Consider the following 103,402-nt stretch of genomic DNA (forward strand, 5'->3'; position numbering starts at 1 on the left):
CAGGGGAGAGGAGGGTTGCTGGACATGGGAGAGGAGGGTTGCTGGACATGGGTGGATGGAGGGGAGAGGAGAGGGCAGGGGAGAAGAGAGTTGCTGGACATGGGTGGAGTGAGGAAGGAGATGAGATGATGGAAAAGGAAGAGAGTAGAAAAACTGCACATGGATGAAGAAAATAGGCAAAAGCTGGATCCACTGGACAGTCAAGTTTGCAGAGGACAAGAAATGAAGAAGAAAGGCGGAAAGTAAACAAATAAGGAAGCCCTGGAAACGGAGTTAAGAGGACAGATAGCAGCAGAATCGGATACTGGGCCAGCACAATCAGAAAAACAAAGTCACCAGACAACAAAGGTAGAAAAGATCATTTTATTTTCATTATAGTGTTTGGAATATGTCCACTTGAGAATTATGTGTTCAACATTAAAAGTTTATTTACTTATTTATGACATTTTATCCCACATTAAACATGAATTAGGATGTTTTGTGGCTCTACATGAGAATTGTGATATTATGATCCCTTGTTTCAATATTGTTGACGGTCTGCATTTTCCGTATGGGTGGTATATTGGTGTATTAGTTTCTGCCCAGTGTAATATTTATGGTACAGTAAGGTTCAGAGTGTGTTTTTTGCACAAAGTTGTGCATAGTGTTTTGCAGTTGAGCGATTGTGGTTAGTATATGCTTTGAGCAACCACTTTATTCTTTGACATATGATACATAACTAATATCTAAATTAATAAAAGGTATTAATTGTGACATTTATTTATTTTTTTCTGTGTGTGATCAGACAATTATGGATTTAAGCTCCACCCCAGCCCCACTCCTAACCCGCCCCTTTAGCCTCCCCAAACAGTTGGGCCACCGACCGCCTATGGGGGGGAGGGGTGTTGCCGAAGCCGAGTGCCGACGCCACGTTAGTGCTGCCCTACAGGAGAGAGGATAGGCGAGCCGGCACCGCGCTGCTTGGATCCGCTGCTGTTCTGTGGCAGTGGCGTGGACTGGACATCATTGGTAAGGTTTTGCCTGCCCTTGTTGTTGTACTTTTCATTATAATGGCTGCTGGCTGGCGTGGCGTGGTGGGCCTACTTTAAGTACATTTGAGGCTGCAGGTTGGGTGGGGGAACTGGAACCACCAGGCCGGCTGGGGAAGAAGAAAAGAAAGACAAGGCAGGCAAGGAAATTTCTGTGGGGGTGGGGGGGTGGAGAACAAGCTAGAATCAGGGAGGAATGAAGGAGGGGAGAGTAAGGGCAGGAAAGGAAAATAAGAACTGATGGAACAGAAAGGCAAAGAGAAAGATTGGAAAAACAAGGAGGAAATTTCTGTGGGGGGGGGGGGGGGGGGAGAGGAGGAGGGGAGACAAGGCAGGAGGAAAGGACAAGGAAGATAAGCTGATGAGTAATAAAATGGATTTTAAATGATAAGCAGTAGTCATCTGCTATAGAGAGATTCTATTCGACATGAGGTTTGAAGTGGTAGTGCTTAAATATAGGTAGCAAGGAGGGTAATCAATCATGTGATAGGCTTTCGGTTTGTATAGTACTACTACTATTAACATTTCTAAAGCGCTACTATGTTATGCAGCGCTGTACAAGTTAACAAAGAAGGACAGTCCCTGCTCAAAAGAGCTTACAATCTTAAGGGACAAGAATGCAGTCAATCAAATTGGGGCAATCTGGGTTCCTGGTTAGTCAATGGTTAGGTGCCGAAAAGCAACATTGAAGAGGTGGGCTTTAAGCAAGGATTTGAGATGGGGAGGTGATAGATCCTGTGTAGTGTTATTATTTAGTGTTTAGATGGATGATTACGGTATGCCTTCTTGAAAAGATCTGCACTCCATCTTTCAGCTCCTATTTCCTTTGCATCTTGTGCCAAACTGGTGGGGGGGGGGGGGGGGGGCGCCAACTGATAGTCTGCAGGGGGGCACCAGAGACCCTTGGCACGGCCCTGCTGGAGGGGGGGGGGGGGGTTGCATCATTGGGGGGAATGGGGGCCTGCTAGCATGCAAATGCAGTTGAGGACGTTCAAAATTTGGATGTTTCTGTGACGGGGAAGTAGAGGACGTCCAGATTTTGGACGCTTCTGCAATGGGCAGTTAAGGACAACCAAAATTGGATGTTTCTATGAGAAAGACATCTTTCTCATAGAAACATCCACTTTTGGACGTCCTTAACTGCCCGTTGCAGAAGCGTCCAAAATTTGCGGAGGCAGCGCCATTTTCTTCCTCTGATTCTTCCTGACTTTCTGCAATGGGTGCTGCGGGTGGCTTCAATGCAGGGGCGGCTTTGAGTGCTGTATCTGATGTTTCTGTCAGGGTTCCTCCCTATTGGTTGAGTTCAAGTGCTCCTGCTACTGGCCTCCCTCCCTCCCTAGAGCCTCCCTTATGACTGCGACGCTGTTGTTCATGACAGCTGATTCCCACGCCCCCTCCCTCCCCCTCCTATTTCCATGCCCCCTTCCTCCCTCCCCCTCCGATTCACACGTCCCGCCCTTCCCTCCACCCTCCCTCCCCTTCCAAGTTCCATGTGTGTGAGAGACAGAATGTTTGCATTACGTTCGGGCTATTTTCTGTACTCTCCGCCCCTCGCCCCGCCTCTGACTCCTCCTCCTTTCTGGAGCTGGTGGAGGCGGGGCTTGGACTTTTGCTCTCTCAACGTTCAGGCTCTACTGTGCATTTGTGGGTGAGTCGGTCCAAGCTCATTTATATAGACTGATTAGCAAAAATCCATTTATTTAGGCATACGATTACTAGTAGTTTCTTTTGTTTATATATTATTGAATTGCAAACTACCCAGGAGTGTGACTGTGGGCGAATATAAATATAATAAATACATTTTATTCCCATTATGGCCCTTCACTACATGACTCTCTCTGTTATTCTGATAAACAGCTGTTGCATTTGAGCTGATAATACTGCTATGGCAGTAAAACTAGCCCAGAATAGGATCTCAAATCCCCATCTGTAACCAAGGTGTTTACTGGTGTATAGAGTCTCTCTAAGCAGAGTTAGACTTGGCTAGGACTTTGATGGGAGACCACTAGGGAATACCAGGTGTCAAACCCAGTATATGCTAAAACAAGCAAGCAAACCTTCACTTCCCATAAAAAAACAAAGAAACAACGCTGATGGTCAGGATGTATTTGACCATGTTAGGATTCCTAAAATAACAGAAAACCTGGGAAAATGGTAAAGTCCCCATAAAAGGGGTGCTTAAATCGCTGGTAGACAGAGCTGGTGCAAGGATATTGGGAGCCCTATGCAAGCCTTATGCCCCTTTTCAATTATCCTTCAAGCCTCTATTCTACCCCTCCCCAGAAGACATCATGCCCTAAAATGGTGTGCGTGTGCGCCGCCTTCCAAATAAAAATATACACTGATGGTTCTTTGAATTTGTGTAGTTGTCAGTTTGCTTTGAATGCAGCTGCTCTGTGCTGCCTCCTCCTCCCCAGAAGCTATTACCCTAGGTGACTGCCTAGTCTGTTTAATGGTTGGCCCAGCCCTGTTGGTAGAACCACAACTGCACAAATCAAATCTGTGGTGTAATATATAATAATAATACTTGTATTTAGGTTTTGTTTTACTTTTTGTTTTGCAGTTTCAACAATAAAGATAAAGCACAGTGAGCGCAGAAAATAAGAGTACATCACAGGAATTTAAGATGTCATCATAAGCGTTGTAGCTAGGTGGGGTGTAAGGGGAGTGGCTGCTCCCCCAAACGAATTTTGAATAAAATGGCGCCTATGGAGATCAGACCTTCTGCTTCACACTGACACCTATTTTACAAAAGGTATACTCACCCTGACATCAAAACCTGGCTATGCTTGTGGTCATCATGCATCATAATTACAAAACACTTGTTGCTAGGAAACTGGACTGAATCTGTATTTACTATCAAACCTACAGCCTTTTGCTGGCTGAGGGAACCTTCTAGACTAGAAATAAGTAGCTGCCCTCCATGGCACAAGTTCTGGGGAATGGTGTGACGTTAGAGACGACACTATAATAGGAACAGGCACCCAGAAAATTTTTGTTTGTAATTTCTTTTAGTTTCCAACACATGTCTAGTGCACCCTCTGTGTGTCTTCTTTTTGACCGCATCCTTTTATTGGAACTCTCTTCTGAAACGTATTAGAAGTAAGTTATACGAAAAATTTAAAGCAGCCTTGAAGACTTGGCTTTTTACGGTAGCTTTTGGTACTACTTGATCCTTTTTTTTTTTCTTTTGGATTATTTCATTTCCAGGAGTACCTTACCCTACCCTTCTTTTTCCCTCCCTCTCACCCCTCTTTCCCCTGTTTTGGTCCTGTCCTCCCCCCCCCCCCCTTTGATTTTAGCTTGTATGATTGGCTTTTATCTTTTCTATATGAACTAGCCGTTAAGCCCGTTAAAACGGGCAAGATTTGTGTTTTGCAAAATGTAATAATTCTCACCTCCATCCATCCATGTCCAGCAAACCTCCTCTCTTCCCTGCCTTCCCCTCCCCTGAGCCATGTCCAGCAACGCTGCTCTCTCCCATGCCCCCCCATGTCCAGCAGCCCTCCTGTATCCCCTGGCCTCCCCCGTCCACCAACCATCCTCTCTCCCCTGCCTTCCCCCCATATCCAGCAACCCTCCTCTTTCCCTTGCCCTACCCCCATGTCCAGCAACACTCCTCTCTCCCCTGCCCTTCCCCCATGTCCAGCAGTGCTCCTGTCTCCCCTGGCCTCACCCCGTCCACCGACCCTCCTCTTTCCCTTGGCCTCCCCCCGCCCTCCCCCCATGTCCAGCAACCCTCCTCTCTCCCCCCTGCCCCATGTCCAGCTACCCTCCTCGCCACCGCCGCTCCCTCCCCCCTCCGTGCCGGGCCCCCTGCACTGACATGAGAGCGCCTCTCACCTCCGTGTGAAAGCACTGCAGGCAGCAGCAGATCGCTCTGCTGCTGCCTGCAGCGCTTCCACACGGAGGTGAGAGGTGCTGTCATGTCAGTGCAGGGGGCCCGATACGGAGGGGAGCGGCGGCAGCGATGATGTCAGGGATGGGGGGGTGGAGGTTGGTGCACCGGTGATGTTTGCTTCGTCTCCAGGCTCCAGTGGGCAGCTTCCGTTTCCCTCTCTGTTCTGCCCTCTGACGTCAGCGCGTCTTGACGCGAGGGCAGGACAAGAGGGAAGTCTCTACTGCGCATTTGCGGGTGAGTCGGTCACTTGTCATTTATATGTTGATACTGTAGTTCCTTTCAGTTTCCTTGAATTTTTAGTCTGTGTAAATTGCTTATATGCCAGTTGCAAAGGTGGTATAGCAAGCACAACTAAAATCAACTAACTCTTCATAGAGAGAGTGTGCACTATAATGCACATAGCAGTGGCGTAGCTAGACCGCAATTTTGGGTGGGCCCAGAGTTAATATGGGTGGCACTATGGCCTAATAGTCAGACCGCAGGAGCTAGCTGAGCTGGATATTTAACCTTAGTGTCCAATGTTCCCATCATCTGTTCCCATATGGCTTATTACGGGAACATTGAACACTAAAGGGTTAATGTCAGGCCATTGCCGGTGACTGGTACTGAATATCTGGTTTATTTTTGGCCACTTTAAACATAACTGGCCATGCCGATATTCAGTTAAGTTTAAACTGACCAAAGATATTCCTGCTTTTTGGTGGCCTAATTTGCCCACAAAACTTAGCCACCAATGCACTGAACAATTAGCAGATAGCAGGTTGTATCGTGCAATATAACTAAGTAATCTGCTAAGCACTAACCGCCAATAACTAGCGATCTCCCATTGAATATTGCCAGATAGCCGGTTAAATGCCATTTAACCTGACAGGAGCCATTCCTGGCTGATTAAATGGTTTTAAATATTGGGTAGACTGAGCACAAAAGCTCTACAAAACATCTAGGAAATGGTCATTCTCCAAACCAAAAAGTTTTTCTGGTTTGAAAATCTCTATGTTCCATTGAGTTTTGGATGTTTTCAGCAAAACATCCAAAGATGGATTTAGACATCATATCAAAAATGCCCCTCCAAATGTATCAAAGGCGGCACATGGGTCTATTAGAACTATATGGCATTTCCAACAATCATCTCCAACAAAACAGTTTCTGTACTATGGAACTTCCTAAAACCAGATTGAAACTCGGAAAGAACCCCCTGCTTCTCAACAAAATCAAGCAGTTGTGTTAAAACCACCTTTTCTAACACTTTAAATAAAAATGGCAAATTGGACATCAGTCTAAAATTACTCGGCAGATCTGTCACAGTCCACAGCTAAGATGTTTCCTCTTACAGTTTTCCATAGAAAAAATGTACTAAACTTCTGGTAGGACCTCTGTAATAGCAACATAAAATCCCTTCATTGTCAGATTCTTTGTGAAGTAACACTAAATCTTATGAAGAAGCTTTCCAGAGCCTATGTAGCAAACCTTAACACCAAATTTGAACACACAAATACCAATAACTGTGAATATACACAACAGCACTTGTCCCACTGGAAAAGACAGACTAGTCAGACTCATATAGATCCCCACACAAACCACATGCCAGCAGAATCTCTCACCTTGGGTTGCATGCAGAACACAGACAAACCCTCACCAATTTCAGAATAAAGGATCAAAAATTAGAAATTGTCCTGTAGTCCAGCATCAGCCTTGCCCTTCCCTACCTTCCCCCACCCCTCCTGTAGCCTGGCATCAGCCTGCCCTTCCTACCCCCCCATAGCCCAGCATCAACCCTTCCCTCCCCCCTCCCCTCCCCCCCTCATATTCTGGCAACAGCCTACCCTTTCCTCCCTCCCCCCCTCCCTTCCCCATAGTCTGACATCTCCCCTACCTTCCCAATCATCCACCTCCACCAGCATGAAATATAAAACATTTTCTTTTTTAACTGGACATTGCAGAGCCCACCAGCATTAAATACAAAACTTTTTTTTCAACCTGAGCACAGTACAGTGAAGTTTCCAGTGCAGCAATTCCAGAGAAGTCTACTGACCTTGATCAGTGTGCACGTGGAGGTGCAGTGCTGGAGATTGGCCACAGGGGAATAGGCTTCACGTCAGTGCCACTACAGAGGCTACTGACACACTCCTGGGTCTGAGGCAGGAATATTATATAGTGCCCGGATATCCCCAGCTACACAGGACGGGGCCAGCCAAGACGCCTAAGTTAAAGGCAGCACTAGCTGGTGGGGCTCCCGACTTTGCCACAGGTTCAGTTCACCCCAGTCATGCAGAATCGTTGTGCTGAGTGCTCTCACCACCCATGCTGCAGGGGCAGACAAGTTACATTGAGTAGAGAGGCTAGAGGAGCTGCCTGTAATTAACATAGCAGGCAGCAGCTGCAGGGAACAGACGCAGAACAGCAGCCCTAAGAGCACGAAGTGGATCCCTCCCCCCAATGCCGGACTCCCGAGCAGTAGCAAACAAGGCAGGAGGAGGGTTGATAGTTTGCTTGCTGGAGGCCTGTAACACTGATAAATTAAAAAAATATAAAATATAGCACCGGAGCTGCAGGGCTTAGCTCGGGGGTACTTCTCTGCTTCCTACATATGGCTGAGCTAATGTGATTGGAGTACTATGGCTGAGTAGTAGTGTGCAGCTAGCTGGCAACTGATTGGTGGATCACTGAGACTGGGTGGGCCTGATCCAAAAATGGGTGGGCCTGGGCCCATCCAGGCCCACCTGTAGCTACGCCCCTGGCACATAGGACCAGATTCAGTAAATGGCACCCAAAGTTAGGCGCCATTATGATCCATGCTAAGATAGTAAAGAGTGCTTGGCACGGAATACGAGCTTGGCTCGTGCCAAAAGTCAGGCGCAATAAGTGCACATTTATACCTGCCAAACGTTGGTGTAAATGCCAGGCCTTGCAAGGGAAGTCACCAGGAGAAATGACCAGGAGGCTGGTGAAAGTATGGAACAAGAGATGCAGAACAGAAAGCGAGTACAGCTCTTCTAGAAATCACAAGCTGTTGCTGTGGGTGTTTCTTACTGTTCAAGATGGGCAGTGTGTGCAGGTTTGGTGGTGAAGACTACTAGAACAAACCTTTTACAAAGCCACATGGCATAGCTTTGTTAAAAGGGGGGGGGGGGGGGGGGGGGGTTAAATAGCCCACAGAAATGAAGAGGAGAAGACTATATCTATGTTGGTATCTATATCTGTCTACACAGACACGCAGAGTTGTGCATTAAACTCATTTACATAGCGTTCACAAAGAATATACTATGATCAACAGGTAAATTGACCCTCTAGCCCAATAAGCACTCTATTTAGGTACCTTATTGGGCTAGAGGGTCAATTTACCTGTTGAATTTATACTGTTTGATATCCCTATAGGGGTGGGTGTGGTGAGAAAAGACCAGAAAGTGCTAATTTGTAAATTAACAGTGCTGGACAAAAAAATGTATATTATGTTCATGGTCAAGTCCAGATCTGCCATCCTATTGGAGCTGGAGAGTCCGTGTTCATACCCTGGCTTTGTGGGAAGCAAAGTCAGAATACTTACCAGTGGTTAATGTTTATTGGATCATGACAGGGTTGTTAAAATACTTCAAAATCAGGGAAGAAATATGAATTATTTTCTAGTTATATCCAGGGCTGTGGAAAGTTAAATGTTCAGATGAATCAGGAGAATGTCAGCTGCCTTGGTCACCCATTAATCATAATCAGCTAATAAAGTTTAAAGTGCCACAAGCCGGTCAGGCTGTTTCATGTCAGAGGAAGCAGGAAAATGAAAGGAACTAGACATTTGAGAATATTCAGAAAGAAAAGAGGATTAAGTGTACAATCCTACACTGTATAATAGGAAGTATTTTCTCCACCAGCACACTGGTGTGGGAGTTCTACCAGCCTTAAACTGTGCTCATGTGAAGTATGCTTTATGGAGAACCCAGAACAAACATTCTCAAAGCTCAGCAATTTGAATCAATTTAGGTATTCGCTTAAAGGAAGAGGACACATCCTAACCCATCAGTGACTTTCCCAAATCCAGTTCCAATTAAGCTTTCAATACAGAAATCCAGGCAGGAGAATTGAAGAGGAAAGGAGAACACATAAGGAGAAGGAAACGAGGTAAGTTGAATAGAGAATGCCATTCAAACTATTCTTAGAACATCCACTACTTCCGCTCCTGTTTTTCATTCTCATGGACCACTGTACTTCCTCCCATCAAATCCTCCAGGAAACTGATGTTACAACCATAGTATCCTCCAAGATGACTAGTGAATGCATTACCTGACCCTGCGTCCATTGCACCTGCTTGGTTCCAAATCAGGTACCTCAAGTTGCTGCTTTAAGCAGGACTCCTCAGTCTGACGATTGTTTCCTATGGCATCATCTGCTAAAGGACACAGAATGTTACTATGGGATGGAAATTTGATCACAAGACAGGTACAATCCTGCAAGATAGTGAATAAAGACAGTCTTACCCATGAATTTCCTAAACATGTAGATATTTGTGAAGTTAGTGTGGAATGAAGGGGAGATAGAGAAAGGAATGAATTACCTATCAAAGTGAGGTCCTCAGCAGAGTGGGGGAAAACGTCCAGGAGCATCTCAGTTTGTCCCCTGTCATACAGAGCAAGTGAATGAAAACCAGGACAAGAAAACAAGGGAAGGGGTTGAACACACTGAAAACAATGGAGGGCAAAACAGATATCTTAGAATCGTTACCAAATCAATCCAATTCATGACCTTTCTGCTGAGTCATACACTACTGTGCACTATGTCCAATAGGACAAGCTAGTTCACAATACTCCATGAACTGGAATGGGGGATGAATTCCTATGATAGAGTCACTCACTTGGGCATTTCTTGCAGTGATGTTACTTCCTGTCCAATCCCTGTATTAGCTTTTGACTCTGCAAACATAAGAAGAACCATAATAAGTGATTATTCACCTATAAACCTACTTTCCTTACCAGGGCCAAAACAATGAGTATAACCCATGCATTTGGACAGGGTGGTAACTTCTAGGGAGAGAGTGTCATAGAGGGATCAACAATTTCCCAGGCCATGCCAGCTGAAGAAGAAAAGGTCGAACTGGCAGTCAGATCTGCAAGGCCAACATAGTTCCCTAAGCTCTACCAGCTGAAGAAGTATAGGAGGAGTTGGTAACTGTACCAGCTGAAAAACTGAGAGGATGTGGTGGTGACTGCAATATCAGGGCTAGTGGGTTCTTCAAGCCGCAATGAATATTTATGAATTAGATTTGCATGCAAATCTAACTCATGAATATTCATTATGGATATCCTGAAAACTTGACTGGCTGGGGTTCTCCAGGGCAGGTTTGGGAACCACTGACCTAGGTTACAGAATTGCCCTCACATACTTATACTAGGGTGACAATTCTATAAACTGGCATCAAGATTTAGGTGCCTCGCTGCCATGCATTGAGTACCAAGATGCCATTATAGACTACTAGCATGTCAGCATCAGTGCACTTAAAGGGGGGCACCAACAATTGGCACAACTGTAATGGCAGTCATAACTGTTGGCGCCTAAGTGTGCCCTGAAGTGTTATAGAATGGTGCCCCAGCACTTTCACATGCAAATGCCAATTAATGGAAAATTTAAGGTTTTACAAGTAGTGCAGGCTCACAAGGCTTCTCTCTGGATTTCCTTCTAAAATAACTGGAGACAGATGTCGCTGGTGGAGAGAATTTTCAGTGGAAAATTTCCAGAAAAATTTGACATGCACTCACCCTGCCTATACATCACTGTGGCTTACAGACAGATAAAATACCAAAGATATGGCAATGACACAAAACAAGAACAGTGGAGAGATGGTGTCAGCAGCAGCGGTAGGTAGAACCAGTACATGATGGGGAAACTTCTTCTCCATCAGACTGTGCAACTCCACATGTCTGTGCATTATAATAGTTCATAGGCACACCTCCAGAAAAAGTTAGATGGAATGCTAACAAGCCATTGAATGCCTCTGTTAAGCAAGGCTTATGAAGTAAGCTTGCTGTCCTCAGGCTGGGTGTAAGGGATCAGTGGTCATTGTACAGTAAGGAGATCTTACATTCAGGACTCACCCTTGATGCGTCTCCCTGTTCCAAACTGCACAGAGGGAAAGGAGAGGTGCTCCTGTTCTGATACTGGGGCTGTATGGCAGTGAAGGATAGTGGTGATGTAGTGGCCTCCAGCTGGTCTGGTGCTGGCTCCAGAAGCTTCTTCAGCTCCTCTCTGCTTATATACCGTAGGTCAATTCCTAAAAGGAGGATATGAGAAGGAGTGGGGCTTTTTTCACCAAGTCCTCTCTAGCAGCCTTGATAGAATTAGTCATGGTTTTGTGAGGCTGATATTGTTGTGTTTGGGGGGGGGGGGGGCAGTGTTTGGACTCAATGACTAGGGTGTAAAGAACTTTTGTTAATTTTGATCATGTTGTTATGGATGCTGGACCACAAAGTGGAGGCAGGGGAGAGGAAAAATTAGATACTGGGACCTGTGGGAGAAGAAGGAAGAGGGATAGATGCCGGACTTGCAAGGAGGGTGGGAAGGAAGAGAGAGGGGAGATATTTTGGTCCTGGGGGCAGGAGGAAAAGAAAAGAGATGGGGGGGGGGGGGGGGTGCAGTACAGTATGGTGTAGGAGGAAGGGAAGAGTGAAGGGATTATGGATAATTAGTTTGTACTCTCTGTGCCTGAAGGAATTACAAGTTTTTAAAAGAAACTGGAAACGTTATTCAATTAATCTTGTGATTAAACATTTAGGGCCTCTTTTATTAAGCCACATTAGTGGTTTCCACGCGGCAGTGCCAACAGAGCCCATTCAAAGTGAATGGGCTTTGTTGGCATTACCACACGGGGAGGCACTAGCACGACTTGATAAAAGAGGCTCTTAATCAGGATTAATCGAGCAATTAAAATGTATAAAATCTATCAGCTGCTAAATGTGATACAGATAATTCTCCGAGGACAAGCAGGCTGCTTGTTCTCACATGTGGGAGACATCCAACGGCAGCCCCAGGACCAGAGAATCTCCCTAGCAACAAAAGTTTGCTAGCCTCGCGATTCCGTGCGCACTGTGCATGCGCGACCGTCTTCCCGCTCAAACACGAGCGTGCTCGTCAGTCTTGTTTTTTCCGTGGCTCAGGACGCTGCTTTGCTGCTTCTCTGCCCCAGAGACCTCCTCACTGCAGATTTTTCCGTGTTTTCGCCAGTTTCAGCGCTTTTTTCTGAGTCTACTCGGTTTTCTTTTCAAAAAAAGTTTTGTTTGTTTTTCATTAGCGGCCATTTTGGGCCGCCCGTGCGGGTCTTTTCCCCTTTTTTCTTGGTGTTCCTTTTTCAGGCACCATCGCGTTCGACCTCGCTGGTGTGAGTTTTCCGCCCATGTCCGTGAAGCCTACCAGCGGCTTAAAAAAGTGCACTCAGTGCAGCCGGACAATTTCGCTCACTGACAGACACGTCTCGTGTCTTCAGTGTTTGGGAGCTGATCATCGCCCCAACGCCTGTACGCTGTGCCTCCAGTTAAAGAAGAGGACCCAGGTGGCGAGACTAGCTCAGTGGAACGTTCTGTTCGGAGCTAGGTCCTGTTTTTCGGTATCGACGGAGCCAGTGGTACCGAGGTCGTCGCAGGTATCGTTGTCGGTATCGGAGAGTTCATCGACATCTGGAGCGCAGGTAATGACTGTCCAGAGATCCCATGCTGGTAGCAGTGAACCATCGAGTGGGTCTCCACCTGCCTCAAGGGCTCCTGTTCTGCAGGCCCCCCGGGATCGACCTGCTTCGGACCCGGCCCCGAGGAGGAGTGTGAATTCCACGTCTTCCTCTTCGGTACCGGAGGGTACCGTTGGCATACTTCAAGCAAAAGCTAAGAAGCATCGTCATCGGTCACCCTCCCGACATGGTACCAAGAGCTCTGGGACGCCGAAGGATTCGGCTCCCGAGAAGCGCTGACGCCGGGAGGATCGCTCGCCCTCCATTCAGGAGGTGTCAGTGCGCTCTTCTCCGGACAGCCCGGTACCGCCTCACCCCAGGCAGGTTCTAGCATCGTCGCCTGTACTGGCTCCTTTGCCTTTCTCTACAGCCACTCTGAACGAGAGCCTCAGAGCCATTCTACCAGAAATTCTGGGAGAGCTGTTGCACCAATCTCCGTTACCCTCAGTGCTTGCGCCGTCAGTACCGTCTGTTTCGGTACCGCAGGTGCTTGTGCCGTCGGTACCGTCGAGAGAGGCGACGGTAGGCTCATCGTCCGTGGTGCGGTCTCCGACGCGGTACCGGTATCGGCTGCCACCTAGGTTGACTCCCCACCGGCGTCGTTGGAGGAAGCTTCATCGCCTGCGGCACGGGAGTCTTCCTCTCGACACCGTCATGGAGGAGATCGTTCCTCGACGTCAAGGCGGGCCCAGCTTCAGACTGAAGTTCATGAACTTATGTCTGATTCCGAAGGAGAGGACTCTTGGGAAGCAGAGGCAGACACCAGATATTTCTCTGACGAGGAATCCTGTGGTCTTCCCTCTGATCCTACTCCCTCATCTCAGAGAAAGCTTTCTCCCCCGGAGAGTCTTTCCTTCTCTTTTATTCGGGAAATGTCTACGGCCATTCCCTTCCCTGTGGAGACTGTGGATGAGCCCAGGGCTAAGATGTTCGAGGTCCTGGACTATCCATCACCTCCTCAGGAATCGTCCACTGTTCCTCTTCATAATGTCTTCAAACAGACATTGATGACGAACTGGGTGAAGCCACTAACTAATCCCCACATTCCCAAAAAGATTGACTCCCAGTATCGAGTCCACAGGGATCCAGAGTTGATGAGGACCCAATTGCCTCATGTCTCTGGTGTGGTGGATTTGGCCCTTAAGAAAGCCAAGAGTTCTAGGGATTACGCCTCGGCGCCCCCTGGGCGTGAGTCTAGAACTATGGATTCTTTTGGGTGGAAGGCCTATCATTCTGCTATGCTCGTGTCCAAAATTCAGTCTTACCAGCTCTACACGAGCATTCACATGCGGAACAATGTGCGACAGTTGGCGGACTTGGTTGACAAGCTCCTGTCGGAGCAGGCCAAGCTGTTTCAGGAGGTGGTCAGGCAGCTGAAGGCGTGCCGTAAATTCCTGACCAGGGGTGCTTACGATACTTTTGATGTTGCATCTAGGGCCGCTGCTCAAGGTATAGTGATGTGCAGACTGTCATGGCTGCGTGCCACTGACCTGGATAGTAGAGTCCAGCAGCGTGTGGCGGATGCCCCTTGCCGGGGGGGGGGGGGGGGGGAGGGGGATAATGGTTTTGGTGAGAAAGCCAAGCAGTTGGTGGAGCATCTCCACCAGAGAGACACTGGAGTGGAGGAGTGGCCTAGTGGTTAGGGTGGTGGACTTTGGTCCTGAAGAACTGAGTTCAATTCCCACTTCAGGCACAGGCAGCTCCTTGTGACTCTGGGCAAGTCACTTAACCCTCCATTGTCCCATGTAAGCCGCATTGAGTCTGCCATGAGTGGGAAAGCATAGGGTATAAAATGTAACAAAAAAAAAAAAAACCTCTCCCACCGGGCGCCTTCAGCATCTACCTCAACTGGTAGAAAGAGGAATGCTCCCTATGCTTTTAATAAGCGTAGGTACAATCCACCTTCCTGACAGTCTGTTCAGGCTAAGCCCCAGTGCGCTCGTTCTCGTCAACAGCGTACGCCTCAACAGGTCCCTGCAGCTCCCCAGCAAAAGCAAGGGACAGGCTTTTGACTGGCTCCAGTGCAGCATAGCCGAGATCAAAGTGTCTGTGCCGGATGTTCTGCCGGTTGGAGGGAGGCTAACATTTTTTCACCAAAGGTGGCCTCTCATAACCTCAGATCAGTGGGTTCTTCAAATAGTCCGGTTAGGATACTCCCTCAATTTGATATCAAAACCGCCAAATTGCCCACCGGGAGCTCAGTCCTTCAGCTCCCACCACAAGCAGGTACTTGCAGAGGAACTCTCCGCCCTTCTCAGCGCCAATGCGGTCGAGCCCGTGCCACCGGGGCAGGAAGGGCAGGGATTCTATTCCAGGTACTTCCTTATGGAAAAGAAAACAGGTGGATGCGTCCCATCCTAGACCTAAGGGCCCTGAACAAATATCTAGTCCGAGAAAAGTTCAGGATGCTTTCCCTGGGCACCCTTCTTCCCATGATTCAGGAAAACGATTGGCTATGCTCTCTGGACTTAAAGGATGCATATACTCATATCCCGATACTGCCAGCTCACAGGCAGTATCATCGATTCCGTCTGGAAACACGGCATTTTCAGTACTGTGTGCTACCCTTTGATCTCGCCTCTGCACCCAGGGTGCCCATGAAATGCCTGGCGGTAGTGGCGGCGTCTCTATGCAGGCTGGGAGTGCATGTGTTCCCTTATCTCGACGATTGGCTGGTGAAGAACACTTCAGAGGCAGGAGCTCTACAGTCAATGCAGATGACTATTCAACTCCTGGAGCTACTCGGGTTTGTGATAAATTACCCAAAGTCCCACTAGAATTCATTGGAGCTCTGCTGGATTCACGGACGGCTCGTGCCTACCTTCCAGAGCAGAGGGCCGACAATCTCCTGGCTCTCATCTCTTGGGTACGAGCCTCTCAGCAGATCACAGCTTGGCAGATGTTGAGATTGCTCAGCCACATGGCCTCCACAGTTCATGTGACTCCCATGGCTCGTCTTCACATGAGATCAGCTCAATGGACCCTAGCTTCCCAGTGGTACCAAGCTGTGGGAAGTCTAGAGGACGTCATCCGATTGTCCACGAGTTTTCTCAAATCCCTGCATTGGTGGACAATTCGATCCAATTTGACTGGGACGTCCCTTTCAAATTCCTCAGCCACAAAAAGTGCTGTCAACGGATGCGTCTCTCCTGGGGTAGGGAGCTCATGTCGATGGGCTTCACACCCAGGGGAGTTGGTCCCTCCAGGAAAAACGATTTCAAATCAATCTTCTGGAGTTGCGAGCGGTCTGGAACGCTCTAAAGGCTTTCAGAGATCGGCTGTCCCATCAAATTATTCAAATTCAGACAGACAATCAGGTTGCCATGTATTACATCAACAAGCAGGGGGACACCGGATCTCGCCCCCTGTGTCAGGAAGCCGTCAGAATGTGGCTTTGGGCTCGCCAACATGGCATGTTTCTCCAAGCCACGTATCTGGCAGGCGTAAACAACAGTCTGGCCGACAGGTTGAGCAGGATAATGCAACCTCACAAGTGGTCACTCAATTCCAGAGTAGTGCACCAGATCTTCAAAGCGTGGGGCACCCCCTTGGTGGACCTCTTTGCCACTCAAGTCAACCACAAGGTCCCTCAGTTCTGTTCCAGACTTCAGGCCCACGGCAGGCTAGCGTCGGATGCCTTTCTCCTTCATTGGGGAGAGGGCCTCCTGTATTCTTATCCTCCCATACCTTTGGTGGGGAAGACTTTGCTGAAACTCAAGCAAGATCACGGAACCATGATTCTGATTGCGCCTTTTTGGCCCCGTCAGATCTGGTTCCCTCTTCTGCTGGAGTTGTCCTTCGAAGAACCATGGAGATTGGAGTGTTTTCCAACTCTCATCACTCAGAACAAGGGGGCGCTTCTGCATCCCAACCTCCAGTCTCTGGCCCTCATGGCCTGGATGTTGAGAGCGTAGACTTCGCCTCCTTGGGTCTGTATCTTGCTTGCTTCCAGAAAAGATTCCACTAGGAAGAGTTACTTCTTTTTGTGGAGGAGGTTTGCTGTTTGGTGTGACAGCAAGGCCCTAGATCCTCATTCTTGTCCTACACATGAGTCTGGTCTCAAGACCAACTCTGTAAGGGTTCATCTTGGAACGTTTTAAGAAATATTTAATTTGGGGAAATTGCTCCAGAGCATTTGCTAATATTTATATTTTAAGAGCAGGTGCTGTATTATAAGTTTTAGGATATATATATTTTGTTTATTTCTCCACCAATTACCTATACGGTAATAAGATTCACAATTGCAATGAATTAAATATTATATTTTGTGTTTTACATTAACCTGCACTGCACAAGATTTAGGAACTTGTGCTCAAAGCATGGCACTAAGCTTTTAAAGCGACCATACTACCCGAACATAAAAAGAGAGAGACCATATAATTAGCTCTAGAAAGGTTTATTTACAATACAGGTTTCAGTAATTGCAGCGAGAGGTAGTCTTTTAAGAATCTTTTAAAAGGCTCTTGGAACAGAGGATTTGTGCTTTAAAATAAAGCAAGGTAACAGGTTTAAATATGAATTATTAACTTACAAAAGTCCTTTGTTGTTGTTCAGCTGGTTGATGAGCAGCATGATATAAGATGAGCCCAGGAGTTCTACAGTCAGTGATGAAGAGAAGTACAGCTGCAGCAGAGGAGAGGAAAATCTTGCAGAGAAGTCCTTGGTTGCAGAGGAGAGAAAGTCTGTAGCAGCAGCAGCAGAGGAGAAGGATTCTGTCTTGTAGTCTGTCTGGAGATTAGCTGAGATATGAGCACATGGTTGCAGGAGGAGGGAGAGTCTCTGTGGTCAGGGCTGCAGCAGAGAAGAAAATCTGCCTGCTAGGGAAACAGCTTCTGCTTTTTATAGCAGAGAAACATGATTCTCCAAAGACAAGCAGGCTGATATTCTCACAAGTGGGTGACGCCACGTCGGCCCCGGAGGATTTTAAAGCAAAATCTCAAAATCTCTTTACGGCGTTCCGTCGCGCGAGCGATCGTACTGCGCATGTGCGCACACCTCTTCCCGCTCGCCGTGCGGACACGCCCCTCAGTTTTTCTTTTTCCGCGTCTGAGGAGACACGGAGTTCGTTAGGGCTTCGTGTTTTCTTCAGGTCTTCGGAGTTAAATCTCTTTTTTATTTTTTCATTTGTACTTTTTATGGCAGGCTCATTGTGGCTTATATATACAGGTATTTTTTTGTACCTGAGGCAAGAAAAAAATTTAAGTAATTGCCAGAGTCACAAGGGGCTGTGCCTGAACAAAGCATTTAAGCTTCTCTTTTCTTTTTTCTTGAAAGTGCTGGTATATTGTTATCTGTGGGCTCTCTCTAGCCAGCAAACTAAACAAGCCCACATTTTTATGATCCATTTATTAAAACTTTTCAAATGGCTCTCTAGAGCTGTGACAGCCTGCTCCAGCACACCACTGTATTTAAGCCCCACAAGTGATAAAAGGTATATGTCACAGGAAAAACCAGGAACCTAAGCAGGTGCATCCCTGGTCAGCCACTGAATGGGCAACCTGGTGACACAATATCAGTGGTGTAACCTTTGAAGTGAGTCTCCACCTGCCTCGGCGCCTCCTGCTCTGCAGGTCATTCGGGCGCGTCGGAGGATGTGTCTTGGGCTGGATCATCTCCCTGTGAAGCGCAAGTAGTGTCTCAAAGAAACGAGACGTATTCTACTCTGCCAGGGATGCCCAAAGGAGATCATTCTGGAGTCCGACAGAGACCGATGCACGCTGGGTATAGTTATGCATCGAATAGGTCTCCACCTGCCTCGGCGCCTCCTGCTTGGCAGGTCATTCGGGCGCATCGGCGGATGTGTCTTGGGCCGGATCATCTCCCTGTGAAGCGCAAGTAGTGTCTCAAAGTAACGAGACGTATTCTACTCTGCCAGGGATGCCCAAAGGAGATGCCCAGAGCTTTGCTCCCTCGGTTATGGAGGTATCCGGGCTTCAGACATCAGTCGGTGCCGAGAGCGTTGCTCCCTCTGTTATGCACCGGTACGTCGGTACCAGGTATCATCGGTACCATGGGTCCCGTCGGCACCGGGTATCATCGGTACCATGGGTCCCGTCGGCACCGGGTATCATCGGTACCATGGGTGCCGTCGATGCCGAGTGTCATCAGTGCCATGGGTGCTGTCGGTACCGGGTATCATCGGTGCCATGAGTGCCGTCGGTACCGAGTATCATCGGTGCCATGGGTACTGTCGGTACCGAATATCATCGCTACATTGGTACCATGGTCGGTGTCATGGGTCCCGTCGGTACCGGGTATCATCGGTACCATGGGTGCCGTCGGCACCGGGTATCATCGGTACCATGGGTGCCGTCGATGCCGAGTGTCATCGGTGCCATGGGTGCTGTCGGTACCGGGTATCATCGGTGCCATGAGTGCCGTCGGTACCGAGTATCATCGGTGCCATGGGTACTGTCGGTACCGAATATCATCGGTGCGTCGGTACCGAGGAGTATCGATGCCAACTACATTGGTACCATGGTCGGTGTCATGGGTCCCGTCGGTACCGGGTATCATCGGTACCATGGGTCCCGTCGGCACCGGGTATCATCGGTACCATGGGTGCCGAGTGTCATCGGTGCCATGGGTGCTGTCGGTACCGGGAATCATGGGCACCATCGGCACCAGGTATCATGGGCACCATCGACTATCGGTACCAAGTATCATCGCCCATCGGTACCGAGTATCATGACTGCCATCGGTACCATACTATCAGGTATCGTCGGTACCGTGGATACATGGGTATCAGGTATCATGGATGCCGTCGGCACATGAGTACCATCGATACCAGATATCATGACCAGGTACCATCGGTGCCATGGGTGCCATTGGTACCGGGTGTCATGGTCACCGTCGGTACCATGTGTACCATCGGTACCGTCGGTGCTGTTGGTGCCGGATATCAGGGGTACCATTGGTACCACATGTCATGGTTACCATCGGTACCAGGTATCATGGGTACCATCGATACCGGATACCATGACTATCATCGGTACCAAGTACCATGGGTACCATTGGTACCGGGGTCCATCGGTACCATGTGTATCATCGGTACCGTCGGTGCCATGGTCTAGCTGTCTGGTTTCGATTCCCTTGCATTTCCAGACTTTGTCCTTGGCTTCGGGACCATGGGGACCATTGGATGCCATGGGTGCTACCGCCTCCTGCGGCATCTGGCTTTTCACCTGGTCTCCTTCACCGATGCTGCCTCTGGTATGGGTGTTCGCACCCTACTGGGGCAACTTCTCGACCCATAGTAGCCTCCATATCGGACGTGTTTGGATCTGAGCTGCTCTGTTTGAGTAGTTAGTTCAGTTCAATGATGGTCATTTGACATTACAGTGGAGATTGTGAATCCCAATGCCCAGATGCTAGAGGTCCTGGACTACTATCTTCACCTGAGTCTTCTGCACTCAGAACAGATAGGAGTTCTAAGAACTTACTTGGCGCCCCCAGGGCCAGAGCATACATCCTTAGCCTCTTTTGGAGAATGGCGTACCAGGCTGGCATGATCGCATCCCAAATCAAGTCTTGTCAGATCTTTACGAGCATTCCCACCGGAATAGGCTAGACCTTTTCACCAAGTGGTCAGGTAGCACACGGTGTATCGCAGGTTCCTGTCCAAGGGCATTTTCGACACTTGTAATGTAACACCTAGATTTCTGCTCTAGGTACAGTGATGCGCAGACTCTCATGACTGTGTGCCTCTCTCCTGGAGGAGGAGACTCAGCAGAAAACTATAGATATGCTGTACATACACTTCCTCATCTTGGAAGTTCTTTAGAGAGAGGAGTAGTTTTCCTTGTGCCTTAAGGGGTCGTACCTATACTCCTACTTCTCGACAGCCGGTTCGGGCTATGCCTCAGCACGCTCGTTCTAGTCAGCGGCGTGCACCTAATCAGGCCTCTGCAACTATTCCCCAGGAAACAGAGGGGTTTTTGACTGGCTCCAATTCAGTATAGCCACTAAAAAAAAAAAAAAAAAAATGTCCGTACCGGCCATTCTGCCTGTCGGGGGGGAAGTTTACATTTTCTCCACCAAAGGTGACTTCTTTATCCTCCAACCGGTGGGGTTTTTCAACTAGTCCGGTTAGGATACATTCTCAATCTGGAATCAAACCTTCCACATTGTTCATTGGAAGCTTAAACCTTTAGCTTCCATCAAAAGTGAGTACTTGCAGAGGAACTCTCTGCTTTTCTCAGCGCCAATGCAGTCGAGCCCGTTCCACCAGGGCAAGAAGGGTTAAGATTCTATTCCAGGTCTTTCTTTGTGGGTTGCGTCCCATCATAGACATAAGGGGCCTAAACGGATTTGGTTCAGGATGCTTTCCCTGGGCATCTTTCTTCCCATACTTCAGGAAAACGATTGGTTATGCTCTCTGGATTTACAGGATACTTATACTCTCTTTGCATCCAGAGCATGTTTTTTTCCTAGTGCCTGGCTGTTGTTGCAGCGTATCTTCATGGACTGGGAGTGCATGTGTTCCCTTAACACGATGATTGCCCGTCTCAACAGATTACAGCACAGTACATATTGAGACTTCTAGACACATGGCTTCCACAGTTCATGTAACTCCCATGGCACTTTTGCACATGACATCCGCTCAGTGCATCCTAGCTTCCCAGTGGTATCAAGTTTAGGGTATCTAGAGGATGTAACCCGACTGTTCGCCAGTCTTCGGTATTCCCCTCAGAGGTGGTTAATTCTCTCTATTTTGATTCTGAGGCATCTTACTCAGTCAAAAGCTGCTGACGAAGGTTGCATCCCTCCTGGCTATCCAACCAAATTATTTTAATTCAACCAAACAATCGGGTTGTGATGTACTCGATAACAAAGGAGTACTGGATCTTGCCCTCTGAGTTAGGATGCCATGCAGATGTAGCGGTGGGCCCGCAATGCGGCAGTTTTTCTCCAAGCCACTTATCTAATTGGCGTAAACAGCAGTCTGGCCGACAGGCTGAGCAGGATAATGCTACAGTTGAGCATGCCTATAGTTCGAAAGACCCCTCAGTGGATCTTTTTGCTACTTAGTCCAATCGCAAAGTCCCTCAGTTCTGTTCCAGGCTGCACGTTCACGGCAGGCTACCATCGGATGCCTTTCTCCTTCTTTGAGAGACAGGTTTCCGTATGCGTATCCTCCCATACATCTGGTGGAAAAGACTTTGCTGTTTCTCAAGCAAAATTGTGGAGCCATGATTCTGATTGCTCTTTTCTAGCTGCGTCAGATAGGATTCCCTCTTCTTCTGGAGTTGGAATGTTTTCCAGCTCTCATTATGCAGAACGAGGGGGCACTTCTACATCCCAACCTCAAATCTCTGGCTCACACGGTCTGGATGTTGAGAGTGGGGTTTCGTTGAGTTTTCCAGAGTGTCTCCCGACTCTTGCTTGCTTTCAGAAAAGATTTCACAAAGAGGTGTTATTCTTTTTCATGGAAGAGGTTTGCCGTCTAGTGTGACAGCAAGGCCCTAGATCCTGCATCTTGTCTTATACAGACCTTGCTTGAGTTCTTTCTACTCCTGTCTGAGTCTGGTCTCAAGACCAACTCTGTCAGTATTCATCTTTGTGCAATAGAGCTTATCATCAACATGTGAAAGGTCAGCCTTTAGCTGTCCACTTCACGAGAGGTTTATCTCTCCCCCAATATTGAGAGAATTCCTTGTATGTGTCTAGGGGAGATTATTTCTGTTGGGCTTACCACCCACAATAATTTTGACAGTTGACTCTTATGCTTCGGTCAGAGTTCCTATCACTCCTTATCCAGTATCTTGGGGTCCCAATGTCGTTTTTCATCCAGCTGCTGCAAGCTCAATTCGGGCCACTGGATTCCTGCCATCTGAAGTATTGGACCTGGAAGGTCGTTTTCCTTAGTGGCTGTTCCTTCAACTCGTAAGGTCGGTGAGCTTCGGTCTCTAGTAGCTCAAGCGCCTTACCTTACTTCTCATCTTAACAGAGTAGTTCTCTGCATGCAGACAAAGTTCTTACTGGCGCTGGTATCAGAGTACCAGCTGACCCAGTCAGTTGTCTTGCCAACATTCTTTCTCCCTCATCTTACAAGCCCTGGCGAAAGCAAGCTCCGCACTTTTTTGCGTGGAGCAGACGAGCTCCCTCGGACGGTCCGCCCAGTTGTTTATTTCTTTTAATGCCAGTTGCTGTCGGAAACTGCATAATTTCTTCTTGGATAGCAGAGTGCATCTCCTTCATTTTTGTCCAAGCTGGACTGACTCTAGAAGGCCATGTCACGGCTCACAAAATTAGAGCCATGGCTAAGTCGAGTGGCTCTTCTAAGATCAGTCACTATTGAAGAGATCTGCAAAGCTGCGGTGTGGTCATCAGTCCACACATTTTCATCTTACTACTGCCTTCAGCAATAGCCGACTCGTCAGTCGGTTTGGGCAGTCGGGGCTGCAGAACTTCTTTGGGGTTTAGAATCCAACTCCAACCCTCCTAAGCCCATTTTTGTTCTGTTCCAGGCTACACTCATTTAGATATTTCTTCTTTTCAGGTCAATTTTATTCTGGCCTCGCCGTTGCGAGACTCAATTGACCACTGTTTGTTGTGTAAGCCTGGAAGCTAGGGATACCCCACTTGTGAGAATATCAGCCTGCTTGTCTTTGGAGAAAGAGTAGTTACTTACCTGTAACAGGTGTTCTCCGAAGACAGCAGGCTGCATATTCTCACAAACCCTCCCACCTTCCCCTTTTGGAGTTGTCTCCTCCATCTTTTGGATTTAACTGAGGGGCGTGTCCGCACGGCGAGCGGGAAGAGGTGTGCGCACATGCGCAGTACGATCGCTCGCGCGACGGAACGCCGTAAAGAGATTTTGAGATTTTGCTTTAAAATCCTCCGGGGCCGACGTGGCGTCACCCACTTGTGAGAATATGCAGCCTGCTGTCTTCGGAGAACACCTGTTACAGGTAAGTAACTACTCTTTACATGTCCTGGATCATTTGCTTCCTGGTTTGCACTGGACCCTGGGTAATTGCAAAGCATTATGGTACCTGGTCTCATGTTTTATGACATCATAAGACTTCCTGTTTGGACCTCTCTGACAAATGGTCTATTGAAGCAAAAGGCTGCCTGTTTGAATCTCTGTGGCAGATACACATCTGATAAGATTTGTCTGAGGCAGCCAGCAGGTGGTTTCCTGTTTCCTTTTGTCTTCAATAGCTGAATTCACACCTTTCCAGCCTCTCTGACTGCAGTTTTCTTTTGATCTTTTGTTCTGTTGACCAGCCAGGCTTTTGATCACAGGAAGAGAGTAAATTTAAAACTTTGAAGCAGTCTCTTACTTGTTTGTATTTGAATAGCCCTTTTGTTAAGTGTTTGTAATTGAACAGATAGTCTTGCTATCAGAAGTTTCCCAGGAAAAGGGAGGGGGGAAAGAGGGACTTGACATGAAAGCCAGACCAGTTTATAATGATTCTGTCCCAATAAGTCTTTAAAAGCTGCATTTTTATATTGGTATCTGATTCAGCACAACATCATGCTACATAATTCATATCATAACATTCCCTCTCTTGGTTCTGAGCGACAATATTAACATAATATGGGAACAAAGAACCATAAAATAAACTATAAAAGCTAAAACCTCTAACCTAATACAGTAGCATAATTTCAAAAAGAACAATAGCAAAGATGTTGGACTATTTACATTGGTGTGTATATTGGGAGAAGTGAATCTTTTAATAGTGGATATTGAACAGACTGGATGGACCGTGCAGGTCTTTTCCTGCCGTCATCTACTATGTCACGTCACTATGAATCTTGGAATATGTCACCTAGTAGGAATTATGACTATTATTATAAGCAAATGATTCATCATTATTACTTTTGTTCGCTCCTGCTCATGTCTTACATCGTGTCTGACTCCAGCTCTCGGCGATTCAAAATGGCCGCTGAGAGCCGGAATCCCACACGATGCAACAAGGCACCTACCAGCACCGCTACGGGCAGGAAAGAGGGGGTCTTTCTTTCCTGCCCCGACCGAACAGGTACCTCTAGACCACCAGGGACACAACCGTAAGGGGAGGGGAAGGGAGTCCGGTGCCGGCTAGGGCCCGTTTCATCAAAGGCAGAAACGGGCCTTTTTTACTAGTTTTATTATAATTCATTTTGTTACATCCTAGATTTATTTTGTTCTAGCTTCTTACTTGTAACCCGATATGAACTATGTTATTGGTATTAGCAGGCTATAAATGAACTATAACTGTAATTGATGTGTGCCCTAGTTTTAGCAGAAACCAACCTGGCTAGGGTTAGTTTCTGATAGAACTAGGGCTGCATGTGTGCTTACTGCAGCAAAAATGGTGTACGATGAGGCATCTAGCATGGATGAGTGGCCTAGTGGTTAGGGTGGTGGACTTTGGTCCTGAGGAACTGAGTTCGATACCTGGCACAGGCAGCTCCTTGTGACCCTGAGCAAGTCACTTAACCCTCCATTGCCCGCCGCATTGAGCCTGCCATGAGTGGGAAAGCGCAGGGTACAAATGTAACAAAAAAAAAAATTTTGCCATGTGTGTGCATTACACATGTGCTAAAAAATAACATTGAGGGTCACATGATGGTACTAGCCTGAGCGGATGCTCAATGGCTCGGCTCGGCTCCCCTCCCTTCATTCTATAAGTTTCATTTAACTGACAAAATCTTCTTGGATTACCTTTGTAATCAGTGGTAGGAGATTCCTGCACGCAAGTGGTGATTGCTGGTGCGGTACCTGGGCTCCTGCGGGGCTTCCATGGGATGCCGGTGAAAACTCAGAGGCTGGGGAAAGAGAAAGGCAGTGCTACGCCGAAAAAAATGGCGTCACCAAACTCGTCCCAACAACAACAACAAGCTTCACTGCCAACGGCTCTAGAAGATGACACAGTGCAGGTGTCCATGAGGCACCTGTCACAGCTTCTCAATGACGAACTAGCCAAACTAAATGCCTGCATGGATGAAATTAAGGACAGTATTGCTGGACATGCTGCAAGGATTCAGCATGCGGAGGAATGTATCTCCGCCCAAGAGGACCCCATAGTTACAGCGGAGGGCCGAGTTGGGGAGCTAGAGGCCCGGGTACAATCTCTTATGGACAGAGTGGAGGATCAGGAGAATTGCGGCCCTGGAATAACCTTCAGATTATTGGAATTCCTGAAGCCATTTCTGATGTAGAGCTGAGAAATTTGGCAGAGCAATGGCTTCTGAGGCAGTTGGGATTTCCCTCGGAGGCAGGCTTGGTTCAAGTGGAGCGGGTGCACCAGGTCAGGCCACGGAGGGAAGATACCAGGAAACCACGTCCAGTCATAGCGCGGTTTTTAAAATATGCTATCAAGGCAAAATTACTTGAACTATACAAGAAGCATCGTCTGGTGGAATATAATGGATCCTGGCTGATGGTGTTCCAGGACTTTTCTATTAGAGTCATGGAGCAGAGAAGGCTCCTGGCTCCTTACTGCTCCCAACTGTTTGAGAAAGGAATTAAATTTGCCTTCCAGTACCTGACTAGGGTGCAGGTCACCTATGATAATCGCACACTGGTTATGACAACAGCGGACGAGCTGAAAATCTTCTTGGAGAAGGTTCCATCTGGCTAGGAGGAGTCGCGCTGCAACTGTGGCCTGGGCTGTGCTGTGCTGAGGATCTCCATATGTGGTCATAATGCAGCGGGTCAGATTGCAGCCCATGGCCCGGTTATGAGTGTACATTGTTTGTAGCTTACTGACAGGATACAACTTTGCAAGAGTTTGAAGAATTGCACCTACTGTTCTTAACATTTGCTGGACATTTCGTTTGTGCAGCTCATGATGGGCTGTGTGCTATGACATCGGTGCCAGGATACAAGGGTGTCTCATTGGTGGACCATTGAATAATTGTGTTCGAGTACTGATCTTAGGTATGTCAGACCTGCGTGTTGAGAGTGTGAGCGGATATATATTTACAACTCCTCTGAAGATGCTTCTCTTTTCTGCAGAGGGGGGGGGGGGGGCGTTCTTTCCAACTGGTGCTGTGGACCGCTCACAACAGACATTATTTGATGCTTTTATTTTTATTATTTGCATAACTCATGGGTGTTTGCTTGTTGATTCGTGTGGTTGAATTATCTTACTCTTTCGAGTGAAGGGGGAGGGGGTGGACGCTTGTGTTCTTGGGAATTTTTGAGGGTTGGGCGGGGGAGTGTGGGGAATAGAAGAGTAGAGCTGGGGTGTGGGGTGGTGGGGGGGAGAAATGAATGCTGGATTTTGGATGATGTTATCATGGCTCGAGATGTTTGGGCAGTATGATTGGATAGAAGATGAAGCAGGGAGGAGGGGTCTGGGAAAGCTCACCTGTTGGGGTGGGGAATTGTCACAGCAGTGAAGGGGAGGGAAGGGGTGTTCTTGGTTGGGAATGGTGGGTGAAGAGGCTAAGAGGTTTTGTGCTGGTATCTGCATTTCTGTTGCTCTGTGTACAACTGCAGGTTAGCTCTTCTCTCTCACGGGGCGGTCTTGCTGGGACACCGCTCTGGAGAGGTATTTTACCACACTGGTCAGATAAAGGCTCTGCATATGGGTGGTGAGATGGGTAGCTTAAGGGTGGCCACTCTTAATGTAGATGACATCCACTCCCCAATCAAACGCAAGAAAATTTTAAACTATAGCAAGCATTTGAAAGTGGATGTTCTTATGGTCCAGGAAACCCATCTCACTCCATCAGAACACATCAAGCTGAAACATGGCTGGGTTGGAGAGCTTGCCTCCGCTTCTTATAACAATAGACAGAGAGGAGTGGCTATCCTTTTGCATAAACTGTTAGACAGCACTTGCCATAAGATTGTCCAAGACCCTGAGGGAAGATTTGTCATTTGGTAATAGTACAAGGTTTTAGGGTAGCTCTTTGTTCTGTATACGCCCCGAATATATACTCCCAAAGATTCTTCTCCCTGTTGTTAGCTGCATTGACACTATTACAAGACTATCATTTGGTTCTGGTGGGGGAGGGGGGAACTTTAATATCATGGCCGACCCACTTATTGACTGTAACCCTCCAAAAACGAGGCCTAGGGGGATAGGGCTATTACAGAAAGAATTAGGGTTGGTAGATATTTGGTGGGCGCTTCACCCAGATAATAGAGAATATACCTTTTATTCCCATGTCCATAATGTTCAGGCCAGGTTAGACTATAAACTGATGTCCTCGTTCCTCTTTTCAGTGGCTTGTTCTGCAGCAATTGATGCAGGAGTAGTTTCGGATCACAGTATGGTCTGGGCGGATATGAGTCTCTCGATGAGAAAGAACAAAGCAGGATGGTGCATGAACCCTACATTATACTTTGAGCCCGAATTTCAGGTATTCCTGGCAGAGGAATGGGGGCACTATCTTACTGATAATGACCCTAGTGACACATACCCGGTCACCTTCTGGGAGGCTGGGAAGACGGTGATGAAAGGGAAAATTATAGAATATACGACTTGGACACATAAACAGCGGGATGGGGTACTCCTTGCCCAACTTCAGCGGCTCCAGGATGTTTGGGTACTAGTCGCGTGTGGGGTTTCTGGGGCTAGGGACACTTTTAGAGAATTGAAAAGCAAGATCAACGATAGTTTAAACAAACTGGCTTTCAGGGATATTCAACTATACAAGTACAATCTTCATAAATGGGGGAATAAAGCAGGTAGGCTATTAGCCACCTTAGTTCGTAATTGGCCTGCAAGGCAAGTGGTAACTGGTATTAAATCCCCCATGGAGCAGAGGTTAACTCAGGATGAGGAGATTCAATCAGTGTACGTGAACTTTTATAAATCTTTATATGACTTGGGCCACTGTGATCAGAAGCAACGTAAAGTATTTTTTCAGGTGCTCCGGCTTCCCTCTCTGTCCCAGGGGCAGTTAGACACAAACGCACCCATTCAAGGGATTGAAATTCAAGCTGCTATTAAGAAGCTCAAGCTAGCAAAAGCCCTGGGCCAGACGGTCTGGAGCCTGAGTTTTACAAACTATTGGGGACCCAAATAGTGGGGCCATTTTGCGATTTGTGCCGGGCCTTGTGTACCCCAGATGGCGTATTTTCAAAGCGCTTAGATTTAGGTTACACAGTAACCTATGGAACTTTGTAAGTCTAAGTGCTTTGAAAATGAGCCCCCAGGCCAGTCAACGGGAGCCCTGATGCACACTTCTATAATAGTTTTGCCTAAGTCTGGTTGCGATAAGGAGCAACTAGGCTCATACCATCCTATTAAAGCAGGACATAAAATTGTTCGCTAGCATCATGGCTGCCCGATTAAGTAAGGCACTTCCCTTTCTAGTGCATGGGGATCAATCTGGTTTTGTGGCTGGGAGATATGCCTCTACAAACATACTGCGTGCCTTGAGTGCCATTCAAGCTAAAGGAGGGCACCTGGGAGATGATATAATTGTTAGTCTTGATGCGGAAAAAGTGTTTGATAAAATTCTATGGGATTACCTCTTTTGGGTCCTGCCACAGTTTAGAATTTTTGGAGAATTCTTGACCAGGATTTGAGCCCTTTACAGTAGCCCCAAATATTGATTAATTGAGGTTTGACTCCTTCATTTGCCTTGGAGCGGTGCACGAGACAGGGATGCCCCCTGTCTCCTATGTTGTTTGTTCTTGCTATAGAGCCCCTGGCTAGTAAGATTACACAGTCATTGGAGGTTCAAGGTATAGTTGTAGGCAGTCATAAATATAAAATCAACCTCTTTGCAGATGACATGCTAATAGTTCTGGGACAGGCATCTTGGGGGATCCCTATCTCGTTCAAAAATTTGGATCATTTTCGGGCCTAAAGATTAATTTTGAGAAGTCGGAGGCTTTGGCACTGTCCACTAATTGTGATTGTAAGATCTGGCTCAACTTTCCACTGACATGGACTGCAGGCCCAATGAAATACTTAGGGGTTTATCTTCATCTCTACTTTACCACTATGTATAAGAAAAATATTTGTGAAAAACTAGATACAATCCGAGCTCATTGTCAGCATTGGAAAGATTTTCCCATCTCATTCCTAAGCCGAGTGGCCCTAGTCAAAATGGTTCTGTTTCCCATGATTTTATATCCCCTCCAGATGATACCGCTGTGGGTTCATAGCAAAGAGGAAAGATTGTACAAGGGGGTGATCTCTTCTTTTATCTGGGGAGCTCGGCGTGCTAGAATTGGGTACAGTACAATAAACTTATTTGTGATAAAAGTGAAGGGGGAGTCAATTTACTGGATCTCAGGCTTTATAACGTTTCAGCGATTATTTGGTGACTTCATGAACTACATACGAGAAACTTTGTTTTTGCACCTGCTTGTGTTTGGGATAGTGCTGCCTCCTCCTTTTCTAATGCTTTGCACGCTTGAGGATCTTGAGTTAAACTGTCTCCTCTTTTGAGACCACTTCAGCTGGCATGGGACTGCTGGCGGCATCAGCTGGGGGGAGTGTCCGGTCCACTGCCTTTCCTAGAACTCCAGGATAACCCGGGGTTCCCTGCAGGTCAGGGCACAACTTCTTTCACAGCATGGGCACATAACGGTTGCAGATATGTAGGACAGGTGATCGAGACTGGGAGACTGGGCGTCTAAATGGCAGATGACGTTTAATGTGTGCAAATGCAAATTATAGCTACGTCATGCAAGGTTCCACGTTAGGAGTCACAGACCAAGAAAGGGATCTAGGTGTCATCGTTGATGATAGTTGAAACCTTCTGCTCAGTGTCCTGCTGCGGCTAAGAAAGCAAATAGAATGTTAGGTATTATTAGAAAAGGAATGGAAAACAAAAATGAGGATGTTATAATGCCTTCATATCTCTCCACGGTGCGACGACCTTGAATACTTTGTTAAATTCTGGTTGCCGCATCTCAAAAAAGATATAGTGGAATTAGAAAAGGTGCAGAGAAGGGCGATGAAAATGATAAAGGGGATGGGACGACTTCCCTATGAGGAAAAGCTAAAGCGCCTAGGGCTCTTCAGCTTGGAGAAAAGGCAGCTGAGAGGAGTTGAATGGGTAGATGTGAAGTGTCTGTTTATGTTTTCCAAAAATACTTGGACTAGGGGGCATGCGATGAAGCTACAATGTAGTAAATTTAAAACGAATTGGAGAAAAATTTTCTTTACTCAACGTTTAATTAAACTCTGGAATTCGTTGCCGGAGAATGTGGTAAAGGTAGTTAGCTTAACAGAGTTTTAGAAAGGTTTGGATGGCATGCTAAAGGAAAAGTCCATAGACCATTATTGAATGGACTTGGGGAAAATCCACTATTTCTGGGATAAGCAGCATAAAATGTTTTGTACATTTTTGGGATCTTGCCAGGTATTTGTGACCTGGATTGGTCACTGTTGGAAACAGATGCTGGGCTTGATGGACATTTGGTCTTTCCCAGTACGGCAATACTTATATACTTATGAAGCTAGAGGAGGTGATAGTATGAAGGTGAAAGGGGATAGACTCCAGAGTAATCTAAGGAAATATTTCTTTTTGGAAAGAGGTTGTGGATATGAGGAACAGCCTCCCAGCAGAGATGATGGATATGAGAACAGTATCTGAATTCAAGATAGCATGGGGACAAGCACAGAGAATCTCTATGGGAGATGAAATGATTATAGTGCTTATTAGTTGGTATGGATGGGCACACTGGATAGGTGATATGGAGAGGCATAATTGAACGAAAACGTCTATCTCCATGGGCGTTTATCTCCGAGAACGGGTCCGTGAAGTGGTGGACCGAACCGTATTTTCGAAAAAAATAGACGTCCATGTTTTATTTGACAATTTGTGAGCTGGGCGTTTTTGTTTTTCAGTGATAATGGAAAATGAAAGCGCCCAGCTCAAAAACGAATAAATCCAAGGCATTTGTTCGTGGGAGGGGCCAGGAGTCATAGTGCACTGGTCCCCCTCACATGCCAGGACACCAACCGGGCACCCTAGGGGGCACTTTTACAAAAACAAAAAAAAGGTAAAAGAGCTCCCAGGTGCATCCCTTCCCTTGTGTGTTGAGCCCCCCCAAATCCCCCTCAAAACCCACTGCCCACAAGTCTACACCATTACTATAGCCCTAAGAGGTGAAGGGGGGCACCTACATGTGGGTACAGTGGGTTTGGGGGGGTTGGACGACTAAGCATTAAGCAGCACAATTATAACAGGTAGGGGGGGATGGGCCTGGGTCCACCTGCCTGAAGTCCACTGCACCCCCTAACAACTGCTCCAGGGACCTGCATACTGCTGCCAGGGAGGTGGGTATGACATTTGAGGGTGAAAATAAAAAGTTGTGAAACATCATGTTTTGTGGTGGGAAGGGGTTAGTGACCACTGGGGGAGTCAGGGGAGGTCATCCCCGATTCCCTCTGGTGGTAATCTGGTCATTTAGGGCACTTTTTGGGGCCTTATTCGTGAAAAAACAGGGTCCAGGAAAAGTGCCCTAAATTCTAGCTACAAACGCATACTTTTTTTCCATTATCGGCGAAAGGCGCCCATCTCTCCTCAGCCGATAACCACGCCCCAGTTCCACCTTCGCCACGCCTCCGACATGCCCCCGTCAACTTTGTACGCTTCCGCGATGGAGTGCAGTTGAAAACGTCCAAAATCGGCTTTCCATTATACCGATTTATTCGTTTTTGTGAGATAAACGTCTATCTCCCGATTTGGGTCGAAATCTAGGCGTTTTTCTCTTTCAATTGTAAGGTGGATGGTCTTTATCTGCTGTCATTTTCTATGTTTATCTGGCTTGTACATGCAAAAGATAACATCTACCTGTAGCTTCCATCACAATGTCTTCCAGACTCCAAGCTTGAGTAGTACAATCCATTTGGAGAGGGACAGTCTCCTCCTGGGTATGCAGACTGAGGAAGAGTGAGATCTGGGGAGACAGCAGTGGCTTCTTTCTTTGTGATGTGGACTGTCCCGGATGAAGAGAAACCTTAAAAGTCTGAACTTCACAGAGATCCTTAATGAAAGGAGAGAAATTATTTTAGCTGATAAACTTCAGATGTACACCAGTTAACTAACTATCCCAAGATACAGGACTTCTTCAAAGCAAATTATATCTATTTACGCAGAGATCCATTTTTTTTTTTTTTTTTTTTTTAGAGATGGTGAGGTTGTTAAGCACAGAAATCTTTAAAGAGATAATGGAGAGCCTTCATCAAGTTCAAAGATAATAAAATAGGTTAATTCTTTCCAGTGCTTTTTTTTTGTAGGAAAAAAGGTGCCAGTGCTCATACAATGCCAACCTTAAGGGTGGAGGTCACTATTTATGGCTCCACTCCTACAGTAGCCACACCTGGAGCATATAAAAAGGTATCATTGAAAATAGTACATAAGTCCCTAGGCCCAACAAAAGAACTCTTAAGACTGACTATAAACTAATAAAATATGTAGATAAAAAAAAATCAGCTGAAACCCCCCCAAAACCAGACTATGGCATGCAGGATAACACCAGAAAAACAAAAATATTTTCCCCTTGCTATAAAAATAGTAGACATAAATTTCAAATACTCCATTCACTATAATTCAAATTAACAAATACAAATAAAACAAAAAAATTAGCACAGCTACCACACTACTTTATCTTAAAATAAAAATAAAATTATTTTTCTACCTTTGTTGTTTGGCCATGTACTTCTTTTCATTTGTGTTTGTCCCAGTCTCTGGTTTCTACTTTTCTCGTCTTCTCTTAACTCTATTGCCAGGATTTCCTGTTCATCATTTTCTCTCCTCTTTTTCCTTTCAGGTTTCTTAGATTTTATTTTCTGCCTTTATCCACGTTATAGTTCTTTCTTACTATCCAATCTTCCAGCATTTCTCCCCTTGCCCTCTCTTCTCCATCCAGTATTTCTCTCCTTGTTTTCTCTCTCCCCATCCAACATTTCTCCCATTAACCCCTCTCTCCTCATCCAGTATTTCTTCCCTTGTCCCCTCTCTCTCCATCCAGTATTTCTCCTTGCCCCCTTTCTCCCCATCTAGTACTTCTCCCCTTTGTCCCCTCTTTCCCCATCCAGTATTCCTCCCCTGTCCCCTCTTTCCCCATCCAGCATTTCTCCCATTGCCCTCTCCATCCAGCATCTCTCTACTTGCCCCTTCTCTCCCCAACAGCATTTCTCTCTTTGCCCCCTCTCTCCTCATCTAGTATTTCTCCCCTTGTCCCCTCTCCTCCACATTCAGTATATCTCCCCTTGTCTTCTCTCCTCTCCATCCAGTATATCTCCCCTTGTCTTCTCTCCTCTCCATCCAGTATTTCTCTCCTTGTCCCCTCTCCACCTCATCCAGTATTTCTCCCCCTGCCGCCTCTCACTCCTTCCAGCAACTCCATCAGCAGCGGAGGGAAAATCAAGAAAAAGGCGCGACTGTGTGAGGCTACAGTGTTGAGACACGCGCTGTCGGCTCTGCCAATCCTCTGCCCTTCTGATATCAGCTTCCTGTTCCGGGACAGGGGATCGGCAGAGACAACAGCGCGTGTCCTAGCACTGGAGCCTGCTACAATGTTGTGTCTGCGGCTCTGCTGCTCATAGGAAAGGCAGCTGTGTGACCGCGGGAGATGGGGCAGATGAGTGGGGAAGGGGAAAAAAAAAGTACCGCCACAAAAAAAGCACTGATTTTTGCTCTGCTCCTATCTTTCATCTTATATGTTTCTCAAGTACTTGTGAAATGTTAAAACTCTTACTAATTGTAAGAGAAAAATTCTGGTGCATATGGGAATGATGTTAGTAAATACTGACAGAAAATGCAGGCACTGCCAGTCTTCCTGCGATAATGTCACCTTTGTAGTAACATAGTAAGTGACAGCAGATAAAGACCTGAATGGTCCATCCAGTCTGCTCATCACTCTTATTCATTCTCAATTCAAGATTAAAATAAAAAATGATCGTGATGATATATACTTGATCATGGTCTTCCCTTGTTGTTTTAGGGACATAGACTGTAGAAGTCTGCCTGGCTCTGTCCTTATGTTCCAACTACTGGATTGCTGTCAAAGCCCACTCCAGCCTATTCAAATCCATCTTGTCTTTGCAGGATACAGACTGTAAAAGTCTGCCCGGCAATGTCCTCGTGTTCCTAATTACTGGAGTTTCCGTCAAAGCTCTCTACAGCCCATTCTAAGCCTGATAGCTATATGTGGGACTCAGACTATATAAGCCAGCCCAGCACCGGTCCTAGATGATACCGCCAGAGTTGCCATCTAAGCACCACTTGACATGCAAACACATATGCAACCCTTTAGGTTTTGTTTTTTATAGCATTCATTTTCTAATTACAGATCCTCTATGTTCATCCCATGCCACCTTGAATTATTCCACAGTTCTATTCTCCACCACCTCCCTTGGGAGAGCATTCCAGGCATCAACCGCCCTCTTCTTGAAAAACAATTTTCTGACATTACTTCTAAGTCTACCACTTAGTGTATAGTGTATAGTGTATTCATCCATATGACGAATGGGCATCCTTCTTCATGGGTCTACCATATAATTCAGTCTCCATGATAAGTTTACAAATATTGGACTCCTCCATATACTTCACTCTACCAATGACCCTAGCCCTATCTCAGAGACATTATATTTTTTCTGGAGTTATAGAGAGGTTGCATCATTCTGTTTGTTTAGTTCTAGGCTGTCTGCTTGACATGTTGCTTGGGTATTGTACCTGAGAAATGCTGAGCTCCCCCACTGCAATCACGCCCTCTGTCTCACGATACAGGAGCACTTCCAATGTGTTAGCCTCTCCTAGACCTGCACATCCTGCAAGTTCAAACTTCACTTCCTCAGCACTGGGTTCAAGAGAAAGAAAATATGTCCATAGCATGCTTTCAAGAATTCAATAACTGAGCAATGCTTATGCTTGGCCTTAGGATTACCATAGACAAAATCCGACCTGCACATCCTAGCCTAAGGGATAAAGCTCTGAAGAATATTACACCCATAGGACACAGAAGCCAATAATGGAGGCCATTAAGGGGGGAAGTTATGAATCAGCATCAAGGCTTTATAGGGTTACCATATTTTGTCCCCCCAAAAAGAGGACACATGCCCCGCCCCCTTTCACGCCCTCGCTCTGCCTCCTGTCACATTGTCGTCGTCCCCGTCACACACCCTGTCACTTCCCCTCCCCGTCACCCCCTCCCCTTACCTTACTACTGCCTTGGTGGTCTAGTGACCTCTTCGGGGCAGGAAAGAGCCCCCTCTTTCCTGCCCGGAGTGCTGCCCTGCATGTATCCTTCCTGTTCGTGATCTTGGTGCCAATTCAAAATGGCCACCGAGAGTTGAAGTCTCACGAGGTCACGTCCACTCTTGGCGGCCATTTTGAATCAGGGCGCCGAGATCACGAACAGGAAGGATGCATGCAGGGCAGCGCTCCGGGCAGGAAAGAGGGGGCTCTTTCCTGCCCCAAAGGCGGAAGAGATCACTAGACCACCAGGGCAGTAGTAAGTAAGGGGAGGGGAGACTAGCAATCTGCCCGTTTGCCCAGAAATTCAGACAAACGGGCAGATTGGCAAAACCCGCCCGGTTGCCCAGACATGTTCTCAAAAAGAGGACATGTCCGGGTAAATCTGGACATATTGTAACCCTTAGGCTTTATATCATGTAGTTTTCTGCTTAACATGACTTAAAAGGCACTAACACATCTTGTCTAAAACTAACTTGGTAATATTTAGGACACCACAGGTTACATAGTAATGCATTTTGTTAAAAACATAATGTGACTTGTGGTGACACACTACAAGCCACATTATGGGCAAACAATTACAGCAAAATAACCCCAACCAGAACCTGGGGTTATTTTACCATGCAGGGGCATCAGGCCTCTAAGCTGTGACTCTATGCTCCCAGGCAACAGCATAGAGAAACCAGTACCATCTCTCCCCCATGATCACATCCCCCAAATCAAGTCCCCCCCAAGCACATTTCTTTAGACCCCCACCCCCTGATCACATCCCCTTGATCAAGGCCCCCCCCCCCCAACACATACTTCACTTCTTGATCCAGTCTCCCACCCGCCCGATCAAAAGCCCTTACCCCCAAAGGATCCCCTCTCCCAATCCTGTGCCCTTCCTACAAAATAGATGTTGGTAAGTACTCACTTGGTAATGGTCACGTGCCAATGGGAAAATTAGCACATGGCCATTATTGCAGAAATAGGAAAATCGGCCATTTACTGGCAGCACTAAAAGTTGCCTTAGTGCACAGGAAAGACCCCTGCTGGGGATAGCACGAGCCACCTTTTAGTGCTGCTTAGTAAAAGGGCCCCTATGTTTTGTGGACAGTCATTCAATTTATTCACTACCCTTCATGTGAAAAATATTTCCTGATGTTTCTTCTGAGTCTACTTTCTTGAAGCCTCATATTTTGACCCTTTGTTCTAGAACCTTCTTTTCCACTAAAAAAGTTTACTTCTTATACATCATTCATACCTTTAATGCTTCTTTCACATCTCCCTGTCTCTTCTTTCCTCTAGGCTACAAATATTCAAGGTCCTTTAGACTCATCTCGTAAGGCCTATGGTACAGCCCCTGTACCATTTACTAACTCGTCTCTGGACTGCCTCCATGTTGTCTATATGGTATGGCCTCCAGAACTGATCACAGTACTACAAATGAGGTCTCATTAATGACCTGTACAATGGTATAATTGGAGCTTCGATTCTTAGGTGTTTATAGAATTAGTATTTGTGTTGTGTTTTGTTTTGTTGATATATGATTCTTGTTTTTTGTTTATTTATGTGAATTGTAACCTGCCTAGTTATTAGGCAGGCTAGACATGAGCAAAAAATAAATACATATAAAAATAGGTGTTTATTTTCCTGTTAATTAGGGTGCTTTGGGAGCATGAAAAATCAGTGTTTGTGTTTTTGCGGGATAGATACTATTTCTGGATATTTTTTCCATGGAGAGAGGAGCCAGGCAGCCACCGGAAGAGACGTCAGGCCGCAAGGCACACAGGGTGCTGCAGGGGAAGGAAGGCTGAGCAGTCGTCGGTCAAGGTGGGTGGGACTCGGTGGGAGAGAGAAGGAGGAAATGCACGCAGCGAGCAGCAGAGATGTTAGGCGTGCGCCGGTGCAAAGGCAGGCTGAACTGACGACAGAGCAGAGGTTAGAACACCCTCCCAATTGGTTTGCGCCCGGGGTGGTCCGCCCCCACCGCCCTGCCCTCGGTATGCCACTGGCCATGCCAAATTCAGCCTACATTTGATCAAGTAATTTTGTGATATCAGATTGGATTAATGGAATGTGTCACTGTTCAGCTTGCCAAAAAATAGGCTAAGGAGATTATAAATTGTACAAATTCAGCTGCATACTTATTGTCAGGTGTAGACTCAGAAACATACTCCCCTCCCAGCTTTCGTTTGGTATACATGTGGTGTTTCTTTTTCTCCCTACCTGTCCTATTGAATATTGGAGTTCCTTTTCTTTCTCTTTTGTTAGTTGTATTTTATCAGTATGTAAACCACTTTGTTCTGGGCGCCAGCTAAAGCAGTAAGTGTAAATAAAGAATAAAACTGTTACATTTGACACTCAAGTCACTGCAAGAGATGAACCTATTTATCTTTTAAAGCTTAGGGTGTCTTTTACTAAGGTGTGCTAGCACTAGAAATCAGCTGCCTATTATCTGCTGGATTCTATATATCGCACCTAGTGTTCCATGCCTAAATCTAAGCATATGCGTGTAACTTAATTGGCTTAACAAGCCAATCAGCATCATTATCAGCATTTAGCAAGCAATAATCAGCACTAATTAGCAATAACAATTTATGCACATAACTTGCTAAGCATAGGCTGTAACTCACTGTGCCTAAATTCTAATGTGCACATTCAAAAAGGGGTGTGGTTACAGGTGGGGAAATGGGTGTTTCATGGATGTTCCCAAATTTACGCACGTTGTTATAGAATATGGCCCAGTCTGGGTAACTGTACATGGTGTAAATGAATGCACGTCATTTTAGGTGCTGGGATATCAACAAAGCGTATTCTATATACTGTGCTGAAATCTTATAGAATACGCTTAGGCAAAAATGATTTCTACACATATTTTCCAGGTGTCATATATAGAATCTCCCCCTATATTCCCATGGGCATCTCAGCGCTTAGTGGCTGCTGATTTCTAGCTAAAAACGCTATCGCACTTTAGTAAAAGACCCCCTTAGTAAGTATGTATATTATTACTGTATTTATTTGTATTCTCATTCTAAACAGGATTCTATTTTTTGTTGTAACTACTTTTTAGTAATTAATATATACATTGAAGTTAGTTATGTACCTTTGCATCTATCTGGCTCTACTGTTTCATTATCTTAACATTATAAGTAGTAAATTTAAAAGAAGCTGGAGAAAATACTTCTTCACTCAATGTACCATGTATGTAAGCACCTTAACGCAATACCATTTGTAACTCTGCTACCCGGAAATGGCAATCACCATTACGGCAAAGGTAAGCCACATTGAGCCTGCAAATTGGTGGTAAAATGTGGGATATAAATGCTACAAATAAATAAATGTGCAATTAAACTCTGGATTTCATTGCCACAGAATGTGGTAAAAGCAGTTAGCTTAGCAGGGTTTAAAAAAAGGTTTGGATAATGTCCTAAAAGAAAGGTTCATAAGCCATTATTAAGATGGACTTGGGAAAATCTATATGACTAACAATGGCTATAGACTTGCTAAATGAAAATATGAAATCCAAAGAAAGTGCAAGTTGTATATTGCATTTAAACACCAAGGGCTCCTTTTACTAAGTGGCGGTAAGCCCAACATGAGCTTCTGAAGTCTGTTCCTTCTTTTCATCTTATCAGTCAATCAGATTTGTCTAATAAAATTTCCGTCAAGTGAAACATGCTACCTCAAATTCTGCAGCTATGGGAATTCAAGATGCTTCACTATCCTTTCCTTCTGAAGAGTGTCTATTAATTCTCCCACCACTGAAGTCAAATTAACTGGCCCGTAAGTTCCAACTTTGCTTTTATAAAGAGGAACACTTTTCCACTCCTGTGGAAACACTGCCCATCTCCAAACATGTGTCGAACAGGTTTCCTGAGTAAACGTGCCAGAAGCTCACTGGCTTTCCTTAATATCTTGGGTGTATCTCATTCTGCCCCATGTCTGCCCATTTTAAGTTTTTCTAGTTCCACACAAACCCTTTCTTTTATAAATGATGCAGCATGAACCCCACTATCATATTTACATTTACCAAAAATCAGAAGTCCTGCTCCAATTCTACTAAGTAAAATAATTTGTTTATAATTTCTGCTTTTCCTGGTCTCCCTCCAAACATTTCTCCTTTTCTCCTCTTAGTCTTAAAATCTCACCTTTGCCCATCTTAAGCGCTGCGTACGACTGGTAGCGCTATAGAAATGATTTGTAGTAGTAGTAGTACTGAGATAGCCAGAAATGGTTTTGGCATATAATGTAGATTGGCAGTCCCTATAGCATGACTGGCTTGCAATCAGTGGAACAGGATAATCCTTCTAGTCCATCTGAAACTCCAAAGAAACTGTGTCCTTACCCTGAAAGGCCTGAAGCAGTTTCTGCCTCCATGAAGGCTTTGTGGCTGGGGGTGTGAGGACATTTCCTTAGGACTCCAGAAGAGTTGTTATTCAAAATACTGACTGGGCAAGTTAGACCTAAACAAAGAGAGGAGAGCCTGAGATCAATAAGGGTTTTATCCTGTCAATCTGCTCAGGAAGAAATTCTACAGTATATTTGAACAACCTCTGGTCAACATTTAATTTGTGTATTAAAGTCTGACCCTCTAGGGCCAAAACTATCATTATATTTCCCCAAACACTATTCATGCAGTGGGCTTGAGAACCAGTGAGATAAATTCTGTCCAGGAAGAGTTACATTCTGCATCCTGGGGGAATTCTGCACAAAATCTACAATGCACAGTTGTGCCAGATTTTTCTAGAAGTAACTCATTGGAAGGACAAAATACTTAACCAATGTACCTGAAATAGTACCTGCAGATTGGAGGGTGGCCATGTGATGCCGATTTTCAAAAAGGGTTCTAGGGTTGATCCAGGAAATTAGAGACCAGTAAGCCTGACGTTGGTGCCGGGCAAAATAGTGGAAACTATTATAAAGAATAAAATTATAGAACATGTAAATAAACATGGTTTAATGGGATAGAGTCAGCATGGGTTCAGCTGAGGGAAATCTTGCCTCACCAACTTGTTTCATTTCTTTGAAGGTGTGAATAAACATGTGGCTAAAGGTGAGCCGGTTGATGTAGTGTATCTGGATTTTCAGAAAGCTTTTGATAAAGTTCCTCATGAGAGACTCCTGAGAAAAATAAAGTCATGGGATAGGAGGCAAGGTTCTGGTTATTGGACAGAAAACAGAGAGTAGGGTTAAATGGTCATTTCTCTCAATGGAGCAGAATGAACAGTGGAGTACCACAGGGATCTGTACTATAATGTCCTTGTATCTCTCCATGGTGCATCTGTACCTTGAGTATTGCGTTCAGTTCTGGTCACTGTATCTCAAAAAAGATATACCAGAAAAGGTCAAAGAAGAGCGACTAAAATGATAAAGGGGATGGAACTCCTTCCGTATGAGGAGAGGCTAAAGAGGTTAGGGCTCTTCAGCTTGGAAAAGAGATGGATGAAAGGAGATATGGTTGAGGTCTACAAAATCCTGAGTGGTGTAGAATGAGTAGAAGTAAATCCATATTTTGCTCATTCCAAAAGTACAAAGACTAGGGTCGCTCAAGGAAGTTACATGGAAATACTTTTAAAACAAACAGGAGGAAATATTTTTTCACTCAATGAATAGTTAAGCTCTGGAACTCTTTGCCGGAGGAGGTGGTAACAGCGGTTAGCATATCTGGGTTTATAAAAAGGTTTGGACAAATTCCTGGAGGAAAAGTCCATAGTCTGCTATTGAGACAGATATGGGAAGCAACTGCTTGCCCTGGGATTTGTAGTATGGAGTGTTGCCATAATTTGGTTTTCTGAAAGGTACTCGTGACCTGGCTTGGTCACTGTTTGGAAAACAGGATACTGGGCTAGATGGACCATTGGTCTGACCCAGTATGGCTACTCTTATGTTCTTGGTGAATTGTAAACAATTGATAAAAGTTACATTTACTGTGAGTGATATCCATAACCAAAATTACAACAGTCGCCTTTGAGGCTCTTCCTTTAGTTCTTCTCCTGTGAAATCTTCTGATTTCCAGCACCAGAATGAGATTTTTCTAGCTCCACTGATTTCCTCTCCAAAGATTTCCTTCAACAAATAACTTGAGAAGAAATTCTTGCTTCCACCCTGTTGGATGTAGATCCTCTTCAACTGTAGAGACACACTTCATTGAGATTTTCCTGCTTCTAAGTGTATTTATTCATTTACAAAAGTTTGTGTATCTCTCCTTGACAATACCCAGTCAAGATGGTGAACAAGTGTAAAATAAAAGAGGCATTAAATCATCAGTACAAGCATGTAACACATAGCAGAAGGGGAATAGATTACACAGTAGCCAAAGTAAAGGGATATGAAATACAGCAGCAGGAAGAAAGAGAACTATCGGATGTGTTCACTCTTGTTAGAGCAGAACACGACACAGTAATGTACAGCTCACTAGAGCATAGCAAGAAACTTATTTCTATCTTAATATCTTACAACAGAGGGAGCAGAAATTATTTAAAGCCTTTGCTGAACTGCAGAAGAGGAGTGGAGAGTAGCCTAGTGGCTAGAACACTAGTCTTGATATCCAAATCCCACTTCTGCTGCTTGTGATCTTGCCTGAGGGACAAACTTAGATTGTGAGCCCTCCAGGAACAGGGAGATACCCAGTATACCTTAATGTATCTCATCTTGAGCTACTAATGAGAAGGTGTGAGCAAGATCCAAATGAGAAGAACGGTTAAAAAAATCTTAGGGGGGCAACTGAGAGGGTAAAAACTGTACAACAGGCATGGACGCTGTTCAAAATTACCATCCTGGAGGCCCAGGCCTAACATGTTCCGCGAATTAGAAAAGAAAGATGGAAGTCCAAAAGACAGCCGGCATGGTTGAAAAGTGAGGTGAAGGAAGCTATTAGGGCTAAAAGAAACGCCTTCAGAAAATGGAAGAAGGAACCATCTGAAAATAACAAGAAGCAGCATAAGGAGTGTCAAAGCAAATGCAAGGCGCAGATAAAGAAAGCCAAGAGGGATTACGAAAAAAGAAAGCATTAGAGGCAAAAAAACATAGCAAAAATTTTTTTTGGTATATTAAAAGCAGGAAGCCGGCAAAAGAATCAGTTGGGCCGCTGGATGACCGAGGGGTAAAAGGGGCGATCAAGGAAGATAAAGACGTAGCGGAGAGATTGAATGAGTTCTTTACTTCTGTCTTCACCGAGGAAGATTTGGGTGGGATACCGGTGTCGGAAATGGTATTTCAAGCGGACGAGTCAGAGAAACTTACTGACTTCATGGTAAACCTGGAAGACGTAATGGGGCAGTTCAGCAAACTGAAGAGTTGCAAATTTCCTGGACCGGATGGTATTCATCCTAGAGTACTGATAGAATTGAAAAATGAGCTTGCGGAGCTACTGTTAGTGATATGCAATTTATCCTTAAAATCGAGTGTGGTACCGGAAGATTGGAGGGTGGCCAATGTAACGCCGATTTTTAAAAAAGGTTCCGGGGGAGATCCGGGAAATTACAGACCGGTGAGTCTGACATCAGTGCCGGGGAAAATAGTAGAGGCTATTATCAAAAATAAAATTACAGAGCACATCCAAGGACATGGATTACTGAGACCAAGTCAGCACGGCTTTTGTGTGGGGAAATCTTGCCTGACCAATTTACTTCAATTCTTTGAAGGAGTAAACAAACATGTGGAGAAAGGGGAGCCAGTTGATATTGTGTATCTGGATTTTCAAAAGGCGTTTGACAAGGTACCTCATGAAAGGATACAGAGGAAATTGGAGGGTCATGGGATAGGAGGAAATGTCCTATTGTGGATTAAAAATGGGTTGAAGGATAGGAAACAGAGAGTGGGGTTAAATGTGCAGTACTCACAATGGAGAAGGGTAGTTAGTGGGGTTCCTCAGGGGTCTGTGCTAGGACTGCTGCTTTTTAATATATTTATAAATGATTTAGAGATAGGAGTAACTAGCGAGGTAATTACATTTGCTGATGACACAAAGTTATTCAAAGTCGTTAACTTGGGACAGGATTGTGAAAAATTACAGAAGGACCTTATGAGACTGGGAGACTGGGCGGCTAAATGGCAGATGACATTTAATGTGAGCAAGTGCAAGGTGATGCATGTGGGAAATAAGAACCCGAATTATAGCTACATCATGCAAGGTTCCACGTTAGGAGTTACGGACCAAGAAAGGGATCTGGGTGTCGTTGTCGATAATACACTGAAATCTTCTGCTCGGTGTGCTGCTGCGGCTAGGAAAGCGAATAGAATGTTGGGTATTATTAAGAAAGATATGGAAAACAGGTGTGAGGATATTATAATGCCGTTGTATCGCTCCATGGTGCGACCGCACCTTGAGTATTGTGTTCAATTCTGGTCGCCGCATCTCAAGAAAGATATAGTAGAATTGGAAAAGGTGCAGCGAAGGGCGACTAAAATGATAGCGGGGATGGGATGACTTCCCTATGAAGAAAGACTAAAGAGGCTAGGGCTTTTCAGCTTGGAGAAGAGATGGCTGAGGGGAGACACGATAGAGGTATATAAAATAATGAGTGGAGTGGAACAGGTGGATGTGAAGCGTCTGTTCACGCTTTCCAAAAATACTAGGACTAGGAGGCATGCGATGAAACTACAGTGTAGTAAATTTAAAACAAATCGGAGAAAATCTTTCTTCACCCAACGCATAATTAAACTCTGGAATTCGTTGCCGGAGAACGTGGTGAAGGCGGTTAGCTTGGCAGAGTTTAAAAAGGGGTTAGACGGTTTCCTAAAGGACAAGTCCATAAATCACTACTAAATGGACTTGGGAAAAATCCACAATTCCAGGAATAACATGTATAGAATGTTTGTACGTTTGGGAAGCTTGCCAGGTGCCCTTGGCCTGGATCGGCCGCTGTCGTGGACAGGATGCTGGGCTCGATGGACCCTTGGTCTTTTCCCAGTGTGACATTACTTATGTACTTATGTAATAAATAAATAAGATTCTTCCTGTGAATTATCAGGTAGCTTATACCATCCTTCCACTGCATTTATCTATGCTTCATACCTCATTATTTCTTTCCCCAGGACCATCAGCAAGATTTTTTGCAAGGACTGTAGATTTCTCCTAGGCACAGAGGTGCCACCTGTGTTTGAGTTTGAAAACTGTTAATATTGATTTAAAAATAATCCTTTATTATTTTTAAACAGCTGATGTAGCTAATCCAGTAAGGGAAGGCATTGCTTCTTCTTGGGCTCTAGTTAAAAATCTGTCGATTGCATTTTGTGCAACCTGTAATCTTCTCGGTAAGATACAAGGAAAGTCACAATAAAGGGCATTGCAGTAGTCCAGTGAGCTAAGAATTACTGTTTGAAAAGCCTCTTTTTGTAAATATGGGCACAGTTTCCTGTCATTTCAAATATACTTGACAAAGTACCATAGAGATATACTTTTGGCCAATTCTGCCCTCCTCCAGAATACCTTTCAGTATTTTAAGGGAGTCAACATGTGGATAAACAGTACTTCCAACCGCCACTTGAATCCCTAGGGTTTTCCACTCAAAATACCCAAAACAAAGCACTGCTACAGAAAATTGATTGGGTGACTCCAGTGGTGTGCTGGTAAATTTTTAACAACAGGTTCTCTTCCCGGTCCACCTCTGCGCCCCCCCCCCCCCGTCCTCCTCCGCACCCCCATCACCTCTGTGCCCACTCCCCAAATTGCAGAGCTGGCTATACCTAGGGAGAGAGCCTGGGGGGGCATTGCATTACTTTCTCTGGGAAAAAATTGTTTTTTAAATGCTCCCAGGTTCCAATCTAATCCATGTGGGATAAAATGCCATAAACAGTAAATAAATAGATAGAAACTCTGAACGTTGAGCACCTGATTCCCATAACATGATGTCTGTTTTAGAAGCCCTTTACCAGGAGAAAAATAAATCTCTGCACCAATAGCAGGGTTAGGTGTCCCTTTAACCAGCCCCTCCAAATGACACACTGATTACGATTTATAACAAATTACTACTCTATGAAAAGTTATTCCCTTATTATACTTCCTCTGTGTACATCCCTATGCACAAGACGGTGGAATTTTTAAGAATTTAACTTTTTTTTTTTTTTTTACAGTATCTTCCCCACCTACCTATTACAGACCTCCTCCCCAATCCCCAGAGCCGAAGGGTCCCACTCCCAGCACATACCTGAAGGCAGTGTCCCTGGTGGTCTAGTGGATTCTTCGGGGCAGGAAAGATCCCCAGTCTTTCCTGCCCGCTGCCGGCACTGACCCTCCTCCTGCCACATCTTCTTTAAAATGGCTGTTGAGACTTACAAGGGTGGCCTCGCAAGACATCTCCATTCTCTTTCTTCCCTCCCCTCCATCCATATGTATCTCCTTCCTCTCTCTTCCATCCATCCATGTCCAGCTTTTTTCCTGTCCCCCATCCATGATCCATGCCCAGCATTTCTCCTCTCTCTTCCTCTCCATCCATGTTCATTTCACTTCCTCTCTCTTCCCTCCCCTCCATCCATGTCCAGCATGTCAACTCTCTCCACTCCCCTCCATCCATATGCATCTCCTCCTCTGTCTTCCCTCCCCTCCATCCATGTCCAGCATTTCTCCACCCTCCCTTCCCCTCCATCCATGTGCATCTCCTTCCTCTGTCTTTCCTCCTCTCCAACATTTCTCTCCTCTTCCCTTCCCTACACTCCATCCACGTCCAGCATTTCTCATCTCTTCCTTCCCCTCCATCCATGTGCATCTCCTTCCTGTCTTCTCTCTCCTCCATCCAGGTTCAGCATTTCTCCTGCCCTCCCCTCCCATCCATGTCCAGTGATTCTCCTCTGCCTTCCCCTCCCATCCATGTCCAGCGATTCTCCTTTGCCCCTATCCTCCCCTCCCATCCATGTCCAGTGATTCTCCTCTGCCTTCCCCTCCCATCCATGTCCAGCGATTCTCCTTTGCCCCTATCCTCTCCTCCCATCCATGTCCAGTGATTCTCCTCTGCCTTCCCCTCCCATCCATGTCCAGTGATTCTCCTTTGCCCCTATCCTCCCCTCCCATCCATGTCCAGCGATTCTCCTTTGCCCCTATCCTCCCCTCCCATCCATGTCCAGCAATTCTCCTGTCTCCCCTGCCTTCTCCCACCCATGTCCAGCAATTCTCCTGTCTCCCCTACCCTCTTCTCCCACCCATGTCCAGTGATTCTCCTCTCTCCCCTGCCCTCTTCTCCCATCCATGTCCAGCAATTCTCCTCTGCCCTCCCCTAACCATCCATGTCCAGCGATTTCTCCCCTCCATGTCCAGTGATTCTCCTCTGCCCTCCCCTCCATGTCCAGTGATTCTCCTTTGCCCCTATCCTCCCCTCCTATCCGTGCGCAGTGACTCACCCCAGCCTCCACCTGCCCTCCTTTTCAGCCCCCCAAGTTCTAGTTCCAAACCCATTGCCAGCTCACCTGCCCGCCCTCAGATCCCCGATAGCCCTCTTTTCCTTCCTGCTGCCGCCCTGCATTTAAATATTTAATTTACCTTGAGTTGCAGTGGTGGCAGCACTGAAAACAGCAGGTTTGGATTGCCTCCAGCCTTCTCTTCCTTTCCCTCTCAGTATCCCACCCTTGTGGAAACAGGAAATAGAAGAAGGCAGGACACTGAGAGGGAAGGGAAGGGAAGGCTGGAGGCGAGCCGAGCCTGCTGCTTTCAGTGCTGCTGCGGTGACTTGAGGTAAAATAAAATATTTAATCGCAGGGCGGCGGCAGGAAGGAAAGGAGGGCTATCGGGAAGCTGAGGGCAGCCAGGAGAGTTGGCACTGGGAGTCTGTGATCCTGCAGCTTGCGGGTGGGGGAGAGGGGAGGAGAGGCAAGCCGGCTTGTACTACCACAACAACTGGCTCGCAAGATGCCAAAAAATTTAACAACTGGCTCTTCCGAGCCACTGCGAGCCAGCTCCAGCACACCACTGGGTGTTTCTCACCAGGCCAAGATATCTGGGATTGTCTTTCCCTTTAAAGGAAGATTCCCTCACATCGGCTCTGTGCTCCATGCCATCTCTTGTTACTCCTTGGTCTCTGGCCTTGAGTCCCAGATGACCTCAGAAGAGAGGGCCCAAACCAGAAACCTCTGCACTTTAAATTTTAATACTCACATCCAACCTCAGGCACCTCCCACTAAACCAGTGGCGTAGCTACGTGGGGCCACGGAGGCCTAGCCCCCCCAACTTTCTTCTGGGCCCCTGGTTTTGTAGGCAGGGGTCCCCAACCCCCGCCAGCTGAAGCCTTCATCCAGTGCTGGTCTCAGCGCCGCCGTATTGCCTGTCTTGCCCGCTCTTCCCCTCACATCTGGCACGCTCCTTTTAGTGAAACTAAGCATGCTCAATTTCACTAAAAGAAGCAGGACATGAGGGGAAGAGTGAGCAGGGCAGGCAACGTGGTGGCGCTGAGACCAGCGCTAGATGAAGGCTTCAGCAGGTGGGGGTTGGGGACCCCCGCCAGCCAAGGTATTTGTGGCAAGGTGGCGGGCAAACTAAAATGTGCCACCCCCACCTCGGGTTCTGGCCCCATCCCACTGTGAGGTCTGGCTACGCCCCTGCATTGAACACTACTAACAATCTCCTTTCTGATCTCACTGTGGAGATTCATATAATAATATATAATATCACATTCATTGTTGATTTAATCTAGAATTGAGAATGAATTTTACTGTTGGGCAGATTGGATGGACCATTCAAATGTTTATCTGCCGTCACTTACTATGTTATGAATGGGATGGAAGATCCACTGCCACTAAATCATCCCATTCCCATGTAAGAGATTTCAGTTGTCTTACCTTTCTCCTCTACACTGATCCAGGTCCCCTTTTCCAGGTGCATGGAACACTGTTGGCTGTTTGTTATAGTTAATTTAATCTGACGTCTCTTTTCCTTAAAGGTGAGAAAGCAAAAGAGACCCTTCCCAGAAACTCCCTGGAGTCCAGATACCGATGCACAGAGATACCTGGTATGATATACCAAAACAAGGACACAGAATCAGGGATCAAAAACATGTTGCTACCACCATCATCATTATCATCATTCGTTTAGTGAGAATGACAGCCTGTAGACCATTCCTCACCCTCAATATCAGACCGAGAGAAACTGAATTATCAAGAGCTCAGGGGAGAGTGAGGTTCCCTGTACAAAATACACCCTTGCCAGCAATTTCAGGAGAAGAGACAATTTTACCACTGAATTCAGGAGATGTGATGCCCCTATATTCCTACTATAGAAAGAGAAGGGTCTACCAGAGAGCCTGGAGGGGTAAGAGCCTAGGGGAGAGGGAGTACTAATACAGAAGTACCTAGGCAGAGTTCTTAAATAACCTCTCCCTCGCCATCAAGTCAAAAAGGAATGTATCAGGACCTATTGGTGAGACCTGGGTAGTCAAAATACCAACAGTCCAAGCCAGGCTCAGGAAGGAGTAGTCTCAGGAGACAGGCCAGAAGCCCTCCCCATGAGCCCATAATCACATGAACAGAAATCCTTTTACAGGCTCACCTCTGAGTCAGTGGATCCCCTGTCCAGGTTTCTTTGTCTTGTGTCTCCTTGTCAGCCTGCACACCAGTCTCCATTGTCTCAATGAAGAGGGGGGTGCCATCACCCTGTGCCGAGAGCTATCAGCAGGAAGAAAGTGGGTGAGAGAGGGCAGAGAGAGAAAGACAAGACTGAATATTATCTTTTGCTCAGCAGAGATTCTCCTTGCTCTAAAGCAAACTGGTACTTGATTTGATTTAATAATTTGATATACTGCCTTACACACAAGTTTTAAAGTGGTTTACAATAACAAATAAAAGCATATCATAATTAACAGATAAGACAACTGAAATTAAATCCCACTCATCAATAGTCATAATAAAACCTTAAAAGAGGATGCAATTAAAAATTATCAAAAGTATTTTGAAACATTCAAGCTTTCAAGGCTTTTTGAAAACTGAAGTAGCCACTTAAACTGCTAACCGCATCAGACAGAGAATTCCATACGGATGGACCCACATAACTAAAGGCCTGGTTCCTAGTCAATGACAATCTGACTGTCTTTAAAAATGGAAGCTGCAACAAAAAATGCTGTGAAGATTGTAAAGATCTTGAGGAGCCAATTTTTCAGAGATGTTATTTTTTGGACTTTGCTCACACCTTTTTCAGTAGTAGCTCAAGGTGAGTCACGTGCAGGTATGCAGGATATTTCTCTGTCCCAGAAGGGCTCACAACCTAAGTTTGTACCTGAGGCAATGGAGGGTTATGTGACTTGCCCAAGATCACAAGGAGCAGCAGTGGGATTTGAATCAGCCACCTCTGGATTGCAAGACCGGTGCTCTAACCACTAGGCCACTCCTCCACTCTGTACTGTAGTACACCCATACAAAAAGCCTTAAAAACCAGGGGTAAAATTTGAAAACTATCCTAGCAGAGACCGGAAGCCAGTGTAGTTCTTTCAGTATAGGTCAAATTTCTTGCCATTGACTATCAATTGTGCAGCCGTATTCTGAATTAGCTGCAGTCTCTTGAGACTTATTTTTGTCAAACCATTAAACAGCAAATTGCAACAGTCAAGTCTGCTAGTTCAAATGCATGAACAATTTTGACCAGATTGGACTGAGTCACAAAAGATTTCAGTTGATGAATCAGCCATAATTGGAAATAGCACTTTTGCAAATATTATGGAAAAAAATGCTGGCCTTTTTTTCTAGATCAGATTTCAGCAGTGATCTCAGCACCTTCCATGTTGTCATCTGTCAAATCTAAAATCAACAATGCATGTTCAAACAAAAAGGCAACTGTCTGTGACGGACAGATGATCAAAAATGCTGCGCTGTTCCAAACTGCGCTGGAACAGTGCAGAGCTTTACCGCATCTATGATCAGAGATAATTGCATGCAAATTTAAGCACGCAATTCTCTCTGATCATGGGGTAGAAGTGCAGGAGGATTGTGCCTGAGCATGCACTCGGGCACAATCTTCCTGCACTTGTTTGACAGGTCTGGGCTGTCAAAAAGCCCAGACCTGTGACACGGCTGGAGGTCCATGGGACTACCAGACCCCCAACTACCCCTGCCCTGAGCAAGATGAAATGGGGGCTGGAGATCCAGCGGACCTCTGGTCCCCCAACCCCCTCGGACTCAGGTTCAGGGGGTGCTGGAGATCTGGTGGGTCTCTGGCCCCCCTAACCCCCCCAGTGGGCTACGGTCAATCCCCCCACCCCCCTACCTTAAGTTGGAGGAGGGAGGTGGCCTCCCTCCTCTTCCTTCGGTGCCGCCTGCAAAATGGCAGCACCCAGCCCTGCCCAGTGTATCCTGGGATGTGCTGGGTGGGGCTTCACACCATATAAGGGAGTCCCTATTTCCAATTATGGCTGATTTATCAACTGAAATCTTTTCTGACTCAGTCCAATCTGGTCAAAATTGTTCATGCATTTGAACCTGTGTTGGGGGGGTTGGGGGACCGGAGGTCCGCCAGACCTCCAGCCCCCTATCGCTGGGAGGTCATCGGTCGGGTCGTCGGTTCCTGCAGGGGGTTGCTGCATTGGTGGGAACGGGGGCCTGTTAGCATGCAAATGCATGCTGGACAGGGCTCACCATTCCTCCCCAATAGTCTACAAACCCTAACGCCAGCTCTGAGGTGGCATAGGGTTTGCTGCGGCCAGCGAACAAATCTTTGGCACACTGGTCACTGATCATTGGGGATGAATAGGTTTAGCATGCATTTGCATGCTACTTGCGCTATGAGCCCTATTTTGCATGCACTGCGTGCTAGTTGCGTTCAGAGCACGCCAGCTGGGGGCTCAGCACCTACCTCTTCAACAGATATGTTTTCTTCTTCCTCCTCCTCTTCCTCACTTCCTCCTGTTGTTTCATACAGTGGCTGAGAGCTCTCTGTACACGGTGTGAGATCATCTCTGTAAAGACAGAGATCAGTGACAGTAGTGAGGAATTGCATTAGGAAACGATATGGTGATGTTCAATCTCTTCCAGGAAGATGCCAAGTTGCTCCATGCAGAGCTGTACCCTTACCCAGAGCCAGCTTTCCTCCTAAGAGATTCTATGCGGTACTTCCAGCGTCTGCCCACACTCTGAGTACTCTGTGGATACAGACAGACAGATGTCAGTAGTAGTTATCCTCCCGATTCGATATGGCGTGACTTAAGTTACGAATGCAAATCCAGTCATACTCTGGACTTGCGCATGCAACTTAATTACTTAAGCCAATCAGCATAATTGCCACTTAAGCAATTATTGACACTAATTGACATTAATTAGAATTTATGTGCAGAACTGTCTAAGCATATTCTATAATGTGATACGCATAAATTCTAAGTCACATAGTTGAAAAGGGGCATGGCCATGGGTGTGGAATGTGTGAGTCATGGGCATTTCTAAAATCTATGTGCATTGTTACAGAAAGCACTCAGTCTGCGTGTAATTTACTTGGCGTAACTGCCCACGACTAAATTTAGTTGCACAGACAGGCGCTCGGCATATTCTATAAACTGTGTGGAAATTTAGGCTTATTCTATAAAGTATGCCTAAATTTAGGCATACTTTATAGTATACACCTAGGCATATTTTGTTTCAGAGTCAGTTTTTTAGACGTGATATACAGTATCTAGTCCTATAGGGCTAAGATCAGTAAATGATGCCTACATAATCGGCACCAGAAAACCTTGCTTAAGCGGTATTCTATAAGCTGCACCTAAAGTTTGGTGTGGTTTATAGAATAGAGCTTAAGCGTTATGGTTGCACCTAAATTTAGGCGTGACCATTTGCACCAATGAAAATGTGGTGCAAATGCCCGTACAGAGCACCCTTATTCAATAATTATGCATGTAACTCTAAACCACACCCCACTTCCACCCTGAAATGCCCATGACCCTCCCATTTCCATGCCGCCCTTTTTGAGCCACGTGTATATTTTAGGCGCGTAACACCCAATTAACTCTAATTAGTGCCAATAATTAGTTGTTAAAAAGCCAATTAGCATTAATCGGCTTGTTATTCAATTAAATTGTGTGAGCAAATTGGGATTGCACCTAAATTTGCACACACAATTTTTGGCGACCTTTATAGAATCTGGGGGATAGTGCATAGCTGCAAGGGGGGCATCATATGGGTGAAGCATGGACAGGCCATGGGTGTGATGCCAAACACTGTGCACAACTTATAGCAGTGTTTCCCAAGCCCGGTCCTGGAGTACCCCTTGCCAGTCAGGTTTTCAAGATATCCACAATGAATATGCATGAAAGAGATTTGCATATAATGGAGGCAGTGTATGCAAATCAAGTTCATGCATATTCATTGTGGTTATCCTGAAAACCTGACTGGCAAGGGGGTACTCCAGGACTGGACTTAGTATTCTAAAAGTCAGTGTTGACCATCAGTTGCTTGCGTTGATTGGTGCACCTAGACTCATCCACTTACACCAGCCATTGATTGCGCCTAACTTTTGGTTTGCCAAAGCAGGTTTGCACTAGTCTTCTATAGTGACTAAGTAACACATGACACCCAGTTATAGAATTGCCCAAGCTTCAAGCATACTGTACACGTATAGGGCCTCTGGATTGCAAGATGTCTCTATTTTAGAATGAGAATCACTTTTCTTGGGCCAAAACAAAAGTATGTTTTCATTTCTTCCATCTGCAAGGTTTATGCAGTCTAAGTGCAGGGATAATAATTTCAGATTTATCTAGCACTTTTTACCAAACGAGGGTCCTAAGGTGCTTTGTAGCGTAACGTTTCAGAAACAGGCATGTGGTCACCTTATAGCCCCATAGATCTGGCACTCAGACTGCAAGAAGCTTCCAAAGAGGAGGACGAAGAAAGAACATTGTGATTGTAGCTAGCATTAGGTTTGTGGTTCTGCTTAAACCTCTAGAATACGCTGCCAACCCAAATATGACAAGAGAGAGGAGGTATGAAGTATGCTGTCTACAGATCTAAGCAAACCAAAAAGTGGGAGAAGGAAGCAGGCTGAGCAGACAATGGGATAAACACTCAAGTTTATTAGTGTAGTATGTGAGACTCGACACGGCACCGTGTTTCGGCACAGAAGTGCTTCCTCAGGAGTCTACAAAAAAAAAATAATAATAATGAATAACACACTGACATACAAATATAAAATTCCACAATTAAAAAAAATGGTATGTAAAAAAAGTGTTGGTACATAATGAGAAAAGAAAAATGAACCAGTGCATCTATTAATAGTGAACTAAGAATACAATTGAATGTATATGATTGAAGAATTAACATAATGACATAATATGTTAATATGAAAGAATCAATAACATTTACATAATGTAAAAGTGTGAATACACTGTTAAAAATGTCAAAAGGGAAAAGGATAATAAATAAAAGGTGTGCAAAACAAAAAGTATACAAAATATCAATAATTGGAACGGAAGAAAAAAAAAGGACAATCGACCTTGTGCTAAGGTTCCTTGTGGAACGAATGACCTTTGCAGTTGAGCAGATAAATGTAAGGTGGTCTGAATCAGGGTGGAAGCAAAAGCACAAAAAAATGTTTTGTATAAACATTAAATATAATAATAGCAAGGTATCATTGGCATACTAAAAAGGAATAAAAAGAAATTTAAAAAAGACATACCTTTAAAAAGACCGTGTTTTATAAAAAGTTGCACTCCTCAAAGGGGATAGACGTTCTGCTGTAGGGATGTGAGAAAGGAAAGAGACAATGGAACTGTTTGTGTGCAATACAAATTAAAAATAGTTTTAATGCCAATAAAACTAATATGACTGCTATGGGGTCAAGGGTAGCCATAACAAGGTAGTGAACAATAACTCAGAATGGCATGACAGAGTAATTTGATAATCTGCTGAAAAGGTACGGCAGCAAAAAGGAAAATAGAAAATAAAATTAAAAATGTAAGGAAACAGATGATGGAGCTGGAAAGTTCACTACCTTGTTGTGGCTACTCTTTTAAATGTATTTTTATTCCTTTTTAGTATGCTAGTGATACCTTGCTTCCACTCTGATTCAGACCACCTTATATTTGTCTGCTCAACTGCAAAGATCGTTCATTCCACAAGGAGTACCTGAATGTAACTCACCTTGAGCTACTACTTAAAAAGGTGTGAGCAAAATCTAAATTAAAAAAAAAGGAACCTTAACACAAGGTCGGTTGTCCTTCTTTTTCTTCCATTCCAATGTTTGATATTTTGTATACTTTTTGTTCTATTTTACACACCTTTTGTTTATTATCCTTTTCCCTTTTGACATTTTTAACAGTGTATTCACGTTTTTACATTATGTATATGTTATTGATCTTTCATATTAACATTATGTAATTATGTTAATTCTTCAATAACATACATTCAATTGTATTCTTTGTTCACTATTACTAGATGCACTGGTTTATTTTTCATTTCTAATTATGTACCAACACTTTTTTTATATACCATTTTTTGTGGAATTTTATATTTGTATGTCAGTGTGTTATTTGTTATTATTTTTTTGTAGATTCCTGTTGCTGGCACTTCTATGTCAAAACACGGTGCCATGTCGAGTCTCACATACTACACTAATAAACTTGAGTGTTTATCCCATTGTCTGCTCAGCCTTCTTCCTTCTCCCACTTTTTGGTTTGCTTTGTTTATCCCATGGGTTTTTTTTGTTCAGTTACCTTTTGGATTATTGAGCCATTCACCTGCTGTGCTGCGATAACACAGCATTGACGAACATGAGTGTCTCAACTGCGGAATCTTAATTGCAGTGGAGGAACATATGCACTACTGTACCTGAATGTAGCCTGACATGAGCTACCAACAAAAAGGCACAAGGTAAATCTAAGATCATCAATAAATGATAGCAAGGACCTCCTGGTGGGAAGGGCTGTCCTGGGAAAACTGAGGAACTGCTCTTCACTACAGATTGTTCTCTGCAGGTCCCAAGGGCGACATTTACCATCAGTCTCACAAACAGTTTCTCCCAGTTTCCGATTGTCTGAAGCTGAGCGATCTGTTGGAACTGAAAATAAAAAGTGCAGCCACCATTACTCATGAAACTGTTCCTAGTCTGCAAAGAACTGAGCCCAACAGCCTACTGATATACAACACAACTGAGAAATCCATACCACCTCTGGATATTGGGAAGCAATCAATGTACGATATATATGTATGAATTTCTAGTGATCTCTGTATGGCTAAGGCCAGAAGGTAGTACCCAAACTCTTCTGTTAATTCCAGACTCTGGAGTCAATGCAGTGAGCTTGTGTTAGGATCAGGAGTTCTCAATTCAGTCTTCAGATTGCACCTAGCCAGTCAGATTTTCAGGATATTCATAATAAATATGCATGAGATAAATTTGAATGCACTACCTCTATTGTATGCAAAATTACCTCATGCATATTCACTGTGCACTGATAGCTAAGGGCACAGCTCTCTGGTACAAGTGTCATACCAAATTTTTGCTTGCTGATGGAGTAAACTTGTATGCAAACAGGATCTGTGCACTAACCTTCAAGAGGACAGCAGCTGCCTGTGTACATGGTTCTGTGCTAATGGCAGCTAGAGCTGTGCACATGTACAAGCACGAAAAAACTGAACTAGCACCTGGAATTGCATGAACTCACACCTGTACAGGCACTGGAATGCTATACTGTACATAAAAACTTTTGTTAATACCAATACTTATGCACAGAACAGCATTCTAGCACATGCACAGATGTGTACATATGCAACTCTAAGTATCAAAGCAATATTTTGTGCTTAAACCTGTGTGCAGCTGTAGCTGCTCTTAGTGCAGAACTGTGCACTCTTCCAGCGCTCTTCCCTTAGATTCTCTTATCTTTGTGGTAAACCTGTGGCAGTACAAAGAAGAAAGAGGCATGAAATCCCCATTAATTTAATGGCAGAATGAGTGAACCGTTTAAGCCTCTCCAGACTTGGTGTTAAAGCCACAGCATTGTGCTTAGTCTTTTGTAAACTTTTACGCATCTGCACAGAATAGTTAATACTAGTGATTTAAATATGCTGTGTACTGGTGTTTAACTTAAGGCGCTGCGCAGGGTTGGCTCTTGTGCAAAACCCTTTTTTGTGCCTGTATTTTCACAAAATTCTGTGCTAAAATCATGTGCACCCTGCGCTAGCCCTGTGCTCTTTATTGCATCGCTGTGGACTTTCTATTTTAAATTCTGCACTGAAGTCATGCTCATCCTGTGCTAGCCCTGCCAACTTATATGCAGCTTGTAGATGCAAGGAAAAAAGACAATTTAAAGTGCTGGAAGCCTAAAAACAATAAGCATATATAGCACTAAATGAAGAGTGTGAGGAAACAGTGGGTTTCTGAGCCTGAAAACTGTATTAATTATTTCATGAAGTGGTCTCTGATTGGCACTGGATTTAAAATCTAGCCTGAAGGTACTGGGTTTTCCATAGTCTCAGCCAGGGAGTGGAGAGAGAAAGATCTCTTTACTGAGATCCTGTGAGCAGCTATATGATATAACCTGTGAGCAACTATATTTACTGACCTCCCCAGGTACTACCCAGATAGTAAACACATGTTTAGATAGTTTTATAATTGATCCATATTCAGTTACCTGATATTGTTTGCTGATTTCACCTTTTTCTGTTCACTGTTCAAGTTCTGTGGCAATAAACCTTATTTAATTTATTGACTTTGCTGTTCTAGACTGACTAAGAATCCTGGTTTGTGTTTTGGGGTCTGTGGGTGCTTTCTGGGAACTGTGGGACCCCTGGAGTGTGGCCCCAGTGTCCTAGAAATCACCAGGAAATAACTAGCCCAGAGGCAAGTGGGACCCAGTCAGTGGGAGGAGGGTGCTAGTATAGAGCATGTGCTCACGTGCAGGCAGGCCTGAGCAGCTAGGGTTAGAGCCTCCAGGTGGCTGCAGGGTTAATGCCAGGTGGATGCTAGGCATTTTGTGACAAAGAGGCAGATATAATAGGCATCTCAGAGACCTGGTGGAAGGAGGACAATCAATGAGCTACTGTGTTTTCAGGGTACAAATTATATCACGATGATAGAGTGGTTCAAATTGAAAGGGGTTGCACTATATGTTAAAGAGGGAATTGAGAAAAACAAAATAAACATTCTACATAAACAGATAGCAACATGGAATCCTTGTGGATAGTAATTCCATGTGTGAAGGGAAGGAGCATACTGGTAGGACTGTACTACTGTCCACCAGGACAGAATGAACAAAAGGATGAAGACATGTTTGAAAGTAGGAAAGCTGGCTAATTGGACAACAGTATAATAATGGGTGATTTCAATTACCCAAATATTGATTGGATAAATTGTACTTCAGAGAGTGCTAGGGAAGTAAAATTCCTACACATAATAAATGACTGCTTCTTGGAGCAACTGGTGCAAGAACTGACAAGAGGGGGAGCTATTTTAGATCTAGTCCTTAGTGGAATGCAGGGCATGGTATGAGAGGTAGTGTTGTTGGGGCTGCTGGGAAACAGTGATCATAACATGATCAAATTTGAGCTGATATCTGGAGTGAAGTCACTAAGGAAATCTACTGTAGCAGCAATTAATTTTTGATTGGGTGACTATGATAAAATGAGGAAAATGGTTTTAAAAAAGCTAAAAGGATTGCCCTCAAAGATCAGAACTTTAAATCGGACATGGACATTGTTTAAAAATACCATCATGGAAGCTCAGAACAAATGTATTCCACATATTGATAAAGGTGGAAAGAAGAGCAAATGACAGCCAGCACGGTTAAAAGATGAAGTGAAAGAGGCTATTAGAGCCAAAAGAACATCCTTCAAAGAATGTAAAAAGGATCTGAATGAAGAAAACAAGAAGCAACATAAGCAATGTCAAGCTACAGTAGATGCAAAGCTTTGATAAAGAAGGCTAAAAGAGAATAAGAAGTGAAACTTGCCACAGAAGCAAGAAAAACTCATAGTAACAACTTTTTCAGGTATATCAGCAGAAGCAGAAAGCATGTGATGGAATCTGTGAGAATGTTAGACCATGAAGGAGCAAAAGGGGAACTCAGGGAGGACAAGACCATAGCAGAGAGACTGAATGAATTCTTTGCTTCAGTCTTTATGGAAGAAGATGTAAGAGATTGGAAGGTTCTGTCTGCGGATTCGGAAAGAAGTAGAGGGATCGTGGATGCTTTCCAAAGTGTTTTGCTCAGACAAATGGTGATGGAACCCACGAGGGAGGGAGCGGCGCTGGATCTGGTGCTCACAAATGGGGATAACGTGTCAATTATCCTAGTGGGTGCCCACCTGGGCAGCAGTGACCATCAAACAGTTTGGTTTGATATAACAGCTAAAGTGGAGAGCAGCCACTCAAAACTCAAAGTCCTGGATTTCAAGCGTGCTGACTTTAGTAAAATGGGGGAATACCTGAGGAAGGAGATGATGGGCTGGGAGGAAGTACGAGAAGTGGAAGGACAGTGGTCCAGGCTGAAAGAAGCTATAAATAGGGCCACGAACCTTTATGTAAGGAAAGTAAATAAAAGCAAGAGAAAAAGGAAACTGATATGGTTCTCCAAGCAAGTGGTTGAGAAAATAAAGGCTAAAGAGTTGGCGTTCCAGAAATACAGAAAAGAAAAGGAACACGGGGAGGAATACCGGATGAAACTGAAAGAAGCCAAAAGAGAGATACGTCTGGCGAAAGCGCAAGCGGAAGAACAAATGGCTAGAAATGTAAGGAGGGGTGACAACAATTTCTTCAGGTATATTAGTGAAAGGAGAATGACTAACAAGGGAATTGTGAGACTAAAAGATACTGCGAACCGCTATAAGGAAAATGATGAAGAAAAAGCAAATTTGCTAAATAGATACTTTTGTTCTGTTTTCACAGAAGAAAATCCTGGAGAAGGACTGCGATGGACTGGAAAAAGTACAAATGAGAATGAAGTGGATAGAGCACCGTTCACAGAAGAGAGTGTGTATCAACAACTTGAAAAGCTAAAGGTGGACAAAGCCATGGGACCGGACGGGATCCACCTCAGGATATTGAGGGAGCTCAGAGAGGTTTTGGCGGGTCCTCTTAAAGATTTGTTTAATATATCCTTGCAGACGGGAGAGGTTCCGAGGGATTGGAGAATGGCGGATGTGGTCCCTCTTCACAAGAGTGGTGTTAGGGAAGAAGCTGGAAACTACAGGCCAGTAAGCCTCACTTCGGTTATTGGAAAAGTAATGGAAGTGATGCTGAAGAAAAGGATAGTGAATTTCCTGGAAGCCAATAAGTTGCAAGATCCGAGACAACATGGTTTTACCAAAGGGAAATCGTGCCAAACGAATCTCATTGAGTTCTTTGATTGGGTGACAGGAGAATTGAATCAGGGACGAGCTATGGACGTAATCTACTTAGATTTCAGCAAAGCTTTTGACATGGTTCCCCACAGGAGGCTCTTAAATAAACTGGATGGGCTGAAGATAGGACCCGAAGTGGTGAACTGGATTAGGAACTGGTTGACGGACAGAGGGTGGTGGTGAATGGAATTCGCTCGAAGGAGGGAAAGGTGAGTAGTGGAGTGTCTCAGGGATCGGTGCTGGGGTCGATTCTGTTCAATATATTTGTGAGTGACATTGCCGAAGAATTAGAAGGTAAAGTTTGCCTATTTGTGGATGATACTAAGATCTGTAACAGAGTGGACACCCGGGAGGGAGTGGAAAACATGAAGAAGGATCTGAGGAAGCTAGAAGAATGGTCTAAGGTTTGGCAATTAAAATTCAATGTGAAGAAATGCAAAGTGATGCACTTAGGGAATAGAAATCCACGGGAGACGTATGTGTTAGGCGGGGAGTGTCTGATAGGTACGGACGGGGAGAGGGATCTTGGGGTGATAGTATCTGAAGATTTCAAGGCGACGAAACAGTGTGACAAGGCGGTGACTGTAGGTAGAAGGTTGTTAGGCTGTATAGAGAGAGGTGTGACCAGCAGAAGAAAGGGGGTGTTGATGCCCCTGTATAAGTCGTTGGTGAGGCCCCACCTGGAGTATTGTGTTCAGTTTTGAAGGCCGTATCTTGCGAAGGATGTAAAAAGAATTGAAGCGGTGCAAAGAAAAGCTACGAGAATGGTATGGGATTTGCGTTACAAGACGTATGAGGAGAGACTTGCTGAACTAAACATGTATACTCTGGAGGAAAGGAGAAACAGGGGTGATATGATACAGACGTTCAAATATTTGAAAGGTATTAATCCGCAAACAAACCTTTTCCGGAGATGCGAAGGCGGTAGAACGAGAGGACACAAAATGAGATTGAAGGGGGGCAGACTCAGAAAAATGTCAGGAAGTATTTTTTCACGGAGAGAGTAGTTGATGCTTGGAATGCCCTCCCGCGAGAGGTGGTGGAAATGAAAACGGTAACGGAATTCAAACATGCGTGGGATAAGCATATAGGAATCCTGTGCAGAAGGAATGGATCCTCAGGAGCTTAGTCGAGATCGGGTGGCAGAGCCAGTGGTGGGAGGCGGGGCTGGTGGTTGGGAGGTGGGGATAGTGCTGGGCAGACTTATACGGTCTGTGCCAGAGCCGGTGGTTTGGAGGCAGGGATAGTGCTGGGCAGACGTCTGTGCCAGAGCCGGTGGTGGGAGGCGGGGCTGGTGGTTGGGAGGCGGGGATAGTGCTGGGCAGACTTATACGGTCTGTGCCCTGAAGAGCACAGGTAGAAATCAAAGTAGGGTATACACAAAATGTAGCACATATGAGTTATCTTGTTGGGCAGACTGGATGGACCATGCAGGTCTTTTTCTGCCGTCATCTACTATGTTACTATCAGGCTCATTTTCAAAGCACTTAGCCTCCCAAAGTTACATAGAAACCTATGGAACTTAGCCTCCCAAAGTGCTTTGAAAATATGCCTCTATGTTACCTGTACTAGGAATGGTTTTCAAGGGTGACGATGCGGAAGAACTGAAAGAAATCTCGGTGAACCTGGAAGAATTACTGAGCCAAATTGACAAGTTAAAGAGTGATAAATCACCTGGACCAGATGGTATATACCCCAGGGTGTTGAAAGAACTCAAACATGAAATTGCTGATTTCCTCTTAGTGACTTGTAACCTGTCATTAAAATCGTCTGTAGTACCTGAAGATTGGAGGGTGGCCAATGTAATGCCAATTTTTAAATAGGATTTTAGGAATGATCCGGGAATTTACAGTCTGATAAGCCTGACTTCAGTGCCAGGCAAAATAGTGCAAACTATTATAAAGAATAGAATTATGGAACGCATAGACAAGCATGGTTTAATCAGACAGAGTCAGTATGGGTTAAAGGTGGTTAAAGGTGAGCCAGTTGAGGTAGTATATCTAGATTTTCAGAAAGCGTTTGACAAAGTGCCTTATGAGAAACTCCTGAGAAAATTAGTCATGGGATAGGAGGAAATATTCTTTTGTGGATTAGGAATTGGTTATAGGACACAAAACAAAGAGTATGATTAAATGCCCATTTTTCTCAATGGAGGAGGTGAATAGTGGAGTGCCATAGGGATCTGTATTGGGACTGGTGCTATTTAACATGTTTATCAATGATCTGGATTTTGGAATGACAAGTAAGGTAATTAAATTTGCAGATGATACAAAAGTATTCAAAGTTGTCAAAACAGATGTGGACTTTGTTTTGCATGAAGACCTTAGAAAATTGGAGACCGGTCATCCAAATGGCAGATGAAATTTAATGAGGACAAATGCAAAGTGATGTACATTGGGAAGAATAATCCAAATCTTAGTTAATTGATGCTAGGGTCCACCTTAGGAGTCAGCACCCAAGATCTAGGTGTCATTGCAGACAATACGCTGAAGTCCTTTGTTGAGTGTGCGGTGGGATGCTAGGAATTATTAGAAAAGGGATGCTAAATAAGACCAAGAATATTATAATTACTCTATATTGCTCCATGGTGCGACCTCACCATGAACACTGCATTCAATTTTGGTCGCTATCTCTCAAAAAAGTTATAGTGGAATAAGAAAAGGTTCAAAGAAGAGTGACCAAAATGATAAAGGAGATGGAACTCCTCTCATATGAGGAAAAACTAGAGAGGATAGGGCTCTTCAGCTTGGAAAAGAGGGGGAATATGATTGAGGTTTACAAAATCCTGAGTGGTGTAGAATGCGTAAAAGTGAATCATTTTTTCACTCTTTCAAAAAGAACAAAAATCTGGGGACAGTCAATGAAATTACATGGAAATACTTTTAAAACAGATAGGAGGAAATATTTTTTTTTCACTCAAAGAATAGTTAATCTCTGGAACTTTTTGCCAGAGGATGTGGTAACAGTGGTTAGCATATCTTGGTTTGGAAAAGTTCCTGGAGGAAAAGTCTGCTATTGAGATAGACATGGAGGAAGCCACTGCTCATCCCTGGGATCAGTAGCATGGAATCTTTCTACTATTTGGGATTCTGTCAGGTACTTGTGACCTGAATTGGCTACTGTTGGAAGCAGGACACTGGGCTAGATGGAGCAATGGTCAGACCCAGTATGGCTATTCTTTTGTTCTATTTTAAATTCTGCACTGAAGTCATGCTCACCCTGCTCTAGCCCTGAACACTTTATTGCATCACTGTGGGCTTTCTATTTTTTGTACCCTGTGTCTGGGATTTTGCATCTTACTGCATCTCTGGCTGTATTCTACTACTACTACTACTATTTAGCATTTCTATAGCGCTACAAGGCGTACGCAGCGCTGCACAAACATAGAAGAAAGACAGTCCCTGCTCAAAGAGCTTACAATCTAATAGACAAAAAATAAAGTAAGCAAATCAAATCAATTAATGTGTACAGGAAGGAGGAGAGGAGGGTAGGTGGAGGCGAGTGGTTACAAGTGGTTACGAGTCAAAAGCAATGTTAAAGAGGTGGGATTTCAGTCTAGATTTAAAGGTGGCCAAGGATGGGGCAAGACGTAGGGGCTCAGGAAGTTTATTCCAGGCGTAGGGTGCAGCGAGACAGAAGGCGCGAAGTCTGGAGTTGGCAGTAGTGGAGAAGGGAACAGATAAGAAGGATTTATCCATGGAGCGGAGTGCACGGGAAGGGGTGTAGGGAAGGATGAGTGTGGAGAGATACTGGGGAGCAGCAGAGTGAATACATTTATAGGTTAGTAGAAGAAGTTTGAACAGGATGCAAAAACGGATAGGGAGCCAGTGAAGCGACTTGAGGAGAGGGGTAGTATGAGTAAAGCGACCCTGGCGGAAGACGAGACGGGCAGCAGAGTTTTGAACTGACTGGAGAGGGGAGAGGTGACTAAGTGGGAGGCCAGCAAGAAGCAGATTGCAGTAGTCTAAACGAGAGGTGACAAGGGTATGGATGAGGGTTTTGGTAGAGTGCTTGGAAAGAAAGGGGCGGATTTTACGGATGTTGTAAAGAAAAAAACGACAGGTCTTGGCGATCTGCTGGATATGAGCAGAGAAGGAGAGAGAAGAGTCAAAGATGACCCCAAGGTTTCGAGCTGAGGAGACAGGGAGAATGAGAGAGCCATCAACAGAAATAGAAAACGGGGGGAGTGGGGAGGTGGGTTTGGGGGGAAAAATGAGAAGTTCGGTTTTGGTCATGTTTAATTTCAGGTGGCGTTGAGACATCCAGACAGCAATGTCAGACAAGCACGCTGAAACTTTGGTTTGGATGCAAGGTGAGATATCAGGGGTAGAAAGGTAGATTTGGGAGTCATCAGCATAGAGATGGTAGGAAAAGCCATGGGATGAGATTAATGAACCAAGGGAAGAAGTGTAGATAGAAAAGAGGATGGGACCAAGAACAGAACCCTGAGGTACGCGACAGGCAGAGGGATAGAAGTAGAAGAAGATCAACCAGAGTGAACACTGAAGGAGAGGTAGGAAGAGAACCAGGAAAGGAATCAAGAAGACCCACCTGTTTGAGATTGCTTTTGAACCCAAAACCCCAGTGTGGTTCACATGTGAGTTTAAATATTAAGGGCATGATATTCAAAGTATTTATGCTCCCAACTTTAAGAGTTATGCTCATAAACTAAAAATTTACTAGGGCCAAATGTATACAATAGATTTTTACTCAAAATTTCACTAGCAGCGAGATGATTAGAAGCCCCGTGCTGTTCCACACAGCACTCTAAAAATAGCACCAGAACAGCGTGGGGCTATAACACCCCTATCAGAGTTAATAGCATGCAAATTTAGGCACACTATTACTTCTGATCATAGGGGTAAAAGTGCAAGAGGATTCCGCACTCGTTTGACAGGTCTGGGTTGTCAAAAGCCCAGACCTGTCAAATGCAGGAGATGGAGATCTGTGGGACCCCCAAGCTTCTGCCATTGCTTTGGCCCTGGTGGCTTTGTGCCACCCCAAGCTCCTCCCGGACAGCGACACGGGGGCTTTGGGTCCGGCAGACTTCCAGTCCCCCCAACCCCCCTGACACAAGGGCAAGGAGGGCTGGAGATCCAGTGGATCTCTAGCCATCTTAACCCCCCCAACACCCAAAACAAAATTCCCTGGTGGCCCAGTGGGCCACAACCCCCCCCCCCCCCCCCCACCTGATGGTCTAGCAGCCTCCTCCCCCACCCTTCCATACCTCCCTGATGGAGGAGAGAGTAGCACACTCTGTCCTCTTCTAGTGTGCCTTCAAACTAGTAGCGCCCTGCCTGCCTAGTGCATCCTGGGATGTGCTGAATGGAGCTTCACTAATATATGGTTGGGGGGGCTCTTGTCGGGGTCAGGTCTTCTGATGGGGGGGCCTGCTGGCATGCAGATGCATGCTGGACAGGGCTCCCCATTCCTCCTCAATGCTCTGTAAACCCTAATGCCAGCTCCAAGTTTGCTAGTTTGGCATGCTGCTTCTGAGCATTGGAGAGGAATACTAATGTCCCTGTTTGGCATGCATTTGCATGCTATTAGAATTCAGAGCCAGCAAGTGTGTTGTTACATGCACTCGCCGGCTCTGATCCTGGGACGCAAGCAAACGTGGGCACTAGTCTGGCACTAATGGTCTATAATGCCCGCATTTGCTTTTGATCATCTGGGCCTAAACTCTTAAATTTAGGAGCATAAAAGGTGTGTGGATTCAGGGCTGGCAGGCCTAAATATATGAGCTTAACTTTTAAGCTCCTAAAGTAAGATGAATTTTCAGCTGAGAAATTCTGCTTCTAAGTTTGTCTGAAAATAGGACACAAATTTAGGAGATCAGAATTTTCTGAATTGTCGGGATCTAAGTTTTTCTTGGTGGTACTCTGCAAACAGAACTTTATTGCTTTTATGATTTCTGCCAGTGACTCATTGGCAATGAGCATCTGACAGCTCCAATTACATACAAAAGTGGATATTATTCTGACAGCCTATATAAAGAGTGCTTTGCTAGCAGACCCCTGTGAGATTTATCTTTGAAGTTTTATGTTGAAATGTTCTGGACCCTTGATGCAGGCACTGAGTCAAAATATGGCCAAGTTCAGTTTTTAATTTGGGGATGGGACGACTTTCCTATGAAGAGAGGCTGAGAAGGCTAGGGCTTTTCAGCTTGGAGAAGAGACGGCTGAGGGGAGATATGATAGAAGTGTATAAAATAATGAGTGGAATGGATCGGGTGGATGTGAAGCGACTGTTCACGCTATCCAAAAATACTAGGACTAGAGGGCATGAGTTGAAGCTACAGTGTGGTAAATTTAAAACGAATCGGAGAAAATTTTTCTTCACCCAACGTGTAATTAGACTCTGGAATTCGTTGCCGGAGAATGTGGTACGGGCGGTTAGCTTGACGGAGTTTAAAAAGGGGTTAGATAGATTCCTAAAGGACAAGTCCATAGACCGCTATTAAATGGACTTGGAAAAATTCCGCATTTTTAGGTATAACTTGTCTGGAATGTTTTTACGTTTGGGGAGCGTGCCAGGTGCCCTTGACCTGGATTGGCCACTGTCGGTGACAGGATGCTGGGCTAGATGGACCTTTGGTCTTTCCCAGTATGGCACTACTTATGTACTTATGGTTTGGTGTTTATGTATTTTTTAATCTGTTCAATAAATGTGGTATTTTTTTATAAAATGATCTATTTTATACTAGAAGCACTATATCCCCATATCTCCTCTCTCCTTTTAAGGCTCTTAATTATGACTCCCTCCATCCATCTCCTCTTTCCTTTCTTTGTCATTTGGTCTCAAGTAGTGGCGGCAGACAGCACAGACTCCTCCCCTCCTCCTAAACCCTGAAGTTTCCTCTTCTTACTCACCCGACCTTCCAAAAGCTGAAGTCGTCTAATTGCCACTGAAAGCTGATTCTTTTTCCTTAAAATAAAAAGTGCATCTTATTGTTATTAAGACAAAATTCAACCCACTTTTATCAATCACTTCTAACAGCCTGCTCACTTGCTCATCATTCTATCACCTTCTCTCACATTTGCACACCCAAGCCCTTGACCCATTACCTCAGAACCCCAGCCCCAACCCTCCCTTCTATTCTCTTATCACTCTTCTGCACTCTGATGTTTCCATCCTGCCCAGATGGCAACCCCGTTCAGCCAAGTTAGACTGGTCAGGGTGATAGAAAGCACTGAGTTCAGTCTTCCTCTGATAAACAGTTTTTACAAGATGATTCCAAAAAGGTGAAAAAATGAATGTATTTTCTATTGGTTTTGCCACAGTGAAAAAAAAACGTATTTCCTGTTAGAGCAAAGGGCTGTCAACCAGGAAAGTTAAGATTTGAATCACATTCCTGATGCCAATACTCCTTGTGATCTTGGGCAATCACTTTATCTACTATTGCCTCAGGTACTCGGAAAGTAAGCTCTTTAGGGAAGAGACATGGAGGGGCATAATCGAACGCGAACGCCCAACTCCATGGGCGTCTATGTCCGAGAACGGGTACTTGAAGGGGTGGGACAGACCGTATTTTCGAAAAAAAATGGGCATCCATCTTTCGTTTCGAAAATACGGTTTGTATGGACCAAAATGCCATGGATTTAGTCGTTTGTGAGCTGGGCGTTTGTTTTTTTTTAGCAATAATGGAAAATAAAAACGCCCAGCTCAGAAACGTCCTAATCCAAGCCATTTGGTCATGGGAGGGGCCAGGATTCGTAGTACACTCGCCCCCCTGACATGCCAGGACACCAACTGGACACCCTAGAGGTCAGTGCAGTGGACTTCAGAAAACGCTCCCACATGCATAGCTCCCTTACCACAGGTGCTGAGCCCCCAACCCCCTCCCCCAAAACCCACTACCCACAAATGTACAACACTACCATAGCTCTTTTTTTCTTTTTCTTTTTTTTTCTTCTTCTTCCTGTTTTTTCTCTTTTCATTTTCTTTTTATATGTTCATATATATGTACGTTGTTCATTTCTTTCAATAGCTATGGTTAAAGTGTTTTTTTCCCAAAAGGCAGAATATGGCACGCAAAGGTATAGGCATAACCATGGTTATATTTACATACTAGAAGACACCATGTCTCTCCGTTTTTCTTTGTGTATATCATTTCTTCTTTTTTACACATCAGCTTTATATGGCATCCTACCTGTTTTTTTCATACATATGTTCTCTATGATGGTGGTTTTATGCTTTACCTTTTTTGAATTCATATATATTTTAGTATAAATATGGTTTCATGTAGTGTCCTATAATTTTTCAGTGTTAATCTTTATATATGGAAGAAATTTTAAGAGTATGATTTACTTTTATATGTTTTGAATGTTTAATCACTTTTATCATTACTATTCATCTACATGTTTATTTCATTCATCGTTATTGTGATATTTTAATACTGCATATACGCACACTCTGTTTACGTTATTAACAAGATTTTATGTCTATTATTATTTTTTTATTTTTTTAATTATCATTTCTTTTGCTGTATTTCATCATATGTTGTCATAATTCTTTCTTATTATTTGTTTAAATGATTAATTTTAATATGTATGTTTTTATAGACTCCTGTGTGTCGAGTCTTTTCATCAATAAAGAAGCTTTTAAGATATTTGTCTCCAGGGTTTGTATTTCCGTGGTCAAACATCCCACTTTTACCTGTATTTGTGAATGGGGCACCTACATGTGGGTACATTGGGTTTTGGAGGCCTCCCATTTACCAGCACAAGTGTTACAGATAGGGGGGATGGGCCTGGGTCCGCCTGGCTGACGTGCACTGCGGTACCCACTAAAAGTGCTCCAGGGACCTGCATACACGCAGGCCTCTAGGACTTGTTGCTGCTATATAACCTTGGCACACCAGTTGACACCTGAAGATTAATCTCTGTGAAAAAGTCCTTTATTTGAATAAGCACATTTACTCACAGTTAACTGCAGATCAGATGTTGTGCCCCACTGGCAAAGAGTCTTCCTGGTACTGAGATTAGCAGTAGGTCAGAGCTGGCAGAATGCTGTACAATGCCCTCTTTCAGCAACATTCAAGGGAAGAACTAAGTGCTGTAACGTGGCTAACACATGAAAGGGATCTAAAACTGTGTTACAAAAATGGCCACTACCTCATGGGCTACCAGAAACAAAACAGGGCACACTCTGACCCAGTAAGCAGGGGGAAAAGCACCACGGGAATACAGCCTACCAACTACCAACATCGTGAGCATTTAACACAAGCTACTGGAATCACAGAGCCTAATACCCTACACCCACCACAATGCATTGCTGATGTGACTCTGCAGTGCGCATAACAGAAAAGGTGTCGCACTCACCCGAAAGCCACATCAGAACCAGGGAAAGGCTGTCACAGGATAGAACACATTCTGCTGTCATGGAGGTGGGTACGGCATTTGAGGCTGGCATACAGGCTGGAAAACAAAGTTTTTAAAGTAGGGTTTTTTTAGTGGGAGGGGGTTAGTGACCACTGGGGAGTCAGGGGAGGTGATCCCCGATTCCCTCCGCTGGTCATCTGGTCAGTTGGGGCACTTTTTTGGGACTTGGACCTGAAAAAAAAGGGTCCAAATAAATCGGACCAAATTCTCGTCAAAAACGCCCTTCTTGTTTCGATTATCAGCTAAAGACGCCCATCTCTCCTCGGCCGATAACCGCGCCCCAGTCCCGCCTTTGCCATGCCTCCGACACGCCCCCGTCAACTTTGTTCGTTCCTGCAACGGAATGCAGTTGAAGACGACCAAAATCGGCTTTCGATTATACTGATTTGGTCGCACACGGGAGAAAGACGCCCATCTCCCGATTTGGGTCGAAATATGGGCGTCTTTCTCTTTCGAAAATAAGCTGGATAATGTTCTTGAATACTTATCACCACTGTACAGGACTGTGTCCAGTGGTGCTATAAAAATGATAAGCATTATTAAATATTTATTTTATTAATTTGGATTTAGCTCACACCTTTTTCAGTTGTAGCTCAAAGATACAATAAGTATTTCCCTGTCCCTGGATGGCTCACAATTTAGTTTTTAGTTTTTTTTTTTGTACCCAAGGCAATGGAGAGTTAAGCAACTTGACCAAGATCACAAGCAGCAGAAGTGGGATTTGAACTGGATACCCCTGGATGTCAAGACCAGTTCATTTGGCTTAGAATTGCTGGATTAGCACGTTTCTCTCAGGGGCAATTTCTCCAATGAACCTCACTCCTAAACCAGGGTATCTCAGTCTCTCAAACTTACTGCTAGTGCTGTATGATCACTCTCACTGATATAGAAGAAATCAAATCTTAAATAGATATTCCAACCTGATGACTTCCAAATGAGAGCACATTTGCCATTTTAAAGAAATTAAGTAACATTTCAGTGCTCTATTGGAATAATTTAATAATGGTGATAACTGTAGAGCCAAATGATTTGAGAAAGTGGGTGACTTCCTTATATTCAGACTTCAGAGTGGTGGAGGAGTAGCCTAGTGGTTAGTGCAGGGTACTTTGATCCTGGGGAACTGAGGTCAATTCCCACTGCAGCTCCTTGTGTCTCTGGGCAAGTCACTTAACCCTCCATTGCCCCTGGTACAAAATAAGTACCTGAATATATGTAAACCACTTTGAATGTAGTTGCAAAAACCTCAGAAAGGTGGTATATCAAGTCCCATTTCCCTTGCCCCCTTTCCTTATATTTAGACTGTCATGCTTAAGAAAGGGGTAAGTTTTAGAAGAGACTGACAAAGATCACAATCCTGAGACAACATGAAACAAGACCGATCTCTGTCTAAGTGGGAAGTGTACAGAAATACTGCTTCAGATCTGTGCCCAAGAATCTGAATACAGAGTATAGGCAGTCACTGAACAGCCCAGGATCTCTTTCCCCTCCTCCCCTTTCTTGAATTCTCAGCACCTCTCATAGTTTGAATGCAGCTTGGCTAGGATCTCCTTCTTCTTCTCCCAAGGAGTGGAATACAGCTGCACCAGCCTCACCAGCTCCATACTGAGGACAGACAGGTCAGACACTCTGTAGGAAAGAGCAGCAAAACAGACTGAGTGAGGATTCAGTAACCCAACATCAAACCCAAATCATTGCATTTCAATAAAGAAACAATCTTGAGCCTCCCCTGAAAATCTCTCTCCTGTGACTAAGACTGACACTAAACCACCCTGATATGAGAAACAGGATCTAGGATCAGGAAGAGAAATGATCAAACCAGCAGAAATGGGTGCCTTGAAAACTGTATCTATACAAAACACACTTTGGGAGTGGAATAGAAAATACTTCAACCAATCAGTCACTGAAATACTCCACTTAATAATTTTCATAATCCTATATAATAATTCTCATCTCCAACGTTCTGACGTCTGGGACCGTGGCTCATTCCGAGTTGGTCTGCTAGGCTCCATAGATCAGGCTGACATCACCCTAGTCATTATGATGTCAACTTCAGAACCTGGGGGGAAAAAAACATGCCTCACAGCTGATCCATGTCCAGAGGAGGGTCGCTGGACATGGGTGGCTGGAGGGGGGGCAGGGGAAAGAGGAGGGTCGCTGGACATGGGTGGCTGCAGGGGGGGCAGGGGAGAGAGAAGGGTTGCTGGACATGGGTGGCTGCAGGGGGGGCAGGGGAGAGAGGAGGGTCGCTGGACATGGGTGGCAGGAGGGGGGGCAGGGGAGAGAGGAGGTTCGCTGGACATGGGTGGCTGCAGTGGGCACAGGGGAGAGGAGGGTCGCTGGACATGGGTGGCTGCAGGGGAGCCGAGGAAAACCTTGCTTGTGCCCGTTTCATTTGTGTCGGAAACGGGCCTTTTTTTTTACTAGTATTTAAATAATTCTATTCTATTGTTCTTTGAAGACCAATGACAGTGTACCACAAGAGAAAGTGGCTTCTGATTGGTTCATCTGGTACCGGTATTTATTTTAGCTGGGCCACCATTTTTTACCTTGTTACAATATGGTTTAAATTCATGGGAGACATGGAGGGGCATTTTCGATATGACATCTAAATCTGATTTTGGATGTTTTGGGAAATATATCCAAAAATCCAGTAGCAGACATGGCTGGTTTTTTTTTTTGTTTCAAAAATGGCCATTTGGTAGATGTTTTTGTGCTCAGTTGCTCAGTGCATCTATCTTTTAGGACCATTTTGGGGGAAAAAAAAGGTCCAAGGGAAAAACACACAAAAACAAGACATTGGAATGTATGGGGGGAGGGGCAGCATTCTTAGTAGACTGACCACACAGACAACCCAGCAGAGCAGTTGGGCACCCTAGGTGGCACTGCAGTAGACTTCACATGAAAAGTCCCAGGAACACATCTCACCGTTATCCCCTTATATTAAAGCCACAAAAAACCTACTGTACCCAACTGTGCAAACCACTACAACAGCCCCCTTAAGCCTGCAGGTGTCACCTATATGTAGATACAGTAGGTTTTTGGAGGGCTCACACATTCCACCACAAGTGTACCAGTTTGAGTGGGATGTAGGCCTGAGTCCCCTTCCACTGCACCAACCACTCCAGGGACCTGCTTGCTGCTGTAATAGGACTGGCTATAACATCTGACGTTGTCATAGAGGCTGGTATGTACTGTTTCTTTTACATCTTTTGGGGGTGGGTGGGAGGGGTCAGTGACCAATGGAGGAGTAAGGGTCCATCATGTTCAAATGTAAACAACTCTTAGGGCCCTGTTTACTAAGCCACGATGTAGGTGTGCAAATGTTTTAGCACACGCTAACGCTAGAGACACCCATAGGAATATAATGGATGTCTCTATTGTTAGCGCACGCTAAAATGTTAGCACACCTACAGCGCAGCTTAGTAAACAGGACCCTTAGTGAGCTAGGAATTTCAGGAAATGTATTACAGTGGTTTAGTGTTTTTTGTCCTGTAGATCCCATAATGTGAAGGTACAGAATGTAGAGTCAGATCATTGGAATTCTGTTTGTGGAGTCCCTCAGGGCTCACCACTGTCACCCTCATTGTTTAATGTGTTTTGCAGATGATATTACTGTACTCCGAATTAGTTCACAAAATTTGGATATTTCAAATAGAATTGCAGAGCGTATTCGTTTATTAGAAAAATGCATTTCTTCTCACTTCCTAAAGCTAAACAAGGATAAAACAAAATTCCTTTTGATTTGCCAATCTTCTGGCATAAGAAATGATTATATTTTAAAGGTGGTTAATCCACATTTTAAATTGAATTCTAATTTGAAATTATTATAAGTAATCCTAACGAATACTTTAAGTCCAGACTTACAGATTCAAGCTTTGATTAAAAAGAGTTTTTATAAGATGAAAAAGCTGAGAAGGGTAAGAACAAATTTTGATTTTGATGCAAATTTAAACTAATTGTACAGAGTTAGATATTAGGCCAGATAAATTATTGTAATAGTGTCTACCTGAGATGTACTAAGACTTTGTTGAAGAAGATTCAGATGATACAGAATACAACTGCTTGTCTTATACTTTCAGCTCAAAAATTTGATAGGGTTTCACCATTGTTAATTGAGTTGCATTGGCTGCTGGTGGAGGCTCGTTTGTATTTTAAATTGTGTACTATTATTTTTAAGATTCTTTATGGCAAGGTCCCAATATACATGAAGGATTTGGGTTGAAAAGCACTTTTTCAAGGAATCCATTGCTTTTACAGTTTCCTAATCCATGAGCAATGCGTTATGAGCAGATTATTTCTATTACCTTTCAATGTATAAGCAGCTCAAGTTTGGAATTCTCTTCCAGTTGAGTTCCTTATTATTTCAGATTATTTGTTTTTTAGAAAAACTTTTAAAACATATCTTTTTAAGAAACATCCTTTATCTGTTTAGAATTATTTTTATACAATTATGTGACGTTAATAAGGTATCTTTTTTTAGAACTGTTTACTGATTCTTCAGGTTTTATCTGAACTCTTAATTAAATGTGATCCACACTGAACTGCAAGGTTGTAGCGGAATACAAGAATGTATCAGTTTCAGATATTTGACTAGACCACAACATCTAAGTTTTAGCCCTGAACATTGGCAGAAAAACATCCAAGTTTTGGGAACACCCCAATCCTGCCCCCAACACACCCTCCACACCCCCTCTAGATCTTCACACACTGCAGAGAAAAACTTCTCAAAACCAAGTTTCGAAAATTGTGATTTGGACATTTTTTGGAGAAAAATGTCCAAATGCCACTTTGAGATGTTTTTCTCTTTTGAAAATGAACCCCTAAATGAGTTGGGTGGATTAGTGCACTAATAGGAAATATTATAGATATGTTCAGAAGGAATGGATCCTAAGGAGCTTAGCCGAGATTGGGTGGCAGAGCCGGTGGCGGGAGGTGGGGATGGTGCTGGCCAGACTTATAAGGTCTGTGCCAGAGCCGGTGATGGGAGGCGGGTCTGGTGGTTGGGAGGCGGGGATGGTGCTGGGCAGACTTATGCGGTCTGTGCCAGAACCGGTGGTGGGAGGCGGGGCTGATGGTTGGGAGGCAGGGATAGTGCTGGGCAGACTTATACGGTCTGTGCCCTGAAAAGGACAGGTAGAAATCAAGGTAAGGTATACACAAAAAGTAGCACATCTGAGTTTATCTTGTTGGGCAGACTGGATGGACAGTGCAGGTCTTTTTCTGCCATCATCTACTACGTTACTATGTTTTTTTGTTGTTTGTTTCTACAAGGTTGTTCATGGTCCGGGTTACTCCTTGAAGCAACAATCACAAAACACTGGCCATTGTTGGAGCAGGACCGAAGAATTGCAAGTTAAATTAAATTATTTTTGATTGTCCAAAAGTTTAAAGTGAATTTGTTGATAAACAGAATGTGAAGAATAAGTATTTTAAAAAACATTTTTTTTGCTCATGATAGAGGGTATTGAGCATTGCAAAAATTAGAGTGCTTTCTGAGGCTTTTATCCTTCCATGTATGAATATTAAAGAACAATAAAAAAGAACTATTTAAATATTGTGACAAGCATTAAGTAGAGTATTTCAGGGCTCCTTTTACTAAGCGGCAGTAAGGGCTTACTGCTTGCTATACAGGAAGTATCGTCGGGCTACCGCAGCAGCCTGGCGGTACTTCCCACCCCTAGCCTACTGCCCGGTTACTGCCAGGTTAACGTGGGAGCCCTTACCGTCACCTTAATGGGTGGCGGGAAGGACTCCCCTCTGAAATGGCTGTGTGGCAAGTGCTTTACTTGCCGCATGGCCATTTCCTGTAAGAAAGTGAGACTTCCCTTTTATCAGCTGTGGTAAAAGGGGACCTCAGTGCGTGTGTAAAACGTGTGCCAATGGCAGCGCCGGCCCCCTTTTGCCGCAGTTTGGTAAAAGGGGACCTCAGTGACTGATTATTTGAAGTACTGTTTTGAAAACTCTCAATGCTGGTAAGAGGATGCATGTTGTCCACATATATACACATGTTACATAGGCATTCCTGGAGGTGGGATTAGGTCAGGGGATGCAACAACATGGGCAGCTTTGCATCTTCAAAATTATGCACATTGTCTACACAGTAAAATCAGGAGCAGGTTCAAATCTTTGAAGGTATTTTTTCTTGCAGCTATAATCACAACAACAATATATATATATAGTGCATTCCATTTAAGTGCATGTCGGATAAGCGCATGCTCTGTTTAACTGCATGCCGTACTTCAGTCCCGTTTTTGGCGCCATCAATTTCTATGGGGACAAACTTCGGTTTAGCGCACCACTGATAAGTGCAAGATTCGCTTATATGCATGGTTTAAGACCGCTCCTCTGCAGGAAAGGCTCCGCATAAGCACGCACATGGAATATGGAAGCCGATTGGTGGGTGACAACCAATGAGATTTCAAATTTACTGCCCCTTTAACTGCCACAGGCAGAATAAGTGAAAGAATGTTGTTAGAGTGTACACTGGGGTCGTCGTCGCAGCGGAACTGTAAGACTTTAACACTGGCTGAACGACTAGAAGTTCTTAAAAAATTAGAAAACAAACAAAGTCAAGCATCTATTGCTAAAGAATATGGTGTCAATCCCAGTCCAATTTCACATGTCTTGAAGCAGAAAGACCAGCTTCTGGAAGACTGGCAAAACAAAACAAATCCACACCAGAAATGAAAACGGGTGGGAAAAGCTGAGGATGTAGAAGATGCTCTTTTTCGGTGGTTTTCTTGAGTCAGGAGCAGACAGTTTCCTGTCAGTGGTCCACTGCTTATGGAGAAAGCTAACCAGCTAGCTGAAAGTCTTGGACTAACTGAATTCAAAGCCACTGTTGGATGGTTGGAAAGATGGAAGGAGAGGAACAACATAAAATTCAAGAAACAGCATGGTGAGAAACAGGACGCTGATGACTTTGGTGCTGAAAATTGGGTTGTTTCAGTTCTTCATACCATCTTGAATGAGTTTGCACCTCATGACATTTTCAATGCTGATGAAAATGGTCTCTACTGGCGAGCGATTCCTGATGGAACACTTGCATTCAAACATGCCGAAACTACTGGAGGTAAAACGTTGAAGGACCGACTGACGATCCTCCTTTGCTGCAATATGGATAGGAGTGAGAAGTTGGAACCCCTCGTCATTGGAAAGAGCAAAAAGCCCTGTTGCTTCAAGAAAGTTAAGCGACTTCCTGTGTCATACGAGGCTAACGCAAATTCATGGATGACTGGGGAAATTTGGAAGCAGTGGCTAAAGAAGTTAGACACTAGAATGCGGGCACAAAAGCGTCAGATTTTGTTGCTTTGTGATAATTGTGCTGCACACAGGGATGATGTCAGGCTGTCTAACGTCAAGGTGCCACCAAACACTACCTCTCTGATCCAACCTCTGGATCAGGGCATAATAGCCAATTTCAAACAACAAGACTGGGAAGGATAAACGTGCTGTTGAACTGGCTCGTAATCTATCACTGTTGGATCCCCTACATATGCAGAAAGAAGCCTGGAATCATGTTACACAGGCAACCATTGTGAACTGCTACAAGCGGGCAAGCTTTGTTAAGGATGTGGAGAGGGATGAAACAGGTGCAGCTGTTGCAAACGCGTCAGATGAAGAGGTTATTGACATCCCAGCCGGTTTTACTGAAGAGGAGTTCCATTGCTACGTAGCTGTTGATTACGATCTACAAACAGCTGAAGACAGCACTGACGTTGAGATATGCTCCTACATGCAGGCAACAACGGCTGATGATGAAACAGATGATGAAATGAGCAGCGAGGCACATGCTGATGAAATTCAACAACCTCCTCCTGTCACTTTTGCAAGAGCGCTGGAGAGTCTCAACACCGTGCGGGCCTATCTGGAGGCCACTGGATGTCAGTGCTATCACAGTTTTTACCATCTGGCAGACGTAGTCTATGGAACTCACAGACCCAATAGTGTACAGAGGACTATAACTGATTACTTCAAGTAAGCCTAGCATCAGTTAACGGAGACTGTATACTGTACGTATAATAATAAACAGTACTGTACATTTGTTTATCAGATGTCAAGCTTCTTTGGGTCACAACGGTTAAGTGCACACTCCGGTTAACTGCATGCATTTCTTTGGACTCAGACCCTTGCACTTAAGCGGATTGCACTGTATATAGTTTTGCATTCACTATTGGTGCAATTGTCATGGATAAAATGCACCAAAATGCCCAGTTTCATTACTGTCCCCTGTTAGGGTAATTTTATAACATGTCACCTATGAGAAAAGTCCACCTGTTATAAGCCTATTTTACAAAGGGAATAGAGATGCCTTCATACCTTTACAACATAGTCTCCTAGAACCAGCCCACAAAGAGTACACATTCACACCTATTCGAAAGATAGTGTATGTGTGTGCATGTACTCTATGTGTGTACCCACATCTTTCATAAACTATGCTTGTACATTGCAGCTCTGCTTCCATTCCACCCAAACTATACCTCTGAGAAAACCTATGTGTAGTCTATGTAAAAGTACACTCAAGCTTTTGGTGGATGTATTTTTTGTGTGCATATACACCACCAAAATTATATAAGAGCCCCTTTTTGTATGCAAAACAAGCTTTTTAATAAAGTATTTTTCACTCCAAATTTAGAACAGACCAGGGATGCTGGTAAGCAAAACTGTACCCTTTCAAACTGCATAAAACACTCCTTTTTAAACAGGCATGGAGAAGTTTTCAGGTCAATGTCACTGTGCGTTGTCCTGCCTTTCCCCTTTTTCCTAACCTCCTTTGTTCCCGGTTTGATTGCTCCACCTCCTTTCCTATCAAATCCGATGTAGTTTCTTTCCTTTCCTTACTGTTTTTGCTTTAATTTTTAGTTTGTAAACTGCTCAGTTCTGAGAGTCAGCTTGGGTGGTATAGCAAGTTTTAATAAACTATAAAAATGGGTCATAGGATCATACCTTAAGATTATTACAGGAAATTTTGCTTTTGGGATTAACCTAGCCTGCTTATGCTCCATTCCTGTACAAAGGAGCCAAATTTTCAAAATTATTGGGGCTGCTAGGCTCAATGGAAATAACCTCTCCCTGGACACATACATACATACAAGGAAGTTTCTCAATATTGGGGGTACTCTAGCACCCAGAGCACCCACAGAGTCAGCTTCTATGTCCCTGTATGTGAGCTGCAATCCACCCCCCAGGATATCCTTAGGCAATACACTCCTGAAATTTGATATGTGCTTCTCCTACCATATACATGTACTGGCTGTATTCTTTCTGTTTCTGTGCATTTACCAGCTCACACCATGCACTAGGGTGGGCACATACCTGCGGAAGAGCCGCCCTGAAGTGATGGCAAGTTGAGCCTGAAGACTGCTAGGAAGCATGTGAGACATGATCTCATCTTTCACATCCAGCATCTGGAGACCAAAGACAGCAGCTCAGAAGAAAGGTGTGTGGTGGGCTGAAACTTGCACTCAGTAAGGCCATTTACCAGTGCAGAGATATTGGGCCTTAGAAGGCTGCACATGTTTTTCAATCCCCATAAAACATCCATAACACTTTCCTCTACTTAGAGGAGGAATTAGAGTGTGTTCTCTATCTGAGGATTCCCAGCTGAACCCACCACCCTGGGAGTGGGGTTTCTGCTTCCAGCCTGTATCCTACCTCTGAGAGGCTGGTTTGAAGAAGAGATAGTGCTGATAACAGACGATCACATAGTGGCTCAAACATTTTCTCATCATCTACCTCTTCTTCCATTTCTGCCTTCTCAGGCTGACCTGCTTCATCCTGAAGAAGACACAAAATTACAAGACAGACCCACCTTCCAATGTTAGAAAAGCAAAGAGAGATTCCCACCGCTCCCAAAGCTGGTTCCAGAGGTACCAGTCTCTGCACAGTGGCAAAAGTCATTGTATACAGCTTTATGCTTTTGTAACAGGCAGTATATCAAATTAATAAGTGAAATAAGAATATTATATTGCTAGAGATAACTCAGGAAAAAAATAAACAGAAGGTAAGATGAATAATTTAAATATGTCAACCAGGGCCAACGTTCACAGTGAGGTAGTGATATCAGGGTTGCTGATTAGAAGGGGGCCTCAAATCCACCAACAGGATGTATCTTTTTCAGATTTAGGAATCTTTGCACTCCCTCCCCCCAATGACAGTCCTGAGTGGTACTGTGATTTCAGTGAAAGCTGTATCACACCAGAAAGCACTTAGCACTGTGAAATTCCCTAAAACTGTACCCCTTGGAGCCAGTTCTGAATTTACTTGTACAATATTTAATAATGTTCCACTTAGTGACACACTACCTGCTCACCCATGCTGTCCTTCATCCTCTTTCCACTGCCTACTTTCCTAGCGTGCCACCAGACACCTGAAGGATTTCTGATCCTGAGGAAATACAAATGATGCAGGTAAGCATCACCACACATATCACAAACTCATAGGAAGGAGGGAGAGAAAGAGCAGAAAATAAGGACAGTGCCAGAAATAAAAAGGGAGCAGAAGCTTACAGAAACCAGGTGCTGTCAGAACCTAGAAAGCAGGAGCTCACAGGAACAAGACACTGTCTCCAGAACCTATAGGGAGCAGGAACTCACAAAATCCAGGCTGTGTACCAGAACCTAAGAGAGCAGGAGTTCACAGGAACCAGGTGCTGCCCCCTCATGTAAAGAAAGCTGGAGCTCACAGAAACCAGGTGCTGTCCCAGAACCTAGAAAGCAGGAGCGCAAAAGCTAAGTAACATTATTTATTTATTTAAACGATTGCCTAATATCACGTCTAGAGGATTCATTCAACTTTATATAGAACCCCTTACTACACACAAGTGGAGTTTTCTAGATCAGTGATGATAACGGAGTCAACATACACGCTGGCATTGAGTGTAATCTTCATGCTGCTGCCAAGCGGTGACTACTGAGGTCGTTTCTCCACTTTAAATAAGAAAAAGAAGAAAAAAGAAAAAAAAAGAAAAGAAAAACAGTGTATTCATTCACTCAATATTATGTAATTTGAAGAGGATTGAGCTTATTGTTAGTAGTATAAAAATCACCAATGATATATCAAATTTTTAATTTGTTAACAGTAATAAGTATCAAAACAACAGTTTGGCATTCAAGAGGCAGTGAACTATCTCATTTCATGAACATAGGACACTTTTGCATGCAGGCAATGAGGGGCTCATAACTGCAATATGTAGAGAAGCTATAAATTACATTTATTAAATATACATTTTATAATTCTGTATCGCCTTCCTGGCTTATAATGACCTACAGTGGTTTACAACATTTAAAAATTAATAACATGAAGATGGCGGCCTGACTGCTTTGACTCATTTGGAGGAAGTTTGTGGAGCTCTGATTTTCTTGTCTAAACTACTCTTTTCTGACTCAATGCCGCATACTAAGAGAAAAGGGACGGTAAAGGGTCAAATGCCGCTGACCAGAACTTCGTCCCTGATCCAACAAACTCTCCATCGATACACAACAAGTCTTTCAACAGAAGCCGGTTTGTTGAGCCCTGCTGTTAGAGCCAACGGAGGAGCGTCGGCACTACTGAGGATTGAAACATCTTTATCTCCTCCGGATCTTAATCTACCACCATGTCCTGCGGGGAACCTGAGGAATTTAGAGGAAGGCCTAGTCAAATCAGAAGTCGGTATCGTCGAAGCCTTGAGCAGCACTACTCTACCCCAGGCTGCAGATGAAGTGATCGTGGAGCATAAAACTCCCTTGGTGCCAACTTTAGAAACTATTTGGGGAGCGATACAAGAATTATCCACAATAGTTACAAAAACTGCCCAAGACACATCTCTTCTCGTAAGAAAAGTTGAAGCTTTAACTTTATCTATTGATAATGTAAAACAAGAATCACTTAACCAAATTCCTCAATTGCAATCTAAGGTTTTAAATATAAGAACTACTACTGAACTTTTGGTTAAGGATAAACTTTTGACATCACGTAAAATAGAACAAATAGAAAATTTTAATCGACGGTTAAATTTGAGACTTCTGAATTTTCCGATGTCGGAAGGAATGAATGTGTCGGATTTCTTTAAAAAATACCTAACAGAAATTCTTCGATTCCCTTCCAAGGCTATTCCTCCATTAAACAAAGTCTATTACCTTCCTCAAAAACCTCGACCTGGAGCAGGACTTGAAATTCCAGAATGTCCCGGAGCGGGACTCGAAATTCCAAAACATTTGCCTTTAGAAAATGCTTCTGAATTAGGAGTTCATGATATTACTGCCTTTACTTGAACAATCACTATCAGAAGTCAAACTACGATGAACCTTAATTGCATCATTCGTATTTGAGCAAGACTTAAATGCAGTATTAAAGCTGTATTTTAAGAATTCGACAAACATTTTCTGTGGTTCTAGAATATGGATATATCCAGATGTTACAAAGATAACACAAGATAGAAGGAAAAAATTTCTAACTTTCAGAGAAGAGACTAAAGGCACTTGGAGCAACATTTCTATTGGCCTACCCATGTAAATGCCTTATAAGATACTTGGGTAATAAATATGTATTTTATGAACCAGAACAACTTCGAACTTTTTTGGAAATGAAAAGAATAACCAACTAGACTCTAAGTTTGAATGATAACTGATTAAGAATTTGAATAGGATGGAATATTCAGGCTAGACATTTTTCCTTTTATATTTTCTTTATAATTAATGATCTCATCTGTAATACTCCCCCCTCCTTTTTTCTTTTTCTTTTATTAGTGGTCTAAGAAAGAGAGCGTATATAATAATCTATGATGGATATTTTCTTATATTTTGATTTTCTCTGTATTGCAGTTTGCAAGTTAATCTTGTAATGTTAAAATAAATATTAATAAAATAAAATTTAAAAAAACTTACAAGCTATAATATGGTGAGCTATGGGTTGTTATATATAAGGGACAAGCTTTTCTTGGGGTCACATTTTATATTTCATAACATACGGAAGGCCAAGACACACGTGTGTGTACACACACTCACTCTCTTTCTCTTTCATGTACTCCCCAGCCTTCACCTAGACTCTTTCTCTCTTTCATATGCACCCCCCAGCCTTCACAATTTCTCTTTAATATGTATCCCCAGTCTTCACAGCTCTATTTCATATGTACTCCCCAACCTTCACAGTCTCTCTCTCTCTTTCATGTGCTCCCTCCCTCCAGTCTTCACTCAGTTTCTATCTCACCTGGCTGGCTGCATCGACCCCTACATAATTTAGGCTTCCCTGCTGTGGCTCCAGCGCTCTTCAAGCTTGAACTGCATGGTACAGGAAGTTCAGGTTGGTCATGAGGTTTCAAATCTCGTCAGACTTGAAACTGTGACAGCTCCAGAACTTCCTGCAATGTGCAGCTCAGGCTTTCAGAGCTTGAACTGTGTGGTTCAGGAAGTTTGGGCTGGTCCTGTGATTTCAAGCTCGTAAGACTTGAAACCATGAGAGCTTCCAAGCTTGAAGAGAGCGGGAGTCGCACTGGGAAGCCAAACGTGTGTATGTGTGTGTGGTGGTGGGGGGTTGATGCAGCTGAAGCCAGCCAGGGTGGGCCGAATAGCAGCACTTCAAGGGCCAAGTTGTCGTGGGCCATAGGTTGGACAAGCCTGTTGTAGAGATTCCAGTTAAGAGGAATGTGTATTCCTCATACTTCCTGTCACCCTGTCCACCCACCCCACAGAAGGCAGATCCAGTTTGGTGTTACTCCATTACAGCAATGATGTATGAACTAGAAAAGGCAGGTTCTCTATTCTAATGGTCAACTCACTGCTTTTCTGTTAAATGCTCTCTTGTGGCACACCCTCTTGTGTTCCAGGAGACCCTGATAAAGGTGTTTATGTGAGGAACAAGCCCAGTAAACTTATGTCACTGTCTAGTAGCAGCAAAATATGAAATTGCACTGACCTGAAAAAGACCTGGAGCACTGGGGAAAGATGGATACAGAGAATATTGAAAGTAGATTTGATGGAAAACCTTGTGGCAATGAATAGAAAGCTGGTGTGAAAAAGAGGTTAATCCTGTCTAAATTGTTAAAGGTTTATTTATTTTATTTATTTATTTGGATTTTGCTCACACCTTTTTCAGTAGTAGCTCAAGGTGAGTCACATTCAGGCACTCTGGATATTTCTCTGTCGCAGGAGGGATCACAATCTAAGTTTGTACCTGAGGCAATGGAGGGTTAAGTGACTTGCCCAAGATCACAAGGAGCAGCAGTGGGATTTGAACCGGCCACCTCTGGATTTCAAGACCAGTGCTAATCACTAGGCCACTCCTTTATGACAGTGGCGTAGCCACAGGTGGGCCTGGGTGGGCCAGGGCCCACCTATTTAGTGCTCAGGCCCACCCAACAGTAGCAACCATTTAGCAGTAGCTGATGGGGATCTCAAGCTTGGCCAGCTGAAGACTTCCCCCTGATGGTAACAAAAATGCTACTCTCCATGATACTAGCACCTGCACACACTCCGTTTTCAGCGCATGGCTGCTGCATACTGCCAAGGTGGAAAGAAGCATTTTCCCACCAGCTGAAATATTTTTTTTTTGGTGGTGGTTGGGAGGGGGGAGAACACTTGGTGCCCACCCACTTCTTGCCTAGGCCCACCCAAAATTTGTTGTCTGGCTACGCCCCTGCTTTATGAAACCATAGAATATCTTCAAAATGAAGAAATAGAAAGGATATAACAAAACATAAACAAGACCAAATGGTTTTGAGCTATATAAAGATTTATTTAGATAGCATAGGGATGGATAGAATGGAGGAAAAATAGCTAAAGAGAAAAAGAGGACAGTTTGTGGATGGGTAATGTTATGAATGACCAAAGAAAAGGAGAGGGGAGAACCAGCACAGTTGTAATTAACACACCAAAAGAAGTGTAGTCAGCCACAAGAAGGGAGTAGGAGAAGCAAATTTTACTGAGACACCTGACATGGCTCGATTGCGGTGGGGCCATCAAAAGATATCACTGTTGGTATGCTTCCCAGAACAGTAGCAGCGATATCAATCCAAAGTTAAAAAGCAGAAAACACATCTACAAACACTGCAGTGACACTAAGAAATGTGTAATTATAATTGGCATATGTTTAGTATTTTAAAGAAATTATAAATGTAAAAAAGAAGAAAACTGAGTTTTGCAGAAAAATAGTAACATAGTAAGTAGAAGAAGATAACGGCTGAAATGGCCTGTCTGGTCTGTCCAGAAAGGTGTTTAGGGTTGTCACTGCCCTTCTGTGCAGGTTACCAGCCCTAACCCCACCCATGCCTTTTTGGAAGCAGACCTAAAGTAAACCACTATACATAGAGGGGCAAATTCTATACTGGTGACAAAGAACAGGGCACTAAGCTAGTAGTCTATAACGGCGGAGTCGTATGCCAAATCTGTTATAAAATGCTTGTGTAAGTCTGCACTTATGAGCCAAACTTTAGGCCTGACCATATCTATAGCTGGAGTAAACAGTAGCACCCAGGAGTGGCAACTTTAGGGTTGACCTGAATCCAAAGAGGGTGGGGCCTGAAAACTTCTCTCTTTTCCGCCCTCTTTGGCCTCCCTCTGATGTTCTCCCCACTCTCCTCAGTCCCCTCCGGTGCTCTCCCTCCCCCCCATCAAACCAAAGAAATACCTGAGCACACACAGAGCTGTCTCCTATGATCCAGACAGCTGACAGGTTGAATGCTTCCAATAATGGCACCTACACTTTCATTCCCAGCTTCTGGATATTCATGAGCAGATTTCTGTCCAGTTTATCTGTTTGAGTTGGAGATCTATAGATGACTCTTTTGTGGACGGAAGTTCTATCTTCTCTTTCCGAGATTATCCATTTTGCTTCCTTCTTTTCCCAAGCCCTTGTATTTCATTTGCTTTAATGCTGGTGTTTGCATAAAGAGTTACTCGTATCCCCTTCATGGTAGGACTTATTGAACCATGTCTCCATAACAGCAACAATCTCTAACTCTGCTTCGACTGTTAGTGTTTGCAGATCCAGAACACTGATGCATAGACTCGAGAATTTGTGCCCCCCCCCCCCCCCCAAATTCTATAACAGGTCACCTAAAGTAAGGCACTAACTGTGCACTTAAGTAATAGAATACGACAGTTTATTTAATTTGTTATACTGCTTTACAAAGCAGATTACATTCTTCAAAATCTAAAAGAACAGGAAAAATGGAACTACAATAATGATAGGAAAGTCCATACATAGCAGAGCATTCATCACACCATCACTCAATATGATCTTTAATAAAAAGAAACACCCCATATCAATTAAGTCCTCAAATCAGCTCTGGGAAATGCCAGAGCAAAAATATAAGCCTTCAATAAATGTTTAAAAAATGGGGTAATATTCTTTCCCCTCTCAAAGTAACCGGTAACATATTCTGTTCCAGAGTTCTGGTCCTACTACATAGAATGCCCATCTCCTAGTTTTACTTAAATGTGCCTCTCTCAATCCTGGTACTTCTAAACAGGTGTCCCTGGAATGCAAATTTCTCCTAGGAGCATAAGATCTAATCAATGCCACAAGCATCGCAGGAAACTGCGCTAATACACCGTATGCACTAACACTAAAATCTTAAATTTAACTCAATACTCAATTGGCAACCAGTAATACTGAATGTAAAGTGAGGTAATATGATCCACCCTCCCAAATCTACTGTATTTTGCATAATCTGTCAGAGCTATGTGCGTAAGTACAAGTGTGCGCTCTGCAGTATTCTGTAACACAGATGTGCAACCCAGTTGCAGGGTAATTCTCTATAGGGCACCAAACTTTTGGCATGGCAACAGGAGTTAATGGATGATAGGTGCCAAAATGGGGCTGAAAAGGCAGTTAGGCATTACAATGCTCTTAGGTGCCATTCGTGTAACCGCAAAGGGCGCATTCTCATGGGAGGAGCAAGCCCAGGTCATGAGTGCTACAACTATTAAAGTAGCTGTGTTTATGCATCCAATTGCTGATTTTAGGCGTCAACATTTACACCATAGAAATGCTGGAAGCGGTCGCACCTAAGGTTTGGTGTGTAACTGTGGACTTACTCTGGTGTTCTTGCTCCAAACTCTGCCCAGATTTTTGGTATCTAACTTCCCCTTAGGGGTTACATGTGGGCAGGGCTTGGGTGGGTCCCATGTTTATGCACACATCTTACTGTAAGTTGTGCAGTAAAGTGCCATATTTCTGTGTATGTTGTATTAAGACATGCTTAAAAAAAAATTTTTTTAACCACTAATTTGTGCTATTTTAGGCCAGGTTCCATTTTATGGTGCCTATGACAGGAGTTACTGAAGAGCAATCTACTAATATAGATAGGAAACACAGACCTGAATCCCTGTCCAATATAAGGTGGGAGCACAAATGAAAACATAAGACTTCGCCTGTAAAACCAGGTTAATCCATTTACAAATGTAGAGGAAGCAGTTCAAACTATGGCGCATTAAATTTTATTTTGGTCAGAGCTTGTAATTGCATGTGAAAGCAATGCATACTGTCTAGAAAAGAAAAAGAAAGTATCTTACTGTACACTCATATTTAACCACAAGATCAGAATTTACTTATTATACTGGCCTACAAACAAGTTTGAGCCTCAATTTTCTCTGTTCAACCATCACATCTTTGGAACCTTCCACTCACTTCTCTGCTGCTTCAGATTTCTTTATCAGTTTTGAAGACTGAACTTAAGAATGGAAAAGTGGCCTAGTGGTTAGAGCAATTCTTAACATCCAGGCAGTGATGTGCTGGTAAATGTTTAACAACTGGCTCTCTCCCCGGTCCCCCTCTGCGCCCCCTGTCCCCCTCTGCGTCGTCCCCCCAAATTGTAGAGATGGCTATAGCCGGGGAGAGAGCCTGGGGGGGGGGGGGGGGGCAATGCATTACTCCAGGGAAAAAACATTAAATGATCCCAGGTTCCAATCTAATTCATGTTTAATGTGCGATAAAATGCCATAAATAAGTAAATAAATATAAACTTTTAATGTTGAGCACCTGATTCTCAAAGTGAACATATTCCAAACACTATAATGAAAATAAAATGATTTTTTTCTACCTTTGTTGTCTGGTGACTTTGTTTTTCTGATCATGCTGGCCCAGTATCTGATTCTGCTGCTAACTGTCCTCTTAACTCCGTTTCCAGGGCTTCCTTTCCATTTATTTCTTTCCTTTCCTCCTTTCTTCTTCATTTCTGGTCCTCCGCAGACTTGACTGTCCAGTGGATCCAGCTTTTGCCTATTTTCTTCATCCATGTGCAATTTTTCTCCTCTCTTCTTTTTCCCTCATCTCATCTACTACTACTACTACTTATCATTTCTATAGCGCTACTAGATGTACGCAGCGCTGTACACTTGAACAATCTCCTTCCTCACTCTTCCCTCCCTTCCATCCATGTCCAGCATTTCTTCTCTCTCCCCTGCCCTCCCCTCTTCCCTGCCTTCCCCTCCATCCACCCTTGTCCAGTGATATTCCTCTCCCCCTTCCCTGCCCTCTATCCACCCATGTCCAGTGACCCTCCTCTCTCCCCTGCCCCCCTCCAGCCACCCATGCCCAGCGACTCCCTTCTCTCCCCTGCCCCCTCCAGCCACCCATGCCCAGTGACTCCCTTCTCTCCCCTGCCCCTCCTCCTCCAGCCACCCATGCCCAGCGACTCCCTTCTCTCCCCTGCCCCCCTCCTCCAGCCACCCATGCCCAGCGACTCCCTTCTCTCCCCTGTCCCCCTCTTCCAGCCACCCATGTCCAGCGACTCCCTTCTCTCCCCTGCCCCCCTCCTCCAGCCACCCATGCCCAGTGACTCCCTTCTCTCCCCTGCCCCCCTTCAGCCACCCATGCCCAGCGACTCCCTTCTCTCCCCTGCCCCCCTCCTCCAGCCACCCATGTCCAGCGACTCCCTCCTCTCCCCTGCCTCCCCTCCAGCCACCCATGTCCAGCGACTCCCTTCCCCTACCCCCCTCCTCCAGCCACCCATGCCCAGCGACTCCCTTCCCTCCCTTGCCCCCTCCTCCAGCTACCCATGCCCAGCGACTCCCTTCTCTCCCCTGCTCCCCCTCCAGCCACCCATGACCAGCGACTCCCTTCTCTCCCCTGCCCCCCTCCAGCCACCCATGCCCAGCGACTACCTTCTCTCCCCTGCCACCCTCCTCCAGCCACCCATGTCCAGCGACTCCCTTCTCTCCCCTGCCCCCCCTCCAGCCACCCATGTCCAGCGACTCCCTTCTCTCCCCTGCCCCCCCTCCAGCCACCCATGTCCAGCGACTCCCTTCTCTCCCCTGCCACCCCCTCCAGCCACCGAGCTTGTCCAGCGGATGCTTCGGGGCAGGCATGAAAATTCCTAGTCTTTCCTGTCCGCTGCCGGCACTGACTCTCCCCCGCTGCTGGATCGTTCTTCAAAATGGCTGCTGAGACTTACACGGGCGGCCTCCAAGGCTTCAGCAGAAGTCTCGCGAGGCTGCCGCTGGAAGTCTTGGTGGCCATTTTTAAAGAGTGATCCGGCAGCAGGGGAGGGTCAGTGCCGGCAGCGGGCAGGCAAGACTGCCTGCCCCGAAGAATTCGCTGGACAAGGGAGGTGAAGGACCGGGCCCTGTAGGAGGGAGGGAGGAAGGAAGGAGAGCCGACTTGCCCTGAGGAACAACCGACTCGCAAGTCGGTAAAACATTTAACAACTTGCTCTTGCAAGCTGGTGCGAGCCGGCTCCAGCACACCACTGCATCCAGGTGACTGGTTTAAATCCCACAGCTGCTCCTTGTGATCTTGGGCAAGTCACTTAACCCTCTATTGCCTCAGGTACAAACTTAGGACCCTGTTTACAAAGGCCTGCACACTAACCATATAGATGTCCATAATATTTCTATGTCTACATGGTTAGTGCACACTAATTTTTAGCATGCCTTTGTAAACAGGGCCCTTAGATTGTGAGCCCTCCAGGGATAGGGAAATACCCAGTATACCTGAATGTAACTTACCTTGAGATACTACTGAAAATTTCAAGATGCATTTAGACTCCTCATTTATAGAATGCCATTTTACAATCCCTGATTACTCAAGAGCATCCCTATTGTTTGTTCCACTCCATCTTTTTCTTAATTATATGGGGTTCTTCCCTCCCTTCCTCACTATCTGTTGAAGCTACAATGTAGTAAATTTAAAACGAATCAGAGAAAATGTTTCTTCACTCAACGGGTAATTAAACTCTGGAATTCGTTGCCAGAGAATGTGGTAAAGGCGGTTAGCTTAGCGGAGTTTAAAAAAGGTTTGGACGGCTTCCTAAAGGAAAAGTCCATACACCATTATTAAATGGACTTGGGGAAAATCCACTATTTCTGGGATAAGCAGTATAAAATGTTTTGTACATTTTGGGATCTTGCCGGGTATTTGTGACCTGGATTGGCCACTTTTGGAAACAGGATGCTGGGCTTGATGGACCTTTGGTCTTTCCCAGTATGGCAATACTTATGCACTTATTTACTTAAGTACTTATGTTGTCTGTGTATACACACTATTATTTTTTTCTTTTTTAATTATGTTATTAGTGCAATTGTAAACCATTCTCAAGACTCTAGACAGCTGCAGTTCCAACTCTGGCCCTGTATCACTTATTCAAAGCAGTTGTTTAAAGTAACCAGTTGGAAGTAGTTATGCACTGTGGAACACAGGGCTCTGTTGGGTTTCAGGTAGTTCTAAACTGGACCAATCTGAACCAAACTCAGCATTCTCACACAAATATGAGCGAACAACCACTTTAATGATTTTCATGTATATCAGCACAGTGATTCCACAGCTGCAGCATGCATGTGTGTATATGGATAGACGGATGGACAGACAGACCAATCATTGACAACAGGCAGGTTGTAGTGAATGTACCCAAAATCAAAAATACACACATGTTGGGTCAGTAGGCATGTTGTGCATGCCTGGTTTAGGTGCTAGAACAGTAAATCATGCAAACATCTTCATGACTATCTTTTACAACATATATGCAATTTGTGTATTACTGCTTTCTGATGGGACGGATCTTTCTTTTCTACAAAATATAATAATAATAATAATAATACTAATAGAGCGATAGATAGCTAGATAGACATACAGAAATCTTTGCTATTCGAGGATCCTTTAAATTTTTTTTTGTTTTTTTTGTTACCTTGCTGTGCTTCTTGTCTCCCTGGGTCCGGCTTTGGTTAAGTTTCCTGCTTCTCAGTCTGGACAGTTTGTATCTGCCTTTCCTCTGGTTGCTGGGAGACAGGGGCTGAGGCAATAAGAAGAACAGCAGTGCACCCTACTGGAGATCCCTGGATATTCACCCCCTCAATGATTTTCAAACATTTTTGCTTGGGACCCAGCAGAAGAAAAACACTTAGCCCTCAGGGCCCAAACAATAATATCATCTGAACTCACTTTTTATAAAATGAAAATGAAGAAGAATAATTGGTAGCCTTAACCATGTCAAGTCATAAATAAAATTAGACACTGATGTTGTAAAGAGGAATCCAAGGACTGTTTAAGGTCAATTACTCTTCTCTGTCACACAAATATGTGTCCTACTCAGCTCAGTACTTGTAACTATAATACAAACAGCAAACAAAAGAAATTGACAATTCTATAACATGAGAGCTACACTGTGGCCTCTCGCATGCTCTAAACTGTCCCTTACTGCTGCACAACTGACTATGGAAGAATGACAGCTTGAAAGAGGAACCCTACCTGATAATAGCGAGTCATAGCTCATAAAGTGGGGAGGTGTGGATGTGCTGTTGTAGCAGACTCCAAAATGATGCTATGACTCGCGCTAAACCGGATTAACTTAAATTAGCTCCAAAAGCTATCACCATGAAGTGGCTCACATGGATTTGCTTAGCCCTTTTGAGCACATCGAGTGGCAACCTACCAGTTAACTTAGTGCCTACCCCTGTTCCTGTAATCTAATCTATAATCCATCTAGAAAACACTATACTAAGAAACACCCTAACCGTAATGTCAGATATCTGCTAGACAATGCCAATATATACCATCAGAACACTACTATGGTTTCAGATCAGAACCAGATGGCTAACATTCAACGGACTAAAAAAACTTGTTACCTTTTGAAATTACCCAAACAAGTCTCCCCTTTGGAACATAAGTCTCAACTCACTCCTGTCCCCGTCATTTATATCACTGCCAGGTCTGTGAGGAACAAGGTTCTCTTACTCAGGGATCTGCTAGAATCTTCAGATCTGGACTCTCTGTTTATCTCAGAAATATGGCTCACAGAAGCTGATATTGCCTCACACCTATCCATCCGGCTATGGTATTCTTCACTCTCCAAGAAAGGGTAAAAAAGGCGGCAGACTTGCTCTTAAATTTAAGAGTTTTTTCCACGTGTCTTTAGTTAGTTCTGGGGTTTTCCCTGAACTGGAATATATGCTGTGCAAATTCTGCAATGATTCAAAAGAGAGACAAATCAAATTGACCTACTCCTCTTTACCATCCTCCGGGAGCTTGGCCCAAGGCAGAACCTCAACTTGTAGAGATTACTTCCTCTGCCATGTCCCAATTTTCTAGGATTATCTTCCTGGGAGACTTAAACCTACGCTTGGAAAACGATGCGGACACCAATGTCCACAACTTCAAATTATTTCTGAAGAACTGCGAACTAACTACATTCTCTGAGGGCGCAACTCATGAAAAAGACCATCCAGCTTATAATCGAAAGACAAAAACACCTATATTGCGACCTAAATCGGGAGATAGGCGTTTATCTCCCAAAAACGAATAACGCGGTATAATCAAAAGCCGAACTTGGATGTTTTCAACTGCACTCCATCGCGGAAGCTTACAAAGTTGACGGGGGCGTGGTGAAGGCAGGACTGGGGCGTGGTTATCACCCGAACAGAGATGGGCGCTTTTGCCGATAATTGAAAAAAGTATGCGTTTGTAGCTAGAATTTAGGGCACTTTTCCTGGACCCTGTTTTGTCACAAATAAGGCCCCAAAAAGTGCCCTAAATGACCAGATTACCACCAGAGGGAATCGGGGATGACCTCCCCTGACTCCCCCAGTGGTCACTAACCCCCTCCCACCACAAAACATGATGTTAAACAACTTTTTATTTTCACCCTCAAATGTCATACCCACCTCCCTGGCAACAGTATGCATGTCCCTGGAGCAGTTGTTAGGGGGTGCAGTGGACTTCAGGCAGGTGGACCCAGGCCCATTCCCCCCCCCCCCCCACCTGTTACAATTGTGCTACTTAATGCTTAGTCGTCCAACCCCCCCAAACCCACTGTATCCACATGTAGGTGCCCCCCTTCACCCCTTAGGGCTATAGTAATGGTGTAGACTTGTGGGCAGTGGGTTTTGAGGGGGATTTGGGGGGCTCAACACACAAGGGAAGGGTGCTATGCACCTGGGAGCTCTTTTACCTTTTTTTTGTTTTTGTAAAAGTGCCCCCTAGGGTGCCCGGTTGGTATCCTGGCATGTGAGGGGGACCAGTGAACTACGAATCCTGGCCCCTCCCACGAACAAATGCCTTGGATTTATTCGTTTTTGAGCTGGGCGCTTTCATTTTCCATTATCACTGAAAAACAAAAACGCCCAGCTCACAAATTGTCGAATAAAACATGGACGTCTATTTTTTTCGAAAATACGGTTCGGTCCGCCCCTTCATGGACCTGTTCTCGGAGATAAACGCCCATGGAGATAGACGTTTTTATTCGATTATGCCCCTCTACATGTTAGACTTCATGACTTACTACCCTAATAGCTTGATCAGTTCATTCAAATGGAAGCCAGTAGCTTGGTCTGACCACTTCCAACTGGATTTCACTATTGATATCTATATGCCAAACTTAACCAGGCACAAGTCCTCCAAACTCAACTGCACCAGAGCTAAAATCAACGAGGTCACTTTCTGGTCTGAGCAAACAGATTCCCTCACTACCTCATCTCTTACACATGGTTCGATCAAATCCCGCTGGGAAACCAAGGTGAAAGCCATACTAGACAAACTGCTCCATTTACTGCTAAAAAGGTGAATATGCCCAGAAATTCACCATGGTTTACAGAGGAACTATCCATCCTAACATCACACTTTGAAAAGCAATGGAGAAAGAACAAAGATACTATTGATAAATCCAAATGGAAGTCAGCCTTCTGATACTACAAAAAGAAGGTAGCTAATTCAAAACGTCAGTACTATAGCAGCCTAATAGGTCAAGATGATCTTGACAACAAAAAACTTTTCTCCTTAGTTAAAAAAACTATCTTCCACTAATGATGATGAACATTCACAGAAAACATGTCCCACAGCCCAAGACCTAGCTGATCATTTTGCCAATAAGATCCTCCAAATTAGGTCTGAACTATCTAAAGCTACTCCAACAGAGGAAAATAGTCCAACCCATAGTTCATCCTCAATCGCCAGAGATCCTAGAATCCAAGAACTCAAAACTGACAAAAACTGGGAATCTTTTCAACCACTGTTGAGGATGTAAGGTCACTGCTGTTGAAATGCTCTGGAGCAAACTGCTCCCTGGATCAATGCCCAAAATATCTACTTAAATCCATCCCTATGGAAGCAGTAAACTGGTTACTCGATGATCTCAATGAGCTGTTAAAAAACTGACTCTCTTCCTCCTGATATGGGCAAAATTGTTCTCACTCAGCTGTTGAAAGGATCTGGGCTAGATGTAACATTGCCTGCAAACTATCGTCCAGTGGCAAGCATACCCATTTTTACTAAAGTATTAGAAACCTACATCAGTAAACAACTCTCTTTATATCTGGAAAAATGTTCTATATTACACTGGTCACAATTTGGCTTCAGATCATCACATTGTATGGAATCATTGCTGCTAGTTCTAACTACATATGTCAAACAATACCTAGGCAAAGGTGACCAAGTAATTCTTCTTCAATTCAATATATTGGCGGTGTTCGATGTGATTGAACAAACATTGCTACTCGAACACCTGGATCAGATAGGAATAACAGGAACTGTGATCAAATGGTTCAGTGAATTCCTTTCAAATCAAACCTATTTTATCAAGTAACAACTACTGGTCTCCTAACTGCGGGGTCCCGCAGGGATCTCCCCTCTCACATATCCTGTTCAATCTATGTCATCCCTTGCCTCAATAACCTGGGTCTTAATGACTACTATTATCCTATGTGGATGACATCCTGCTTCTCTTACCAGTGACAGCATCAAACAAAGATACAACTCAATCTGTAACGAATGGCATGACTGCTGTTAGAACCAGTGTTGCCAGGTGGGCGGTTTTACCGCCCAATTGGGCGGTTTTCCGCAACCCGCCGCGGGAAATTTTTGCCCGCGGCGGGTTGCGGTTTTTTGGGCTGGTTTTTGTGCTTCGGGCGGTTTTTTCGGCCGCGGGGGGGCGGGGTTAGTGACGTTTTGGGTGGGATTAATGACGTTTTGGGCGGGGTTAGTGACGTGGGAGGCGGGGCCGATGACGTAGGAGGCGGGGCCGATGACGGGGAGGCGGGGCCGATGACGGGGAGGCGGGGCCGATGACGTGAGAGGCGGGGCCGATGACGGGGAGGCGGGGCCGGTGACGTGGGAGGCGGGGCCGGTGATGGCGGGGGCGGGGTTTATGACGGCGGGGGCGGGGGTGATGACGCGGGGGTGGGGGTGTCAGGGGCGGGGTTTGTGTTTGGGCGGTTTTTGGGCTGTTTTTTGGGCTCCAGTGGGCTGGAAAAAAATTTTCCACCTGGCAACCCTGGTTAGAACCTGGGCTCTGACCAATAAAGTGAAATTGAAAGCGCAAAAAATCAAGGTCCTGTGTTCTGAAATCAGGGAGTTGAGGTCCCCATCAATATCTTTGTCCAATGATCACTGGACTCACTCTGTATTTGTGTCTTTTGACTCTACCTGTGATTCAGATGTGCATCTTCTCTCTAAAGGGGAATCTTTAGCACTTTCTGTCTCTCTGCTGGGTGTTCTTGGTTTAGCCCTTCACACCCATCTTACTGTCCTCAAGCTAGCCTGTTCATTGGCAAAAATTATTAACACAACTTCCACATTAATTTCTGCTCTTGCAGAAGAAACACATAGCCTTTGCAAAGCAGTTGTGCAAAATTGTTTAGTGATAAATTACCTTCTATTACAGGCTAATCATGGTTGTGAGGAAATTGAAGGAATGTGCTGCTTTAATTTAACTGATAATGGTCTGCTTATAGAAAAGAAATTACATGACCCACATAAATTAGCACATGCTGTTACAGGAGATGCTTTTGTTTCCAAATTTATGAATATGCTTTCTTCTTGGTGGGCTTCTCTGGGTTCTGGATTTAAAACATTGTTACTCTCTCTTTTGAGTTTTTGCCTTATTGCTATGTATTTTTGTTGTTCTGCTTCTTGCCTTATTACCTTTTCTAAGTGCAACATGCTATCAATTAGTAAAGTTATGGTGGTCCATGCTCCCTCTATGTCATCTTCTAAACCTCTGATGTAGATTCAACCTTTGCCCTTTGTTGCTTTGCATGCCCACTCTGAATAAGATGCCACTCGAGAAGAACCTCGCTGTGTTGTGGTCCCTCTGCACTATCGTTTCAAGGGCCCACAATAAGAAGATGTCTAATATAGAGCTGTCTGGTTTTACAGATCAGCCAGCTTTGTATATGTAACTTATTCCCATATCTATGATCTACAGCTAGCCTTCAGGGACGAGTTAACAGACAGGCTTGCTTGGCCCAAGTAATGGGCCATAAACTTTAAGAAGCCTCTGTTTGTTTCAAACAAGCTCTGGATATGATACAGAGAAGCACTTTCAGTGAAGGACAAATATGAGTAGTAAATACTCAGGGAAGAGGTTACAAAGGGCAAATGATAGAAAATACCAAAGAAGCAGAGTTATGTTAAGGTGACCTTAGAGGGCAGGGTTGAAGAATACCAGATAAGTAAGAGAAAAAATATAAAAGGCATTAAGAAATTAGACACAGGGAAGCTTCAGTAGTCTGGCTAAGCACATGTTGTAACAGTCAGATTCTGACAGCTTCCAAAGGAAACACACAGAGAGATTTTATTTTGCTTATGTTGAAATTTAGACTGATATAAATAAGAATTCCATTTTCTGTAATACTGAGAAAAAAAGAATTTTTATTGTAATCATTTATTTACTCTAATAGCATTATTATAAAGGAGAAAAAGTACATACTCTGGTGTGTGTTTCCTTTGCCAGAAGGACTTTCAGACTCTTTTGAAGTGTTTAACTCCCCTTAGAGGCAAGGGGGGGGGGGGGGGGGAGGGCTTTATAGTACCAATCAGGGTTGCCCTCTTTCCCTTTATTGTTTGTTCTTTCTCTGGAGCCCCTTGATGCTAAAATACAATAGGATGATACTCTAAATGGTGTCACTATCGGCCCACACAAGTATCGAATTAATGTGTTTGCGGATGATATGCACCTATTTATCGATCAGGCTACTGTAATCATGAATCTCATTTGGAAGTTCTGGACCTTTGCAGGATTGAAAATAAACTTTGATAAGTCAGAGGCCTTACCTATATCTCATCCCTACGTCTGCACTATTATGTAGAACTTTCCCCTTACTTGGGCTGGTGCAGGAGTCAAAATATGTAGGTGCTTTCTTAGTGCAAATTTTGATTGGCTCTACAGGAAAAATGTGATTAACATATTAAAAGCCATATGGCAACTTTGTAACAAATGAAAGAATTTGCCTTTAAATTTTTTGGGCAGGTTAGCATTCACCAAAATGGTCTTTCTCCCAAATTTGCCCTACCCATAAGAACATAAGAGTAGCCATACTGGGTCAGACCAATGGTCCATCTAGCCTAGTATCCTGTTTCCAAACAGTGGCCAAGCCAGGTCACAAGTACCTGGCATAAACCCAATTATTAGCAACATTCCATGCTACCAATCCTGGGAGAAGCAGCTGCCTCCCCATGTCTGTCTCAATAGCAAACTATGGACTTTCCTCCAGGAACTTGTCCAAACCTTTTTTAAACCTAGATACGCTAATTGCTCTTAACACATCCTCTGACAAAGAGTTCCAGAGCTTAACTATTTGTTGAGTGAAAAAATATTTCCTCCTATTTATTTTAAAAGTATTTCCATGTAACTTCCTTGAGTGTGCCCTAGTCTTTATACTTTTGGAATGAGTAAAAAATCAATTTACTTCTACTCGTTCTACACCACTCATGATTTTGTAGACCTCAATCATATCTCCCCTCATCTGTCTCTTTTCCAAGCTGAAGAGCCCTAACCTCTTTAGCCTTTCTTCATATGAGAGGAGTTCCATCCCATTTATCATTTTGGTTGCTCTTCTTTGAAGCTTTTCTAATTCTGCTAATCTTTCTTGAGATACAGCGTCCAGAGCTGAACATAATACTCAAGCGCAGTCACACCATGGAGTGATACATCCTGTTTGGGTGAGCCCCAGGGGCGGACAAACTCTATAGAATACTTCGGTATCAGAGGGCCAGTTCTCAAATGGTTCGAAGGATTCCTCACCACCAGATCCTACCAAGTAACAACAAATACTGACAGATCACCACCTTGGATACCGGAATGTGGAGTTCCTCAAGGATCCCCCCTTTCACCAACCATTTTCAACCTAATGATGAAACCACTAGCCAGACTTCTAGCTAATCAAAACCTTAACCCCTACATATATGCTGATGATGTTATGATCCACATCCCGTTCAAAAGTAACTTAAACGAAATAACCAACGAGATCAACCAGAGCCTCCAAATTATGCACTCCTGGGTGGACTCTTTCCAGTTAAAACTTAACACAGAAAAAACTCAATGTCTAGTTCTCACTTCCCAATACAATATGAACAACTACCCCACTATAACCACACCATACTGCACACTTCCTATTTCAGAAAATTTGAAAATTCTTGGAGTCACTATTGATCGAAACCTTAAACTCGATACTCACGTGAAGACTACAATGAAAAAAATGTTCTACTCGATGTGGAAACTCAAAAGAATAAAACCTTTTTTCCCAAGAAACATCTTCCGCACTCTAGTACAGTCATTAGTGATAAGTCACTTGGACTACTGTAACACTCTGTACGCAGGCTGTAAAGAACAGACCATAAAAAAACTCCAAACAGCCCAGAACACCGCAGCCAGACTCATTTTTAGTAAAGCTAAATACGAAAGTGTGAAGCCCCTAAGAGAGAAACTGCACTGGCTCCCGCTCAAGGAATGAATTGAGTTCAAGATCTGCACAACCGTTCACAAACCGTTCACAAAATCATCCACGCAGACGCCCCACTCTATATGTTAAATCTAGTGGACTTACCGCCCAGAAACGCCAAAAGATCGGCCCGCAAATTCCTCAACCTGAACTTCCCCAGTTGTAAAGGAATTAAATACAAACAGTCATATGCCACTACTTTTGCATACAAAAGCACACAGATATGGAACGCATTACCCATGGCCCTGAAAACCAACTTTTGCAAATCTTTGAAGACACATCTCTTCAACAAAGCCTAGAAAAGTAATCCTCAATGAAACTAATCATTCCTTAAACCACTTATGTGCATCAAAAAACACCTCTCACACTACCTTACCTAACACCTTTCCATCCTTATCCCTATTCACCTTTAGCCTATTATCGATTATATTTAAGATCTTGTAATGACTACTTAATAATAACACTCTGTAAGCCACATTGAGCCTGTAAAAAAGGTGGGATAATGTGGGGTACAAATGCAATAAATAATAATAATAATATAGATCAATCATTAGCACCTTTATCTGGTACTCTAAGAGATCATGCATAGGTTTTTCTATCTAGGTAGAGGGTTGAAGGTAGTCCACCTTCTGGACCTGCATTTGTATGGTGAAGATATATACCTGTAGCAGGTATTCTCCGAGGACAGCAGGCTGATTGTTCTCATGAAGAAAGGTCAATTGGGCCTCGCAACAGCGAGGACATAAGAAAGATTGACCTACGAACAAGAACACTAACTGAGAGTGCAGCCTGGAACAGAATAAAAATGGGCCTTGGGGGGGGGGGGGGGGGTGGAGTTGGATTCTAAATCCCCAACAGATTCTGCAGCACCGACTGCCCAAACCGACTGTCGCATTGTTTATCCTGCTGAAGGCAGTAGTGAGATGTGAATGTGTGGATTGATGACCACGTTACAGCCTTGCAAATCTTTGCTATAGTGGCTGACTTCAAATGGGCCACCGACGCAGCCATGGCTCTAACATTATGAGCCGTGACATGACCCTCAAGAGTCAGCCCAGCTTGGGCATAAGTGAAGGAAATGTAATCTGCTAGCCAATTGGAAATGGTGCGTTTCCCGACTGCGACTCCCCTTCTGTTGGGATCAAAAGAAACAAACATTTGGGCAGACTGTCTGAAGGGGCTTGTCTGCTCCACGTAAAAGGCCAAAGCTCTAACGTTCAGCAGGGCGGGTATGAGGATGGGGAAAAAATGTTGGCAAGACAATTGACTTGTTCAGATGGAACTCCGACACCACCTTCGGCAAGAACTTAGGGTGCTTGTGGAGGACTACTCTGTTGTGATGAAACTTGAGATAAGGAGCATGCACTACCAAGGCTTGAAGCTCACTCTATGAGCTGAAGTAACAGCCACCAAGAAAATGACCTTCCAGGTCAAGTACTTCAGATGGCAGGAATTCAGTGGCTCAAAAGGAGGCTTCATCAGCTGGGTGAGAATGACATTGAGATCCCATGACACTGTAGGAGGTTTGACAGGGGGATTTGGCAAAAGCAAACCTCTCATGAAGCGAACAACTAAAGGCTGTCCAGAGATAGGCTTACCCTCTACACGTTGATGATAAGCACTAATTGCACTGAGGTGAACTCTTACGGAGTTGGTCTTGAGACCAGACTCTGAAAATGTAGAAGATATTCAAGCAGGGTCTGTGTAGGAAGAGAGCGAGGATCTAGGGCCTTGCTATCACACCAGACAACAAACTTCCTCCATTTGAAAAAGTAACACCTCTTTGTGGAATCTTTCTTGGAAGCAAGCAAAACCCGGGAGACACCCTGAGACAGACCCAAGAAAGCAAATTCTACGCTCTTAACATCCAGGCCGTGAGAGCCAGAGACTGGAGGTTAGGATGCAGAAGCGCCCCCTCATTCTGAGATATGAGGGTTGGAAAACAGTCCAATCTCCACGGTTCTTCGGAGGACAACTCCAGAAGAAGAGGGAACCAAATCTGACGCGGCCAGAAAGGAGCAATCAGAATCATGGTTCTGCGGTCCTGCTTGAGTTTCAGCAAAGTCTTCCCCACCAGAGGTACGGGAGGATATGCGTACAGAAGGCCCTTCCCCCAATGAAGGAGAAAGGCATCCGACGCTAGTCTGTCGTGGGCCTGAAGTCTTGAACAAAATTGAGGGACTTTGTGATTGACCTGAGTGGCAAAAGATCCACCGAGGGGGTGCCCCACTCTTGGAGGATCTTGCGAACGACACCCGCATTGAGTGACCACTCGTGAGGTTGCATTATCCTGCTCAATCTGTTGGCCAGACTGTTGTTTACGCCTGCCAGATAAGTGGCTTGGAGAAGCATGCTGTAATGGCGAGCCCAAAGCCACATCCTGAAGGCTTCCCGACACAGGGGCGAGATCCAGTGCCCCCCTGCCTGTTGATGTAATACATGGAAACCTGATTGTCTGTCTGAATTTGGATAATTTGGTTGGACAGCCTATTTCTGAAAGCCTTTAGAGCGTTCCAGACCGCTTGCAACTCCAGGAGATTGATCTGAAGACCCTTTTCCTGGAGGGACCAAAGTCCTTGAGTGTGAAGCCCATCGACATGAGCTCCCCACCCCAGGAGGGATGCATCCGTTGTCAACACTTTTTGTGGCTGAGGAATTTGAAAGGGACGTCCCAAGGTCAAATTGGATCGAATTGTCCACCACTGAAGGGAATTTTGAAAATCGGCGGACAGCTGGATTGCATCCTCTAGATCCCCTACAGCTTGATACCACTGGAAAGCTAGGGTCCATTGAACTGATCTCATGTGAAGACGGGCCAAGGGTGTCACATGGACTGTGGAAGCCATATGGCCTAGAAGTCTCAACATTTGCCGAGCTGTGATCTGCTGAGACGCCCTGGCCCTGGAAACTACAGACAGAAGATTGTCTGCTCTCACTTTTGGAAGATAGGCACGAGCCATCTGTGAGTCCAGCAGAGCTCCTATAAATTCCAGTTTCTGAACAGGGAAAAGATGGGACTTGGGATAATTTATTACAAACCCGAGTAGCTCCAGCAGTTGAATAGTTATCTGCATGGACTGCAGAGCTCCTGCCTCTGAGGTGTTCTTCACCAGCCAATCGTCGAGATAAGGGAAAACATGCACCCCCAGTCTGCGTAGCAACGCTGCAACTACTGCCAGGCATTTTGTAAAGACTCTGGGCACAGATGCCAGACCAAAGGGCAGCACACAATACTGGAAGTGCTGCGCTCCAAGACAGAATTGAAGATACAGTGGTGGAAATAAGTATTTGATCCCTTGCTGATTTTGTAAGTTTGCCCACTGACAAAGACATGAGCAGCCCATAATTGAAGGGTAGGTTATTGGTAACAGTGAGAGATAGCACATCACAAATTAAATCCGGAAAATCACATTGTGGAAAGTATATGAATTTATTTGCATTCTGCAGAGGGAAATAAGTATTTAATCCCTCTGGCAAACAAGACCTAATACTTGGTGGCAAAACCCTTGTTGGCAAGCACAGCGGTCAGACGTCTTCTGTAGTTGATGATGAGGTTTGCACACATGTCAGGAGGAATTTTGGTCCACTCATCTTTGCAGATCATCTCTAAATCATTAAGAGTTCTGGGCTGTCGCTTGGCAACTCGCAGCTTCAGCTCCCTCCATAAGTTTTCAATGGGATTAAGGTCTGGTGACTGGCTAGGCCACTCCATGACCCTAATGTGCTTCTTCCTGAGCCACTCCTTTGTTGCCTTGGCTGTATGTTTTGGGTCATTGTCGTGCTGGAAGACCCAGCCACGACCCATTTTTAAGGCCCTGGCGGAGGGAAGGAGGTTGTCACTCAGAATTGTACGGTACATGGCCCCATCCATTCTCCCATTGATGCGGTGAAGTAGTCCTGTGCCCTTAGCAGAGAAACACCCCCAAAACATAACATTTCCACCTCCATGCTTGACAGTGGGGACGGTGTTCTTTGGGTCATAGGCAGCATTTCTCTTCCTCCAAACACGGCGAGTTGAGTTCATGCCAAAGAGCTCAATTTTTGTCTCATCTGACCACAGCACCTTCTCCCAATCACTCTCGGCATCATCCAGGTGTTCACTGGCAAACTTCAGACGGGCCGTCACATGTGCCTTCCGGAGCAGGGGGACCTTGCGGGCACTGCAGGATTGCAATCCGTTATGTCGTAATGTGTTACCAATGGTTTTCGTGGTGACAGTGGTCCCAGCTGCCTTGAGATCATTGACAAGTTCCCCCCTTGTAGTTGTAGGCTGATTTCTAACCTTCCTCATGATCAAGGATACCCCACGAGGTGAGATTTTGCGTGGAGCCCCAGATCTTTGTCGATTGACAGTCATTTTGTACTTCTTCCATTTTCTTACTATGGCACCAACAGTTGTCTCCTTCTCGCCCAGCGTCTTACTGATGGTTTTGTAGCCCATTCCAGCCTTGTGCAGGTGTATGATCTTGTCCCTGACATCCTTAGACAGCTCCTTGCTCTTGGCCATTTTGTAGAGGTTAGAGTCTGACTGATTCACTGAGTCTGTGGACAGGTGTCTTTCATACAGGTGACCATTGCCGACAGCTGTCTGTCATGCAGGTAACGAGTTGATTTGGAGCATCTACCTGGTCTGTAGGGGCCAGATCTCTTACTGGTTGGTGGGGGATCAAATACTTATTTCCCTCTGCAGAATGCAAATAAATTCATATACTTTCCACAATGTGATTTTCTGGATTTAATTTGTGATGTGCTATCTCTCACTGTTACCAATAACCTACCCTTCAATTATGGGCTGCTCATGTCTTTGTCAGTGGGCAAACTTACAAAATCAGCAAGGGATCAAATACTTATTTCCACCACTGTACCTCCTGTGAACTGGAAGTATCGGGATGTGTGTATAAACATCCTTTAAATCCAGAGAGCATAGCCAATCATGGGAAGAAGGG

General features: G+C 44.6%; 1 protein-coding gene across 1 annotated transcript; it reads right to left on the reverse strand.

Moving 5' to 3' along the window:
* Nucleotides 1-9,472: 9,472 nt before the first annotated feature.
* LOC115468960 lies at nucleotides 9,473-90,484 on the reverse strand. The gene is made up of 17 exons (XM_030201158.1): nucleotides 90,434-90,484; nucleotides 79,638-79,719; nucleotides 78,988-79,110; nucleotides 78,649-78,740; nucleotides 70,846-70,959; nucleotides 66,823-66,877; nucleotides 55,611-55,673; nucleotides 51,707-51,774; nucleotides 51,489-51,591; nucleotides 49,197-49,312; nucleotides 48,491-48,657; nucleotides 40,071-40,188; nucleotides 35,222-35,345; nucleotides 32,336-32,528; nucleotides 11,007-11,182; nucleotides 9,770-9,827; nucleotides 9,473-9,534 (listed from the first exon to the last, which is right to left on the reverse strand). Exons 2-16 carry the CDS (start codon nucleotides 79,659-79,661, stop codon nucleotides 9,792-9,794), a joined length of 1,572 nt encoding a protein of 523 aa, XP_030057018.1. The 5' UTR covers nucleotides 79,662-79,719; nucleotides 90,434-90,484; the 3' UTR covers nucleotides 9,473-9,534; nucleotides 9,770-9,791.
* Between the last annotated feature and the right edge of the window lie 12,918 nt (nucleotides 90,485-103,402).

This window comes from Microcaecilia unicolor, chromosome 4, assembly GCF_901765095.1.
Source record: "Microcaecilia unicolor chromosome 4, aMicUni1.1, whole genome shotgun sequence".
Taxonomy (NCBI): Eukaryota; Metazoa; Chordata; class Amphibia; order Gymnophiona; family Siphonopidae; genus Microcaecilia; species Microcaecilia unicolor.

Coding starts and splice junctions, on each gene's coding strand:
- LOC115468960 (XM_030201158.1), bottom strand. CDS start 79,661: ATGAAGGACAGCATGGGTGAGCAG. Junction 78,741..78,987: donor TTCAAACCAGCCTCTCAGAG/GTAGGATACAGG, acceptor TTTGGTCTCCAG/ATGCTGGATGTGAAAGATGA. Junction 40,189..48,490: donor GATCAGTGTAGAGGAGAAAG/GTAAGACAACTG, acceptor CTCTTTGTTTAG/GTCTAACTTGCCCAGTCAGT.